Genomic DNA, 126,415 nt, shown 5'->3' with positions numbered 1-126,415 from the left:
GACTTAAGACCACTATCCAGGTTGCCCTCCTCTGAAAACTTCAAATTTTTCATGTCCCAGAACTGAGCACAAAACTTGTAAGGCCTGATCAGGGCAGAGTACAGTGGGAATACAGCCTATGTTTATCGGAAGCTAAACTCAGCATAGCCCAAGATCTCAATAGAGTCAGTGAATTCTTATCCATTGCCTCCATAAATATGGACAATTATTAGGTCTGAGATAAGTTTCATTCCAAAGCTGAAAACTTGTTTTTGAGATACAGAGATTAACCTAGTCTGTGTTACATGAATATTATAAGCACTTTGGCTATTTAAATGTGAAAAATTATTGGGCCTACGGTGTACAATGTAAGGTAGGAGAATATTTGATTTGGAGACAGCCAACAAGCTATAAGTCCTTAACTGTGTGCTAAATATTGCTGCTAAGTGCTGGATACACATTTCAAATCTTGGCTTTGTGACTTGTGTAACTTGAACAAATCATTCAACATTTCCAGGACTCAATGTGTTCATCTGTAAAAGGAGAGAACTAAATCATCACTAAACCATCCCTTTTCATTATAAATCCTACAACCCTAGGGTCTGATTGTTACACTGAAATGATAAGTTAGATGTGTTTACCTAGCTTAATACTGACCTTAATTGGCATAACGTGGTATTAACATGACATGGCCTTATAGGTCTAAGCAGGTCCACTTTCTTAGGAAGGGTGAGATTAGAGGGTAAATACCAGAGGACTTGTATCAATGTTGTCAATATCAGTATCATACAAAGAGGTGTGATTGATCAGTAGCCCCTCCCTGCCTAGAATTTTGGTTTGAACAAGTGGTTTTACAAGAATAACAATGGGTATTTGCATTTTATTTGATTATTTAATTAACCAAAATCTTATCTGTGGAAGTGTCATGAAAAAGTCAACAGGAAATTGTTCACTGAGATAAATTATTACATTGTTATCATACTAGAAAGTGAAGGGAATAAGTATATAGCACCTACCATGTGCTAGGCATTATGCTAGGAGTTTTACAAATATTTGTAGCCTATGTCCACAGCTTATCATCTTGGTTAGCAACTCCTTTGTAGATACAGTCTAGCAATTGCTCCTGCCAGCCACATTTGTTGAAGACCCAGAAAAGCAAGTTATTGTCACCAAAGTCTTTGTCACTATCATTTGGTTCAACATCAGAAACTGAGATGATTTTCAATGGAAAATAGCATTAATGGCTTGTTGCTGCACCCTAAGGACCATGAGTCCTTTCCATCTGACTTACAGACAAAACCTTGCAAATGTATTATATTCCCCATTAGAATGTGAGCTCCTTGAAAACAGCAACTATTTTACTTTTCTGTTTGTAAGCCCAGCGCTTTAGCAAAGTGTTGCACATAGAAAGCACTTCATAAATGCTATGTTCATAAATTCATTGATGGGAACCTGCTCTTGTTTTCAAGTTCAATAGAGACCATACCACTCCATATAAAATCTGTTGGTTTTTTTTCTTAAAAGAGGGAATTATATTACATATCAAAATAGCTTTAACATTTCAAAATGGGCTAACAATTGTAAATATGAGCAACTTTGTCATTTTTATCTGCTGCTTTGAAAGTCCAGGTAAAATTAGTTAATAGTGACATTTTTAAAACTCCCAAGTTTAACAGCAGAATTCCAAGTACTGCAAACTTAATTAACACTCAACCACCACTCTAAACATCTTATATATCCCCTTTGTGGTGCCTTTAAAAAATCAGCTTTATGCACTGGTTCAAGGAGATACCTCTTTTAAAACGCACATTTAATCGATTATTCTGGCAATAGAAGCTATTGAGGAAATAACAGTTCCCTATAGTGACCAAGAATAAAATACTTTTCAAGACAGCTGAATACTGCAGCCAGAATTCTAGAGAAAGGCAGGCAAGCATGGAAGGATAAATGGCTTGTCTTCATAACAATCTTAAATTGATGTTCTGATACTAAGCAGTCTCCCCTGCTTTGTTACTTCCATTAGCTTTTTTTTGAGGAAATTCTAGTTGGATTGAAGGGCCATTTACCAACCTAGAAATTGATCCAAGATTTTTAAATTGAAAGTCTTGAGCTTGGATAAGCACACCAATTGAATAAAATCCTATCAGTGTTTTTCTTCAGGGCAAAAGAACATAAGATTGGGGGCAGCTAGGTGGCACAGTGGATAAAGCACCGGTCCTGTATTCAGGAGGAGGACCTGAGTTCAAATCCGGCCTCAGACACTTGACACTAGCTGTGTGACCCTGGACAAGTCACTTAACTGCCATTGCCCTGCCCCCTCCCCCCAAAGAACATAGGATTTAGAGCTGGAAGGTAACAGCAGCTATTTAGTCCAACCACTTACAGATAAGGAAAGTGAGGCACAGAGATTAAATAACTTGTCCCGAGGTTACACGGAGTAAATGGAGATCCTGGGTTATGAATCCAGGATTTCAAATTCAGGCATTTTCCCATTGTTCCATGCTGTGCATAGATAGGACCATAGAACTTTGGAATTGGAAGAAATCTTAAGTTATTTCTAAATAGTAACTAGAATATGGATCCCATCTATGATATCCTAGTCCAGTAATCAGCTCCTGTTGAAAGATTTCCAGTAACAAATATTCACTGCAGGGGCAGCTAGGTGGTGCAGTGGATAAAGCACCAGCCCTGGATTCAGGAGGACATGAGTTCAAATCCGGCCTCAGACACAACAATTACTAGCTGTGTGACCCTAGGCAAGTCACTTAACCCCAATTACCTAACCAACAAACAAACAAACAAAAAAACAAATATTCACTGCCTCTGGACACCCATTTTAGACCAAAACCTAAGCTCTGACTTGTGTTGAGTTGCGGTCTGCCTCTGTGTAGCTTTAACCCATTGGTCCTACTTCTGCCTTCTGAAATTGTACAGAACATCTCTAATTCATCCTCTACCTAACAAATCTTTGAGTATTTGTAGACGGGAAAAAAAGTACTTCCGGATACTTCTTCCCTAGATTTTATCTTTGTATCCCAGGGCCTATCATGGTGCCTTACACATAATAGACAATTGGCTTTTTGATTGCTTGATGAAACCACCATACCCTTTTTGACCCAACCACTTCTGGCTTTTATGTTAAAAACTGTCCTGATTAGACCAACATTATATGCAAACCTTAGGGAAAGACAGTTGGTGTGGAAAGAATGTTACCCTGAGAAACAGACATCTGTATTGGGGAAGAGTGAGCTATTGTGTCGTATGTGATGTGGCCTTAGGAGTTAAGTTTAAAAGGTGATCTTATTTCATTTGACATCCAAGTTATTAATACAACCTGGCTGCAGGAGAACCATTCTTCATGTAAGGAATTGGACTAAATGACTTCTCAAAACCTTTCCAATTCTCTTTCCTGCCTCTTTTCCCTACAGGGAATTTAGGCAAATTTTCTAACCTTTCAATATTGTCACCATGAGTCACTTCCAAGGACAAGAAGTGATGTGTAGGGGGAAGAGGGAGGGAGATAAATAGGCTTGCCAGCATTCAAACACAAAGGGAAGTAGGTTTCTGCACCCTCCTCACTCATAGAGATGTCTTTCATTTGATGAATCATGCCAGTGACTGTGGGGGATACACAATGAAGGGAAAGGCATCTTCTCTAGTCTCAGGGAACTGAAAGTCTTAAATGACAGAGTAAGACTAAGCACATTTCTAGGATCACCAGTTTAGGGTTGATATGTGTCAGTTCTAATCCAACCCCTTCCTTTTACAGAGGATGGAATTGAAGTCCAGAGATTAAATGGCAAAGACGGATCTGAACCCAAGTTCTCAGACGCCAAATCTAAGCACTTTTTCTCCCTCTTCACAGTACTGTCTACAAATGCAAAAGTAGTTCAGAGAAGTCATCAGTGTGGACTAGAGTAGTCCAAAACAAGGTAGTACTTAAACTAAGTAACAGATAAGTATAATTTAGACTAACAAAAGGGAGGAGTATTTAAGGTGGAGAAAACTACCAGGGACCAAGGCAGGAAATCAGAAATGAATATGCAGAGATGGTGCCTGCCCCTACCAGAGAGATTGGAGGTCGGGTACATGTTGGCTTCACTCTCCAGGTACTCCGCCATCTGCTTAACTGTTTTATATTCCCAACCCTTTGATCAGATTGCTCTCTTCCACATATTCTCCACTCATAAAAATGGACTTCTTGTCATCCCCTACACTACCTGCATCCAAACCTCTGCTACCCATTCTATAAAGCCCAACTCAAATGCGACACATACAGCTATCTCTTCCACATCGTGACTTTCCCCATTGCAGTTCCAATGTGTCACTGGTCAGTATAAGAAATGAAATGGGAATTTGGGGGGAGTTTTTCGGGAAGCCACAGACAACACATGAAAGCCAGCAGATAACACAGAGCCTATGACCAAACACAACCCAATTTTTTTTTTCAAAAGGTACTGTAGGGGCACCTAGGTGGCGCAGTGGATAGAGCACCAGCCCTGGAGTAAGGAGTACCTGAATTCAAATCCGGCCTCAGACACTTAACACTTACTAGCTGTGTGACCCTGGGCAAGCCACTTAACCCCAATTGCCTCACTTTAAAAAAAAAAAAGGTATTGTAAACTCCCCATAAAAGAAAAAGAAAAATAATTAGACTTCTCTGGTATGAAGGGCAGGTCAAAAAATTTTATGTGGATTTTCCAGGTTGCTGGGGCAACATGGCTCTAATTCCTGCAATGTGGAAGGGTAACTGTATATGCATAACCAGTACCATTTTTTTTTTGTGGGGCAATGAGGATTAAGTAACTTGCCCAGAGTCACACAGCTAGTAAGTGTCAAGTGTCTTGAGGCCGGATTTGAATTCAGGCCCTCCTGAATCCAGGACCAGTACTTGATCCACTGTGCCACCTACATGCCCCACTAGTACCATAGTTTTAAAACAAAATTCTTCTGCTCCAAGGGAGGCATTTGCTTCTGTATAGAGAAAAATGGTAAACAGTAATGAATTTGTTTTAACAAGTGAGTTTTCTCCCAAGTGTAAAAGAGGGTCCTGGGTTCCAGGCCTCCAAGAGTAAGCACAGAGTACCAAGAAGCCAAAGTATTGAAAAAAAAACTATTATTACTGACTAGTCCAGTGTTTAAAACTCCACCCAGGTGTGAATTTCCAAAGACTTAATTTGCCCTATTGTTTTCTAAGAATGGGGAAGCAAAGCTCCATCACTTACAAAGCAATTAACCCAAGTTGGAAAAAAATGAGTCGCTTTTTATTTACCACTAACCCATCACTAAAAAAAGAGTTCAAATCAACCATGTAACCATCTAACCCTGATCATTTTTTCTTTTTACACTAACACCCACTGTCACGGCCATTCTGGAAAAGGAGAGAACTATTCAAATGTGGAGCTGCTTGCTTCTCTTTCCAATAAAACAAATCTAACTTGATAATTGAGAGGAAAACGACTCCTGCTCAATAATTCTCCGCAACTTGGCGGCAATGTGTCAAAGGCTTATTTATCATCATTCTTGGGAGAATGGTCACCCACTGTACAGCTGGTGGGTGCAAAAAATGGGGGCTCCAAGGCCGCGTTTTAACCCCTAGTCCCTAACGCAAATGGACCCTTGCTTTTTTCATCACTGGTTGATTACTCAAGGGTTACAATCTACATGCAAAAACTAGCTAATGGACACAGTATTCCTAACCCTACTGCCTATAATTATTCTTTGGGTTCTTAGCCAATGGGGGAGGTGACACAGGGACATTTCTTCAATCTTCCCTTATATAGACACAGCCCAGGAGAGGACTTAATTGAGACTAACTCAGGGCTCCTTGTACCATGTGATCTTGTTTGCTGGAGAGGAAGGAGGGGGACTGAGACCTTTGTCCTCAAACAGGTCCAGGAGTGTAATTTGAATGGTGGCTATTATATCCTTATTGAGAGGAGACCATTACCCATTTCCTCACAATTATGCTTGTTGACTTATGGATTGGTGCTCTCTGATATCTGAGAAACAGGCAATGATAACCTCAAGTCCTAACAATACTACTCCCCTTATCAGCCACAATAACTGTTCCCTTCTTAGTAACTTTTCTATTTGGGGGAAATAAGGAGCATTTTGAGAATTTTCTTTCCCTCCCCATCTCCACTTCCAATTATTGCTACAGTTAAGTACCAGTATTAACAAAGACAATTCAGATATAGATTTTTAAACCAAAGTTTTATTGAAAGAACATTTTCATACAATATCTTTCGTGGTACTTTTAAAAAATACATTTGATGTTATGCTTTACACATTACTGTCTTCAAGTAGAAAGGGTGAAATATACCTTTATAGATTTATTCTATTGCACTTGAGCATACCAAAATTTCTTACTTCAGTACTTTCAAACCAAATTATAACATAGTCTTTAAAATCTGACGTTTCTGTATGCAATATGGGTTAGTACTGAAAGACTTGGTTAGATGCCCCAGTCTTCACCAAACACTCAGACCCTAATAAGAGGAAGCAAGGAGATTATGTATTCTGCAGCTCAGTTTAGTGTACACTGCTTGGAATGGTTTTGGCAACTTTTTATTCACAGTACTTCTGATGTAAAATATCCTACTCTGTAGCTGTTCACAAAATCCACACTAACTTGCACACGTGCACAAGCATGGGTGTGCACAGTCTTCTCCTCCCCCCCCCACACACATTCACACATATACACACCACATAGCAACCAAGTCACTGAGGTTTACAGCAGTTGGAGTAAATGTAGACATGACTTATGAAAATTGAAGACCCACTACTTCTAACCTAACATAGCTAGTATAGTCACCAACCAGCCTGAAAAACACATGACATATAATTAGACAAAAAGTTCCAGTAAGTACTAAAATCCATGGGAAAGTTTTCCTGTCATCAGAAAAGACTGGAAAGTTATAGAAGTGGCAGTATGTTGGAGCAGAGAGCTTTAAGGCAGTGTGGCCACTGCAACCTAAGGTATTTTGGAGGTAGAAGGAAGATAACGAAAGCAAAAATAGATATATGATTTGGTATTTTAAAACTGTAAGTATAGAGCCTCCTTACTCCAAAGAAATTTGGTATCCAGATCACTTTCCAACTTGATACACTACAATCAAAAAGCCCCATTTCTTTTAGATTTTATGCTAAATATATATGCCATCAAAGCTTACACAAATATGTGAATGTTCAACACAGACTGGAGACGTTTGACTTAAAAAAATTTTTTGGGGGGGGGTTGGACAATGAGGGTTAAGTGACTTGCCCAAGGTCACACAGCTAGTAAGTGTCAAGTGTCTGAAGCCAGAATTGAACTCAGGTCCTCCTGACTTCAGGGCTGGTGCTCTATCCACTATACCACCTAGCTGCCCTGACGTTTGACTTTAGAATGTAGTGTGAAAAATACCTAAATTCAAAACATCTTAGGTTTTGTAGCCCCAGTTCTACTAATTTGCTATGTGACAATATACAAGACAATCTGTCTTTCTCCTGCTTCCACTTCATCTATTAAAAAGAAAAACCTACCACAGGAATACTTTTTTTAAAGTCCAATTAAAATGATAGTCCTTTAATTTGTTTGAAATACAATAGGAATGCTGAAAGAGTCATTTGTGCACCATGCTTATAACTTGCTCCTGACTTTAGGGTTGGCCTGTTATACATATACATAGACAAAGACATATACCATGTGTATATGTACATATATACACACATACATATATGCACGCACATCTATGCACATCCATATATATTTTATATATAGATATACATACCCATAATACTCATTTATTCAACATTGAACAGGTACCTATATTAGGTACTTTTTGCACAAACACTGTGCTAGATGTTGGCAAAGGACTCAGAAATGGGAGAGACAGTTCTCTTTCCTCAAGGAATTTATGGCACAAAATTTCCAAACACACTATTATAATTTAACAAATTAAAAAACCCAAATTTTCTCCATTTAGAAATAGTTAAAAGTTGAATGTTATTTTTCTTATTAAACTCAAATCATAAAAAAAAAAATAAAAATAAAAAAACAAACAAAAAAAAGGGGGCAGCTAGGTGCCGCAGTGGATAGAGCACCGGCCCTGGACTCAGGAGGACCTGAGTTCAGATCCAGCCTCAGACACTTGACACTTACTAGCTGTGTGACTCTGGGCAAGTCACTTAACCCCAATTGCCTCACAATAAAATAAAATAAAATAAATTCAATTCATTTAATTCTTTGTATAGCTCATCACTACACAAAAGATTTGATCCTTAAAAGCTGAAGATAAAACAAAATTGTTTATATAAAATCCTATTCATTATCTCTGTAAAGTTGGATACATGATCAGGAAAGGAAACTTAAGTTGAAGAATCTGACAGGGTAGGGATTATGATGAGGTTCCATCTATACTTTCTAAGAGTTCCCATTTTAGTTGTTTTTTACCTTGTGAGGATCTCCATGAAGTTAAAACTACCTCTTACAGCAAAAGATGGGATTTACTGTTTAAAGTCGTTTATTTCTAGCCAGCAGTACATTGGATCTTACTATAGACTAGGCACCGAGGACAAGATGGCCTAAGGACTTAAACATCACTAACAATGAGCATTTGGATCATGCCGATGGAACTGATCTCCAACATTAAAAATTTTGGCATGATAAATTCATAAAATGGTAATATATTACATAGTTCCTGGGATCAAATTTCTTTGGAATTAGTAAAAAATTTTAGTGACCTCATGAAAATATGGTCAAAGACATTCCATTTAAAATAAGTTCTGAATTGAATTTCATTTCCCCTGGCTATTTTTTTAAGTACAATCAAGAAACACATTTAGATCACATAGTTTGTGCAAAAATATTAGCTACCTAATCAACTATGTTGTTTTTTATGTTGTTTTAATGGTAAAAATCTGGACCACTTAGCTTATCAGGCTGTCTTAAAATAAATCCTTTGTGGACTTAAAATACTTTGATTGAAAGAAATTCTCAAAGCAAAGCAGACAGGCCATCAAAGGTCAAAGTCAATTTAGAGTACAAATTCATTTTGTAAAACATGGAAAATGATGATCAGTAGATAATAATGAGGGAGCAGCTAGGTGGTGCAGTGGATAAAGCACAGCCCTGGATTCGGGGGTCCTGAGTTCAAATCCGACCTCAATCACTTGACATTTACTAGCTGTGTGACCCTGGGCAAGTCACTTAACCTCATTGCCTTGCCAAACAAAACAAAACAAACAAAAAAGATAATAATGAGGAATATTGCCTCACAAAATAGGGAGAAATGGACTAGTCAGATTATCCCAAGAGCACTTACATGTAAAACTGGGAGGACAACACATGGATATATAATAGATTTGTCAGTGCTTTTATTTATACCATCAATGACAGTGAAACAACCATATTTGGTACCTGACATGTTGTTATAAACAGAAGTGGAAATGGCACTTAAGGTAAGTCAGGAAGAGCAAGTAGAGCTGACAAAATAAACACACATGATTTTGAAGGCACTCAGGGATCAATTTTCAAAATCTTGAAGCCAGGAAAAAAAAAATTGGAAAAAAAAGTACTAAAAGTGATTAAGGAGAATGTAGCCCTTTCTTGCCCAAATGTCTCTTCTTGCTAAAAAAAAAAAAAGCTATTTCTAATCGATCCAGTGATTCTATGATGTTGTAAATACTCAAGCCTGCATGACTGCATACATACCTAAAGATAAGTCTATTTCTTCCATGAAGAATACCCTGGCTTTGCTACTTATTAACTGAATGACTATGGTAGAAAAGGCCCTTAATCCCTCCAGGCCTCAGTTTCTTCTCTTATAGAGAGGTTGAATTAAATGATGTCTATGGTCTTTTCCAATTGTAAATCTATGTCAGTAAAACTAAAATGAGGTCATCTTTGAATTAGTTTTCTTTTTTTTAAAGCTCCAAAATTTAGGAAACTGGAACAAATAAAAATCTCAATTTAGCTTTGGAGAGAAAACATACAAATTTGCTAAGGAAAATTCTTTTGTAGAGATTCCATCATCTTTTGTATATGTTTTCAACCCTGAAGTTAAAAGGGGGGGGGGGGTTGGGGGAGGGTTTAAAATATCATGTTAGAGTATCTAGAATCAATATAATAAAAGATCCTCTAGTTTAAAAAAAAAAAAAGCAATCCAAAGATCAAAAAGAACCTTTGTAATTTGATATAGGATCAAATTTCATTAAGTCTTTTGCTATACCAATGATTAGGTTATACCTTGGGGCAAATAAACTCTTCCATTTATAGAATGATTTAGAATGTCTGGAAATAATGATATGCTGTGGACAGCATGATGTAATGAAAAGACTAGTGGACTGTCCATCAAAAGACTATAGACTTGGAGCAGCTAGGTGGCACAGTGGATAAAGCACTGACTTTGGATTCAGGAGTACCTGAGTTCAAATCCACTTACTAGCTGTGTGACCCTGAGCAAGTCACTTAACCCTCATTGCCCTGCAAAAAAAAACCCAAAACAAACAAACAAAGGGACAGCTAGGTGGCACAGTAGATAAAGCACCGGCCTTGGATTCAGGAGGAGGACCTAAATTCAAATCTGGCCTCAGACACTTAACACTTACTAGCTGTGTGACCCTGGGCAAGTCACTCGACCCCAATTGCCTCACCCCCCCCCCCAAAAAAAGACTATAGATTTGCCACTAATAACTGTATGATCTTGAGGAAGTAACTATACCTCTCTGCCCTCTGTTCTCACATGTAAAATCTCCAGATGATTCCTATGATCTCTTTCAGCTCTGTAATTAGAAATGAAATATTTTGTGGTTAGTTTCCTTAACACCAATTCCTTTCTATCCCATTTGCTTAAAAAATATAGTGGTTTTCTATTATTCTGAAATAAAAATCCTTCTGGTACTTAGCTAAGCTGGTTTGATGAAGAATATGAAGAACTTTCAGGACCCAAGGGAAAGCATGGTGCCAAATAAGACCAAAGCAGTTTAACATGACAATAATGGCAAATACTCTTCCTATATCATTTCACCCCCCATTATAACTTCTAGAGTGCTACAGCCTGTTCTAACCAAAGGAATATGAGGGCTTGCTTACTCCTAAATAACAGAATGGACAAGGGTCTGCATTTGGAAGTTAGCAAAAGTAGGAAGTTGTCCATGTTAAATGTTTCATCTTCATTAACATCATTTTGATAAAAAGTGTATATAAATTTGTTTAGGGAAGTCCCATTGCAAGGTAAGTATTCCCTTAGCAATACGAAAATTTTTTCAGTGAATGTTTTGCTTTAGGAAGTGTTAGCAAAGTCTCAGTTTTACAAAAAAATCTATTTTTGCAAAACTACAAAAGATCTATAACCCAACAATAATTACTAACCTTTTCTCTAAAAGAGAAAATCAACAGTAATCAGATTAATTATTTCTTGGCAAAATAATCTGAAGTAACATACCTTTACTAAGAATGCTGTTTAATCAGTCACTCATGGAAAGAATAAGAAGTTAATTGCCCTCTACTATACTTTAAATACTATATACATTCATTTTAACTAAATGCAGAAATTATTTATACCAGCCTTGTGATTCAGGCTCCTACTCTTAATGTAGAAGCAATAAGAATTTTGTTCATTAACCCAGTAGCTCTAAGATGTCATGAAATGGATAATGTATAATACCCATGCAGTTTCTCAGGGTGCACTGTGAATACAATTTCATAAAGAGAAGCAGGTTTTTCTTCATTAAAAAGTAGAGTGGCTCAGATCTGTGTATATAAAAACTCTTCTTTCTGCTGAATAGCAAATAGTGTATATAAAGACCACAAGAACAAGCACCTGGCCCTTCTTCAAAATCCACACAACAATCATGCATCTACCTACTTATGGAAAATCTCATTCTCCATATTGGAAATGTTTTACAAATTCTTCCATATTCAATTGGATTAAGTTGCAAACTCCAGAATCTCTCAGTCATACTAATTCTTTCATTTATCTATATCAAAATTATTTCTGTGATAAGCATAAAGAATAAATTAGAGTTTCACAGGCTTACTAGTGGTTGGAAGATTAGAAAAGGCTAATTATACTTGTCAAGTAAAAGCAGCAGGATCATGGGAATGTATTTTCCTCACCCCTTTAAAATACTTCAATGTTTACTTCAGTTAAACTGATTATAATTGCATTGATTCTTAGGTTCAGCAAATTTCTCTAGCTCTGAAACTACTATTTAATTTACAACAAAAAATACATATATGTATATATACACATATATGTATATACACACAAATAGACACACACACACACATATATATATTTAATACCAATCAGCAGCAATAAGTCCTTAATTTAGTCCATATGTATGTATGCATAGACAAGGTAGCCAATTTTCCTAATAATAATCTATTACTTGTTTTCTTTATGTAGAAACCATTGACATATCAATGCACCATAAATTCTCAATTCTTAAGATTGTAGGTCAGAGATATGGAAATCAGATAAATTATACCATAGTAGAAAAAGAACATTTTTTTCACTCCCAATGGAAAGTTAAGAACTTTCTATTCACTAATATTCTCAAACACTTATTTTTCTTCCTTTAAGTTTTCTTTGCTATTTCAATTTTTAAAATGAAATGAGAATTTAATTTATAAGTAGAAAAAGAGTTATCCATTTCAGTATTCCTTCAAAAATATCATTGCTCTGCCTCTCAATTTAGATCTGTAAGTGTGTCTTGTCTTCACCTCGGCTTAAGACACCTGTGTTAGGTTGAGTGCTAAACTCACCTCCCATGATTTGTTTAGTCTCAGGATCTCTACACTTCTGCTTAGGAAACTGACAACAGTTCAACTAAATCCATTATGTTTGAGTTTCAGGAGGTTTCTGAAAGCAATCTCACATATGTAAAGCTTTGCACAGAAAAACAAAGCTCAAAAAAAATTCAGCATTTGAAAAATGGAAAAAAAAACCCCAAACCACAGATCATCATCCATCCCCCACCACCTCAGGAACCAGTAAGTATGCTTTCCCTTCATTCATTTACAAATTCCATAAAAATGGCAATGGAGAGTTTAGGACTGCTTCCCATATAGAGATCAGTTTTTACTAAAATCATTTGGAGACTAGCTGATGTTTAATTAAACCAAAACAGCCATTTGTACAATAGATGTATTTGCAACCCTTTGAAAATAATCCAAAAGAGTAACTTATGTGATAATGAATTTTAAAAAGTAATACCTTTTTTTTATTTTGACAAGATAAAACAATAAAGGGGAATTTTTATACATTTAAAATTATGCTTGAAGTACACAAAAATAAATTTAGTATACATCAGTAGCAAGAGTCTTATTTTGTACAAGTTACAGTATGCCCATAAAAATAAAAAGAAAAGAAAAAAAGAAAACCCCCTGACATTACATTTCTGTGCTGGCAAATATATTTTCTGAAGCAAAGGCACTTTGAAAACCCAATATGGTTTGGTTCATTAAGTTTGCAAAGTACAAACAATTTTACAAACATATGATTATATTGAAGAATGTCAACAATGTGACATTACATACAAAACAGATTTCCTTTTTTAAACTTTTTTTTCTTTTCTAATAACACTGATTTGTGGGGAATGAGCTGTGGTTTCAGTGGCTTCAGAGAAGACATTACCAATGATCACTGGCCCACAATCTGAATTTCTACTGAAATAAAGATATGATAGTAGAAAAGAAAGAGAAAGAAACCCTTAAAAGAAAATGGTTTGGAAAGAGAGGGCACAAAAAACAAGACCAAAAGTCCAGAATAGATCCTTTTAATTTGGGCTCCTTAGAAGAGAACTTCTCCACTAGCCTATAAAAGATGCATCTACTTGGTCTTCATCTCGGGTTGTCGTAGTGGTGATGGCTCTATTTTATAAAAGATGAGGACGCAATGTTTTAGATTGTACAGTACCAGAAAACTTTGGTCCGAAGAGCACAATTTCTGATGATTCACTACATGGCAGCAAAGTCAATCTGTACATAAAGTTGTCTTACTCCAGCCTGAAAAATGGGAGAAGAGGATTTAATTGGAAAATAGAACATGACCGTAATATATTATACAATTCACAAAGTAGTAAGTAAAATCCTACTTCTGCATAGGTTCTATGGGACAGGTAAGAATTGTTAAATATATCATAGAGAAGATTCCTATTCAGCTAGAGCCCTGGACTAGATGACCTCTGAGGACCTCTAGGATTCCACAGTTAATTTGATCAGATCAACTTTCATGGATTTAATTATCAGGTCTTTGAAGACCCTTAGATCTATTTATCTAGCCCTAATCTCTGTGCTTTATCTTCTCTCTCTTTTATTTTTTGTTTGTTTGTTTTTGCAATGGGGGTTAAGTGACTTGCCCAGGGTCACACAGCTAGTAAGTGTCAAGTGTCTGAGGCAATGAATAGTCTACATATGAAGTGATGAGGTCCAGTATCCGGATGATAGAGATGCTGCAAAAGACGAATCCACAGGACTTGGTGAAAGATTGAATAATAGCAGGCGAGAGAGTTAAAAAGTAAAAGATGACAAGTTTATGAGGCTAATATCATGTAACATATTAATAAACTGTATAGAAAACAAACAACTGGCCTATTGCCATAAACCTACCCAAGTGTCAGAAAGAGCATCTGAACCTAATCCAAATTCAGCACTCTACTCAATAAATTATGGTGCCTCATATTTATCCATTTTTAAAGTGACCCATTTTTTTCTGTCAAAACACATTTTTAAAATTTTTATAGTAGGAAAACCAAATCTGTGCTTGGAGAATGTATTTTCGTAATATAATTTTCTTGAATACTATAAATCTAAGAATTAAACAAAACTTTCTACAAAGTATAAAGTATAAAGAGTCCCCAACAATCAGCATCTGTTTCAGGAAAATGGATTATGTGCAGTTGATATATGTAATGAATAAAAATAATTTCAAGATTCTACCAACAATAAAAATAGCCATACCTGAGTAAAAATATTGTGAGTTTGGCTTAAAATCCACCTCGAATCAGCATCAGGTGCTACTACTAATTTCAAGGTCCCAACAAAAACATCAGTACAAAGCGTCCAAAAATGCTGCTCTTGTAAATGGTAAACTCCTTGCAGCTGAAGAACCTAGAATATAAAGTATGGATACAATCATTATCGACTATGCAGAAGTTGCTATACTTTACCAGAAGAATTAGGCCCTGCCCTCTACAATTTTCTACAATGTAATGTAAATGGAATGAATATCACACATACCACACGAAGTCAAATTTTCATAAGGATACCATCATGTAAACTAAAATTTATCCTTTGTTAAGAATACCTATGTTTCTCTGGACAAAACATGAAAGACATTCCTTAATGCTTTAAGCGCAAAGCAAGATAAAGATAAGATGCTGAAGTTACATTAAATAATAATTATAACTCTTGAATACCCAGGTTACCCATATAATCTATAGAAACTGTTTGTCTCAAACTGGTTTTCCCCTAAAACCATCTTTATTTGTGGTTTCCTTCTTCCACGCCATAATAATAATCAAAGATAATATATATATATATATATATTATCCTGACCACTAGGCTAAGGCCCAAGAAGTATACGCCTCAAAAGTATTTAGAAATAATAACTTTGCTAGCTGTAGCTTTATCATTTGTAAATATAAAGTCTCATTATTTTGAACATATTTTCCCAAGAACTCTCAATATAGACATGATTAATCATTGAAACAGAGATTTAGTAGAATTCACAGAACATCAACAAGAGGAAACCAGCAGGGACCAGGTAAGTTTAACAAGGAGATGAACTATTAAAACTTAACAGGGTTAGAGGGTTTATTCCTGGAGCTTGGATTGGGCATAAATGAGCCTATGCCAATGTATACCAATAATATTATAATTAAGGTAAAAAACAATATAGGCAGGTCATCCAGGATCCATGACTGACAGTAAAGAGTAATAATGCAGTGGACTTAGAATGCGAACATCCAGATGGGAAACCCATCTGTACTACTTATCAATTACATGACCATGTTGTAAGTCACTTGACATATTTAGGCCTGTTCCTTCAGCTGTAAACTGAGGATGTGGGATTAAAGAATTCCCTAAATCCCTCCTGGTTCTAAACAGTCCAATCAATATAACCTAAAATCACAACCACTTTTTTGACATTGACATCACACTGCTGACTCATATTGAGATTGCAATCTGCTGAAGCCCCTAGGCTTTTTTTTTTCCACATAAACTGCTTTCTATCAATGTACTGCCCCCATCCTCTACTAACATAGCTAAATTTATGAAACCAACTTTAAGAATTTACATTTATTCCAATTAAATTTGATCTTATTAGCTTCAACCCAAAATTTCAACTTGAGATTTTTGTGTATCTCAATTTTTTATTAGCTTTTTTCCAGTTTTGTATTATCTACAAATTTTCTAACTTTTTAGATTTAAAGAGTATGAAATACTACATTTTCTTCTTCAAATTCTGCTTAAAAGATCAGTATACTTGCTTTCTGATCATTCATTTTCCAGGCTCTATAAGGCAGAGTTGGTTCAGACCTTACAATGTGGCAAGTGTATGGTACAGTGAAGTCTGGTAGATTTTGAGTTTAAGGAACTGAGTTCAAAGTCCAAGTCTGCCACTGACTACCTTTGTAAACCTGGACAAATCACAGCTTCTTGGTCATCAGCTTCTTCATATGTAAAATGAAGGAATTAAATAAGATGACATCTAAAGTAAAAACTAGATAACCTAAAGTGCAAGTGCATTCTAAATCCTAAATCTGATTCTATGACACTGGTCATGAAAAGTGTTACAGACAAAAAAGTTTGACTCCACCTCTGGAGAAAAGAAAATCCTAATGTATTTTTGCTATTCATGTACTGTGGGGCAATTCCTTTTAAAATTGGCTTCAACATTTTTCAGATTCTACATTTTGAGTGGACAGTTGTCATTCATTCATTTTGGTCATGTCTAACATGTTGGGACCCCATTTGGAGTTTTCTTGGCAAAGATACTGGAGTGGTTTGCCATTTCCTTCTCCTGAGGAAGTGAGGTAAATAGGGTTGAGTGACTTGTCCAGGGTCACACAGCTAGTAAGTATCTGAGGCCAGATTTGAACTCCGGAATATGGGTCTTCCTGACTTTAGGCCCAGCACTCTATCCACTGTACCACCTAGCTGCCCAGGTTGGAGAGTAGCTAAAAAAAACCTCTAAGTTTGAAAAGGATCTTTATGTAAATTTGAAGACAATATCCACAATTCAATACTTCAAATAAGCAAATGATCAGTAGCCACATTATTAGGGTAAGACAATGTGTTAGCTGCTGAAAAGACAATCTCTATCCTTAAGGAACATATACTCAAGATGTTTGCATTATATCTTTCTATTACATAATATTCAACTTTAATTTTTAAAAAAATATTCCGTTATTCTAACAAAATGATAACTAAGCTCAGAGTTCCAGCTAAGGCGCATTTCACAACATTTTCTTTAGCAATTGTTTTAACTTAAAACTTGTTTTAATATAAATTTCTTTCTTTCTTTCTTTTTTTTTAGTGAGGCAATGGGGGTTAAGTGACTTGCCCAGGGTCACACAGCTAGTAAGTGTTAAGTGGTGTCTGAGGCCGGATTTGAACTCAGGTCCTCCTGACTCCAGGGCCGGGGCTCTATTCACTGCGCCACCTACTGCCCTGTTTTAATATAAATTTAACTTGTTCTGAGTTGATAGCCATCAGTCATGATTCAATCCTGGAATCTGAAAAAGTACATGCAAAAAAAAAAAAAAAGTACACGCAGACCACAAATTCGATACTTCAAAAACAAACACGCGAAAAACCTCAGGAGTTTGAATCTTCACAAAACTCAGAGGGCTGGAAGTTTTAAGACTTACCCTCTGATAACACTGAGGCAGAGCACTTTCCAGTGATGGAGGTGTTCGCTGCATCAGTATTCCAACTGATTCTCTTAACAAAGGAATAACACTAAAGGAAGAAAGATGATAAATGAGTTACAGAAACACTGCCAAAACACATTATTGTTTCCTATAATGGAAAACAACTATACATATGTACATATATACATTTTTATCACAAGAAACAAATACCCAATATTCAGTGTTTCAAAATTCCTCAAGAGACTAGGAAAGTATTTTCTAAGGTACGTTCTAAACAACTAGTGGACAAGTTCATATCATTGTCACTTCAAGAATGTAAAATATATTTAATTCTCAAGTTTAAGAAAAATTAATGCTACATTAGAATCATACAATTTTGGTTTTAGGACTATGTAATGAAGCAGATTTTCAGTTAAAGTATCAAAAATGCAGTGGATGAAGCACTGGCCCTGGATTCAGGAGGACCTGAGCTCAAATCCTGCTTCAGACATTTGGCACTTACTAGCTGTGTAACCCTGGGCAAGTCACTTAATCCTCACTGCCCCGCAAAAAAAAAAAAAAAAAATTCAAAAATTAACAAAATGGCAGAGAAACACCATGGCAGCTGGTCCTTAAAATTTAATAAGTTATCATGAATACAGCAATATATTAGAAGCCTAAATAAATGACAGCCACTCTTCCACTAAAACATTAAAAAGATTGGCATAGGAAACAAATTAAATAACAATATGACTAAGGGTCAAATTGCGTGATACTGTGTGCCAAATTCAGCTCTAATGCTTTTAAGCAGGTATGACTTGAACTCCCTTGAAGTAGAATCCAAGGAGGCAAGGGGGAAAAGCTACAGAACCTATCTGTCCACTGTCCTACTCCTGCTGAGACTCCAGTGCCCAACTAACGAGGACAGATGCCACTATCCCAAGGCAAGGGCCGACCTAGATAGAAACCATCAGAATTCAGGAAACAGTTATCTTAATGTGGCCTGGGTCAGTCAAAAAAAAAAAAAAAAAGGCCTTAATCTTGAATTAAAACTGGGTCTTAAAGGATATGGATAGTGAGAAAGGATAAAGAAGTGCATTTCAGTTTAGTTAAAACAGTTTGAGCACCATTCAGGAGAGCAATTTGGAACTATGCCCAAAGGGCTACAGAACTGTGCATACCCTTTGATCCAGCAATATCACTGCTAGTTTTATATCCCAAAGACAACCCCAAAGAGAGAAAAAGACCTGTTTGTACAAAATATTTATAGCAGCTCTTTTTGTGATGGCTAAGAATTGGAAACCAAAGGAATGCCCATCAATGGAGAATAGCTAAACAAACTGTGGTATATGATGGTGATGGAATATTACTATGCTATAAGAAATGACAAGCAGGATGATTTCAGAAAGGCCTGGAAAGACTTGCATGAACTGATGTATAGTGAAGAGGGCAGAACCAAGAGAACATTGTGCCCAGAGACAGCAATATTGTTTGATGAAGAACTGTGCAAGACCTAACTATTCTAAATAATACAATGATTCAAGGGGCAGCTAGGTGGCGCAGTGGATAGAGCACCAGCCCTGGAGTCAGGAGGGCCTGAGTTCAAATCCAGCCTCAGACACTTAACACTAGCTGTGTGACCCTAGGCAAGTCACTTAACCCCAATTGCCTCACCAAAAAAATTAAAATTAAATTAAAATAATAATACAATGATTCAAAACAATCCCAAAGGATTATCGATGAACATACTATCCAATAGATATATATATATATATGTATAGATAATCCAAAGAATTATCGATGAACCTCCAAAGAAAGAACTGTTATTATGGAACACAGACTGAAGCACACTATTTTTCACTTTCATTTTTTTCTTTTATTAAAGTTTTCTTATACAAAATGACTAATATTGTAATGTTTTATGTAATTTTATATGTATATCTGATTGCTTACCACCTCAGCTAGGGAGGGAAAGAGGGATAAAGATTAGAACCCAAAAGTATAGATAAAAATGTTTATACTTAAAAAAAAAAGTTTGTATTATGCTGTAAGAAATGATGAGCAGGAAAATTTCAGAGAAACCTAGAAGGACTTGCATGAACTGATGTTGAGTGAGATGAGCAGAACCAGGAGAACATTGTACACAGTATCATTAATATTATGTGTTGATCAACTGTGATAGACTTGATTCTTTTTCAGCAATACAATGGTAGTTCCAAAGGACTCATGATGGAAAATGCTCTCCAAATCCAGAAAAAAAGAATTGTGGAATATGGATGTAGATTGAACCATACTATTTCTTTTGTTTTTAGTGCTGTTGTTTTTCTTTTTTGAGGTTTTTCCTTTTTGCTCTGATTCTTCTTTCACAGCATGATTAATGCAGAAATATGTTTAATGTACATATATAACCTATATCAGATTGCTTGCTGTCTTGGGGAGGGGGGAGGGAGGAAGAAAAATTTGAAACTAGAAATCTTATGAAAACAAATGTTGAAAATATTTCAGTTGAAAACTATCTCTACATGTAACTGGAAAATAATAAAATACTTTTATAATTTTTAAACATTTTAAAAAAAATTTTTTTAAATAGTTTGAGCAGAGGCCTAGAGTCAGGACTAAGCCTGCCTTCCAGAAATATAATGAAATGATGATGGTGGTGATGATGATAAAATTAATAAAACACATCCCCATCATCCTGTCAACTACTGAAGTTGTTCCAAAGCAGTCATTTTATCTAACTGTACAGTATCCACAGAACAGCAAAAGCACAATAAGCAGCCTTTCCAAGACTGTTTCTACTTGATTTCCTCTGAACTCAGATGTGATGAATGAGATAACACCTTCTCAGAGAACCAGTAAAGACTGACAATAGGTATGCAACCATATCCCTCAACTCAAACTACTCTCTCAAAACTTAAAAAAATGATCTTATTTGCCATATCTGATATTATTTTCTCCATCCTCATCCTTCTCAATCTATCTGCTCCATTTGGCAGTGTTGGCCATCCTCTCCTCCTGTAACTCTTTCCTCTGTTTTTTTATGACATGACTCTTCTCTTTTGGTTCTTTCTTTAACTATCTGACAGCTACTACTCATCCACCTTTCCTGGCTCATCATCCATCACACTCCCTAGCTGTGGGTGTTACCCAATATTCCGTCACAGACCACACTCTCTTCCTCCTCTGCACACTTTACATAAACTTTACAACTCTAATGGGTTAAGCTATAAGCAAGGGGGAGGGAGCATTGAGTGCCATTGCCCTCCATGACAGCAATTTTATCCCATTAGAAAATAGGCCACAATTCTATCTTCCATAAATCTACCTACTTCTTTTTTTTGGGTGAGGCAATTGGGGTTAAGTGACTTGCCCAGGGTCACACAGCTAGTAAGTGTCAAGTGTCTGAGGCTGAATTTGAACTCAGGTCCTCCTGAATCCAAGGCCAATGCTCTATCTACTGCGCCACCTAGCTGTCCCTACCTACCTTTTTTGTGAAATTGTTTTAAGTTACAGCCTGTGAAATTTCCTAGGATGAAGAAGTCGATGCTTATTACCCTCAGTGAAAAGAGAAGGATGTAAATCCTAGGTTAATAGGTAGGTAGTGATAGATATATACCAACAAAGGACATTAATAAAATACTTCCATAAAATGTGAAGGAGGAAAAAAATACAGATAGGGAGCCAAACAAATACAGCAGGTTTTTTTTTTTTAATTTACCCTGTGTATATATATGTAAACACAAATACACATATATGTATACATATATTTATACAACATTTATCTAAAACAAATTATACATAAGGGCAGTTCATGGTTTCTTATAAGAGATTTTATTACTTTTTTATTTATTGATGATTTAAGTTCAAAATAAAATATTTTAAAATAAGAAATTTTATCTCCTTTCACTTTGTTATAAAATTCCAACTTTCAATTAATACCCACTAGCTAGAGTAGTCTCAGAATTCGTAAATAATTCATATGGTTTCTTTAGCTACAGCAATTTTCTTAAGAGTTAAAAGTGATCATTCATCCTATATTGTCCAATGCAGGAATCATAACATATAAGCAATTAATATTTCTATAAAATCAAAGCCCAAAACATTTGTTATTAGCATAAATGTTATTAAAAATTGCACAATATTCTGTCTAAATAGATTTATAAAGTAAGGAAAGTATGATACTAAACAGGAAGAGTTATTTCCTTTGCTCAGGAATTTATTTTAAAGACTGATTTTTCTACAATATGAAATTTTAAATGGTTGCTTGCTCAGACATGTTACAATGAAATAAAGCCAACAGTAGGAATCTTGCTGAAGCACAAGGATGCATTATATTAATTTCTTCAGCAACAGTGCTACAAATGTGTAAGAATTTCAACTGTGGAATATAGAACAGAATCTGCGACTAGTTTATAAGACTGTGAAGTAGGGAAGATATATTTGATAAATCATATGGTAAAATTCAATTCAGAATCAATCATCCATACTCAATTTCTACAGTAACTGAAATGGCCATTTAAAAAAAAATTAAATGTATAAAATATTTGGGGTTTTGCTTTTCAAAATTAAGTTACTGGTTTGAAGACATAGTTTCCCAATAAAGATGATATGAGGATCATAAAACAGAATTTGCATGGGTTCCATTTAGCCATAATGAAAGGATTTATGAAAAATAGCAAGTTTTGCAAATTCCTGATGTTCACTAAGGTTTACAGTCTAATCCAAGCCTAAACAGTAAACATTTGGAAACTATTAGAGGTTCTCTTCTCTGGCTAACTATTCCAGTTTTCAAAGTAAAAATGAAAGGGTTTTTTTGCTTATAAAAAAGAGCAATTTCATAAGGTGAATTAATTTCCAATAAAACCGAATGAGTTCATTCTTTGAAAGCTAATGACATCACTATCTGATACCTTTAGATAAATCTCTTATTTAAACCACTTATTGAGGAGTATCTTTTGATCTTATCCATGCCAATATTCTTTCAATATATCCATCAATCTATTAACTATATGTATATTTACATACATATAGATAGAAAAATGGGTATCAAACTATTCGTGGTGCTATACTATTAATAATAGCTAATATTTGGCTTATAAAGCACTTTATCTGTATAGATATAACTTACTTCATCTTCCTAACAACTATGCAAAGTAGGTGCTATTATGCAATTTTACAAATAAAGTTAAGTTTTCAGAGGTTAAATGATTTGCTCAGGGTCAAATAACTATTTTTTCTTTCACTCAATAGTTTCTCTTATTACTCTAACTTTGTTGATTTTGTAAATGCAAAACTTTTTACATCTTAACTAATCAAAGTTGTTTATTTTGCTTTTTATGATAACCCATAAGCCACAGATCACAGATTTAGTGCTAGAATGGTCCTTAGAGGTCATATCATCCAACCCTGTCATTTTTCAGGTAAGAAAACTGAAGTCTACAGAGATTAAGTGACTTGCACAAAGTCACATGGGATCTGAACCCGGGTTTTCTGACTCTAGATCCACTGCCCTTTCCACTGTATCATACCCTGATTTGATAGGAATTCTTCCCAACCCACCCCCCAGTTATGGTTGTGAAAGGAACTGCTTTCACTTCTTTAATTTCATTAAGATGGGGACTTTTATATTCTGGTTCCAGATTCATTAAGAGCTTGTTGTGTTATATAGTTTAAGATGTGGGTCTAAACCCAATTTCTGCCAAACTGTTTTCCAAATTTCCCAGCTGTTATTGTCAGACAAGGAATACTTCTAAAGCAATATGTACTTAGAAATTTACCAAACATGAGCTACTAAGTTTTCTCCTGCTTCTGATTTCTTTCTCAGGTCTGTTGCAGTGATTTACTTTTCTAGTTTTTAAACTAACATTATCATAGAATGAATGCTAGAAGGGACATTAGTGACATCATCTAGTACTTACTCTTCATTTTGTAGATAAAGATATTGAGGTCCAGAAAAATTAACTGACTTACCCAGAGAATTTATTTGGCCATGGCACAATTAGAATTGGAACTTGGATCATCTGGCTCAACATTAACACTATTTCCATCATACAACAGAGTACCAAATAGTTTTGCTGGTTCCTAATTTAAAATATAGTTTGAAAACCAGAGTTTTCCTAATTTGCCTTTTTTTGAGGTAAAGGTGGATTTTTTTTTTACTAGAAAGGTCACTTTGTTAAATGAAATGAATCCCTTATGGCCAGCTGTCATCAACTTACTAAGAAAAGTAGAAGTGGGAAGAAATGCTGGCTCCTAGGAATTTACTCAAATTTATTTGCAGTCAATTTCAAATTATTAAGTGATTTTTAGTAAGTCTGTCATTGGAAGGTGGTATTTAAGGTGATTTTTTTTTGCAGGGCAACGAGGGTTAAGTGACTTGCCCAGGGTCTCACAGCTAGTAAATGTCAAGTGTCTGAGGCCGAATTTGAACTCAGGGCCTTCTGAATCCAGCGCCGGTGCTTTATCCACTGTGCCACCTAGCTGCCCCCTGGAAGGTGGTATTTCAATTACAGATAAGAATCCAGACACAGTACTTATTCTGGATCAAAAACACATCATGCTAATAAATTAACAGATGTTACAGTTTGACAATCCAAAACTTGATGGAATGGAAGCCAGGTGATAAGAGTATCCCATTCTCATAAGAGCCTTTGAATATTTCAAACTTACAACTTCAACTAAAACAAATTAAATGCGCAAAATTTAACTGCTACAAAGGTAAAGATTGAGTAACAAAAGTAGACCCCAAAAGATCATATTCTTCTTTTAAGCATAGGCAACAGAGTTATATTTAGACAGTAACACATCCTGTCCTATGGTTTAATACTCTAGTACATGCAAATTTCTATTATTCATGCTAATGAAGGAGAACAAAAGTACAAATCACCAGGAAAAAAAAAAAAGGTCAACCCAGTACTCTCTTCCAGTCAACAAGGATGGAGAAAGGACTCAAGAACCAATGAAGGGGCAGCTAGGTGGCGCACCGACCCTGAAGTCAGGAGGACCTGAGTTCAAATCCAGCCTCAGACACTTGACACTTACTAGCTGTGTGACCTTGGGCAAGTCACTTAACCCTTATTGCCCAACCCCCCCCCCAAAAAGAACCAATGAAATTTTATTTCCTTTCCCATACCCTCTCCCCCTCCCCTCCACCAAAATACAAAGTATTATTATATTTGTAATAAAAAAAATCAGTGAGGGCAGGAAATGATTATATGATCTCCATGATATCTAGGTAAGCTGGAACAAGATCAGGAAATGAAAAAAGTAGAGAGGTATGGAGAAAATGTTTAGAATAAATAGATATGAAGATAGAGTGCCTATCTTGGACAAATTAGATAATACAGCAGGATGAGTTCACTGAAGTTGCCATTACAGAGAGGAAAAAAAAAAGATTTTCAAAGCTAGTGAACATGGGGGGAGGGTCTTAAAAAAGAGCTGGAGGTGGAGAAAAGTAAAAAAAGACTAGAACTGGAAAAAAGAGAAACTTGATAAAGAAGTGTTGAGAGTCAACAAACAAGATATGGATAACCTGAAGATTGTTTAAAGGGTGATTTGGTCAGTCTTGGAGTCAATAAATATGAACTGTGCCAGCCAAAATATTATACATGCAACTGACCTAACCCTATGTATTCTGTGCACCAAGATTTCCTCAAACTGCTAAAATAGTTTTGCATTTTAAATGGGTAGCTGGGCTTGTGTTGTGTTGAAGAAGAAAAAACAACTAGAAAAAGGGTACTGGAAAGAAGAAAAAGAGAAAAATCTCAAAAATGTAGCCTAAAGCAAATGAAACTTTGATATCTTGATCATATGACTAAAAGTATGGCAGGCTTCCTGCTGGGAAAATCATGGTGTAGTGGACAAAAATGGTGCTAGACTTAAGAGTCTGGAGATTAGCTGGGTGATCTTGGGGGAAATGATCATTTTTTCTGTGCCTCAGTTTCTTTAAATGTAAAATAAGGTTAAAAGTACTTGTACTACCTACTTCAGAGATGCTGAGAATTGCTTTATAAACTTTAGAGATTTAAAAATACTATAGCATTCAGTAGTTTTTCAGTCACGTCCAACTCTTTGTGACCCTATTTGGGGTATTCTTGGCAAAGATACTAGATTGGTTTTCATTTTTGTTCTCCAGCTCATTTTACAGGTGAGGAAACTGAGGCAATCAGGGTTAAGTGATTTATCCAGAGTCACATGGCTAGTAAGTGTCAGAAGCTGTTTTTGAACTCAGGAAGATAAGTTCCTCTTTAGGCCCAGAACTATATCCACTGTGCCCCTTACCTACCCTCTACCATAGCATAATAGATGGAAAAGACCTCAGTTCACAGCTTGTTTTTGACACATTATTGACTGTGTGGCCATGGGAAAGTCACTTACATCTAGGCAACTCTTATACTATCCAGATACAAAGCAGTTGCAGAGCTGCTTGATAGAGAAAGTTTCCTCATAGGAATTTCTTTAGACCAATGATATCATAGGCCCAAATCAACTCCTTTATCCCTCCAAAAAAAAACAAACACCCTAAAAATGTTAGTAGCATACTAAGAGGTAATCAATTAATGTCTGTCATGAATGAATGAACAGCAATGGCAAGATTAAGTTCTCTGGACCTCAGAACTATGAGACTGGAGCAGGCACCATATACCTACCTTTTATCTCTATTTGGATTAAATATGTAATCTTATTAATTTGAGAAGATACACATAAGCATACAACAGTGCTACAAGAGACAGATTCTACCTGACCAGACGATATTTTTCCCAATTGAGTCATTCAAATATGACATGAAGTGGAGCTGAGAGGAGTCAATGAGCTTATTCAGAGAAATACAACTACTGTGTGCTTTTTCCTCCTCATTCCCAAGTATCTTTGCCAAATATAAAGAATATTGGTTTAAAGTTAAACTAAAAGTATTGTAACCCAGATCAAGAAAAAATACACTTTAGCCAAGAGGAATTAAGAAACACTAAGGAATAAAGACATAAATAAAAGCTCAAATAACTCTGAAAAATTAAACTAGTAAAAATTAACCCTGAATCAAGGATGGAGAAGAAAAGTAGGGAATACTGACGAGATTTCATGCCACCCTACAGTTCCAGAGCAGCAATGACAAATTTCTAAATTCATTTCTGAGTAATCAGGAATGGATGAGCTAGGATGATTAAGCTCTAACAATTAATTTCAATTACTGATATACAAAGGTGAACCTGAATAAAAGCAAATACACTGTGATTGATCCATGGGATATATTTTTTTAAAACCTAAAATAAACTCCTGCATGTCCTTGCATAAACAGTTTTCATTTAAGCTCAACAATAACAGTTCATGAGAGAGAATGAATTATTTTCTGGAAGTATAGATGCGGTTACAAAAACATGTAGGTTGCTAGAACATTTTCCGATAAGCATGTGTGACTTCAGGGCTTTGCTAAAATCTACAAAGAAAACTGATCTTCTTTCTCTGCTTCAAGCTGATAAATGAAAACTGAAAATGTTAATTATTTTAATACTAGAATTTCTCAGATAATATGGTTATCAAATAAAGTAAAACTGAACCATATTCCTGAATAAATTTACTGAATTCTTTATCAGAGTGAATATACAATAGAGTATCATAAAGCGGGAGTAATTCACATATGAAATCTAAAAGCACATCACATATTGCATATATCCTGGGTAAAGTATGTCCAAATTTCAGCAAGATAGTTGACAAAGTATCTTGAGACATCCCTGTGGATAAAATTTTACAGTGAAGACTGGCTGACAATATTACTGAGTAGAAAATGGCTGGGTGAATAAGCTTAACTAGGGTGTTGATGAATGGATCAGGGTCAACCAAGATTCAGGGTACCTGTCCTTGGTTCTGTTGTAGTTTAACAGCTTAATAATTTGGCTAAAGATACAGAAGTCATAGTTATCAAATGTATATACAACATGAAACTGAGAGGAACAGGTAAAAATAATGATAGTAAGTAATTGGGTATGGTTTACAAGGTTTACAAAACACTTTAAATAAGTTATTTCATCTGAACTTTAGAAGTAAGTGCTGTTATTTATTTTAAAGAAAAGGAAACAGACTGAGAAAGGTTAAGTTGCTTGCTAGGGACACACAACAGTAAATGTCTTAGGTGGAATTTGAATTTGGATCTTCCTGACTCCAAGTTGATTGCCTTGAAGCTGTTCCAAAAGTTAATGTAACTTAAGACTGAATTAACAGAACTATAATATGCAAAATAATACTTCAAGGATATATGCTTTTATGACTGCGAGAACTTGCAACAATGAAGATCATAACCCTGGTCTTAGCAGAAACTTTTCATGAGTTTCCATGGCTGGGAAAAAAAAGTGATTCCTTAGGAGTTAAGCCTCCATGGGGCAGCTAGGTGATGCAGTGGATAGAGCACTGGCCCTGAAGCTGGGACTATCTGAGTTCAAATCTCACCTTGGAGACTTACTAGCTGTGTGACTCTGGTCAAGTCACTTAAACCCTGATTGCCTCAAACACTCGGGGCCATCTTCAGTCATCCTGAGGTATATCTTGCTACTGGACCCAGATGGCTTGGGAGGGTGGAGGGAGGGGAGGTTGGTAATTTTGCACAGCCCTCCCTCGCTTAAATCCAATTCACTGCAAGCCATGACATCACCCTGATGTCATGGTCCTCTTTGGGAATGAAGGACAAAAACAAAACTTTCCAATGCCAGACTTCTTCAAACTCAGGTGGGATGTTCCTCAGATGACAGAGACATGTCAGAAGTGGGATTCAAACTCACACCTCCAGAGACCACAAGAAGACCATGCATTAAGTCTGATGCTTTAGACCATGAGGCCATCCTGACAGTCTTGTATTTTTGTATCTTGTTTATACTCAAAGCTTTTCAACTCAACAGGACCTACCAAAAGTTAAATTTCACTGGCAGATTCTTGGACCTCACCTCTATAACGAGGTATCTCAGCAAAACATTAGATCAAAGTCCAGAACCATGTAATACCCTACATTGTGGTCAACCACACTCTGTTCTAGACATCCTGTTAAGGAGTATGGTGACAAATTAGAAGATATCTAGAGGAAGGTTATCAGGATACTGAAGGGACTTCAAGTCATATCACATGAAGGAAATGGTCATATTAATTAGGAAAAAAAAGCTTTGAGAGGGGATATGACATGGTGAAATGAAGATAATGTGTCAGATTTATTCTATGCAGCGACACAGTGCCAAAACAGGACTTTTAGTTTGAATTTACAGAGAAGCAGGTTTTTGTCTCAGTATAGAGAACATTCAAAAACTAGAGTGTCTAAAGTGGCAGTCATCAAAACTATTTGGCACTGGCTAAGAAATAGAGTGGTGGATCAATGGAATATGTTAGGCACAGGAGACACAGTAGTAAATGACTGCAGTAATCTACTATTTGATAAACCCAAAGACTCCAGATTCTGGGATAGGAACTCAGTATTTGAAAAAAAACTGCTGAGAAAACTGGAAGACAGAATGACAAAAACTAGGCATAGACCAACATCTTACACCTTATACTAAAATACAGTCAAAATGGGTACATGATTTAGACATAAAAGGTGATACCATAGGTAAATTAGGAGAGGAAGGAATAGTTTACCTCTCAGATCTTTGGAAAGGAGAACAGTTTATGACCAAACAAGAGACAGAGAATATTATGAAATACAAAATGGATGATTTTGATTACCTTAAATTAAAAACTTTTTGTACAAATAGAAGCAATGCATCCAAAATTAGAAGGGAGACAGAAAACTGGGAAAGAATTTTTATAGCCAGTATTTCTGATAAAGGCCTCATTTCTAAAATGTATTGGGAACTAAATCAAATTTATAAGAAACCAATTCATTCCCCAATTGAGAAATTGTCAAAGGATATGAACAAGCAGTTTTCTGATGAAGAAATCAAAGTTATCTATTGCTGTATGAAAAAATGTTCTAAATCACTATTTATTAGAGAAATGCAAATTAAAACAACTCTGAGGAACGACCTCACCCCTATCAGATTGGCTAATATGATAAAAAAGAAAAATAATAAATGTTGGAGAAGCTATGGAAAAATTAGAACACTAATGCATTGTTGGTGGAGCTGTGAACTGATTCTACCATTGTGGAAAGCAATTTGGAATTATGCCCAAAGGGCTATAAAGCTGTACATACCCTTTGACCCAGCAATACCACTTTTGCATCTTTTTCCCAAAGAGATCATAAAAAAGGGAAAAGGACCCACATGTATAAAAATATTTATAGCTGCTCTTTTTTGTAGTGGCAAGGAATTGGAAATTGAGGGGTTGCCCATCAAATGGGGAATGGCTAAACAAGTTGCAGTATATGAATGTAATGGAATACTATTGTGCGGTAAGGAATGATAAGCAGGAGGAGTTCAGAGAAACCTGGAAGGACTTACATGAACTGATGCTGAGTGAGATGAGCAAAACCAGGAGAACATTATATACATTATCAACATTATGTGTTGATCAACTGTGATAGACTTGATTCTTCTCAGCAATACAGTGGTCCAAGATAGTTCCAAAGGACTCATGATGGAAAATGTTCTCAACATCCAGAAAGAAGAACTATGGATTATGAGTGCATATTGAACCATACTGATTCTACTTTTGAGCTGTTTTTTTTTTCCTTCTTTTTTTGAGGTTTTTCCCTTGTGATCTGATTCTTTTTTCAAAGATGACTAATGCTGAAATATGTTTAGTGTGGTTATACATATATAACCTATATCAGATTGCTTTCTGTCTTTGAGATGGGGGAGGGAAGGGAGTATGGGAGAAAAATTTGGAACTAAAAATCCTATGAAAACAAATGTTGAAAACTATCCTTATATATAACTGGAAAATAATAAAATACTTTTGTTTAAAAAAACAAAAACAGCAAACTAGAGTGTCCCTTCCTGCAAAGATGGAAGGTTCTTTTTATATAATCAGAGGCTGTCTTGTCAAGGATATCACAAAGAAGATTCCTGGACATGAGAGAAGGTTGGACTAGATGACCACTAAGTTTCCTTCTTGTTCAGAAATTCTATTTTTAAAAAGTCATTCATCACTTAGCAAGCTAAAATATAGATTCATATATTGAAGTAAAAAAAAATGTACTATGAAAACAAGTGAGCTACTCAGGTAGAGGAAATGACAATATCAATAACAAAAAATAATTGCTAGTTATATTTCAATTGCTAAAAACAAAATTATTGACTTCATGTAATTTTATAGTACAAAAATAATATGAAGTGTTAAACATACATTAATAAGTCTATAGGATATCCCTACTGGATGGATAATAATTCCTGCAAAGAAGTTGAATAGCTTCCTGGCTAACATTCCATTTCAGCATTTTAAAATATCCTCCTCCTCTCCCTCCCTCTCTCCCTCTCTCTCTCTCTCTGGGGCAGTGAGGGTTAAGTGACTTGCCCAGGGCACACAGCTTGTAAATATCAAGTGTCTGAGGTTGAATTTGAACTCAGATCCTCCAGAATCCAGGACCAGTGCTTTATCCACTGCACCACCTAGCTGCCCCTCTTTTTGTTTTTCAGCACTACATGAGTAACAATTTTAGAATGTCCTTATGAGTTACAAAGAGCTTTCTTCACAACTGCCTAGAAGGTAGATGGTACAAGCAATATCTCCCCTTCAGATGAGGAAAATTAAGGCTTAGAAAAATTTAAGTTACTTGCTCAAAGTTACACTTTAGTACACAAAAGAGCTGGGTTGAAATTAAGTCTCTTCTGACTCCAAGCCCAGTGTTCTTTCTACTGTATAACATAACTTTTGGCATAGAAATGCTTATTAGGTATATACCACTATTTTATACAGGAAAGAGCATAAGGAAAAGAAAAGATCTCTATAAGAAGGGAGTTTCACAATCTGAATGGTTCCCAGTTAATTATGTTCCTATTGCCCACATCTCATGTAATTCTTCTTTCCTGAACATTCTTCTGGTGTCAATTCAAAATGCATATTCCTTATCTTTTGAAGCAGAATGGACTCAGGCAGTTCCCACATGGTATAATTAGTCTTCACTTTTTTTTTTTTTAAAGCGCAGAGCAATGAGGGTTAAGTGACTTGCCCAGGGTCACACAGCTAGTAAGTGTCAAGTGTCTGAGACCGGATTTGAACTCAAGTCCAACTGAATCCAGGGCTGGTGCTTTATCCACTGTGCCACCTAGCTGCCCCTAGTCTTCACTTTTTACATTCAAAAAAGATCAAAGGTAAACATTAACTAGTAACTAAACAAGTGTTCTAAATGTATGTGTAAATCCCAAAGTTGGTTAACAAGTAAGCAGAAAAATGGGAAAAGATGAAAATGCTGTTTGTAGTTAAACATTCTGATGTACTTATTAATACTCCACAATGACAAAGCTATTTTATTTTATGCTATCAATATACTTTTTCCTCAAATGTGAAACTGGAGCACTACTTTTGGAATAACCAAGTTTAACAAACAAATATAGGAATGAATTTTTCATTACCAAAGCAAACCACAACACAGGAAGCCAACTTAAAGCTGTCAACAAAATGAACAGTAATGTTTACAATATGTTACTGGGAAAAAATATTCTGATAGTTTGGAAGGATTCTTCTGTTTTCCTTCAGTTTGGTTTGTATTGTCAACCAAGTCAACTATAAAATATGCATTATTTGAATATGTAGACAAAAACAACCACAAAAAGCAGAGGGACTTGGGAAGGCAAAAAGAAGCACCTTCATATTCTATAAACCATTTCCCCCTTTGACAAGACTAAATAATAACAATAATAATAATAATAAACTAAGCAATGCCTGATAATTATTTTGACCTGAGGACTGATTTGATTTTGGGTGCCCATAGGTCTCAGTGAGTTAAATTTGGAGTAATATTTCTGCTCCTTTTGTTGGAAATCCTACTGATGCTATGCATTACTCTCTAATGGTATTCCTTCTCATCTGATTGTTTGGTAGCTTTATGCTGGCTATACAGCTTTTCATGATAATAAATGCAGTTTAATAAAAATGTTAGAGAAAATTCTTATTTTATTGCTGAATAGCCTTTCTGAATGTAACCCCAAACTTGGCTATATTAACATTAATATTTAAAAGGGAGAACTGACCTAAAGTACTGGGAGAAAAAACTTGCTTACAAAAATTACTATTTAGAGCTACAAATTAAACAAGACTTTGAACTTCACCAAGAAAATGTAAGCTCCTTTTAGACACAAAGTATTTTAATTTTTGTATCTGTATCCTCAAGTATAGTATCTGGTACATGACAGATGTTTAATATATGCTTGATGGACTGACTGATTTGTCTGTCTTAGTAACTGTTGTCTATATCTCTCTATAAAACATATCTATTTTTTAAAAGAAACTAGAGAATTCCAACTCAAGTACCGCAGGGAGCTGTGGGATACCTGCATGAATAAATGAGGGGAAAGGCACAGAAACAAATATACAGCTAGCTTGAATCCTAATCTGTAAACCAAGTTTCAAAAGGATGTTTTGAAATCAATTGTTTAGAACTTCGGACACAAACATTTTTATAAATAGTGATCATGTTCCGGGGTCAGATCAAAACAGCTTACTTAGTTTATAATAGAGTACTAATAGTATTGAAGTATAGTAGTAATGGTACTAGAAATTCCATCACCCATAACACTATTTATAAATTTTGTGTTCTGATTTGGGATGCCAGGAACACACAAACCCTACCAATCCTGATGATAGCTCCACCAACGTTACCACCTGCAATGGGGATAGTTCCAAAAATTAACAGTAATTCCAGATCTCAATCATGGATGGCCTTAAGGGAAGGCTATTATTCTCATTCCCCATATGTAATTAGTTACCAAGTCTTATCCATCTTACATCTGTCATTTCTCTACTCACAAGGCCACTGGCCTATTTCAGATTTTCATAATTTCTTTTGACCATTTTAAAAGCCTCCTGACTAGTCTCCATGCAACCAATATTTCCCCTTTCTAGCCCATGTTTCACATTGCTGTCAAAATAAGCCTAAGGCATAGAATGATGACCATTTTGTTCACAAGATCCCAAACTTTTAGCAGTTCCTTATTTATATTATAAAATACAAATTCCTAAAATAAAAAGCCTGGTATTAAGGTCTTCCACAATCTAGCTATGCTTCTAATAATATTCCATATTATTCCTTTTCATCCATACTATGGTCAAGCTAAACTGGATTGTTCTTCAAATTCATTGTTCACCCAGCCTAACATGCACTATACCAGTTCTACTTTACAAAATTCTTATCAAGACTCATCTAACTCCATGAAGCCCTCAAATCAATTTCTATTTGTCTGTGTACATATCTCTCCAATAGACTATAAATTCCTTGAGAGCAGAGACTGTGTTGTTTTTGCCTATATCTCCAGGCATAACAAAAGGTGCCTTGCAATAATAGGTACTTAATATTTGTTAAACTAAATTGTTCATATGAGACAACATTTCCTCTCACTAGAGTTGATGATGTTTCACAAGGGATTCTTGATCAGGTACATAGTGAATTAGATGACCTTTGAGCTCTATTCCAATTGAGAGTCCTTAAATTGAGTAGTCGTTCTGTGCCTTCTTTAACTCCAAGTCCCAAATTCCAGACTGTGGTAAAAAGTTTTAACAGTCGGTTAGATAATGGAGAGATGCCAGTTTTTTTTTAGGACCACCCTTTTGGGGAGGAGACCAACAGCATGAGCTACGCACACCAGTCCGCCTGCGACGCTCACCAGATTGCCTGCTGAGCACTCGACTTCCGGGGTACGAGCTTAAAAGGCAAGGAGAGAACGGAAATGGGCCTTTTTCCTACTCCGCTGGTCTCCTGGCTGTGCTGCACAGACAGACGCGGACTGGAGTTTGACTCAGCCCGGCTCTTGGTTAACAGCACATGCTTGACTCGGTCTCTCTCCCCAAAGGTGGCCTTCGGCTTTTGGTGAGTTTTATACGGAATATAGACTAAACCTAGACTTAAGACGATTTGTATTGTATTTCTACTTTCCTATCCTTCTAATCAACATCACCTTGTGACTACCATACAATAAAAGCTCTATCTAGAAAACCAGAAGCTTCTTCCATTTACTAGTCTGGGAGATAAATGAAGGGAAAGGTTAAGTAGGGTAGATTTATGATCTAATATCCAATTTTAATCTCACAAGACTAATGCCAGGAGATGAGAAGAAAGACTGATTCCTGGGCAGTTTCTGCAGCACGGTCAGGGTCGACTTCCAGAGGCAGAAATGATGTGGGAGTCTCAGGAGGGAAGGATGCAGTCTCTAATGGAGCTAAAGGACTGGGCAATGATTCAAATGGCAACAGTTGTCCTGGCATTAGCCAGGTGAATGGGATTGGAAATAACCATTATCTATGTTTTAAGGCAAATACTGTGACAGATCGCCTATGTGGCTTTAACAGAACAAACCATTTGCATCATGGCAGGCTGGAATGTCAGTGAAGTTATTTATCCACAATAGGCTGATGTTTACATCACCCACATGTTTGATAACATTATCTTGGCTTCAAGCCATATCACTGCATAATTTTATGATTTATTAGTTGGAATTTGAACTTGGAGCATTTTAATTCCAAGAACATCTTTTGCAATTTGAATAATGTTTTAAGAAATTTTTCTCCCCCCGGGGCAGCTTGATGGTGCAGTGGATACAGCACTGGCCCTGGAGTCAGGAGGACCTGAGTTCAAATCCAGCCTCAGACACTTAATAAAAACTTGACACAGTCTTAAGGTATCCTGAGGCTTGCACTGTCTGTCAGTCAATAAATATTTATTAAGTGCCTATGTACCAGGCACTGTGCTAAGCCCATGACATACAAAAAGAGGCAAAAGGCAGTCCCTACCCTCAAGGAGAACATAATCTAATGGGAAAGACGACAAATAAGCATGTATAGGATAAATAGGAAATAATTAAAAGAAAAAAGGGGTAGCTAGGTGGCACAATGGATAGAATACCTGCTCTGGATTCAAGAGGACCTGAGTTCAAATCCAGCCTCAGACATTTGACACTTACTAGCTATGTGACCCTGGGCAAGTCACTTAACCCCAATTGCCTCACCAAGAAAGAAAGAAAGAAAAAAAAGAAAGAAAGAAAGAGAAAAGAGGGAAAAAAAAGAAAGAAGGCATAGGAATTAAGAGGGTTTGGGAAAGGTTTCCTGGAGATAATGGAATTTTAATTGGGATTTGAAGGAAGCTAGAGAAGCCAGTAAATAAAGCTGAGGAGAAGAGCATTACAGGCATGGGGGACAATAAGAGAAAATGCCCAGAGCTGAAAGATACAAGTATCTTGTTCATGGAACAGCCAGGAAGCCAGTGTCTCTGGATTGAAGAGTATGTAGCAGGAGGTAAGTTGTAAAATGACTGGAAGGTAGGAGGGGGCTAGGCTATGAAGGACTTTGAATGCCAGAGAATTTTGTATTTAATCCTGGAAGCAATAGGGATCCAGGGAAATTCACGGGGTGGGGGGGGATGTTTACCTATTACTATAGAAAGACTCCCACTTTGGGAAAATGACTCTAGAGGCCAAATGGAGGATAGATTGGAGTAGAAAGAGATCCACCAGCAGGCTACTACAATTGTTTATGCATGGGGTGATGAAGGCCAGTAAGAGAGTGGGACCAGTGTCAGAGGAGGAAAAGGGAAGTATTAATGCTGCAAAGGTAAAATCAACAGGAAGTGGCAACAGATGGGAAATGAGGAGTAAGAGATAGTGAGGGGTCAAGGATGACACCAAGTTGAGCTTGAGAGACTCAGAGAATAGTACTGCTTTCTACAGAAAGAGATGTCAGGAGAATGGGGAGGTTTTAGGGGAAAAGATAATGGGGGGCAGCTAGGTGGCATAGTGGATAAAGCACTGGCCCTGGATTCAGGAGGACCTGAGTTCAAATCCGGCCTCAGACACTTGACACTTACTAGCTGTGTGACCCTGGCAAGTCACTTAACCCTCATTGCCCTGCCCCCCCACCCCCCAAAAGATAATGACTTCTGTTTTGAACATGTTGAGTTTAAGATGTCTATTGGTGGGGCAGCTAGATGGCACAGTGGTAAAGCACCGGCCCTGGATTCAGGAGTACCTGAGTTCAAATCCAGCCTCAGACACTTAACACTTACTAGCTGTGTGACCCTGGGCAAGTCACTTAACCCCAATTGCCTCACTAAAAAAAAAAAAAAAAAAAAAAAAGATGTCTATTGGCTATCCAGTTTGAGATGTCTGAAAGGAAGTTAGAGATCAGGAAAGAGATTAGAGCAGGATAAGCAGAATTCAGAATCATCACCATAGAGATTAACTCCATGGGATCTGGTAAGATCACCAAGAGAAGTAGGATAGAGGGAAAATAAAGGTCCAGGACAGAGCCCCCTGGAACACTGATGGTTAAGGGGTGCGATCTGGGGAGGATCCAGCAAAGGTGAGAGAGCAGTATGATAACTAGGAGAACCATGAGTGTGATTTCCCCAAAACAGAGAAAGTATCAAGGAGAAAAGGGTAATTCATAGTGTCAAAGGCTGCAGAGAGGTCAAGGAAAATGAAGGCCCAGAAAAAGCCATTGGATTTCACAACTAAAAGAGCAGTTTTGAGAAGATGATGAAGTCAGAAGCCAGATGTAAGGGGTTAAGGAGAAAATGAGAGGAGTGAAAGTGGAAAAACCTAATATAGATTGCCTTTTCAAAGAGTTTAATCACAATTAGGAGGGATGGAAGGATCAAGTAAGAGGTTTTCTTTTTTTGATTATGAAGGCAATGTGAGCTTGTTTGTAGGCAGCAGGGAAGCATCCAGAAAACAGGGAAAGACTGAATGTAAGTGAGGGAATAAGAATGGCTTACACATAAGTGTGCACTTATTAAATCTTTGTTGAATTTAGAGATAGCATGGACCTAGTAAAAAAGGCTTAAGTTCAAATCTTCCCTCAAATACTCTGTGTCCAACCCTAGGCAAATCATTTAACCTCTGTGCCTCAGTTTCCTCATCTGTAAAAGAAGGGAGCTGGATTCAAAGGACTCTAAGATCCCTTCCGGGTCTAAATCTGTGATCCTATTATCAATTAATAAGTAATGATAGAAGCCCATCTGCTAAACCATATGAGAGAATAGAAAAGTAGCACAAGATATAGTCACTGGCCTCAAGGAATGTATAATCTTATTGATAAGTAAAAAGTGCCATCCCTATATATGTAAGAAAAATATAATGTGAATTCAAAATTAATACTCGAATGAAAGTCTCTCAACACCTGTTTCTCTCTCTTCTCCTTTTAATTTTCATTTTAACCAGCCACAAAACAGAAGTGAAATATACTTCTAATGTGTTTTATTTATTGAATAGTTCTAGCAGAATTTAAGAATCTCAGAATTGAAAGGGACTTCAAAGACATCTAGTATAAGCAATACTTGAAAATGAATCCCTTCTAAAATACACCTGACTATTGGACATCCCGTTAATACTTGAAGATTCTCATGGTGGAGGTGGGGCAAGGGGAAAGAGGGGACATTCGTTATCTTACAAGGGAATCCAACTTTGAAAATCTAACTACCCCAGCCATTTGGGGTCAAAGAATAAATTTATTCCCTCTCCTACATGTTAGCCCTCCAAATATTGAAGACAATAATCACATTTCCTCCTATAGCTCCTCTTCACCAAGCTAAAAAGCCCTAGTTTCTTCAACTCATCTTCTTGATATAATTTCAAGGTCCTTCCACAACCCCAGTCATGCCACTTTGGTGGATCTCTAGCTTATCAAGGTCCTTCTTAAAATTGGTCACCTAAACCTGAACATAGTGCTCTAGAAGCAGTCACCTGTCTGAAGAACAGCTGGACTTCCACTTGCCTAAAACCTGGTCACTATGACTTTCAAAAAATTTTAGAGTTGGAAGGGCTAATACAAGCCATACTGGAAAAAGAATACACATTACAATACACCTAAGAACTGGTTATCTAATCATTTCCTGAAGTACTACAGTTAGAGTGAATCCACTATCCCACATTCTGTTTTGGTTTTTGTTGTTGTTGTTGTTGTTTTTCCGGGCAATGAGGATTAAGTGACTTGCCCAGGGTCACACAGCTAGTAAGTGTCAAGTGTCTGAGGCTGGATTTGAACTCAGGTCCTCCTGAATCCAGGGCCCGTGCTTTATCCACTGCACTACCTAGATGCCCCCTGTTCATTCTGTTTTGAGATCTGCTTGCACAGGTTCTGGATAATGAATGAATTCCAATTAAAATTACACAATATATAAAATACTTGAGAGTCTTCTCACCAATATACACATAAAGTCTGTAATTATAAAGCATTCTTTATGAGGGGCAGCTAGGTGGCGCAGTGGATAAAGCACCAGACCTGGATTCAGGAGGACCTGAGTTCAAACTCGGCTTCAGACACTTGACACTTACTAGAGGTGTGACCCTAGGCAAGTCACTTAACCTCAACTGCCTTACCAAAAAAAAAGAAAAGAAAAGAAAAAGCACTCTTTGTGGAAATAAAGACAAGCCTAAATAATTAGAGAAATATTAATTGCTCAATATAAGTTGTCAATACAAAAAAGACAACACTACCTAAATTTACTTTTTTAATATCATACCAATTAGACTACCAAAAGAGTACTTTATAGAACTAGAAAAACTCCATCTGGCAGAACAAAAGCTCAAAAATTTCAGGGAAAATCATAAAAAAAGAGTGGTAAGGAAAGGGCCTAATAGTACTAGATTTTAAACTATAATACAAAGCACTCATCATCAAAATGATTTTGTACTAGTTTTAAAAAATGGAAATTTCAATCAGTGGAACAGATTAGATAAGTACACCACATACCAAAGCAAACAAACATGATATCGCAGTATTTGATAAACTCTAAAACACAACTTAGTGGGGGAAGGAACTCACTATTTAATGAAACTTTGGGGAAAATTGGAAGGCAGCGTGGCAGGTATTAGGTCTAGCCCAACATCTCACACTGCATGACAAGATTAAGTTCCAAATGGATATATAACCTAAATATAAAAGACTGCATCAAAAACAAAATATGATAATTTGGTGGAATATACTGCAAAATTAAACAAAGTAGATAATAATGTTTTGTTTTGTTTTTTAAATGGTGAGGCAATTGGGGTTAAGTGACTTGCCCAGGGTGACACAGCTAGTAAGTGTTAAGTGTCTGAGGCCAGATTTGAACTCAGGTACTCCTGACTCCAGGGCCGGTGCTCTATCCACTGTGCCACCTAGCTGCCCCCATGATAATGTTTTAATAGTACTTTCCAAAAAAAGAAAAGAAAAGAAAGGCTCCCTACACTAGAAGACCTCAATTAAGAGTTAATCCAGGAGTCCTTTAAATAGTGTGCATGAAGATTCTGACCTTGACTGTACTCCTCAGCTAGAAGGAAAGTGAAACTTGTGATTGAAAATTGTTTCTTCTGAGCAATAAGGAGAAGGGAAGAGAAGGAGTTATGTTATGGCCCCTGAAGTTTTAAAGGGTTCACTCATAGGGAGGGAGCAAATTTGCTTCATATTCTACTACAAATTGACTTGCAAGAATTTTTTGGTAAGCATGTCAACTGCCAACCCCTATATTAAAATTCTTGGAAATAGCTAAAATGGTGATCAGGAAAGGGAGAGATCATTATGGAGTACAATAGTTGGGAAAGACTTCCTCTTAGACATCTCAAATTGGATAATTTCCCCTATTACTGTCAAAGAAACCACCATCCTTCCAGTAACCCAGGCTCACAATGTTAAGGGTTACAAAGAAAGGCAAAAGAAGAAAAAAGAGGACAATGACAATTTTGGTCCCAAAGTCCATTAACAGTCTGAATTATTGGGAAGGGTCTTAATTTCCAAAAAATGAATTAAGATGTCCATAGATTACAAATATATTTAAAATGTAAACCACAAAGGAAGTTGTTAGGCAACACCCAAAACCATTCTGAAAAGTCACTATACTATGCTTCCTAGCTCTTCAAAAGTTTAACAGTTTGGATATATGTTATTTGATAGAAAAAGTGTTTATATTATACTTAGACTGATAACAAACTGATAACTTTGGGTTAATCAATCCATTAATATCTAGTCCCAAATGTTCAATTTACTATACTCACTTTTCTACATAATTTAAAAACTCATTATTATAAATTTTTTATTATTCATTATTCACTTTGCTTCATTCTCATATTTAAAAGGGTCAAATGCCAACAATTTTGATTTCAGCATCATCATGTCTCTCTCAAGTTAGAGGCTTCCTCACCAACAAAAATCCAAAACCAAAAAAGTCATTTAAATCTCCTTGTTGACAAAACGTGTTATGGATATTTCTTTCCTTTAAAAAAGGAAGAAAAGTAAAATGATTTTCTATTAGATATGATAATTTTCTTTGAATATACTCAAAGATTTATGAAGGAACCCTGTATATGTTACAAGCTGGCAATAAACTGATTTTTTTTTAATTCTCCAAAATGCTTCAGAGATACCACATCAATAGCAAGCCTCATTTCCGCATACTGCTTCTATCTCTTATTTTCCATCACACATAGGTGTCCCTCTTATTAGCATGCATCGAAAACAATATATAAATCTGTATCAAAAGATATGTTTTATAAGGAAAAGAGCTTTAAAACTACAATAGCCTTTATTATCCCTTTCCCATCTGACATAATACTGAATGAACACTTTTAGCACATGAACTACCGTTTTAAAAAAAAAAAAGAAAGAAAGAAAAAGAAAAAACCCTAAACACAAAACATTGAAATCTATCTTGACAGGAAGAGCAGGTTTTTGGCATCTATGAAAATACTGACAAAAACAATTCAATATTTATTAAGCTCCCGCTACTTGCATGGTATGTTTGGCATTAGTGATATAAAGAGGAATGAAGCATAACTTCCATCCTAAAGGGCACAATTTATTACAAATTGCAATTTATTAGGGTATATAAAGCATGTACACAAATCCTATAATCTGAATTACAAAATCTCAGAGTTGGAAAGGACATCAGAAGCCATCTAGAACACCACATACAATAATTTTTTCTATGGCCTGCCCAACAAGTGTTCATTTGATCTTTGCTTGTAGCAAAGGGAGGGAGAGCCCAATACCCCAAAGGCAGTCCATGAATAAGCTTTTCCTTCCTAAAGTAGCCTCTCAGTAAGTAACTTGTAAGTTTATTTTGGGGGAAAGATCTATCCTAGCTATTAGATCCGGGAAGTTTCATAGAGAGGTGGCACTTGAGTTGGGCCTTAAAGGAAAGGTAAGATTCCAATAAGGCAGAGATAGACAATGGGATAGAAATTCAACCCAAATGCTAGAAACGGTAAAAGCCAAAGAAACAGAGATGGGAGATAAGAAGACGAGGTTGGAGCATGTGAGAAAATAATGGGGTTTTGGGACTCCCAGAGGGCCCCACTCAAGGGCCTAACCCAGAGAGCCTTCCCTGAACTTTTAAGACCTGCCCCAGAGTCAGTCAAATTGGACTTTGGACTGAATACAGACAATAGAAGTTACCTCACTCAAAACCACACCTACCTGAAGGCTTTTTCCCCTGGAGGGCTCCATACGCTGACATCACCACACACCATCCTCAAATCCAGTAAACCAATAGATTTGAATGATGCTAGCAAATTAGCTTTAAGTAGTGTGTGAGGGCAGCCTCTCCTCCTCATCTCCATGAGCTTAGGCTCTCATCTCTCTCTTGGTTTTGGAAATTAGAGGGAGCAGACACAGCTCACTCTCCCTCCTACTATCTCTCCTTTTAAACTTTCTGAGCCACGTGCTCTATCTTTACTAATATTTAATATGCTTTATTAAATGCTTAATGCCCCCAAACTGGTGCAGTAGCCTCTAATTTCTAAGTAGCAATATATTAGAACACCAGATAATTGTCCCTAAAACTTGGACAATTATAGAGCCACTCCATATGATTTTTTTTTTTGGCAGGGCAATGAGGGTTAAGTGACTTGCCCAGGGTCACACAGCTAGTAAGTGTCAAGTGTCTGAGGCCACATTTGAACTCAGGTCCTCCTGAATCCTGGGCCGGTGCTTTATCCACTGTGCCACCTAGCTGCCCCCTGACACCGCATATAATTTTAACCGACACAAGTACTATGTATAATCCAGTGTAGAGGAATTATAGAATAGGGTAAGGTGATGCTAGAAATACAGGCTATAGTAAAATCATGGAAGGCCTTGAATTCTGGGCTAAGGACATGATAATTTCTTTAAGGTGTAATGATTGGAATGACGCCACCTACTGGAGACTTGCTGTGGAGAGCTCCACCATGAGGAAAATGCCTCAGAGGCATTGTGGCTTTTCCTTGGCGTCAGGAAATGACGTTTGCTCATGGGTGCTGTCTATCAAGTCTACCAGCCAATCAACTGGAGGAGCCTCCTATGGTCTGGGAGGAGACAGGAAGGAGGAAAGGGAGCCTGCGCAGAGAGCGCTGGCCTTTTTGGCTTCCGGACTTGATGGTGGTGGCAGCAGAGGACTTCACAGGAAATTTGAGGAAAGATAGGAGTGCCAGGCTGTTAGAATTCTGTTCTCAATCTTTTTCTTTCTATTTTCCAATAAACCCTTAAAAACCTAAACTCGTTTTATCAGTGATTTTTAGTCAGTTTCCCCCAAACTGGGGGAACACATTAGAATACACATTTAGAATCTTAAATTACACAAAGGGGTAGTCCCTGAAGTTTTGGAAGCAGAGAAATAGGATATGACATGATATAACATAACATAATATAATATAACATTTATATATTTAAAAATTTTTTATATTAATATATGTAAAAAGACTTGTACATAAGGAAAATGTACTCTAATCGTGGTATAGAAAATGGATAAGGAAAAGAGGGCTTTGTGACAAGGTGAGTAATGGGAGTTGGAGAAGTGGAAAGGAGACAGATTTGACGTCAGCATCACAGGTCACTAAGGGCAGGCCAGGTGTGGCTCATCCCAATCAGTCAGCCAAATTCCAATAATCTTACCACATTATTTAGGGAAAATCAAAAGACCTTGGCATTACTGAAAGAATTAACTATTGAAACAAGCCTGAGTGGGAAGGGAAGGGAAGCCAGAATAAGGTGATGATAGTTTGAGGGAACAAGGAGGAATCATGGAGCCAGAAATCACGAGCACAAAGAGCAGACTTAGGAGAAGGGAAGATGTGGGGCAGGTGCAAGGCTACCAGATAATGGTCAAAGGGGGCAATTTCAGAATTCAACATCTTGGAAGTTAAACAACTTCAAGTGATAGTGAGGTCTAAGGTGTGATCATTTGATGGTTGATCCAGGTTTAACTGGAAGTTCTCAGAACTGAGAAGTTTAGAGAACTGTTTAATCAAAGCATTAGAAGGATCACCAACAAGAATACTAAAGTTCTCCAGAATTACTTGATGGGCTGGAAAGAAAATTAAGCTGCATTTTAATGAGACGGTGGAAGAGTACCCTAGAGGTTAGCAGATAATAACAAAAAGGTGTAGCTGAGAGTTACATAATCATGTAGGACAATTTACAAGAAATATTGGTGAATCACAGTAGCAAAGACTTTGAAGTGGAAGTATGGAACAAGGAATAGTAGAGATTATTCTTCCTGACCTTAGGAGTTTGAGGCAATAGGAAAAAAGAGATCATTACAAGTTTCAGTTACCAGAGCTATTAAGTCCCAGTTAATTAGAGGTTAAAGGAGCATAAAGAAAGAGATCAAGAATGAATTAATTAAAAAAAACTCAACAACTACATGTTCACTTATAAATAAAGGGGGTGGTAATTATTGGTAATAAAGTTCCAAAAGGAACACTAGAAGAAACTAGTAAAGAGGCAACCAGGGAGAGAACTCAGGCACCACCTTAGTACAGGCAGTAATCATCTCTCACCTGGAAAAACACCACAGTTGCCTCCTAATTGGTCTCCCTGTTTCTAATCTCTGCTTCCTATAATCCATTCTCCACAAAGCTGCCAAAATGACATTTCCTTTTTTTTTTTTAAGTGAGGCAATTGGGGTTAAGTGACTTGCCCAGGGTCACACAGCTAGTAAGTGTTAAGTGTCTGAGGCTGGATTTGAACTCAGGTACTACTGACTCCAGGGCAGGTGCTCTATCCACTGCGCCACCTAGCTGTACCCAAAATGACATTTCTAAAACAGCTTCCCTCAAGGCTCAGTTCAGTTGCCATCTGCTATACAAAGCATCCCAGGACATACTTTGTATCTACATTGTCCATACTTTGTATTTAATTTCTTTGTACACACTGCATTGTTTTCCCTAGAATCTAAGCTCTTGGAAGAATACTTTTGGGGTTTTTTGTCTTTATATCTCCAGTGCCTAGCAAAGTGTCTGATACACAGCAAGAAGTTAATAAATGCCTTATATTCATTAAATAAAGATGTTAGAGAAATTAAAATATTTCCAGTCATCTAATATTACTCCCCTTTATGTATTCTATGTTGCAGCCAAACTAGATTACTAGCTTGCTAATGCATCTCCCACCTCCGACAGTTGTCCCGCAATCTATTCCTGAGACCTAGCACACTTTTTCTCTGTACACTCCACTTTTCAGAATCCTTCTTTTTTTCAACTGTCACCGACTCAGGAAAGCCATCTGATTCCCCAAATGAAAGTGCTATCTCCTTTCTCGAACATACCTGCAGCAATATGGACTAGGCTCATCATCTGCCCTTAATGGACTGCCTTTAATTAGATTTATCTATTTACATATTCTTTTCCCCATCCCTAGCAGAATGTAAGTTCCTTGAGGACAGGAACCATTGCACCCTAAGCACCTAGTATAATGCCCTGCACAAAATAGATGCTTAAGGGGCAGCTAGGTGGCGCAGTGGATAGAGCACCGGCCCTGGAGTCAGGAGGACTTGAGTTCAAATGTGGCCTCAGACACTTAACATTTACTAGCTGTGTGACCCTGGGCAAGTCACTTAACCCCAATTGCCTCACTTAAAAAAAAATAGATGCTTAATAGATGTTTACTGGATTAAGTTTCTCAGCAGAACATTATATGATATATATTAAATATCCAATGAAGAAAATATATTTTAAGTAAAGTGACCTTCAATTTCTTTTGTAATATATAATTACACTAAATTATTAAAAGCAAGCCTTTTTGACATAACATAGTTATTTATATCTGAGTTTAAACAGATTTAATTTATATCAAATCTAAACTAAAGTTGGATCTATAACAAAAGCAAAGGTTTTGGTTTGGTTTTTTTTCTACCAAAGAGTAGGATTGGCAGATGCAGCTCCTTACTCAGAAATAAAGGAAATCAAAACTAGAATTTCTCAGTGTCATATGTATGCAAGAGTAAACAGAAAACTAAGATGTCAGTAATCACATGCCACTTGTTTATATACTTCATAACAATTTTTACATATTTAAACAGGGTCTTTACCAGCTATCCAAGTTCCCAAGGCTTATATACATATATATTCAAATTTATGAAAAAATGGCAAATTTATTACATTTATTCCACTCTTTAATTGCAAAGCTAATGTTTTTATTCCATAAAATTTAAATTATTTAAAGTCTCAAATAGAAAAGGCATATTTTCATTCAAATTTTAAGTAATCAGCATTCTAATAACTCAAATATTAATTTTTTATCTTGCCAAATCACTGCAACACAAGAAAGTATCTGCTATTTAAAATCTAATATTGTGTACTTACATATTCAGCCTTCGTATTATGCTTATTTAATACTACATTACTAAGAAATGTACACTTTTTTTAAAGCAACTTCAGTTCATTATTACAAAAATATTTCAATGACAATATCATGAATGAGACATCTGAATGAGACAAGAACACAAAAAGTAAATATTTAGCATATAAAAATATTATAATCCCCCAAAGTAAACAGCACATGACTACAAATACTTCAAAAGAATGAGTCAAGTATACCTAAAACTATGGGAAGATATGTTAAACTTAGAGAGAAATAATTCAAGTATAGGGCAATAAGTAGTTTTTAAGATCATCATCTTTATTGACAGAGGTAACTTTAATATTTAATACTGATCAAACCTGGAGTCCAATTATGAGGGTCCATGAACATATAAGTCCATGAACTTGATTGGGAAAAATATTATGTACTTATTTTCACTAACCTTTGGCTTCTTTTGTAATCCTACGTATTTTAAAAAATTTATTCTGAGTCCCTAGGTTTCACCAGGTTGCCAAAGAGACACACACACACATATACACACACACACACACACACACATACACACACACACACACCCCCTTTGTTCCAAATTTGAGGATTGTCATTTATGTATTTCAGACATTGTTTGTTTGCTGGTATCACACACACACACACACATACCTCCCACTTGTAATGGTCTACTATATAGATATATTCCTGAATGAAATAAAAAAAATATAGATATATATAGATGTATTGCTGAATAAAATAAAATAAATATTTAAATTGCTGTATTAAATAAAACCATAAATTTAACAGAAGAAATTAAATGAGTTAAACAATTGTGAGAAATGATTATTAATAACTGATACATATATATATTTTTTGTGTGTGTGTGTGTGGGGGGGGCAATGAGGGTTAAGTGACTTGTCCAGGGCCACACAACTAGTAAGTGTCAAGTGTCTGAGGCCAGATTTGAACTCAGATCCTCCTGAATCCAGGGCTGGTGCTTTATCCACTGCACCACCTAGCTGCCCCCAATAACTGATATCTTGGGGAGACTCAGAGCTTCCTCTCCCTTCTTCCAGATCCCTGACTTTTAGAGGTCTAGTTTCTCCTTCTTAATAAGACTGCATTGAATCTCTTCCTCTTGGTCAGACCCATCCCAAGCCTGCATAGAATCTAGGGTGGGGAAGCTCATAGTGCTCGACTCAAACTTGGGTGAAGACAGATCTAGATAGCAGAAGGCTGGGGGGGGGGGGCATGGATAGAAGAAGAGGGCATTCTTTGAATTGATAGCCAGAGGCTGGAGATAATCTCTCGGTGCAGGGGTCAATTTTGGTCCCACTAACTACCTAATGTTTTAAGGGTATATAAGCTCTGTGCCCCACCACCATGAGGGTCTTTGGTCTGAGAAAAACAGCCAATGGCCATGCTTTTATTAACATACTGCTGGACTTAAAATGATAAAATTATCCAAAAACTAAGTCTCTCAAATTTTTAATAATCACACAATACCCTTCCCTAACAGAAAGTGGTAAAAAGACTAACACAAAGTAAACAAATAAAAGAATAAAAAGAACTGATTTAGAAAATGGCTTAAGATCAAAAGAAAAAAAAACTCAATAGCTCACATTGTAGAGCTAAGATTGAAGTGTTCTCTATTAGAAGTCTATTTTTCGGATTAACATTTGAGAACACAGAACACTTACCTTACAACTATAAGTAGGGCAATAAGGATTGAACAGATGGGATCTGCTATCATCAGACCAAAGTTCTGCATCATGATGGCAGATGCAATTACACCAATACTCCCCAGTGTGTCTGCTAGAATGTGTAAAAATACACCTACAAGAAAGCATGATCACAATCAAATTAATATTTTAACAATAGAAAATTATCAAAACTAATAGATTTTTATCCAAATTAAATCTTCTAAAGAAAAGCTGCAAAATACTTAAGTGGCTGCATAATGTCTCTTTGTCTCCCTTAGTGTCTTTCAGACTATTCTATAAGAGGTTTTTAGTTATGGCTGAAAAATAAAGGCTAAACAAACATCACTTAAAAATATATTAAAACTGCAGATAAAATAAATCATTACTAGATAAATAAATTATTTTAAAATTCAAATAAGCAGGTCATTTCTAAATAAAGTTGCTCTTAGTAGGAAGTTATGTTACCTATGATTCAAAGTTATTCTGATAAGCCTGAATGTCTCACCTATTTTAACACAAGTATTTCAATAAACTTATAAAAACATCTTCTGCAAATTCACTAATGGGTTTAAAATGTATGTAATACATTTTAAAAATTCAATATGCTTTGAGCCAAAAAAAAAAAAAAGTCAAGTAAATATGATCAGTGTAATGGCAGAAAAAAAATAGGTACACAGAGCCCTCTGCTGGTGATTCAACTTATAAACCTTAATGACAAATACTTTTGCCATATAATTTTCCTTTTCTTGAAATGGGGGTCCTATATAAGTTCTATTAGAGTTTCTTACAGATAAAGTTACCCATTAATCTCAAACTCAATAACGTGGGATTAAATTTTGTATTTATAAGAGGTTTAAGGTATTTTAGGAAACTTAAAAATTTAAACCTATTTGCATGCATAAATGAAATGACTACAAAATCTTTTGCAAATCCAATCACTAAGTTTCAGATATAGTTCTACCACAGGTTCTGATACAATAAATTTAAATTTTAAAATAATACAGCAATCAGATCTTTAACAGGTTAAATATAAAATAGATTTTATTTCACTGCATAATATTACCATCAAAAGATAATTTAACATTTGTATCGTGATATGTGTAAATATATTATCATCAAGCTCATCACATTATTGGTAAAAACATGGTAAATATAATGCCTACTACACACATTGCATCTGGGCTCTATAGATGACTTTTACAATTCTTCAACAATTTTTCAAATCACCACACTGGTTTATTTAGAAACCACTACGAAGTAACAGTATTTATCCATTTTATAAATACTTGTTCTTATTTTATTGTTCAACATAAACAAAAAACCTGTAGAAATCCAATCAGTTTTAATTACAGAAATAATGATTTACTTACCTGAATAAAAAGGCAGAATCATCAGACAAAACCTAAATACAGTGAATTCTACACAAATCTATAAATTCTTCTGCTCAAGTAGAATTTATTCCAAATGATACATGACACAATCAGTAACTGGTCAGTCAGGACTTAGAAAACATTGCTTTGGGTTTCCATAAAGATTTTTTTAAAAATTAAAACTGGCTTTCTATTATGACAGTTTCAAAAATCTTATTTTAAAGAGAAAAAAATCCTACATAATAAAGGCTATATGAGATCCAAAATTTATCTAAGGAAAAATATTTTAGAGTTCCTCTTACATATCTACCTCAGATGGCAAAGGATTAAAGATGTCAAACAAAAAAGGTTAGGATTGCTTTATCAGATTAAAATTATCTTTTGAATGACATAGAAGAGAACCACAGAAAACATACCACAGTACGTTAGGGGCCCCTGAACCACACACTCTGAATTGATTTGTATTCTTAAACCACTCTACATCTTTAGTGGATATTTTGAGAACTGAAACTAGTTGGTAAGCATTGTTAGAAAAAAACAGAAGCTTTAGATAGGGAAATGTCTGGATAAACCATGTTAGTCACTCCCTTGAATGCTATTTTTATAAACATGTCAGAATTATACAACCCTTTGTAAGTCCCTAAATTCCATTTAGGAAGGGGGAAAAACAGGGAAAAAGTCAATCATGTCTGATTTGTATACAAAATTTCAAAACTTACTTGATGAAATTTACCTTAAAAAGTAGAAAGTCAACAAGTATATCGAAGATGCTCTAAATATTTTTTTGCAATTAAGTTGTTGTAGTGTGTGTGTGTGTGTGTGTGTGTGTGTGTGTGTGTGTGTGTGTGTGTGTGTGTGAATTGTCACCCTTGTAGATTACCCAAATCAAATTACAGGATACCCCTGTAATCCAGAATACTGTTCTATATTTCTGGGCTATTTCAGCCTATCCACCAATTAGTGTGTACCTAGAAAATATAAACCAATTGCAATGCTAGATTAAGAAAAACTAAAAGTTGTTAGTTCAATTTCTTTGAATCCTCCCCCTCCAATCAAATAATGGATTACCAAGACAAAAATTAAATTACTAGCAAATACAAATTTGACTGTATGTAACAAATATGCATTATTACAAGGTATTTCAGCAAAAGTTTTTCTATACTAATTCTACATATCTCTATAATGATGCCACAATGAATAATAAACATGTTAAGGTTCCTAAAAATAAACTACAATTTGAGGAGCCAGATCCAAGGGAGTAGTTTAAGATAAGGATTAAATCAAAAATTTTAAGGATAGAGAGAATAGTGAGGGAATAAAGTACAATAAAAAATAAGGTTTAGAACTAGTGAAGGAAGAGGTCAATTTGGTGTCAGGAGAAGGAATTAGTAAGATGGTGAAAAACTTGGAAGTAACTGACCATGGTTGTGGATGAAGTCTAATAGAGGAATAGATATTGCACATTGGTACATGCCCCCAAATTGGAAGTTAGCCTAGTTCCCTGAACCATAACTACCGATGACTTATAAAACAGTTTTATAATGTGTTTTTGAAGGGGTCCAACACTAAGGGGCATACAACTTTTTACTCATTACTGAATGATAGGTAATCTATGGATAAGACACAATTTTCAATACTATACTTTTTACTTTTATTTCATTTTATAAATTAGATACACACTATAATTGTCATTAAAATGATTTCAACATTAGTAGTATATGTAGCACTTTAAAATCTGTGAAGTGCTTTTTATATGTTATCACATTTGATTTTCATAATAACCCTGGAAGGTAGCTGCTATTATTATTTCCATATTGAAGATAAGAAAACAGTGTGAGAGAAGCTAAGTGACTTGCCAGGGGTCACATGGCTAGCATGTCAGAGACAGAATTTGAATTCAGGTCTTTCTGACTCAAAATCCAATGCTCTCTCTCTCTCTCTCTCTCCATATATAGTGAGCTATCTAGCTGCTTCTAAATGTTACATTATCCCTCAAGCCTACTTTTCAATACATTATCATAATTACAGATATTAATCATATCACCATGCTGTTGAGAATATCTGAAGAGAATAATGCACTGAAAAGATAGGGGTGACTCTCAAAAGCATATTTACTAAATTATCCAATAGAACTGAATATCAATAGCAGAAAAGTTAAACATTCCACAAATGTATAGAACCTTAAAACTAAAAGGGACATGATGTGAGGGTAGCTAGGTGGCGCAGTGGATAAAGCACTGGCCCTAGATTCAGGAGGACCTGAGTTCAAATCCAGCCTCAGACACTCGATACTTACTGGCTGTGTGACCCTGGGCAAGTCACTTAACCATCATTATCTCGCCCCGCCAAAAAAAATTTTTAAAAGGGACATGTGAGGTAGGTAAGTCCAGCTTCCTCATTTTACAACTACTACTAAGAAAGTTTAGAGTTTTTCAATGAAAATAATCTTCTTAGTCTTTCATGCAATGTAACACCAGACAACTAATGACTATGTGAAATAATTTAAGAGAAAAACAGGAAAAACTGTAAGTGCAAATTTCTCCTACCTTGTAAGATCTGTCTGCTGGGTCCTGTTGTTCCTTTAATTGAGGGACCATCTGAAAAGAATTTTTTGCCAAGTTAATATGGAATTTTTTTTTCATTTAAAATGATTCCTATTTGAAACTAACTAGTTTTCATTCTAATGCAGATACAGAATTGCACATATTATGTAGACTTACGAATTAACTTTAACATCTCCATTACTAAAATTTAGACTAGACTAACAATAACAATCTTGATTAGTCCAGAAATAAACACAAAGATAATTTCAAGTTGTATGAATGATCCAGGATATATTTTAAAATATTTTTTTCAAAGATATTTGGCAAAATAACAAACCCCTTTTTGAAAAAATTCATTAATCTTTTAAAAATTTCTACAAGGAAGAGCACTACCATTATTTACAAGTAGATCTACTATAGAAATGTAAATAGCTACCTAAAATCATTCAGAGAGATGGGAATAGGTCTAGAGAAGAATCTAGGTAAAGAAAAACTCTTTAAAAGTTTCTTCCAATTTATAGTGGAATAAAGAAATCAAATCACTTTCAATCTTCACCCAAAAGGAACCACATATATAGTGTCTTCTTACTTTATCATATTGGATTTATGATATAAAGTTCAAACATTTATCATTCATAAACTAAAATATTTTGAAATGGTCAATAACTTTCAAAATTGAATCAGAAATACAGTTGCCAGTTATTATCAATATGATCTCTATGCTGAGTTTAGAATTAGAGGTAAAAGTCTGTATACGTGTACTTATGAAGAAGCTTGCTTGAGATTCACAGTTGATGGCCTGAGATTGTCAAAATGGTAGTTATCTGATGTGTCTTGATGCCACTGCCTATGTGGCAAAGGTATGAACATGGTACCTACTAAATCAAACCAAAGATGCAATTGTCTGTAAAGAATTATCATCTTGTAAGATCTATTTTCTTCCTCACTGGTCTGGAGAAGATGACATACCTGCTCTATACAGTAGATCTCACAAATGAAGATGCCATTAAAACTAGCTCATGATCACTTAAAAGGACAGCTCACATTTACATGGCCTTTTACAGTTTATTGCTCACAATAACCCTGTGGTTTACATAGTACAAGTTGTCTCATTTTATAGATAAGGAACTGAGGCTTAGATCTAGAGCATGTAGACATGGTCTACAATGCATACAAAGCTCCTCTGCCCATTAGCAGTCAGACACTTTGTCATGATTCTTCAGGTCAGTTCATCCAAATGTTTTTCAATACATGTTATGATCTGTAGTTTCATCAATGCGGGTATGTCTTTCCCTAATGCAGCACACAACCCTTCCAAAGGATATAAGATGTCCTTCACGAATTGCATGTCCTTAGAGGCACACCCTCAAGTAACAAGGTATCAGGCAGTCTCTGAAGGCAAGAGATTCATTTTGCCCTGCTCAAAAGGAATAGCCTGTTTTAATATGTGAACTTTCATATGTCCAAAGTGATATCCCCAAAATGTTCTTGGTCTCCCAAGTACTGATCCAGGGCTGATAGGGAGTTGTTCCAGAGGTTGCATTTTTTCCCCTAAAACAACTTGACCTTTTAAAAAAAATCACAATCTATAAACTTTATAAGGAATATTAGTTTCTAACTCTTTCATGGTATAAGAAAAAAATATAATAGATTTGTTCTTTGCTGAACAATCTCTTTAAAATTTAAAAATCTAAATTAAAAAGGATGGTCATATAGCACTTTCCTTTGAATTAGAAACAAACTTAAACCAGTGGGCACTAACCTCTAAAATTAAATACAGTTAATGTTAACTGTGCCTTAAAATCTTTTAACAATGTTGGAGTTGCCTAGAATAATGCCTGACCCCCCACCCCCCACAAAAAATAAATAAATGGAGGCTCCATACGATGTTACCAAAAGACATAAGGAAAAAGAACAAGAGTTACTACAGAGAGCAAGAGATTTGGGGGCTGGGGGAATGTTTTTGAAAAACATGTTTGTATACCCAGCAGATATGAAACTATTACAAAATTTTGAATACAGCTTGTTCTAAAAGTCTTAAATTTACTTTAACAGCTTAAAACTGCACTAAGACGTGGAACACCCTCTGTAACAAAATCCAGGAGATTAAAATAACATCAGCTAAAAGTTTATTTTAATATTAAAAGGAGAGGAGATTGCTAATTATAAAGTACACTACCAAAAAGCCACAACTGACTGTTAGATATAGAAACCATTCTCAAAGTAACTTTGTCTATTACAATGGTTAAAAAAAGACCCTCCTTAACATTCTACTCCAGGACCTCATTGTGGCATGAAGTGACCTTCAAATCTTAAAGGCCCTGTCAACAGGCCACAAACTCATGTAGCCAAGCTGGAGTCTCGGTAACAAACTCTGACTTTTATCTGAAGACAAGTTTAGTTAAAATCACAAAGGATCAATCACCAGATGGCTGGATACGACAGCAATAATTTTGGCCAACACAATTCATGAACTTACCTACTAAATCATGAATGTACTGCAAAACTGCTTTGGTGAAAAGAATAATGGACTGCTTAAATTGCACATCTTTTGAAGTAATGAAACAATAATTTTTAAAAATTGAAAATTCGATTTGAAATTGAGGAAATGTCCAGAAATTGGGGAACACTATATAATGGAACACTATTGTGCTATATGAAATGATGAGCAGGATGCTATCAGAAAAACCTGGAAACTCTTACATGAGCTGATGCAAAGTGAAATGTACTGGATGCAAAATAACAGCAATATTGTAAGATGATCTGCTGTGAATGATTTAGTTATTTTCAGCAATACAATGAGCCAAGACAATTCTGAAGGACATGAAAAATGCAATCCATCTCCAGAAAAAGAACTGATGGTATCTGACTACAGATTGAAGCATATTTTTTTTTAGTTCGTTCTTCTAGGGTTTTTTTGGTCTGTTTTCTTTCACAACCTGACTAACGTGGAATTGTTTTGCATGACTACACATGTATAACTTATATTGAATTGCTTGAGTTCTTAAGGGAGGGAAAAAGAAAATTTGAAACACAAATTTTTAAAAGTCAACGTTAAAATTTGGTTTTGCATGTAATTTAGGAAAAACTTGAATTCTAAATAAAAAAATTTAAATTCAGAACAAATTGTTACCTTCCCATTATTGAAATATATGACTTTTTACTGTATTAATTTTTTTAACCACCAGAAAAAAGATACCCAGTCCTCAAAAAAGTCCTAAAACTGAAAAGTTTAAGTAGAAGCTACAAATTTGATAGTAATTCAAGCATCTTACAAGTATTTGTTTTTCAGTAGTAGTTCAATTATGATGAGGGAGAAGTTGAAATCTGAAATGTATACATAGGACAGTTTTGAATCTTATTTATGATTCTCTCTTTAAAAAACTCTAAAGATAATTATTTAGGATTCAAGCATCCCCCAACACCGCTGAAATCACTATACCTACCCTGAAAATACATTTTTATAATGTACTATCAAAAAATGAAAATTTAATGATAACCAACAAATTTTTAATTAAAAAATGTTTTAATACCTTAACGGTATGCTTTCTAAAACACAAAAATAAGTCAAATGTTTTCATCTCTCTTTCTCTCTCTCTCTCTCTCTCACACACACACACTCTTTTAGAGGCCAATCCAAACATGTTATGCCACCCAAATAGGTGTTTGCCAAACTAAGTTATTGCATTAAGTTGGAATTCATATTACAAAATGTACAAATAAATATATATCAGCTAGTTAAGTCAACGTCATTATTACAAATAAGATAAAAATACTTCTTTTCTTTTTTCTTTTTAGTGAGACAATTGGGGTTAAGTGACTTTCCCAGGGTCACACAGCTAGTAAGTGTTAAGTGTCTGAGGCTGGATTTGAACCCAGGTACTCCTGACTCCAGGGCCGGTGCTCTATCCACTGAGCCACCTAGCTGCCCCAAAATACTTCTAAAGATTTAAAATCACTGCTACATTTTTAAAAGTCTCCGTCAAATATTGGCAATGGAAAAAAAAACAAAGATGCATCCAATGATTTTACTCAAAATGCAACTGCCATGATCACATTTTTTGAAACAGTACTATTTCATCACTATCTAGAACTTGAAAAATCAGACCAAGTCCTGTGTTTTATGCTACATTTATTTCTCTGTAGACATCAAGTGAGAGTCCTACAGAACAAAACCAACAGCCCACAAAGGAGGGAGAACTGATCCTTGTCTTCTGCATGTACCTGAGAGTCTCATTCTGAATATCTTCATAAGGCACTCACCATGACAGTCAAAGTGGCCATGCCCATGATCATGACTGTGTGTATCCTGTTTCAATTCATGACTATGACCATGGTCTCCATGACTATGGCCATGATCTCCATGTCCGTGTCCATGATCAAGTGCACCATTAAAGAGGGAATGACTATGTCCATGCCCTAGAAGGAAAAAAAATAGTTTAGAGAATAGAATGTCTAAAAATGGATTAAAATATAAATTCTACATGTTAATACCTCTAATGAATCCTCAAGGATGCCAGGAATAGAAACAATATGTCTACATTTCAAGTCATTAGATAAGAGAGAGTGAATTATGATTTTTAAAAATTAATAATATTTTTAAAAGATAAGGAAATAGCAAACATTCCAGAAAAGATAAGATTACACATATGGAAATCTTGGAGATCATAGATTTAGAGCTGAGAGGGATGTTAGAGGCTAACACACCCACCCCATCATTTTACAGATGAGAAAACTGAGTCACAGGGAAGAGAGGTTAAGGGACAGAGTCAGAGTCAGGGTCAGAGAGCTAGTTGTGTGTCTGAGGCAGGAAATGAATGCAGATCTTTCTGACTCCAAGTCTAGCATTTTATTCACCATGGTCCAGGCAAAGGCTGGGTTAAAATTAGTATTCACATAGCTGACCTGTGTTAGGACAAGAAGGGATTTATTGTCTAGAAACCAGAATTGATAAAGGGACCCCAGCTACCCTGCTACTAACAATCCTTGAAAAACTGTTTTTAGCAACTTTCACAAGATAAAAGTCTCATAGACCCCAAAATGCTCATGGAAGGACTTCTTGAGGCAGTAAAGAAATGGAAATACAAAGTATTTCCCACAGACTGGGAAACAGCTAAACAAATTGTGGTACATGAATGCAATGCAATATTACTGTACCATAATAAATTATCAATATGAAGAATGCATAGAAACAAGGAAAGGATCATATGGACTGAAACAAAGTGAAATAAGTAGAAACCAAGAAACAAGGTACACGACTATCATAACGCAAATGGAAAGAATAACAAAAGTGAACACTATATGTAATTATAATGATCAAAAACTCATTCTCAAAGAGGAAATAAGACAATGCACTTCCCTCCCTCATTTTCAAAAGTAGAGGACTATGAGTATGGAATATTGCAGGTAGCATCAGACTCATTTGATGGGTTGCTTAACTTTGTTGAACTGCCCGTTTCCACCCCTCCTTTCTTATTCTTTGTTTTAGGGTTGTTATAGGAAAGGGGAGAATCTATTCAGAAATAAAGGTGATATAAAAACAAATCACTAGGGGGCAGCTAGATGGCGCAGTGGTTAAAGCACCGGCCCTGGATTCAGGAGTACCTGAGTTCAAATCCGGCCTCAGACACCTAACACTTACTAGCTGTGTGACCCTGGGCAAATCACTTAACCCCCATTGCCCCGCAAAAAAAAAAAAAAATCACTAAAACTGTTTAGTAAAAACCACAATAAATGCTGGTTGAAGTAATATATTGACTACAATTCAACCACACTAAAATTAATCAGTTATATTTTGTATTCATATAGTAGTTTCATTTCCAGAGCATATTAAAAACACATAAAGTTTATTCTTGGTAAAAGCTTCATTTCCAGGAGTTTTATTAATTAAAAGCTTGCTTTATAGAATATATTGGGAAACATATATAAAAACATATAGTTTACCCTTGGTAAAAGTTAAAGAAATTAAAACTAATTCAGTACCTCAAGATACAAGGTTAAATATTATAATATCTTGGTATGTTATAATAATCTTAGTGTATATTAAATAACATTTAATCTTTATGTATATACAGATATACACATATATGTACACACACCCTTATGTGTGTTCATGAATATGTATATATTGGTTCTACCCAAGGAAGTTGTTTATTTGCAGGTGAGGTATCATTTTATGATATACACTTGCTTTACTATGTTAAAGACCCCAATGCAACTCAGGAGCACAAACTAAAATATAACCTTGGGAACAAAAATAAAACATAGAAAAGCAAAGTCTAATTATTCCTTAAAGATTACTACCAGGACAACTATATTCAAACCCTATAGAAAAAGAGCCATGATTTAGTTTCACCAATGAGAACTTAAAATAAACTAGGAAAAATATTTTCAGTATATAGCACTTCACTTGTTTTGATTGTGCATCTGTTTTATGCTATAGCTGTTCCATTTTCTTCTTAAGGGATGCTTTCCCAAAAATAAAGTAAAATAAAAATTTAGATCAGGAAGGTACCTTACAGACAAGCTAGTACAATTTCTTCATTTTACAGATAACAAGGTCATATTGCTTGTCAAAGGTCACACTGTATAATGTAGCAAAGATCAAACTAGAATTAAGTCTCTATATTGTTTTCCATTTATATTTCTTACCGTTATCAGTCATGAATTTATGCTGGGAATGAAGAATATTTTAAAGGGTCAGGGCTAAAATGATTCGTAACCTAGAAAGTATCTGAAAGTACAAAACCCTGCTATATATGAGTAAACTGCAATTTTAGTGTAAAGAAGGTTCAGCAATGCATAATACTTAATATACTTAATACTTCTGCATAATATAGTGGATAATATATTTCTGAAAATACCTAATATACAAGAAATGAATAATAATATTCCAATAATCTAAGGATCTGCAATTTTGTTAGTATAGGTACTAATTCTGTAAGTACAGATCACCAATCCATTAAAAACTCATCACCTGAAATCTCATCTTCATGAAGACTGATTGAGCTTTGATACTTATCACCTCCTTAGCAACTTTAATGGCCCTCCACTCTGATGGAATATTAAGTAATAAACTCTTCCCAAAGTCTCCCTTTACAGAGGGCTCAATTTTTTCTACCTAACTTCATTTCTCATCAGTTGTACTATTCTCCTTTTACTCAAGATTAACATAAATCTATGAACCCAATGAGATCCCCCACTTCTTCAGTTTCTTTTACTATACTATCTTCCCTCATCAGATTTTAAGTTTCTTGAGGGCAGGATATGTCTTTTTATTATTTGTATTCCCAGTGCTTAGCACAGTGCCCAGAACATATTTACTATTTATTGAATACTGAAAACTTAGCCCTGTGATGAGCTTAAATGATTTCTAGATAAAATTTAGAATATATTACTAAAGGAATGGCAAATGAACATTTAAGTCAGAAAGCAGCGATCACAAAGAACAAGTACAGCTTTATTAAGAACAGGCCATGTTGGACAAACCTTATATCCTTTCTTGTCAGGGATACAAAACTGATAAATCAAGCTGATGCTATAGCTTATCTAGAATTTAGCAAAGCATTTGATAGTCTCTCAAGATATTATTGTGGGAAGAAACAGAAATATGTGGGCTACATACTAGTAAAATTAAATAAATTCAAAACTAATGAAATAGCTAGACACAAAGAGTAGTAAGCAGTGGCTTCATATAAGCTTAGAAGATCTTCAGTGGAGTCCATGGGATTGGTGCTATTTTAACATTTTTATCAATGACATAAAAAGGCATAGATGATATGCTCTTCAATTTTCTAAGATGATACAAAGCTTGGGAGCATAGCAGTGAATGACAGAGTCAGTATTCAAAAAGATCCTGAAAGGCTAGAACACTGGGTCAAATCGACTAAGATGAAATTTGATATGGATAATGTAAGATTTTATATTTGGATTCAAAAAAGACAATTTCCAAAGTACAAAATAGAAGAGATCTACTTAAAACAGAAGTTTGCCTGAAAATGATCTAAGGGTTTTATTGAACTGAAAGGTCGATATGAGTCAAGAGTAGGATACACCCATCAAGAAAATCAAATGTGACTTTAAGCTACAAAAGTCAGAGAGGTAGGACATCCAAGAATATGGAGGTTAATGGTCCAGCTTTAACTCTGCCCTGGTCAGACTGCACAGTAGGTTAATCTGACTAAATTGACAGTTATTTTCAAGTACATGAAGGGATGTCACGCCCTTAGAGGGTTGTAAACCAAGGCTAGATAGATGACTGCTTGTTCAATATGTTATAGAACCTCCAGGACTGTGATCCTAGAGTTCGTATAACTCAAAATTCTTTACTCTAACACCAGTCTGGCAATGAGCCTCTCTGAACCTAGGTAGACACTATACCTGCACTTAAAGCTTTTCTCCACTCCCACTGCCATATAGAACCCTGGGCACCTCCACATCATGAGGCATCAGAGTAGACTGTTAGAGGAAGAAACTGAATAAGACTGAATACTATTTTACTAAATTGAACAGAAAGCAGGTTCCCCCGCCCCCCCGAAATGACCCATAAAGACCTTTTAATTAACACGAACAGCTTGCCATGATAATTTCTCCAGCTACAATTGAAGCAAAAAAAACCCCCAAAACCATCTTCCCCACCAGCATGCACATATGAAGGAAATGCATAGGCTGCAATATACTACTGCTGTTGCTACAAAATAAGGGAGGCAGAACATTTCTGCTTGCATACTATATACAACTGCCTTAGTTTCAATTCCCTTAGGGATAGTGAGCTCACTGCATAGCTTGTCAATCCCCAAAGAATAAGGGACTAATGTGAGAGCTAACATAGAAGATAAAGGGTTTGACTTGGGAGTCAGTTAAGACCTGGATTAAAATTCTGCTTCTGACATTTAGTAGCTGTGTGGCCACTGGCAAGTCAGTCTCTGAGCCTCAGTTTCTTCATCTGTAAAATGTGGAGAATCATACCTTTATTATGTTGCTCACAGGAGTTAGGGAAGAGGGATCCCTCTCGCTAACCATCCCAGTGATTAATAACTGCCATTTTTACAAAGCTTTAAAATTTAATGACATTACCTTATCTGAGCCTCATAGCAACCCAATGAGGACATGCTACAGGTTATTATTACTCCCATTTTATCAAGGAGGAAACTGAGGCTCAGAAAGTTAAAGTGATCTGAATAAACAGCCCAACTCTGGCAAAAGTCTAAATTAATGGGATAGAAGCATAGGATTTAGAGATAGGAATTTACAAATGAATTAATCCAACCTCCTGATTTGATAGAAGGGAAAAGTGAAGCAAAGGGATTAGCATTATATGGTGTAAATCTGAAGGAATTTCTCAAACTATCCTGCTACACTAACACTCGTTAATCTAATATCCTTATTTTAATGACAAATTGAAATGATTTTGTTAAAAGTATCTTTCAGATAGATCCTCGTTCTTCTTTTTCTTTTCTTTTGTGGGGCAATGAGGGTTAAGTGACTTGCCCAGGGCCACACACCTAGTAAGTGTCAAGTGCCTGAGGCCAGATTTGAACTCAGGTCCTCCTGAATCCAGAGCCAGTGCTTTATCCACTGCACCACCTAGCTGCCCCCTCAGACAGATTTCAAGCCTATATGTTGATTGTTTTGTTCTAGTTATTCCCCTGTACTATCACAGTTGGATCCTAAAATAATATTGCACTAGACCATACATTTCAGCTAATCCTTTCTATTGTTTTTATTTGTTTTTGCGGGACAATGAGGATTAAGTGACTTGCCCAGGGTCACACAGCTAGTAAGTGTCAAGTGTCTGAGGCCATATTTGAACTCAGATCCTCCTGAATCCAAGGCTGGTGCTTTATCCACTACACCACCTAGCTGACCCCCAGCTAATCCTTTCTAAAATAAAACTACTCAAAACTCTTCTGACACAATAGTAGGATAAATGTAATTTTCAGTAAAAAATTTAAAAGCCGGGGGCAGCTAGGTGGCGCAGTGGATAAAGCACCAGCCCTGGATTCAGGAGGACCTGAGTTTAAATCTGGCCTCAGACACTTACACTTATTAGCTGTGTGACCCTGGGCAAGTCACCTAACCCTCACTGCCCCGCAAACAAAACAAAACAAAAAAACAAAACAAAAAATTTAAAAGCCACAAACCTAACTGTGGCTATAAAAATGCCACATCTTATTTGAATTAAACTTCAAATAAAAGTAAGGCAAACCTTCCTAACAAGTAATGATACAACTGTGGAATAGGCTGTCCCCGAAGGTAGCTGAGTTCCCTTTCACTGGAGACAAAATGAAGGTATATGTAGTGAGGATTCTTGTTTAGATATGGGTTGGACTAGCTGACCTCTGAGGTCCTATGATTCTATGTCCAATATTTAGTCTTTATCAATATTTAGCTTTGTATAAAAACCATTATATAAGTGGTCAAAATTATTCATTTTTTACAAGCAGCCCAGAAATGAAGAAAAAAGAAAAAAAGGCTCTAACCATCATACCAGAGCCATGTGAATGTCCATGACCTCCATGTTGGAAAGCAAATATTCCTACTAGGTTTACAATAAACCCAAGCACAGAAACAAGTAGTAGTCTCTCGTGGTGAACATCTGGAGGTGCTAATGCTCTCTAGAAAACACATAACACATAAGAGACAACATTAAAATCAAAATCTGATTAGATAAAATGATAAAAAATTAAATGACAAAGCAAAAAATCACTAAAGTTAAAATAACAGCATTTAGTGGCTCTAATTTTCAAAAGAAAAAGCCAAATTCCAATAACATAACTGTCTTGCACATAGTAGGCACTTAAAAGTGCTTGGTGAATTGGACTAGGTTGTAAGCCATCACAGGATATAAGGTAGTAAATCAGAGAATCATATTCAAAGTGGGATGGGACCTTGGAGATGATCTAGTCCAACCTCTTCTTTTTTACAGATGAGGAAACTGAGGCCCAGAGAGATTAAGTGACTTTGCTCAAGGTAAGACACAGATAGTTAAGTGGCACAGGAAGTAAATGTTAGAGGCAGGATTTCAGCCCTCTAATTCCAAATTTCCATTGCACCACGAAATGTTAAAATCATAAACTATGAATTATTATAATTACACTACTTAAATAATTTAAGTACCTGAGACTTTATTTGGGTAGGAATTGTCTTAGAAAGTATGTATAAGCTTATCTGTTGATAAGCTTCATCATTATAACTAATAATGGTGATGATAATAATAATGATGATATCTCCATAAAACATCTATTTGTATGAATCCTACAACTGACTCAACATTTGCTCTCTTTTTGTTTTCCTAATACATTATTTTTCTTCACATCTAGTATGTCCTTTACAATCCAGGTCAGAATTGATCTTCTTTGTTTATGAAGTATTTTCTGTTTAACCCCACCCTTACTGGATCATTAACTTTGCACTTTCTCAACGTTCTGTACATAGTTCATATTGCATCATCATGCTTTTTTGTTTTGTTTTCAAGTTGTTTCAAATTTAATGGCCTATCTTACTAGAGAAGGTATATTATGAACTCCTCAAATGTAGATTTAGTGTATTTCTTCTCTTGTTAACAGATCTTCTATTGTATTTAATATAGCAGTATAAATGAGAATGCTTCAAGAAATCCTTGCTACATTACTGCAAGAATGAAAAATAACTCTAAGACAATATGCCTAGAAATGAAAAGTCACACTTCAGGGGAAAAAAAAGATTTACTGATTCTAATATACTGTACCTCAACACCTTCAGAGAAAATAAAAAAGGCAGTGAAGATCAAAAATAGGCCATTTACAAAACCAGCCAGAACTTCCGCTCTAACATACCTGGGGAATGACCAAACAATTGAATTATTAACTGAAAAAGCATATAATAAATTCACATTTTTTCAAAGGTTTTAATCTATACGGCACAGTTGCATATTTCCAAAAATGTTCCAGGAATCTATGAATAAAAGTGGTATGAATGGAGGAATGGGAGGAAGTAGAGCATGAGAGTGATGTTAATTCTCATTAAAGAAGAGTTATAATTAACAGTTAAATACTATACCAAACATAGATTACAAAGGAACAATTGGGAAGTACTTATCAGAGAAAGTCAACTTGGAAAACCCTAGACAAACATGCAAATCCAAATTCCTCAGTATCATTAAATTAGAGAAATACAGAACAAGACAACTGGTCGGTCACATGTGCAAAAGCAAGGGTGGGGAAAAAAAGGACAAGGAGAAAAGATTTCAGTAAATTATAACTTTCCATTTTTAAAAGAATTAGTTATAATTTCTTCCTTTCTACACTTAAGTTAACACAAACTGTAACTTTGAGTTAAAGAAAAAAAAATTATTCAGCTTCAAGGATTATTACAGAAGCAACTTGACATTTATATTTCCATCACTATTCCCCAAGAGCCTAACAGAGATTTTTTAAAACCTCCATTTTTAAAAGTCAATTCTACCTTTCAATTGGAACTTTGTTAAATATTACTGATTTCTTCCTAGATTTCTGAAACTTGGGATACATATCAGAGTAAAGTATTAGGGGGAGGGAAAGATCTTATTTTTTCTTTTGTCCTGCTTGGCTAAAGTCATTAGAAACAATTTTATTTTAGCTTTCATACATTTTCAAAGGGTGCTAGTAGTAGTAGTAGTAGGCCTCTACCAGTCTCGGACGACCATGGATCAGTGCCTTGAAGAGCCACAGGCCACAGTGTGGCTGTGCAGTTCGATAAGGGAGCCACAGCTCCTGAGTGACTTATAACCGGTAACTGCCGCATCCCATGTTGTATCTACCCCATGAGGAGTAGCTGGAGTGTCCTCTCCAGGGCGCTGGCCTGGGTGGATCAATATGAAAAACAAGCTGTTGCCCATGCAGCAGGTTTTCCCTCTCCCCGACATTGGTGGATCCAAAGGAGAGGCAGAGCTAATACAGTTTGGCACCAGTGCCGCATTGCCAGAGGGATGTGATGTCCAACATCCAACTGCCTAGGGGACTCCGACTCCTGATTTTTCCTTGGGGTTAACACCCAAAGCCTTTCCCATATATGGGTATAGCCGCAAGGCAGTGGAGGTTTAAAATCAGGGTTTCCTTCCCCTAGGCAGGTTGCCTACCCAGGCTGATGAGCCCCACCTGCCCGAAGCAACTGGTTTTAAGGCGCCAGTGACTCACCTTCGCCCCTTCTGTCAGTGGAAACAGTTCCACCATGAGAAGGCCAGGAGTTGAGCTTTGGTTGTCAGAGGCTATTTGAGACGCACGCTATTGGAGCATTTTATAGAGAGTGGGTGCTAACACATGTTAATCCATCTAATCACCAAACTTTAGAATTGTATTAGAAGACACTAAAATTGCTGGCCTATAAAACCTTTTGGCTACTAACGTAAAAGGCAAAATGTTACAATTAGAGCATAATATTTTAATTTTAGATCACTTAATTATACTTGGTCTTGTATTAATGTGAAGTGAGTTCTACCATGTCCTTAGGGTTGCACAAAGCAATAATATGTATGTCTATAGCGATATAAGACAATAACATTTAGTATTATTTAAAGGTTTTATATTTTAAATATAATCAATACATGTATTCAGAGGAGATAAAATGATAATACAAAACAAAGGATCCTAAGCCAAAATTTATTCTGGCTGCTCTGTTAAAGAGTCCAAAGCCTAGCAACTACATGAATATAACTTTTCTGTTCCCACAGCTAATTGCTAATTTAATTAGATTTGCTTTGATTGGCCTTGTGGGCTAGTATATAAGGGTATATTTGCATAACCCTGGCACTCTGGTATGAATGAACTACAAAATTTATGATGGATATTTGTATTTACTAAAACTCTTATAAGAGATCAGAAAGTAAAATTCATAGATTTACTAATGGCTTTTTTTCCCCAGAGGATCCTTATTGGGTTTTCAAGCTTTCCATATAAATACTACATTTATGTATGCAAGGGGTATAGATACACCACAATTATGCTCTGAATGACTGATAGTCAAATTTCTCATTTTGTAGGTCATACAAATATGGGAGGGATAGCTAATATGCTAGAAAATAGATTCAAGATCCAAAAATGCTGAGTCATTCTAAAAAGATTAAATTTATTTGGAATAAATTTAAAGTCTTAAAACTTAAGGAGGTAATAGAGGAGTTTGAATGGCAATATAGCAATAAGAGTTGGGGACTTCAGTGGTTGAAAGTCAATGGGTATTAATAGTGTGAAACAGTTGCCCAAAAAAGAAAGGCAGAAATAAAATGTGAGCATCTCTATATCTTGCCCTGGTCTAATCACTTTGGGAGCACTGGAGTTCAGTTCTGGTACCATCATTTGGGAAAGGCATTGATCAGATACTATAGAGCAGCAAGAAAAAATGATAAGGATGATGAAGGGCCTCAAGTATATGAATACCTTATGAGACTCCTGAAAGAACTGAGTGCGTTAAAAGCCCTATTGGGAAAGACATCTTCAAAGTAGTTGAAAGGCTATCAGCAAAGAAGGATTAGATTTGTCCTGTGTGGCCCCACAGCACAGAACCAGAAGCAAAATTATGGAATCTGCAAAGAGGCATATTTAAGCATCTACTTAGTGCTGGTCAGTGCTGAAATAGCTGGCCTCTTTATCCCAGTAGAGGCTTTCAAGGAAAGGCTGGAAAACTGCCTGCCATGAATACTGTAGAAGAAATTCTTACTTAGGTAGAGGTTAGACTAGGTCACCTCTGAAGTACCTCCAACTCTTTAAGAGTCTATGATTCTGGGGCTTATCATATGGACTTTTTATCCAGTCTCAGAAGTTCAATGATAGTGGTACAAGAAGGATGACTATTAAATAAGCAAATACTCAATTTGATCACTGCTTCTTGCCTTCCTTTAGGGTAACTTTGGTCTGCTATTCTATTCAGTCTCCCTATTCCCAAGCACTGTGGAATTTATCCAAAGGCTTAATGCCTGACCAAAGGATCAGATAACCAGCTAATTGTCAGAGATGCCAAAATCTACTGTGAGTAGTCATTGAAAATTATATCAAAAGTTACCCCTGTTTATTACCTTTCATGAGATAAAAAGAATCAACCTAAACTAATGTTTACTGGCTTACCACTGATTCAACTTAACCAGTCTGTTCCAGTTATTACGGTTACTCACTTTATGCCATCTTTATTTCACCCCTCAACTTCAACTGCAATCATTACATTAAGGCAACCCCTGCAAAAATCCATAAACCCATTTTAAATATAAACATAAAATGTTTTAAATATAAAATGTTGGCAAACATCATTATAACCTCCCCTACTGAATAATCCTGCCCAAAACAACCAGTGAAACTATCATGCATCGACCATGGATTCAAAGGGAAATCAATTATGATTCTACAAATAAGTATTTTACACAGAAAAAATATATACCAGGACAAGCACTTGATGAACTAACAATTTAGTTTACAAACGAAAATGTTGAAAAACTTCAGTAGTTTTTCAAAATATTAGAACTAAAGATATTGTAAACTCATTTCATACAGAACCAGAGGGTTCTTTGTTTTCTTGGTTAAATGTATATTCTGCTTAACAATCACCAAACATACAATACATTGATAGCTGATTTTCAAATAGGACAAATGCCTAGCATTGAAACTATACTGGGAGCAGCTAGGTGGTGCAGTGGATAAAGCACTGGCCCTGGATTCAGGAGGACCTGAGTTCAAATTCAGTCTCAGACACTTGACACTTACTAGCTGTGCAACCCTGGGCAAGTCACTTAACCCTCATTGCCCCGCAATAAACAAAATAAAACAAAAACCCCTATATTAAACAAAATTTAATCATTATTAATGATTCAGAAGGCATTTATTCATGATCTTGCAGTGTCAGGCTCAAATTATTATGAATATCAATTATACTATGGTAGTATGTAAAATATTCTGGTCATTTAAATTTTATATTTTTTTCAAATTCTGAGCAAAACAGGGTTTACCATATGTGCTGGTCACAATAATATGAATAATTTGCCTATTATTTCATCCTTTATGTTTGCAAAACCGAATATTAGGAGAGACCTGATCTATAGACATGACAGATGCCTACACACTGATGGAAACACACAGTAACCCCACCATCCACAAATGTAAAATAATATATTTGTAGAATAAATGAATGAATCACAAAGAACAAATCACAGCAAAGTTAAGTATTTTGCAAACTCTAATGTATTACATAAATGTGAGTTATTAATCTCAAAGAATAGTTCAGGATGGGGACCAGATCACTTTAACACAGTGCCTTGGATAAAGCAAAACAATCAAAGTCATCTTTAAAAAAAGTTTCAACAGCCTGCATATAATCATGGCCACAAAATGTATAAGAATATGGAAATAAGGAACATGTTTCCATCTACTCTATAATACAATGACTCTAAATACATTATCATCATGCTATTGTTGTTTTTATTGAGTTGTTTCAGCCATGTTGTTTCTGGGTTTTCTTGGCAAAGATAACTGGAGTGGTTGACCATTTCATTCTCCAGCTCCTTTTACAGATGAGGAGCTAAGGCAAACAAGAGGTTAAGTGAACTGCCCAGGATCACATAAGCTAAGAAGTGTCTGAGGCCACACTTGAACTCAGGTCCTACTGACTCCAGGGCTGTCACTCTATCCGCTGCCCCACCTAGTTGCCCCTCATCATGATACAAACAAGAAAACAAAAACTCCCTTTTCTTCATGTGATTTACATTTTGCAAAGCTGCTCTACTCACAATCACCCTGTGAGGTATGCTGTACAAGTGGATTTTTAATCCACATTTTACTAAATGTGATGGAGAAGCAGAGGATTGAAAGAGTAAATGAAATTACATAGCATGTTAATGTCTGAACGTTAATGTCTGAAGTAAGATTCAAACCCTGACTACAAACCAAGAGCTCTAGCTTCTTTACCACTGTCATAAATAACTTCTTTACGTTAAATTTTTTTTACCAGTTTAAATACCTTCACCTAATATACTATTAAGATTTTGTGAAATAAATGTCTCTTACCCATAGGAAAAAGCATCATTATCTCTCCATTTTGAAATTACAGAAGCTGCCAATCCAGCCAAGATAGCAGTGCTGTCGAAGAACATGTGAAAAGAATCGGAAATCAAGCCTAAACTGGGAGAAAAAAAACACACACACATATTAAGTCACAATTATAACTGAATATTAAGCATACTGAAAAATTTCAATATAGTAACAATCCATGAGGAATGTCCAGCTTAAAAAGCCAACAAAGAAACATAAAGGACACAATTTTACATATGAAGAAAGAGAATATTAAAGATAACTATGTAACACTTTCAAACATAGGTTATCAAGGAATATCTAAACCAACTAATAGTTTAATATTACTTGAGTACCAACCTCTTGCAATCTGGCATCAGACAGCAAAACTCTCCAATCTTACTAATGACCTCCTAAATGCTAAATCTAAAAGATTTTTCTCAGTCTTCATCTTTCTAGAGCTCTCTAGAACTTCTGATTTGATCGTTTCCTCTTCCTAGCCATTATGAGTGGTGTAAAACTCAAAGAAATGAGGGTCACTACACCATATGCAGGGATTCCTATGACCACAGTCATCATCTAAGTTTGATTTCCTTTTTTATTTATTTTGTTAAGTATTTCCCAATTATATTTTAATCTAGTTGGACCTAATTGCAAATATCGTGGGTCACATTCCTCATGTCTGACACCTCTGCTCTATACCCTCTGGATTTTGCGGACATTAAGTGTTCCTGGTTCTTCATCTTAACTCATCAGACCCCATTCGTTTGGTTTCCTTTGCTTAATTGTCATCCCTTAAGTGTGGATGTAACTCAGAGGTTTGTCCTGGGCCACATTCTCTCTGTATTTTCTTGATCATGTCTTAGATTTTCCTGAGTTCAGTTCTATGTATATGATTCCCAAATCTATAGATCTAGCCCTCACCTTTCTTCTGAGCTCCAATTTTGCATCACTTACCTACTAGATAAGCTCAACATGACAAAAACAGGACTCAGTCCTCACTCCACCCCCAAATAATGCACTTATTTTATGGCTCCTTATTTCTGTTAAAGGCACTATACTACCCTTCTTGTCACCCATGTTCACAACCTAGAGGTCTAAGTCATGCTTCACTCTTCCTTCTCTTTACACCTTTCCTATCCAATCAGTTTTGAAATCCTGTAGATTCTACCTCCACATCTTAGTACTGATCTCCTTTATGTAGCTATTTATGTAGCTACTACCCTACATCAGGGTCTTTATCACCTCACTTGGACCACATTTCTCCCTGCCTCTAGACTCGCTCCCTGCCCCCCCCCCCCATCAATCCGTTTCCCAAAGCACATTGACCTCGCCACTCCCCTGGCTCAAGATGCTTGCTATTTTCCCTAGGATAAACTACAAACTCCTGTGCCTGGCATTTAAAGCAGTTCACAACCTGGCCTGATAAACTATATTATTCCTCACCCAAACTGGTCTCCTTGCTGTTCCTATACATGACATTCCATCTACCACCTTCATTCCTTTGTACAGGCTTTCCTTTCTGCTGGAATGCCCTCTCTCCTAACCTTTGCCTCAAAAAAAAAAAAATCACATAATTCTTTAAAAGTTAAAAGTACATTCCATTGGGGGTAGCTAGGTGGTGCAATGGATAAAGCACTGGTCCTGGATTCAGGATGACCTGAGTTCAATGTGACCTCAGACACTTGACACTTACTAGCTATGTGACCTTGGGCAAGTCACTTAACCCTCATTGCCCCACAAAAAAACCAAAAACCAAAACAAAACAAAAGTTCATTCTATCTACCACTTCCAACAAGAGGCTTTTTCTGATCCCTCAGGTGTTAGTCCTCTCTCCCCTAAAAATACTTTTTATTGACTCTATGTATTTTATATATACTTAACTGTATACATCCCTGCTCCCCCCCCACCCCCAAGTTGAATGAATCCAAATATTTAACTCCTCAGTACTGAATCAAGGAGTTCAGCTCCTGACTCACACTGATGATCCCTCAAACTCTCTCACCTGTTGATTCCTTAAATCTCATGACCTATTCCTGTACTCAACCTCAGCTACACAGGAGAAGGTGACACTGGATCTCAGTATCTTTTACAAGTGTATCACTTCCTGGCACTCCTCTATAGGGCCAGAATGTCCTATTATCCCATCTGTCCCTATACCCCACCCCTCCTAAATCCATTCTTCTCCCTTATGGGGACCTCCAGTTCCTTATCTCTCAGTCCTTTGTCAGGCTAATAGCCCTACTATGACTTCACTTCCCTCCCTTTTAAGTCTAAACTCCAGTGAACCAATTCAGCTCCACACAGTCCTCTACATTCCAGAATCCCTTGCCCCTTCTCTTACTGGCACTCATCCCTTACCAAACCTCAGCTCTGGAACAGATCCATCATCTGTCTCCTCTATTCCTACTCACAAACTTCTAAATAGAGCTTGTGGAGGGGGGGTGGGGGGGTGCAGGGAGGAGAGTCACACAATTGTGCTAACTGGGTACATTATTAATTCATGTTATTCAACTTGAACTGGGCCCTCATTATGATGAAGGAGGCTAAAAAGGGCTAATAGATAACCAATCAATTGTAGCTAAAAGGGGCTAACAGATAACCTAAGATCAATAGTACCTAAAGGATTAACAGAGAAACTAAAGTTTGTGTTCTTATCAACAGGACAGTAACCAAGAGGGTTCAAGCCCCTATCAACGCTCGACATCAACAGAGACAGTAACTATGGACAATTAACTATTAATAGCCATTAATATTCCTAGATGATAGGACACCTAGAAACCAGATCTTCAATAAAGAGATATCAAAAACAGAGACCCTCTGGGTCTGACAAGTTTAAGCATGTCTTTATGAATATGCACAGAGAAGGCCAAATGTGTCCTTAGGTTCACCTTATAATGTGTAAACCCCCAAAACACACCTCCAAGGGAAAAAAGGTGCCCCCTCAGGGTTGTCTTAGGACCCCAGGAATTCAAAGTTAAGATAAGACCTCCCATGTACCTCCTTAAGGTGGAGATAACCTACTTTTTCTCACTATAAATATAACCATCTTTCTTTCCCCTATTTGAGATACCTTTTCTTTTCTATGGTATTCTCCCTGTAGCCTCACAGTATTTTAATAAAACTTAGGAAACTGAGTCACTGAGTCTTGTAATTCCTTTGGGACACCTCCCGATCAATCTGATCAATTAAATCCATTACTACTACTACTTCAACTACAGTAGGGTAGTACTTTTTTTACTCCTTACTAATTGACTTTCTATCTCCCTATAGCTTTTCCAAACCTTTTCTTTCCTGACATCTCCCATACCTCCTCTTTCTCCTTCCTCTCTCAGTAAGAGGGCCTTGCGGGCCTTGCCTCTTTATTGAGGAAAAAAAAAAAAAAAAAGAGGCCATTCAATGTGAGTTGCCTCTTCTTCCCTTCATCTTAAAATTCCTTTACATTCACTCCCCCATTCCTTTACCCCAGTCTCCCTCCTGCAATGAGGTGGCCCTTCTGCTTGCCAAAGCCAACCTTACTACCTGTGAACTTAATTCCATTTCTTCCTATCCTCCCCACAAAAATGTATGTCAATCCTTCTCCTCCCCCCTTTCCCTCTTTGTCTCCCTATGTACTGTATTCTTCCCTTCTACCTTCAAACCTGCCCAAGTCTCATACCTTAAAAAAAAAAAAACCCTCCTCTGGACCCTGCCACCATTATTATCCAATACCTCTCTTCCCCTTCTCAATCAAATTCATAAAAATAATCTGCACTTGCTGCCCCCTGGTCCTCTAACTTCTCAAACCTTTGTAATTCAGTCTTTGATCTCATCATTCAAGTGAAATTGCTCTATCTAAAATTACCAATTAACTCTTACAAAACCTGATGGTCTTTTCTCAGGCTGCATCTTTCTTAACCTAAGTGCTGCGTGCTACAATTCTGACTCCTCCTGGATTCTCTTTTATCTGTTTTTTGGTTTGTTTGTTTGTTTGTTTGTTTTTGGAGACATTACTCTCTCCCGGCCCTTCCCCTAACTATTCCTTTGTTTTGCTGGTGCAACATCTAAGTCACTCCTCCAAACTGCGGATATCGCCCAAGGCTATGTCCTAGGTCTCCTTCTCTCTATATATTCTCTCCCTCAGTAACCACAACAGCTCTTAAAGGTTTAATTATCATCTCTTTGCTGATAATTTCCAGATCCACATACCTAGCCCCAGCCTCTCCCCTGAGCTTAGATTCTGCAAAATGCACATTTCAAATTAGATGTCCTGGTGACGTCTCAAACTCACAAGTCCAAAACACTATTCATTCTTTCCTCCCAAACTCACCACATTCCAAACTCCCCCTTATTTGTCAAAGACACCACTTTCCCCTAGTCTGCCCGGGTTATAACCTCAGTGTTATTATAGACTTCTCACTTCCTTCACCTCACAGATCCAATCAGCCGCCATAACATCTCCCATATCTGATCCCTATAGCCACCACACAGCCACCACCTTAGTTCAGGCTCACATTACCTCTCAAGTTTATGCAATGGCCTTAACTGTTCTCTATCTCTTCTCTCCAATCCAGTTTCTCCTCCACAATGCTGCTAAAATGATTTTCCTTAAGTACAGATATGATCATGTTACCCTCCTATCATCTCTACAATAATTGAGTAAAGCTCTTCATAACTTGGCCCCAACCTATCTTTCCAACCTCACTGTGCATTACTTCCCTTCCAACACTCTATGATCCCATCAAATTGGCCTTGGGTTCTTCACACTCTCATCCATCCTCCTTTCTCTGTCCTCAGGACTTGTCCTGCAGTCGCTCCTCACATCCACCTCGAAAAATCCATCTCTTCCTACAAGACACAGTTTGTATACCACTTTCTATATGAAGTGTTTCCTGATGCCTCCAACCTTGTAGTTAAAATACTATGTATTTTTTCCTATTTATTTCCTTTATGTCTATTCTGTATGTGTAAGGGTGTCACATGAACCTTACTATAGTTCTAAGCTGAAAGCTTAAACTATTAGCTTAAAATTATTAAACTAGTGGTTGTGTTTTCCATTAGAGTGTAAGCCCCTTGAGGGACAAGCTCAGTTTTTTCCCCCCATTATATTTTTATCCCTAGCACTTAGCCCTGGCAAATGATAGATGCTTAACAAATGGTTGCTGGTTAAATTGAATTGAGACCACTTTCATTTTTATATAGTAATGTTTATATGACACTAAGGTTACCATATTGATCACATATCCATTTTTTTTTAGCATAAGTACCCAGGAACATCAACATGAAATAGGCCACTTTGGGGGGTCCTTTGCTTTATAATCAGGAATCCACTCCTTTACCAATACACTGGCATCTCCACTCACTCATAAGTAGGCCTGATCACTCAGTCCACAACCATGACCCTTCTGCACCATCTGATACTGCTGACTAATCCCTCTCCTCCTGGAGATTCTCTTTGTTTTTTCTAAATCTGGTTTGCTGGGTCATCATACCACCTATTGCTGATCTGCTGGGAAGGAGGAAGGAAGGATTTATGTAGCACCTATTTTGTGCCAAGCACTGTGCTAAGGTGCTTTTTACAAATATTATTTCATTTGATCCTGACAATAACCCCAAGTGGTAGTTCATGTTATTATCTCCATTTTAAAGCTAGAGAAACTAAGGCAAACAAAGGTTGAGTGACCTGTTCAGGGTCATATAGCTAGTCAGCGTCTAAGACTAGATTTGAATTCACATCTTCCTGACTCCAGGCCCAGCATTCTATGCATTGGGCCACCAACTGTGCCATATCCTGATGACTTACTGACTAGATGCATTTCCAGATGGAGATGAAAGGGGCCACATTCAGAGAGGCTAAGTGCCACTGTGTCCCTGTTGCATATTGTTGCTGGGGCTGGCAAAGTAAACCTTCTACATTAAATGTTCAGTGACTTGCAAATGCCTCATTTCATCCTAACAATGAACTTGAACTAAGAGGGTGCTGTCATTAAAGCCATTCTTCCAACATTCACTTCTCCTAATTATAGGTGTACCCCAAGGCTTTGTCATGAGTTCTCTTCTCTATATATATTCTCTCTTGGTTACCTCTTTAGCTCCCATGGGCCGTTACCATCTCTTTGTACATGACTCACAGATCTCTCTATTCAGTCCCAGTTTCTCAAGCTCCAAAGTCATATCTTCAATGGCCTATTAGACATATTAAACTGGGTCTCCCAGAGTCCATCTCAAACTCAGCTAAGTTTAATACAAAACTCATTTTCTCTTCCTCCCCTAATGCATCCTTCTACCAAATTTTCCCAATTTTTGTCAAGGGACTACCATTCTTCTGGTCTAGCAGGTATATAACTGAGGCATTATCCTTAAGCTCTCACTCTTCCTTACCCCACATAGCTATTCAGTTGTCAAATGTTGCCATTTCTACCTTTACAACATCTCTTACATCTAACTCCTTCTTTCTACTCAGTCACTACTTTAGATCAGTCCCTCATCACCTCTTCCCTAGACAATTTCAACACTCTAATTGGTCTCCCTGACTCAGGTCTCTCCCCACTCCAATATGGAGAAGGGGAATGGGAATAAGCATTTATATAGTGCATATTACTTGCCAGAGACCGTGCTAAGTACTTTACAAGTATTATCTCATTTGATCCTCACAACAACCCTGTTATTATCCTCTGGCACATATTCTGTGAAAGAAAAGAATGCTGCATAATAATATTTCTCTTGGGGCACCTAGAGAACTGGAGTCAGAAAGACTCATCTTTATGAGTTCAAATCCAGCCTCAGCCACTTAATAGCTATGTGACCCTGTGCAAGTCAATTCCCCCATTTGCCTCAGTTCTTCATCTATAAAATGAGTTGGAGGAAGAAACAGCAAACCACTCCAGTATCTTTGTCAAGAAAGTCCCAAATGGGGTCATGAAGAGTCAGACACAACTGAAAAATGACTGAATTTTAGAAGGGTAGTATATTTCCCCCAAGCCTAGAACTTTCTTCTTCCTCATCTCTTCCTCCTGGCTTCCCTGGATTTCTTCAAGTCACAGCTAAAGTCCTACCTTCTTCAAGAAGCCTTTCCCAGCCACTCCCTATTCTTAGTGCCTTTCCTCTGAGACTGCTCCCAATTTATCCTGAATGTATCATCTTTGCACATAGTTGTTCATGTGTTGTCTTTCCCATTGGGACTGTGAACTCCTTTAAAGCAGGTATTGGGGTTTGGGGTCTTTTGGTTTTTTTGCATTTCTTCAAATTCCCTGTGATTAGTACAGTGACTGGCATATAAGAGGTAGTTCATAAATGCTTGTTGATTAACCTAAAGCCATAATAACCTCTCACTTCTCTAAATTCCTAGAACCATCATACCACAGAATCCAAATTTATTAAGAACCAGCTAAATCCAAGGTTACTAAATTCTAGGAGTTAAGGGAAATGATGAATGCATAGTACTTACTATTTTCTTTTCTTTTTTTTGGTGCCAAAACCCGGGAACAAAAGTATTTACTATTAAGGAGCTTAAAAAAGAACTTGAGGGAGCCGCTAGGTAGAGCACTGGATAAAGCACCAGCCCTGGATTCAGGAGGACCTGAGTTAAAATGTTGCCTCAGACACTTGGCACTCACTAGTTGTGTGACCCTGGGCAAGTCACTTAACCCTCTCTGCCCTGCCAAAAAAAAAAGACTAGGAAGATATAAAATGTACACAAATAAGACACATTTGAATGAAGTGCACAAGAGAGGCATGAAGGACACAAGTTCTCAAGAAGGAGCATTAACTCCTTTTTTTTTTTTTTTGGTGAGGCAATTGGGGTTAAGTGACCTGCCTAGGGTCACACAGCTAGGAAGTGTTAAGTGTCTGAGGCCAAATTTGAACTCAGATCCTTCTGAATCCAGGGCCGGTGCTCTATCCACTGTGCCACCTAGCTGCCCCAGCCTTCTGTCTTGAAGATGTTTATGTCTACTGGGTCTTCTTGGTTCCCTTGGTAACATGTGAGCTTCCTAAGTAGTTTGATCTGTAACATGACTTACATAATTCTGATTATGAATATATGAAAACCTTACAGATTTGGCTTATAGACAAATGATCCATGGGGGGAAGTGGGCTGGTCCTTCTCCCATGAATCAAAAAGAGGAATTGAGAAAATTGTGGGAATTGGGTGAATCACAATGACTCTATCTTGTGACTCAATTCTGGAACTAGCTCAGTTACCTTTCTATTCAATTATGGGTCTTGTCCAATTTCTGTTGTGTGATAAAACTTTATTCGATTATGAGAATTATAAGAAAACTTTATTGCATTGTTTGAACTGGGAAAATAGATTACCTCTACCTGTCATTTAAAGATTCTTTTTTTTTTTTTTGTGGGGCAATGAGGGTTAAGTGACTTTTTCCAGGGTCACACAGCTAGTAAGTGTCAAGTGTCTGAAGCTGGATTTGAACTCAGGTCCTCTTAATCCAGGGTCAGTGCTTTATCCACTGAGCCACCTAGCTGCCCCCATTTAAAGATTCTTAACTAAGGACCTACATTATGCTGACTAGGAACCCAGTCAGATCCAAAGACTGATGCAAAGAGTTCCTCACCATTATATATCTCAAGCAACTAAAATATCTTATCTGAAAACTGGTACCATACTGGTCAATCATTTATTGTTTCCTTGCTCCTTTGATTGAATACAGAGACACTTATAGGAAGTGGGACACCTCTTTTTCTGATTGTAGGGAACAATATCTGTTCACTCTTCCCTTCCCAACTTGGAAAGTCCTTCAACTTTTCTTCAATTACAAATCAGATTACCTAATTTTGTACCAGGTTAATTGTTTTCTTTTAATTAATTGGTCTTATTTAATTGTCTTTAATACATAAAAATCTGTCTTACTCTGTATTCAGAGTCTTTGGACTAACTGGGGAGTCCACTGACCCATTTATTATGTACATTTTGTGAATAAATAGTATAGCTCAAATTATTTCCTCAGTTATTATTAATTATCCACCACATATGCATATTTGTAACAGGTTTTGTTTTTTGTGACTTTCCAATAGGTGAGGGAGGGGGAAGTGGGGGAAATTAGGAACTGAAAATAAAGATGAATTTAAAAAATATTTTTAAAAGAAAGAAATAATGTTATGAATGGTAATGCAACATAGGAAATACCTGAGGTTGTTTACTTTGCCATTCAAATCAGACTTCAATAAATCATGACAGAAAAATAGAGCAGACTTATTTAAAATATTATAAACTAGAAATGGCTTGATTGTTTTGATTTTGTCTTTTAAAACTACTAATGTTTTATAAAGTACATTTATAACTTCTGTAAAAGGAATGACTCCACAATTAATTATGGAGAACTCCAGGAACAAAACCAGAAATATAGATAGACAGGACTTTCAAAATATAAACTCAGCATATAGGAAAACTATGCAAAAGGGGTTTTAGGGTGTTTAAAATTTATAGGTAATTAACTGAATAGAATGGGATTATTTGTTGTTTAAATTAAGCACTGAGGTGTATAATCTGTCATCCTTAACTCCTTCCCCTCTCTCTCTCAGCTCCCTATATCTAGTCAGTTACCAATTCTTGTCTAATATACCTCCAAGACATCTCTCCTATTGGTTCCCTTCTCTCCATTCATATAAGTCATCATGCTCATTCAGGTTCTCATGACCTCTTGCCAGACTACTATAATAACCTCCTAATCGATCTCCCTATTTCTAATAATTTATTCTGGTTATTCTATACTCCACAAAGCTACAAAATAATCTTCCTCAAAGCAGGAGTATGGCTGTGTCACTTCCTTATTGAAAAAACCTTCAGTAGCTCTATCCTTATTGCTTACACAGGATAAAATTCACATTTCTTGGCCTAGGATTTAAGGCCATCCACAACTAGCTCCCTACCTACTTCTGCAAACACTCAGAAAGTCAAAAAGTTCACTTTTAGGGAATTATATTGGGTATACAATATCTAAGAGAGTCATGTCCCTTTGTCAGACAGTTAATCCACATACATTTATTAAAACACTATGTGCCAGGTACTGTGTGCTAAGTACTATATTTGTATTTGTATAAGTACTGGGGGTATAATGAAAGGAAAAAGAAATCCTTTTGCCATCACATATTAGAAGAGACAACATGTAAATAACAAGGTATATACAAAACATATAAAGAATATATGAAGGGTAATCTCAGCAGGGAAGGAACTAGTAGCTAGGGAGCCCAGGACAATTGTCCTGCAGAAGGTGGATTTTGAACTGAATCTTTAAGGAAGCTAGGGAAATGAAGAGGTAGAAGTAAGGAAAAAAAGAGCATTCTAAACATGGGAGAAATCCTATGATAAGACATGGTGATGAGAGATGGAGTGTCCTCTTTAAAGGAACAGTCATTAGAACAGTATAACTATAGTATTCCATTGTATTCATATACCACAACTTGTCCAGCCATTCCCCAATTGATGGGCACCCCCTCAACTTCCAATTCCTTGCTACCACGTAAAGAGCAGCTATAAATATTTTTGTACATGTGGGTCCCTTTCCCCCTTCCATGATTTCTTTGGGCAAAAGACCTAAAAGTGGGATTGCTGGGTCAAAGGGTATGCACAGCTTTATCGCCCTTTGGGCATAATTCCAAATTGCTCTCCAGAATGGTTGGATCAGCTCACAGCTCCACCAACAATGCATTAGTGTTCCAATTTTCCCACAGCCTCTCCAACATTTATTATCTTCCTTTTTTGTCATTTTAGCCAATCTGATAGGTGTCAGGTGGTACCTCAGAGTTGTTTTAATTTGCATCTCTCTAATCATTAGAGATTTAGAGCATTTTTTCATATGGGAATAGATAGCTTTGGTTTCTTCATCAGAAAACTGCCTGTTCATATCCTTTGACCATTTCTCAATTGGGGAATGGCTAAACAAGTTGTGGTATATGAACGTAATGGAATACTATTGTGCTGTAAGAAATGATGAGCAGGAAGAGTTCAGAGAAACCTGGAGGGTCTTACGTGAGCTGATGATGAGTGAGATGAGCAGAACCAGGAGAACATTGTACACAGTATCATCAACATTGAGTGTTGACCTACTGTGATGGACTATATTCTTCTCACCAATGCAATGGTACAGAAGAGTTCCAGGGAACTCATGATAGAAGAGGATCTCCAAATCCAAGAAAAAAAAAGAAAGAAAGAACTGTGGAGTATAGAAGCTGATTGAACCATATTATTTCTTTTGTTTTGGGTGCTGTTGTTTTTTTTTTTCTATTTTGAGGTTTTGCATCACTGCTCTGATTCTTTCTCTTGTAACAGGATTAATGCAGAAATAGGATTAATGTTATTATGTGTATATATATTTGTGTGTATATATATCTATATCTATATGTATAGAGATATATAGATATAACCTATATCAGATTACCTGCTGTCTAGGGGAGGGGGGAGGGAGGGGAGGGAGGGAGAAAAATCTGAAATTGTAAAGCATGTATAAACAAAAGTTGAGAACTATCTTTACATGTAACGGAAAAAATAAAATATCTCATAAAAAAAAAAAGAACAGTATAACTAAAGAGTAAATGGAGGGGAATTATGTGTAAGAAAACTAGAAAGGTAGGAAGAGCCAGGCTATGTTGTTTTTTTATTTTTGTTTTTTGTGTTTTGTGAGGCAATTGGGGTTAAGTGACTTGCCCAGGGTCACACAGCTAGTACATGTATAAAGTGTCTAAGGTCGGATTTGAACTCAGGTCCTCCTGAATCCAGGGCCAGTGCTCTTTCCACTGTGCCACCTAGCTGCCCCGAGGCAGGTTATGTTTAGGTTTAAATGCTCAAGAAAGGACTTCAAATTTCATACATGAAATAAGAGGGTGCCACTGGAATTTAATGAGTGTGGAAGATGGCATGATCAAAAGTACACTTCAGGAAAATCACCTGGGCAGTTGAGTGGTAGATGAAGTGGAGTAGAGAGAAATTTGAGGCAGAGAGACTAATTAAAGACTATTACAACAGCCAGGCAAAAAGTTATAAGGGCTTGAACTAGGATAGAGGCTGAGTCTTAATGTACTTAAGTTTAAAAAAGAATTTTGTGTCACTGAAAGAATTATTCATTATTTTCTACCAATGAATATAAATATTATATAGCAATGAAATTAAGCCAATATCCAGACTCCCTTATTGAATTAGCAAGTAAAAAAAAAATTGTTGGGCCCAAAATGCCAAAGGAGAAAGTGATCATATTAACCTGACCCTTTCTCTATTAGCATGTGCACGTATGTGTGTGTATGTGTATAGAAGTAGTTTAGAAGTGAGGTGGGGTTTTTTTAACAGAAGTAGACAGAATGTTTCAGGGGAGGGAGTTATCACTGTTCAATCATACTACAAAAACCAAATTTGTAAAAACGTTCTGCCACTTGGTCTCCTCTTATCTCCTCTCTCTTTATCTACTCCAAAACATCACTTTGATGAAGAGTTTTTGGTTTTTTCCCTCTTACAGCCTGACTATGGACAGAAATCAGAGGAAGCAGATGCCATGTGTTTATATGAGTCCTTCATCAGAACCACAAACTATTAAGTTGATGTGTTTCCATCCATCTTTATGCCACACCTTCTCCCCTCTGACCAGACTCTCCCACTCCATTCCTGATTGGGAAGAGCTCTCTAGAACAGATCTGTCCAGAGCAACAGGACTGCTACGCTCTGGACATCTTCATGCCATGCCATTCCCACTCACCTCCCCATTTTCCACCACAAGCCCTGGAACAGAAACAAATCAACAGTGCCATTCTAGAAAAGGACATGTGATTCAAATGTTCTGTGACTTCATCTACAACCATGTGACTACTAAAGCTAAAACTTCCCTCCCTGGTCAACACTGTCTCATATGTGTTGTCTTCCCCCATTAGAATGTGAACTCCTCAAAGGCAGAGGCTTGCTTTGTTTTGTTTTCATCCCCAGTGCTTATCACAGTGTCTGAACTTTATTATTTCAATGAAATACTCAGAACAATCTTATAAATCGTATGGGGCAAGAATTAAAAATCCCATTTTATAGACAAGTAAGGCTCAGGTTAAATGACTTGTCCAAGGTCATGTAGCCAGTGTCAGAACTGAAATTAAAATTACAGAGTTTCCAAGTAGGTTACAATAACCATAGCCCCCTGGCTGTTAGACAAACAAGACCCTCCTTCTCTCAGTTCCTGATGTCTCTGACTGTCCCCCATGCCTGGAATGTTCTCCTTCCCCATCTCTGCCTATGGACATCACTGGCATCCTGTAAGTCCCAGCTAAAATCCCATCATCTAAAGGAAGCCTTTCCCAACCCCTTTTAATTCTAGTGGCTTCCCGCTATGAATCTATTTGCCCTGTATAGAGCTTATTTGTATTTTTTTTAACTCATTGGTTGTCTCCCTCATTAGATTGTGAGCTCCTTGAGGTCAGGATCTGTCATTTGCATCTTTTTATATTCTCATTGTTTAGCACAGTTCATGGCATATAGAAGGACCTTGACTAGTGTTTATTGATTGGTTCATTGCTTGACCTTAGCAGCAATCTAATTCATATCTTAAAAACATATTCCCCCAACAACACAGCCAATAATTATCTCCCTGCCTTTGCTGGAAGACCTCCAATGGGTGTTAGAGAGGGTAGAAGGGGGACACATCACCCCCTGAAGCACCTCATTACGGGGCTGTAATAGTTACTAAATTGTTGTTTACATCTAGCCTAAACTGGTCTCTTTGAACTTTCCACTCAATGTTCTTAATTCTGTTCTCTGAAGTAAAAAAGAACAAAACTGAACCCTTCTGATGTGTGACATCTCTTCAAAAACTTGAAGACAGTAATCATTTTCCCTTGGCACATTCTATTCCCCACACTAAACATTCCCAATTTCTTCAACAAATCATCCTATAGGTTGAACCTGGGGCCCTTCAACAGCCAATTTTTGATTTTGTTCAAAATTCAATATTCTTTTCATTCCCTGAAGCTGTTGTTGTGTAGAGTTGTGTGTTTCTGTAACAGTATTAACAGTTTGCATCTATACAGTATCTTCAAGTTTGAAAATTCTTTCCACACTATACCCCACTTAGTTAGCTGGTCCAGGTAGTTTTTTGGATTTGTTTGTTCTACTGAGCTGTAACTTTATTGGCATAAGTAGTTACCAGTAAGGAAAATGCCTTTGTTCTACCCTGAAGCAGAAAAGCAGGTGCTCAGCAACTGAACTCTGGGAGAATTACCAGGGGACAATGAGCCCTTTAAAAGACTTGCCCCAGGATTCCACTGCCAAGCAAGAATCACAGGTGGGAATTAAAATCTTCTGGCATCTAACATCTTCTCTTATCCATACAACACCTATGTCTAAGTATTATTATTCCTAATTGCAGATTAAGAAACTGAGGATCAGAGAAGTTAAATGCCTTGTCTGGAGTCAAACAATTAGTAAGTATCAGTGGCAGGATTCAAACCCAGGTCTCTAGCTTTCAATTCCATTCTATCTACCACACTCTAGGATTTTTATAAGGGCAAGATTATAAAGACTGAAAACATGCTTGCTTGCTTATTTATTTATTCATTCATTCATTTATTTTCAAGGCAATGAGGGTTAAGTGAGTTGCCCAGGGTCACACAGCTAGTTAAATGTCAAGTGTCTGAGGCTGGATTTGAACTCAGGTCCTCCTGAATCCAGGGACACTGCTTTATCCACTGCGCCATCTAGCGGCCCTCCAGAAAACATGCTTTAAGAATACCAGGCCATATCTGCATTACCATAATCACACTATGTGGGAAACTCTAGTTACATTGTAATAGAATTTTAAAGTAGAAGAGCCCTTAGAGATCTAGTCCAATCCCATTTATAGATAAAGGAACTGAGGCCCAGAGAGGCCAAGTGCTTTGCCCAAAATCACCCAGGTAACAGTAGTGGAGGTAACATCCAAACTCAAGCCCTTTGCAAATCCAATGCTCTTTCAACTATATCACACTGAAACAAATCACTAAACAATACAGTATAACCAATTCAACAAGCCTATTACACGTACAAGGAATACAAAACAAGACAATCTCTGCCCTCAAAGAGCTTGGGGGGAGAGGGGAAAGAGAAAAGATGTCACAGAAGAGAGAAAGCAAAGACAATATACGGATGTAGAGGAAGTAAGTATAAAGTTTATACAAAGTATTACAAAGTAATTTCAACACAGTGAGAGAGTGCCAGAAACTGAGGAGGTCAGAAAAGCCTCCAGGAAGAAGTGGCACTTGAGCTGTGCTTTGATAGAAGCTAAAGATGGAGACAGAGTGCACTCCAGTCATAAGGAACCAAGTAAAAGTGCTGGGATGCAACACGGGCAGTCAGTCCAGGAAGAGCAAGCAGACCAGTTTGACCGGAATGGAGTGTTGGAAGGGGAACAGTATGAACTGAGAGTGGAAACATAGATGGGGGTCAGATTGTGGAGGGCTTTAAATGTCAAGCTGATAATTTTGTATTTTATCCTAAAGACAATGTGGAGCTATTGCAAATTTCTGAGGTTTTTTTTTAGTGATACTGATTTGAAGTTAAAATGGGGGGATGGATTAGAGAGGGAAGAGACTAGAAGCAGGGAGCCCAATGAGGAGCATATTGCAATAGTCCACATGAAGAGTGATGAGGATAGGACTTGGGGTAGAGATTATAGAAGAGAATGGATGTGAGAAGTGAGGAAGCAGGATCAGTAAGACTTGCCAAATGATTGGATATGGGTGTTGAGGGAGAAATAAAAGTCAAGGATGACTCCAAGCTTTTGAACTTGGGTGACTGGAAAAACACAGCAGTAAGGGCATCAGCAGAAATAGGGAAGTTCTAAGCAGATGGTGTAGTGGATAGAGACCTGGGCCTGGAGAACCCTCTTCCTGAGTTCAAATCCAACTTCAGACACTTAGCTAACTATGTTAGACCTTGGGCTAGTCACTTCACCCTGTTTGCCTCAGTTCCTCATTTGTAAAATGAGCTGGAGAAGAAAATGGCAAACCACTCCAGTATCTCTGCCAAGAAAACCCTAAATGGGGCCGTGATGAGGACAAGATTGAACAACAAGCTCCAGTCAGGCATTTCCTTAATTCCTCAATTCAGATTTGTGCACTAATATAATTATGAAAGCTACATTGAAGAGCTTCTGCAATACAGCCAACATGTATGTACACGATTTTGAAAGTTGTCTGACCCAGAATATGTTATGACATACTAAAAAGAAAAAATCTTAGTGCATTTGTAATGAATGATGACTACAGCATGATGATTTTTAATACGTCATGACAAAGTACAAGCAAAGAGGTGCTTTTAGAAAATATAGTATACATTTTTTTTAAAGGGGCAGCTAGGTGGTGCAGTGGATAAAGCATGGGTCCCGGATTCAGGAGGACCTGAGTTCAAATCCGGCCTCAGACACTTGACACTAGCTGTGTGACCCTGGGCAAGTCATTTAACCCTCATTGGCCCCCCCCCCAAGAAAAAGAAAAAATATATATAATATGTTAAAATTTTGACCTTTCGAAATAAAAAAAAAAGTTAAACAATTTCTATTACTGAAAGAGGTCTATATCCAAGTAAAATTTTTTTCCTGAAGAACTTTCATAAAAGCTGGCACCAATAATTTCCCAATCTCAAGAGAGACCAATGACAGCTTCAATAACAGCGGCCAGGAGATATTTAATAAAGAAAAAATGAAGCACAAAGATCAATTGCCAAAAGGATACCTAGCTTGTTTTAGCAAGTGACAACCCAATAGGACCTTAAATCATTCAACCCCTTTTTCCTGAAGGAGAAAGACCATGTGTACTGGTATCCTCCTCCTCTAAAAACACAACTTCTTCTTATAAAGGTCCAAAACTTCCCTCACAAAATCACAGCCTCAGCTGAGTGAGACAGTTAAACATGCAAACTTGATCCTGAAGACTTTGAAGGGGGAAAAAAATCACAACTAATCCCTCAGCACCAAGGAGAGAAATCATGTCACAAAAAACCTTCCCCTGCTAGGCTAAACAAAACATAGGCAAAGAGGAAGAGAAAAAGACCCAGACACATACTTCTCAGACATCCTTTTTAAGCTCCCTTCACCACTTCCATTCTAAAAGCAGCCAGAGGAGGTAACCTCAATAGTATTCGTCACCAAGCTCTAAACTCGTGGGGTCAAGTCTAAGGAAGAGTCATTCCTCTTCCTTCCCACCCGCCCACACACTTGCCACCACCACCCTCGGAGAACTGGCAAGTACGGGTGGGAAAGAAAGGTCCCTTCCAATCCCAGCAAGGAGAGTGGGCAGAGCTATGGGCGGAAGGGACGACACTCTCCAGTCGTCTTGGAGAGGAGGGGGCCGCCACTGCTGAGTGACAGGGGCCCCTCTCCCCACTCGCAGTGGCCTTCATCTTGGGAGTTTGCCGTGGGGATGGGAAAGCAGGCAGGGATAGGAGTAGTAAGAGCAGCAGCAGCAGCTGGGGAAGAAGAGCGACGTGGCACAGTGGGCGCTCGCCCCGCCCCGCCCGCCCAGCCCGGTCCAGCCCGGCCCCGCCGAGGCCGGTTACCAGTTGCTCCAGATGCCGTAGAGCAGCTCCACGAAGGCGAAGGAGAGGTTCAGGCACAGGAACAGGAACAGGTTCCGGGAGGTCTTGTCCGAGAGGATGGACCTGGAAGAGGCACAGACACGTAGGGCAGAGCCCGGCTCAGGGGGAGCTGGCGCTGGAAGCGGGACTCGCGGAGGGCCCCACTGCAGTCCGGGGAGACCCGGCCGATCCCGGGGAGGATGGAGAGCCGGGCCCCCTCTCTCCTCCCGCGGCTGCCCCCTTCCCCCCGCCCCTCACCTGAACCAGCCCGAGATCTTGCGGACCAGGTTGAACTTGGGGGGTTTGTATTCATCGTCCTTAATGGAGAGGGGCAGCATCTTCGCCCCGGCCGGCGGGCCCGCTCCCCGCTCCCCTCCTCCCCAGCTGAGGCAGCGGCGGAAGCTGCAGCGACCACTCAGCCCAGACCAGCCGGGACCCGTCCGCGATCCCCTCTCTCTCTCTCTCTCTCTCTCTCTCTCTCACACACACACACACACACACACACACACACACTCACACACTCACATACACACACTCTCACATACACACACAACACACACACACACACACACACCGGGACACTGCGACTTCCGGCCCGGCAGGTCGCGAGTCTGCGCCCTGGGACGGAAAAGAGACGGGGAGCCGGAGCTGCCCGGGTCCAGCACCGTAGTGGGCGGGGCTTTCGGCTGGCTTAGGGGCGGGGCCTGACTGAGGCCGAACTAGAGCAGAGCTGGCGCTGAGTGGAGGGAGGCTTGGAGGGCTCAGCTCTAGCCAGGAGAATAGAGCAGTTATGTAGAAGCAAAGGGACGCGGCTCTGGCACTGAGACTGCGGTGGAGACACATTCTGATGCATTCTAACCGTATCCGGGAAGAAGAAGATTAAATAATAAATATGATGATGATAAATAACATTCATCTAGCTCTCTAAGATTTGGCAAAGCGCTTTACAAATATTATTATATCATTTTATCCTCCCCCAAACCTTGGAAAGTAGATGCTATCATTTTTCCTTTTTCGGACGAGGAAACAGAGGCTGGCAGAGGATAAGTGACTTTGTTCAGGGCGAGACAGCTGGAGTGTGCTGGAACTCAGGACTTCCTGACTCTCCGGCCAGCGCGCTAGCCACTCACCGTGACACCTAAAGCCCCAATGTAGGCAATACAAAATTGCAAACTATCTTGGAGTAGAGGTGGTGGAGGGTGCGTCACTAATTGGTTAAGGTTGGCTTCGTTAAATGAAGTATGAGTTGCGCCTCCCCCCCCCCCCCCAGCCTCCAGCCCCATACACAAACACTTACAGAGTTCACTGAAATTGGCAGGATTTAGAATTAGGATTTAGAATGCTGCTGAGGGAGCCGATAGCTAGCCTTTAGATAGCTCTTTAAGGTTTGCGAAGCTTTTCATGTGTATTTTCATTTGACCTTTTAGGAGATCATCTTGTCCAACTCCTGCGTTTTACAGATGAGAAAATAATAAGAGCTAATATTTATCTAGTCGCTTTTAAAGCCCTTTACACGTTATCTTATTTGAAATGGGAGGTCCAGAATACATCACCCGCAAGATCATAGATTTGGAACTGGAAGGTATCTTGAAGGCGATCAACTCCAAATTTTCATCAATCAACAAGCAAAAGGGAAATAATCCCTACTCTCAAGATGCTTACATTCTAACCGAGGAAACCCGATGCACATACATTTTATAATAAGGAAACTGAGGCTGAGAGGTTAAGTGGCATGTGCCAAGATCCCACAGGTAACAACAATAATAATTTCATTTTTATAACGCTTCAAGGTCTATAAAGTGTCAGGCATGGGTCTTGTACCGCATATTTCTTTTTTACTCTACTAGACCATGCTTACCCTCCTCCTCTCCTAGGAATGTTTGTTAAAGTCCTTATCCCTGGTCCCCTTCAAGTCATCTTCCATGGATGATATACTATGCATTCTCGACAAGTGACTTCACCCAATTGTCCATCATTTCCACTCTGAGATTTGCTCCTCAGAGATAACAGCCAGCTTTCTTTATCATTAGATTGATAAATTTCTGGAGACTCCTGTCCTTCATTTTCTTGCTCCATTCTCCCCCCCCCCCTTTCTCTTTTATCTATTTAAATTTTCTAGGCATCCAGACTGTCTTGCATTGGCTCTCTCATGTTGCAAAATACTTACAATATTATGTGTCACAGTTTTATTCGGTGACTCGTATTTTTTTTAAGTCACCATCTCAATGTATATCACACTCCCACCAGGTGCACTGAGATAATTTAATATTTTTGGTTCAGTTTACGGAATGGGTTATTTTAACGTTTAGAATTTGGCCAACAGCAAATTGTCCTTCCTTTCCTCCCCGCCTCCCCCGCCACAATTGAAATTAGGGACTAATTTCAGAGTAATGTCTACTCTGAGAAGAGGACTTCCACATTCTTCCTCTTCACACTTAGTCACTTGTTTCCCAAACACAGCCATGCCTTTATTTACCCAGGCTGTCCCTCTTTTCCAGAATGCATCCTTTCAGGGCTATCTTGAAAGATCAAGTGCCATCTCCTAAGGGAAAACTTTCCAGATCCTTCATAGTTACTAATGCTATCTCCTCAAACTATCTTGTAATTAAACTAGAAATCACTGACTTCCCCATAGAGTGTGTGGTCTTTTAGGGCAGGAGAACTTGGGAGGGGTTTTGTTTAGTTTTTGTTTTTGTCTTTGTATCTCCTCAATACCTGCAAGGATGCTTTGTAAGTAGTGGACGCTTAAGAAATGCTTGTTGAGAGAATGGACCAATATTTAGGCATATATATATGCATGCATGCTTCCAGGTCATTTTTTTGTATTTGTTGAATGAAGCTCAGGCTCTTAAAGAGGATGGCAGCATTGAGAGATAACAATCACCATCTGCACAATTCTACCATCAGCGCTTCATTAAGAAGAGTTAGGGAAGGGCAGCTAGGTGGCACAGTGGATAGAGCACCGGCCATGGAGTCAGGAATACCTGAGTTCAAATCCGGCCTCAGACACTTAACACTTACTAGCTGTGTGACCCTGGGCAAGTCACTTAACCCCAATTTCCTCACTAAAAAAAAAAAACTAAAAAAAAAAAAAGAAGAAGAGTTAGGGAGATTTTTTTTAAGGGAAGTATCTTGCGGATTTCTGCATGTGGGGGTAATCATCATCATCTGTCTGTAAAATCAGATGTGAACGTGGATTACAAAAAGCAAAGTAAATCGCCTGGAGATCGTTACAGTAACCCGATTCTGTGTGCTCCATTGTCGCCTTCCGTTCGAATTGAAACATTCTAGAGAGTATTTAATACAGCTCAGAAATGGTCATTGTGGCTTCATCACAGGAAAAAAATATATAGCTAGGACATTGGGTAAACCCCGTGAATGCTTAAAAGTTGTTTCTTTGGGCAAGAATCAACTGGACAGACGCTTAACGGAAGGATAAGCTTTGGGGGGCGCGTTGAAAACTACAAAACAGAGCTTCTTGGGTACTTCTGGCTCCCCTAACAGGAAGTGGCTCTCGGAGGAAAGGGAAGAGATCGCCACTCTGTTACTGTTTCCTTTAGGAATATCTCACGTTGCGGGGCGGCGCTTCCCCCCGCTACCCCCCTCCCACTCCATATCAATCCAGCCTAGAAGACATTATTTCTGCGCGCTGTTTAATCTTGCCAAAATGAGAAAATTTGATCTGGGCAGCAGCAGGAGCCTCATTCCCTTTTCTGATACCCGTGCTCCATCAGGAAAATAAAAGCAGCTAGCCCACACTGCAATCCTCTGCACTCTGTAGGTAAGAAGGCAACACAATACCGTCCCTTCTAAATGTCCTGTAATGAGCATGTATATTTCTCTCTTGTTTAGGAAATTCATAAGGGGGGAGGGGGGTGAAGAAGAGTAGCATGTTCTTGATTTAAAGGGGAAAAAATAATTACTCGTAGTTGGTGTTAAGGAATTTAAATGCTTCTATTGAAAAGGTAACTGCATTGAAGTGAAAATGAGGATCCTGGAAAAAGTACTGAAAATAGTACTTTCCTCCACCTTCTTTTACTTTAATTTTTTTTTATTTAAAAGGGTAAAAATGTTTTAAATAGCAGAATTTGGATATAAATTGTTGAGGAAGACTAGCAAAATGACAGGAGACTCTATTCTACTCTGCTGCATTGCTCAAGAAAAATAGTCCTGAGTGGAAACTACATTGTACAAATGATAGACAAATATTCTAAATAAGCTGGTCTCTAAACCGGTTTCATGGCAATTTGTTGGGAGCTCACGTTGTAAAATGTGTAGAAGATACAAAATTGAAATAACTATTTTTTCTCTTTTCTTCATAATCTTACCAAGGTCAGGTGCATTTCAGTTTCTTGTTTGTCCAATCAGACTTTGAGTGTAAAATTCTCCATATTCTAGCTATATTGCCCAGAACACACTAGCCCTGACTGAGGCTATAGGCAAAAGGAGAAACCTGCATTCCAGATTTGAAACAAGCTGGAGGAACCAAAGCTTAATTTCTGTCATATCGTTTTTTCACGATTCTTCCTGGATCCCAAAGCAATGCTAAGTTTGCATCTTTCCATCTGGGACAGAATGCAGAGAAAGACTTCTGTGATGGGAAAATGTTTCTTTATACATCATTACTTTTAAAAATTTAACTAACAGTTGTTATATGTGTGCATGCATATTTATTTAAAGGAAACAAAAGCATTCTCTGGTCAAAATGAGATTTTGTTTACAAGTCATTTTCAACCTAGGTACCAATATACTAATGAAATTTTTCTTGGTACCCCCCCTTTCCTTATTTCCTCTTCAGTGATCCTTATCTTTGGAAGATATTGTGTGTATTCATGTTTTACATTCAAAAGACTCATTAGCTTTATTGATATTGACATCACAGATATAAAACGTGAGTCATCAAGCATATCGTTCGAATTCTTGACTGCTTATGTGGGTCAGAATATTTAACTGTTTTATATACTCTCGAATTTTTAAGAAATGTATCTAATAAATTACAGAAACAGTAATGATTTCTTTAACAGGTAACATTCAGATCAATAAACATTTATTAAGCACCTACTATGTGCCATACATTGTGTTAAAAGCTAGATTTCTATATATAGATTTCTGTTAGGAAATTTTAAGGCATAGGTCGGCCAAACTCCTTTTGATTAATTGCACTAGACTAAGCATGTAGACTTGGGTGGGGGGACTTGAGGGAGGGGACAGAATAGCTGCACAGACCCACCTGGGCAAGGCTAAGAGCACTTCTGGCAAAGGCAGCCACAGTGCCATTGCCTTCTTGAAAATAAAAAAAAGATGTTTGCCAGCAGGAAACGTGAACATTATTACCTACCATCAGATGATACTCAGCATTAACATTTATCTGCAAGCCTGCTTTAGATTCTGCTGTTTTAAAATCCTGCTGTTTTTATATCTGCTTCATTTTGGTAGACTAATAATCCTTTGATGGGTAACAAGATGCCGATTAAGCTACTACATAGCTGTTAGCTAAAACAGTATCTATGCACACTACATCCATTAATCCAGCATTTATTGAATACTTACTATGTGTTGTATCTACTGTGCTGGGATTCATTGAAGAATTAACCCAAAGCATAGTAATTTGCAGTTTAATTAAGGCATAGCTTTATTACTTATGGCTATAAGGGAGATAACTTTTCAGTACAGGAAGGAATACTGTGGAACAAGCTTCTCATCCAGCTCTGTAGCCTTAATTTTATAAGCTTTGAAAGGAAAAAAAAAATCAAAGGTCTTAGCCAGCTAAGATTAATGGAAGTATCTGAAGTTGGGAGATTAATGAAAGTATGCAAAGTAGATAAAATAGGGTAGCTATACAAAGTAGAATCAACAAATCTTAACAGCCGGAGAGAAAGGTGGGGAACAGATTGTTGGGATGTTTTGAGAAAGAGATAAAATGTTAACAGATTAATAACGGCAAGTCGTATAAACATTTCTATTGTTCTGAATAAAACACAGTTTCCCATGGTGAAGAAATTCTTCCTACACTTTAATTTCTTCAAGTTAACAATATCTGGTCTGTCCATAGTCCTTTGCCATAATGTTAAGCCCTCTAGAAACACAACAACAAAACAATAAGTGTGGGATGCTTTAGGTCTAGAGTCCTGATTCCCCAGGTCTGAGGGAAATACACAGATTTGATAAGTCCCTCTTGAAGGTTAGTGGACACAGGTATTTAAATGCATACGCAGATAAAATTGCTGGCATGTTTTGGCTTTATGTCACACAGAGGTCATACATATTTGAAGAGACCTTAGAGGTAATCTAGTTCAATCCCCTCATTTTACCCATAAGAAAACTCAGGTTCAGAGGGGTTAATTGACTTGCCCAACATCACACATCTAATTAGTGAAAAACCTAACATTTAAACCCAGGTCCTCTGACTCAAAATCTAGCCCCATGTGTCAATATTTCAAAGGGTTATACTCAGGAAATAAATTCTTTACTTTTCTGCATTTCCCAAAAGAAATGGTTTTTTAAAAATATTTTTTGATAATAAAAATAGCCAGCATTTACATAGAGCTTTAAAGTATAAAAAGCATTTCACATGTATTATCTCCTTTGATCCTCACAACAACCCTGGGAGGTAGATGCTATTATTATCTCCATTTTACAATTGAGGAAACTCAGGCTGAGAGAGATTAAGTGACTTGCCACATGGTAACACAACTAGCGTATGTCAGAAACAGGATTTGAATTCAGGTCTTCCTGACTCCAAGTCTTTTGTTCTGTACTTGGCCACCTAGCTGAGGTTTGGTGTGACATTTGACTGTGGAGAAGTTATTACCTCTGAGCCTCTATCCACTTCTACATCTGAAAACTGGGCATCATAATACTAACACTGCCTGTCTTGTATGGTGAAGCTCCACTATAAATGTATTATTATTTTTATCATTATGAGATCACTTCATTGCTATGTAAATTTAAGTCTTGGTAACAAAATAGAAAATTCTAATGCACAACCAATTCCTAAAAATAAATACTTAGCCTATGGGAAAGCAACACTGTTTTTCATTTTTCTTGCTGGCTGAACTAAAGACCAACAAAAGTGTTTTCATTCCCTTAAGAGTGCCAAGACAAGCTGTTACTCTCCATCATAAGAAGATAGGAGGGAGAAGTCAAAAATACTTGCCATGATGAGGTAAGTCTGAGGACTTCTATTTGAGATGTTATTTTTGTTGAGTTCTTCTATACAAAATTATTTTTTATTCCTTGGAAATAAAACTTCTGTTCAGAAACAAGGGCTTGGACTGAATGCTCTTTAAGGCCCTTTCCTGGTCTGATTCCATGAAACACTATCATTCTCTTTGTAGAATAAGACAAAATAAATGAAGACGTAAATATAAAATGATGCCTCAAATAATTAATTTTAAACTAAGCATTAAGATCGTGAGAAAGACACAGCCAATGGTAGTAGACCAGACACAAGCTAAGGAGCCTCGAGTTGTAACTCTGGCTTTTTACTGCTTGTGTGACTCTGGGGAAATCACTTATTCACACTGGGCCACCACTCCCCTATCTGTGAATTAGGATTAGGCTCTTATTACCTCCCTCTTGAACAAGCATCTCTTAATTATTCCTTCCACCTCAAATATTCTGCCTCCTCAACCTACCAACACCTTTTCCAATGAATTTTACACACTGCTGAAAGAGTAATCTTCCTTGAACACCTCTGAACCTGGTATCCACAGACATCCAAAACAGTGCCTTGCTGAATAAATATTGAAAACTTCTCAGTAAATATTCATTAAATAAATGAATGAATGTCATTCCCCTGCTCAGATATCTTCAGCACCACTCCCTGCTCTCTCTCCCATTGTCTATACAAAAAGCCTACTCTCAGCCTGGCATTAAAAGGCTTTGCATGCCCAGGTCCTAATCTTCTATTCCAGCTTTGTTTCACGCTTTTCTCCTTCATATACCATATTATGCATCGAGGACTGTAACTATCACTTTTGGCGCCCCCGGGGAAACAGTACCAAATGTGTCCTCAGATCATTAAAGCATAGGGAGTAGGTTGAGGGGAGAGAGAGAGAGAGAGAGAGAGAGAGAGAGAGAGAGAGAGAGAGAGAGAGAGACCATCTCTAGATCAGGGCCATAATATTGGCCTTGATAGAGTAAGACCCTGGTATACCATAAAGGTATTACTGAGAAGGAATATAACATATTTGTACCAGTTCATCTGATCTAAGTATTCATTGGATCATAGATCTAAAGAAGCTGGAAGAGACCTCAGAGGTCATCTACTTCATCCCTCTCCTTTTGCAGAGAAGAAACTGAAGGCCAGAGAAGTTAAGTGACTTGCTTTAGAGCTGATGGGCAGCAGTAACTAAGTTGGATTTCCTACGGAGGCCCATTGACTCCAAATCTAGTGTTCATTCCATGAAGCGAGGGTGTTTTTTACCATGTTCTAGAGCAGGGTCACTAAACTTTGTTTTTGTTATCACATTTTCATTTCAGTAAAAAGTTTCTTCACATGCCACTCAATATGAGTATGTTATTTGTAAATTTTTATAATGGACTACTATACTAATTATTGTATACTTTAAAAAACTTATAAAAAGGTGAGTTAAGATGAAATACTAATTGATTCTAGAATCAGTAGAGAGCCACTAGAGTTTATTGAATAGGGGAATGACATCATTAGACATAAGCTTTAGGGAAATCTCTTTGACAGCTGTGTGAAGGATAGATTGTGTGACTGTTACTCTTTTTCCTGAGGATCTGGGACTTAGGGTCCAGAAATATCTCTACTGGAATCTGAAGAAAGGTGGTAGATATTATGGTGGTGGTGGTGGTGCTTTGGCCCATTGGAGGGAGACTCAGGGAATCAGAGACAGTTTCATGGAGGATATAGTAGGTGACATACACCAGACAGGTGCATGCTATCTCTCTGTCTGTCTGCCTGTCTATCTACTAACCTGTCTTTTTGTCTGTCTCTCAGTTACTCTCTACGTATATATCTGCACGTCACTAGAATGATTTGAAATGGGTATTATAGTTAGTATTATATCTATTTTACTGATAAAGCAGCTGATTAAAGAAGTTAAGCAATTTGCCCAAGGTCACGTTGTTGTTGTTATTTAGTCATTTCAGTCATGCCGAACTCTTTTTAAAGAAATTTGGGGTTTTCTTGGCAAAGATACTGGAATGGTTTGCCATTTCCTTCAGCTCATTTTACAGATGAGGTAGCTGAGGCAAACAGGGTTAAGTGACTTGCCCAGAATCACACAGCTAGTTAGTGTCTGACACCAGATTTGAATTTATGAAGATGAATCTTCCTCACTCCATCCACTGTATCACCCATTTACATACATGTAATATTATTGGTATTATTAGTGTTGCTTTCACATATGGGAAGCTCAAGACTGTGACCATTTCACTCCACTACTAAATAAGCTCCAGTGATTCCCTGTTTCTTAGAGTCCATTGTGAACTCCTCTATTTGGCATTTTAAACCCCTCTTAATCTGACTCCAACCTACCTTTCCATCTTTCTTATTTATTAAAAATTTCCCAATTACATATAAAACATTTTAACAATCATTTTTAAAATTTTGAGTTCCAATTTTTCCCCTACTGCCCATCCTTCTCCCCTCCTTGAGGATGCAAGCAATTTGATATTTATGCATATGAAGTCATATAAAACATATTTCCATAATAGCCGTTACAAAAGAAAACACAAACAAAATAAGGCAATAAAAGAGAGCAGAAAAGTATGCATTAATCTGCATTCAGAGTTCATCAGTTATCTCTCTGAAGGTAAATGGCATTTTTCATCATAGGTCCTTTGGAATTGTCTTGAGTCGTTGTCTTGATCAGAACACCTAAATCTCTTTCACAGTTAAATCTAAATCATTTATCTATTTTGACATTATTTTGGTATACAGTATGAGATGTTGGTTCATGCCTAGTTTCTCCTAAACTGCTTTCCAGTTTTCCTAGCAATTTTTGTCAGATGATGATTTTATATCCCCAAAGCCTGGATCTTTGGGTTTAACAAACACTAGATTGCTAAGGTCATTTACTACTGTGTATTGTGTACCTAATCCACTCCACTGATCCAATACTCCATTTCTTAGCTAGTATCAGATTGTTTTGATAATTACTGCCTTGAAATATAGTTTAAAATCTGCTAGACTTCTTTCCTTCATATTTTTCATTGATTTCCTTGATATTCTTGACCTTTTGTTCTTCCAGATAAATTTTATTGTTTTTTCTAGCTCAATAAAATAATTATTTGGTAGTTTGACTGGTATGGCACTGGATAAGTAAATTAACTTGGTAGAATTGTCATATTTATTATATTGACTTGGCCTACCCAGAAGCAAATTAATATTTCTCCAATTATTTAGATGTCTTTATTTGTTTGAAAAGTGTTTTGTAATTGTATAATCCCTGGGTTTGTTTTGGCAGGTAGACTTTCAAGTATTTTATATTGTCTGTCATTATTTTAAGTGGAATTTCTCTTTCTGTTTTGTCCTGCTGGGTTTTGTTGGTAGCAGAAATGCTGATGATTTATGTGGGTTTATTTTATGTCCTGCAACTTTGTTCAAGTTGTTGATTGTTTCATTTATTTTTTTTAGTTGAATCTCTAGGGTTCTCTAAATATGCCATCATATCACCTTTTCCTCCTATTGCCCTATTGGGTAAGATAGATTTCTATTACCAATTGAGGATAGATAGATAGATTAGATAGATAAATAGATAGATAGAGATAGATAGATAGATAGATAGATAGATAGATAGATAGATAGATAGATAGATAGATAGATAGATAGATAGATAGATGGATAGATGGATGGATGGATGGATGGATGGATGGATGGTAGGTAGGTAGGTAGATAGATAGATATGGGTCAGGTTCAGGCATTGCCTGCCTCCCCTCCTACTTGTCCTTCTACTATAAAAGCTCTTCCTTGCATGTCTTTTTTTATGTGAGATAATTTTCTTCATTCTTTCTCTCCCTTACCCCTTCTTCCAGGGCATCTCTCTCAGCTATTTGAGGTTTGTTTGTTTTGTTTTGCTTTTTTACATCATCCTAACATAATAAACTCATCTTCATACCTTCTTTCTATGTAGAATCCTTCTTACTTCCTAATGGTAAAGTTCTTAGAAGTTCTCATCTTCCCATATAAAAAGGCAGACAATTAAACTTTATTGAATCTCTTGTGATTTCTTTTTCATTTTTACCTTCCTGATTCTTGTATTTTAAAGTTAGATTTTCTATATAGCTCTGGTTTTTTTGTCAGGAATTCTGGAAAGTCCTGTATTTCATTAAATATCCATTTTTTCCCCTGAAGGATTATAATGTTTTGATGGGTAAATTACTCTTGGTTATAATCCCAGCTCTCTTGGCTTCCAGAATATCATATTCTAAGTCCTCTATTTCTTTACCGCAGTAGTTGCTAAATCTTATTTGTTCCTGTCCATGGTTCCATGATACTTGAATGGTTTCTTTCTGGCAACTTGAAGTATTTTCTCTTTGACCTGGGAACTCTGGAATTTGACTATAATATTCTTGGAAGTTTTCATTTGGGTATCTTTCACATGGTGATTGGTAGATTTTCTCAATTTCTATTTTATTTTTCTGTTTCATTTTTTTAATTTTATATTCTCTTCTTCAAGGATATATGGATAGTTTTCCTTGAAAATTTCTTGAAATATGATGTCTAGACTCTTTCTTTAATTGTGTCTTTTAGGTAAATAAATTATTCTTAAATTATTTCTCCTCAATCTATTTTCTAGGTTTGTTGTTTTATATTTTCTTCTATTTTTTTCCTTTCTTTTGATTTTGTTTTGTTGTTTCTTGATGTCTTGTGGACTCATTAGCTTCCATTTTCCCTATTCTAACTTTTAAGCAATTACTTTCTTCAGCTAGCTTTTGTACCTCTTTTTTCATTTGGCCAATTCTACTTTTTTCAGGTGTTATTTTCATCAGTGAATTTTTGTTTCTCTTTTTCCATTTGGCCAATTCTGTTTTTTTCTGTCTGTTTTTAAAAAAACTAAACTGTTAATTTTCTTTTCAGAATTTTCTTCATTTCATTTCTTTGTTGAATTTTTCCTCTACCATTTGCATCTGATTTTGAAAATCTTTTTTTTTTAAACTCTATCCAGGAATTTTTGTTGGGTTTGTATTCAAATCACATTTTTCTTTGAGCTTTTGCTTATAGCTCTTTTGATTTCATTGTCTTCTTCTGAGTTTGTGTCTTGATCTTCTCTATCACCATAGTAGATTTTTATGGCCAGGTTCTTTTGTTGTTCTTTGCTCATTTTTCCAAACTATTTCTTGATTTGGAAATTTATGTTAATGTTGGGCTCTCTTCCTGTTTGGGGGGGCACTGTCTCAAGAAGCAAAAGTTACAATGAACAAAAAATAAAGGCTTACATATTTAGTTGGAAGGTACCTCAGAGTTCATCTAGTTTAATGTCCTCATTTTTGAGATTAGGTCACCTACAGGAGCTATATGACTTGTCCATGGAAATGTAGGTTATAAATAATAGAGGTGGGGCAGCTAGGTGGCGAAGTGGATAGAGCATCTGCCCTGGATTCAGGAGGACCTGAGTTCAAATGCAGTCTCAGATACTTAAGGCTTACTAGCTGTGTGACCCTGGGGCAATTGCCTCACCAAAAAAAAAAAAAAAAAGAATAAAAAGAATAGAGGTGGGATTCTAGCCTTAAGTCCTCAGATACTAAATCTAGCACTCTTCTCCCTGTACCATGCAACTCCTCCTCCTTCTCCTCCTCCTCCTCCTCCTCCTTCTTCTTCTTCTTCTTCTTCTTCTTCTTCTTCTTCTTCTTCTTCTTCTTCTTCTTCTTCTTCTTCTTCTTCTTCTTCTTCTTCTTCTTCTTCTTCTTCTTCTTCTTCTTCTTCTTCTTCTTCTTCTTCTTCTTCTTCTTCTTCTTCTTCTTCGGTGGCTAAGAATTGGAAATCAAAGGGATGCCCATCAATTGTGGAATGGCTAAACAAGCTATGGTATATGATTGCAATGGAATATTATTGTGTTCTAAGAAATGATAATCAGGATGATTTCACAAAACCCTGTAAAGACTTACATAAACTGATGCAGAGTGAAGTGAGCAGAACAAGGAGAATGTAGTACACAGTAACAGCAATGAAAAATTGTGAATGACTTAGCTACTCTCAGCAATACAATGATCCAAGAAAATCCCAAAGGACTAATGATGAAACATACTATTCTTCTCCGAAAAAAGAGCTGATATTGATTGAATACAGACTGAAGCATGCTATTTTTCACTTTCTTTCATTCTTTTTCTTTTATTCAAATTTATTTATTTTAGTAAAAATGACTAATAAGGAAATGTTTTATATGATTGCACATGTATAACTAATATCTGATTGCTTGCCATCTCAGGGAGTGAGTAGGGGGCAGGGGATGGGAGGGATAGGATTTGGAACTAAAAACTTTTTTTGAAAGTTTTAAAAATTGTTTTAAAATGGAATGGTGGGAGAATAAAATATATTATAAAAATAAAATAAATAGGGTGGCTCAGTGGTTCATTGGATAGAATTCTGAGTCTAGAGTCAGAAAGACTCATTTTCCTTGGTTCAAATCTGGGTTCAGACACTTCCTAACTGTGTGATCCTGGGAAAGTAGCTTAACCCTGTTTGCCTCAGTTTCCTCATCAGTAAAATGAGCTGGTATCTAGTATCTTTGCCAGGAAAACCCCAAAGGGGGTCATAAAGAGTTGGGCATGACTGAAAAGACTGAATAACTACAGATATAAAGATTACAGATATAGATCATTTTTCCCATCTGAGTTCTTGTCCTCCCCCTGAAATCTATCCATGGAGAACCCCTTCTCTAATGGGACAATGCTGTAGCTTTTTTTCTCTAGCGAAAACCCTTTTCGTACTCTCTTGTCTTAAGTTGAGTCTCTGTTTACATCAACAGTTGGTTTTATGTTTATTCTGGTCTTCTCCTGGTATGCATCCTTGTTTGTTGGGGATTTGTTACATTCTGAGCAAAGAATCCCTTATTGCAAAGCATCCTCTATTCCCAATGCAAAGGAAATAATGATCACAACTTATAGATGCAGAGCTTCAGCATCTGCACATTGCTCACAACAAGCCTGGGGTATAGGCAGTATTTGCTTTCTTACTGTTTCCCATTATTTCTCAGATAAGAAAAGTGGGATACAGAGATGTTATAATTTGTCCAACATAGCTCTTAAGTGGCAGTATCAGAACTCAAACCCAAATATCTTGACTGCAGATTTAGTGCCCTAATGTGGTAAAATAATGGAATTTGGCAGACTGATTGGGATGGGCCACACCTGGCCTGTCCTGAGTGACATATGCTGCTGATGTCAGCAGCAGAAACCACTCTCTGATCGAGTTTGAAGGACCTCACCTTTTGGGGGAGGGAGAGTAAACGCTCCCTGAGGGGAGCACCCTTTCTTTCAGGTCATGCAAGCTGCAGGAGCAGACAGGAGAGAGATTTTTTTCTTGGCAGTTTGTCCCGTGGGCCCTGGCTGCTTAGCTGTTTCCCATTGAAGCTATGGACCCCAGGTGGTGAGTTAACAAACAAGCCCTGCTCTTTTGAATTAGCTGAACTGGAAGTGAGTTTGGGGATTGTATAGACTTAGGTTAGATTTAGGGGAATTATCCATTTTTCTTTTCCCCTATTCCCTTGTTTTATTCCCATTAATAAAATCTGATTCATCTGTGGAAAAGAGGCTGTTAGGCTCCTTTCTTATTGGCCTGGGAGAAGTATTGAAAAAGGCAGTTTGGAGGGAAGGGAGCTTTGGACCTCGAGGTCCCTCATTATTTTTGGGATCCCAATATTACAGCGTCACCCAATTAACTCTCCCCATATTAAATTTGGCCACTACACTTAAAATTAAAAATTCATTTGCTTTCTGCTACCGTGGACTTTTTCACAAAGTTATGAAACTGACAGATTGGAGAATATTACAGATATAGTAAAACCAGATTGTAGCAAAACCAAATTTCTCATGCTGCTCTTATGGAAAATATAGAGAGACGTTGAATGGATAACAGTCAAATGATATGGCTTCAGAATTGGCCAGATCCAAAGAGGAGTCATAATAGTTCTGTTCGGGAGGAAAGTCACAGTGGAGGGCCCCAGGGATCTCTACTACTGAACTCTTAAATCTGTGACTTGGATAACAGCATATATGATGAGGCACTTAGCAAGTGTGCAGATGACACAATGCTGGGGTGGGAGGAAAACAGCTAATGCTCTGGAATACTGTTATGAGAAAATGTTCTCCAGTTACACCAGCTCTCTGGTTCTCTTCTAATTCTCCCTTTGCAGGGCTCACATTTCAGCCTCCTAGCAAGAAAGCTCAGGCTCTAAAACCAAGTTTCTGTAGCCTGTGTTGGAATAAGTGGCCTTCGTGCCAGTTGGGGTCTCTTTTCTGGACGCTAAAGAATCAGGCTTTGTGAAAGTGTCATTTATGCACTGCCTACCTGAAAGGGTCACTTTGAGGACAATGCTTTGCCAACCTGAAGTGTTATCAATTTATTTTGTGCATTCATTCATCCATTGGAGAAGACAGAGGAGACAACTGTATCTGGACAATATGATACAAATCCTTTGGTGAAATAGCAGCATAGTAATCATTGTCACCAGCTATAGTAATGTAGACATCACCATTAAAATGATTGATTTTCATTATATGACATCCAGTTCCCTTTTCCTTTTCTATCCGATCTGTTAGTAACTGAACATACTGTGTCCTGGTTGATTTGCTATCCAAACTCTTTTCTGTCTTTCCTAGCTACATCTAAAATATTAGTCAGTAAGGTAACTTTGTGGATAAAATGCTGGACTTGGAGTCAAAAAGGCCTGAGTTCAAATCCCGACTCACTTATTAGCTGTGTGGCCCATAGCCAGTCACTTCTATCTGCCTCGGTTTCCTCATTTGTAAAATGAAGATGATATCACCTATTTCCTAGGATTGTTGTGAGGATCAAATGAGATAATTTTGTAAAGTGCTTCCATAAATGCTATCAACATCATCACCACCACCATCATTATTCCTATCACATGTATTAGTCTTCTTGTAGATCTTATGTTGGTAATGTGGTTAGACTGAATATTAGTTCTTTGGAGATACAAAATTGTACGTGTCCTATTAAAAGGCTTATAAGTTGAGAGAATTTGCAAAGGTGTAAAAGTACACGCTATTTCCTATCTTTCCTCCTCCTGTCCACATTTCATCCAAATCATCCCTAATACCAGGCCTCTACACAATACTCCAATCCACAGCTATTCAAAAAAGCCCTGACATACTCTTCATTACATAGCTATTTCATTGACATTGTCAGTTAGTAGTTTTCTTTTTATCATACCTGCAAAATCTATCTAAGCCACATACTTAGTGAATAGTGAATTGTCAAAGAAGAGAATATGAAGTACAGTTTTGGGGTCATAGTTAATATTCTCATTGCTTTACTGCAGCCAGATAACCTTGGCTCCCAGAAGTTATCTGAATACCGTGAATCATCATAATTATCAGATAATACATATCAAGCATTAGAATGAACAAGGTGGTGGGTAAGCTGTATACAAAAATAAACTTAAAAGGATACATGTGCTTTTTTCCCCCTGGGATCATATATTCTAATGCAGTGACAACATAAATTTAAAAATCACGAAGAATTGTCTGTTTTTGTTTTTCAAATGATGGGTCTCACAGAAACACAAAATTGAAAGTTGGAAAAGATCTCAGTCACCATCTTATCCTGGGGTTCCTAAACTTCTTTGTATCATGGATCTCTTTGGAATTCTGGGAAAGCCTCTGGACTCTTTCTCAAAATAATGTTTTTAAAGTGCAAAAAATAAAATACATAATATTTCAAAGGAAAAAAGTTACATTTATCAAAATATATGTATGTATTTTTTTAAAATTCACATTTGTTTAATGTGAAGAACCCACGATCTAATCAAACTTATATCTGAAAAGGAATTCCCATTATGATGTGTCCAACTAATATATATATATATATGTATGTGTGTGTCTGTATATATGTATATATGTGTATATGTGTGTGTGTATATATATATATTCCCCTGTTTTAAGGAGAGAGATTACATTTCCCCCCAAGTGCTACTTATTTTACTATGCTTTTCATCATTATGATTAGTATATTAAATGACTTGTGGGTGGGAGAAAATGCTGATAAGGAAGGGATAAAAAAGAAGATAGCCTATGAGTGAAAATCAAGAAGATAAAGATTGATGGATGGGGAGGAAGGCAGTGCCTTAGCAAGAGATAGTTACATTATGTACCATGTTTTGGTTCTTTCCCAAACTCATTTCCAATTTATACTGTCCAGATAAGAGGCAGGTCATATCAGGTGTGTTCATTCTCATGTCTTCAAATCAAAGCTCAAAGCAACAAAGTAAGTGACAGGAGTTTTCTTTCTCCAAAGATCAGAAGGTTACTGTGATACACTGCAAAATTTAGACACCTATCAGGTTGTTCAGAGAAGTCATGGATCCACTCTGTAAGCTGCATTATCCCTGTGTGTGATGGAGGTAGTTACTCAGCTGAAAAAGGTTTCTTCAAGGTCACCAACAATCTCTCAGTTATCAAATTCTTTCTTTTTGACTTCTCTGCAGCATATGATGCCATTGACTAAACCCTCCTCCTGAATATTTTTTCCTCTCTAGATATTTGGGTACTGCTCTCTGTAAAAATATTTTTAAATGACTAGCCTAATTTGGGGGGCTAATCTGACTGGGGTACTTATTCTGGGACTGTTGACTTGCTGGCTATCTGACTTCGTTAATTTAATGTGGGCCGTTTATAAAGTTCCACCACACTGCTCCACTCCCAAATTGATAAGCAAAATATTAAGAAGCCTCTTAACTAAATAATCAAAGCAGAGTTTATTTATGAGATACTATTTCAAATTAGGAATACAGGGAAATAAAGTACAACCTGACTGCTTTCCTGCGGTCTCTTTCCCACCTGCTGAGCTTCGAACTTCTGGAATACAATAAGGGCCTTAGCCGCCTCCAGCCTCAGGGCACATTACACTTTCCCTGGTTTGTATTAAGGCCTGTAACCTTGTCAGCCCCGTCTCTCCTTTTCTGAACCAAACTCTCCCTCGCTCCCCTCTAGTGAGCCTTCTAGCCTGACCTCCTCTAGTCAGCCTCTCCTTCAATCTTGTCTATCTAGTCTGTCTTCGCTCCTCTAGTCACCCCCCTCCTAGTCCGTCCCCCTGGTCTATATATACCTTTTCTTCTCTCCACTCAAATCTCGGGGCTTCCTTCGCCCCCACAAACCAAGCTAATCCACCAGAGCTGCAGCTGGTGGGGGGGGGGTGCTCTCGAGCCTCATGCCTCAGCACAGGCCATCCGGGATCCTTCAGAGAGCTCTGCTCAGGTCGGAGGGACCTAGGGGCTCCCCCCGCCACCCCCGCAGCTATCTGACCTGGCATCTTGCACAGCCCACGCTTTTCACTCAGTTGAAGCTGAGGAGGAGGGGGAGAGACCCCGAGGGCCTAAGGCTTTCTAATCTCAGCCTAAAGGTAGGGTCCCCAAAACAAAATAAATTTCCACATCTCCTAGTTCTACCTGCTTCCTGTCTGACTGTTTTGTTTTTTTTTTTAATCAGTCTCTTTTGCTTGGTTTAGTATCCTTGTCCTACATCCTGTGATTGGATATTCTCTAGGGGTCTGTCCTAGGCCCTTATCTCTATTTACATATTACCAAAGGGACTTCTCCAACTGTATGTCTGCTAGCCATCCCAAACTTGACATGTCCAAACCAGAACTCATGATCCTCATCCTAATTTCCCTATTTACATGAGAGCCCTGCTGGCTTTCCAGTCCCCCAGGTTCACAACCTGAGGCCTGTAGAAATATTTTTAACTGGCTGGGCCTAATTTAGGGGGCCTAATCTGACTGGGGTACTTAATCTGGGACTTTTGACTAACTGGCTATCTGACGGCTATTAACTTAGTATGGGCCATTTAAAAATTTCTCCACACTCCTCCCAAATTGATAAGCAAAAGATTAAGAAGCCTCTTAACTAAATAATCAAAGCAGAGGTTATTTATGAGATACTATTTAAAATTAAGAATACAGGGAAATAAAATGTACAACCTGGCTGCATTGCAGCACATCTCTTTCTACCTGCTATGCCTGGAACTTTTTTTAATACAATAAGGGCCTTAGCCGCCTCTTGCCTTAGAGTATGTTCGTTCCACTTTCCCTGCTCAGCTCCTTTCTTCTAACTCTGAGCCCCTTTCACTTTGTCTATCCCCCTGCGTCTAACTTTCCTCTCCGTACTGCCACCACTGAACCCCTGTGTTTCTCTCTCACCGACCTCTCCTTCCGTTCTCCTAGTGCTCCAGTGTCCTTTTGTTCTCTTAATCTTCTGGCCTCTCCCAAGCTCCATACAACTGCCTCTTGCTCTAGTCCTTTAGCCTTCTCCTGGTCCTTCTCCGTTCCCTTAATCTTGTTAGCCCCCTATCTGTTCTTCTAATCTTGTCAGTCCCCCTGCGTCTAACTTTCCTCTCCATGCTGCCACCACTGTTTCTCCCTCACCAACCTCTCCTTCCATTCTCCTAGTGCTCCAGTGTCCTTCTGTTTTCTTAATCTTTGCTTTCTCCAACCTGTATCCTGTGCTGACCGCTTCTGTGCTCTCCGCTGCCTCCTGTTCTGTCTGCTCCGTCAGTCTGCCCTCTGCCGCCTTTGCTGCCCCTCTAATCTCGTCAGCTGCCCTTTCTCTTGTCAGCCCCCTCAGCTGGCTGACTCTGGATACTGTGGGCTGTCTCTGAATTTCTCTTAATCTCGTTAGACCCCCTTAATCTTGTCCGCTAGCCTCCCTTGCCATCTAACTCCCAGATCTATATATATCTTACTTCTCTCCACTCAAATCTCAGGGCTTTTTGCGCCCACACACACACCTAACTAATCCACCAGCTGGGGTTGGGGAGGCGCTTAAGCCTCCCGTGCGTACCATACCCAGGGCTCCAGGGGCCTGTGTCCCCTGCTGCGGGCCTGGAACCTCAGCACGGGCTACGCCAGAGCCTGGCCTGGACAAACCCAGGATCTCTCGGATAGATCTGCTCAGGGCGGAGGGAGCTGTGGCTCCCTCCCCCCAGCTGTCTGACCTGGCCTCTTGTACAGCCCACGGGGCTTTTTTGGCTCAGCTGAAGAGGAGGGGGATGGGCACCAGCACCTCCCACACAGAAGAGACCCTGAAGGCCTAAGGCTTTCTAATCTCAGCCCAAATGTAGGGTCCCCAAATCAAAATAAATTTCCACAGGCCTCATCAGTTCTTTATTCTCCCCAGTCTCCTCTCTTTTCTTTTGAAAGCCCTTCATAATCTAGCTCCAGTCTAAATTTCCAGCTTTGTTACACATTACTCACTTTTATGCATTCATTCATTTCATGCACACTCCAGATTCACTGGCTTGCTTGCTATCCTTGTACACAATACTCCATCTCCCAACTCTGTCTTTACACTGGCTGCCTCCCATGCCTGGAATGCACTTTCTCCTTACCTCAGGCCCATGAAATCTCCATCTTTATTTCACTTCTCAGCTACCACCGTCTATAGGAAACCTGTCCTAATCCTTTCCATATGCTAGTGCCAGTATTGTACTTTATGCATTTATAAATATTATTTGCTTAAGGGGTCCCTAGGCTTCCCGAGATTGCCAAAGGGCTCCATGACACGTAAAAAAGTTAAGAATCTTTCATTTAAAAGCAGCAAGGTGAGTTTGAATCCTGCCACAGACAATTATTGCCTATGTGACCCTGGGCAAGTCTCTTAACCTCTATTAGCTTCAGTTTCTTCATCTCTAAAATGGGCATAGTACTAATACCTAACTCACAGGGTTGTTGTACGGTTCAAATGAGATACTGATGTGAAGAACTTTGCAAATCCTAAAGGGCTATATCAATTCTAGTGGCACAGTGGATAGAGAACTGAGCTTAGAGGCAGGGAAAGTTGGGTTCATGTTCTGACTCTGACCCACATTAGTTTGGACATGTGAAGTCCAAGTGCTTATGGACAACCCTCTAAACCCATAAGTTGTATAGAAGGTTCCAACCTGTATTGGTAGAGTATGTTTCTTCATGTGGAAATTCTCTAAATCAATGAAATCACAAAGTAGAAATATTAATATGAGATATATAGACATTTCTATTCATACACATAGGAAAATTAAATGCAATGCTCAAATTATGGTATGTATCCCCTAGAGTTATTTCATCTGTGCATATGAGTGTGTCTATAAAACACACACATATAAACATATATACACATACACACATACATTTCCTAGGCACTGCAGATGGGCAATAATTTGGATTATATAGGAAGAGAATATCAGGCTGAAATGCATTTTGGAAAGTGCACTGTTTTCAGTAATCCCAGACTGCTCATTCCTGCCAGAGCCCATCTTCTTAACAGCAAGAATCTTTCAGTGATGCTATGTAGCTGTGAATCATAGAACAGAACCATCTCAGAATCCAATAGAGATAGGTATAGTTCTTATAAATGGGCTGCAAAATTTTACCGATGATAATTTGTAGTTGGGAAATGGCGTAAAAGATATCAAGGAAAAGAAAGGGAGGTAGGCTTGTCATTAAGTAATAGTGAGGAAGAAGAGATGAATAGCCTGAGGGTTGAACTGGTATTCACAAAATATTAAAATTGCCATGAGGCTCTTTCTAGCACCTTGGATAGATTCTTTGTGGAAAGAAATGAATAATCACACAGAATGAAGTATGGAGGGAATATGAGCTACAGTGATGGAAGGAATGCCTACCCTGCAGTCATCTTGGATCCACCAAAGTATTCATTCAATAATATGGTGGTAGCAAAAATTAGAAACCTTTTTAGTGTGCAGATCCAATGGCTAATTATAGAAAAGCTATCCACAGCAAGGACTTTATTCGGCACAGTACAATGGGGAAATCTGAACTCGGTGAGAAGCTGTGTTGTGAAGTTCTATTCAACTCAATAGGCATTTATTAAGCGCCCATTACATAACAGTTACTGTGCTGGACTAAGATGCAAAAAGAAAAATAAGTCCCTGCCCTCAAGGAATTTACATTCTATTGGGAGGAAACAACCTGTACAGAGAAAATAAAATACAAAATAGATGAAGCAATTTCCATGGAAATGGCACTAGGATTACACAGGAAATCAATTATATCTAAATACAATTATCAAAACATTTTTTTTTTTAAGTTCAGAAATTCCAGGTTAAGATCCCTTGTCTTAAATACATCCCTTTTTTGATACACGTTGAGTAGGTAATTTAAAGTTATCCAAATCTGGGAATTTCTGTGATGGGGTAGAAAATCTCCTTCCTGAGAAAAGTGAAGCAGGCACTGTTGGAAGGTGCTAAGTGTCTGTGGGACAGGTTTTTTGTGGGGGGTTTTTTGTTGTTGTTTTAATATTTGCAATAGACTATTGCAATATTGAAATTACAATCAAGTACCTTTTATTGTTTTTCTTAAGCAGACCTGTCAATGCACAACTTATCACTTTCTGATTTAAGGAAGGGTAGTTTCTCCATACAAGTTGTACGATACTTTATTTCCTCCTCTGCTGCCAAGGACAGACATAACGATCCTAATCAGGATGTTTTGTGGAGGAATTGTCAGAAATGATTCTCTGCTAAGAAAGCCTAGACCCAGACTTTTTTTTTTCCAGAGTTGAAAAATATGTTACAGGGGACTTGCTTTTGATTCTAAATTATAAGGAATCTTTCAAGGCCCTCAATTGTGGCAGCATTTTGGCTCTTGATTGAAAACATTAACAATATATATTGTTTTCAGGAAAAAACACAAGTTGAAAGGCTGAAGTAGAAAAAGGTTTATAAAAGGTGAATGTTTTATTCTAAAGTCTCAACTGAGCTGTCCTTGAAAACCAATCATTATTCAGCCAAGGTTACTCCATGAAGCATTTAATTGGTATATTACTTGTGGCCCCAAATGAGACAGGGCTGGATTTGGAAATTTTTTAAAAAGCATTTGGTTTAACTGAAAAAAAGCTTAGAAGGTCAGAAAAGGTAACCTTTAACTCTGGGAAGATTAATTTGCAGGCATATTGCTTGTATAATACTTGGCTTTTGAAAAAAGAGCAGCATGTTGACTAATACTAATTCTCTTTTCTGTGGGAACTGTGACTAAGGGGAAAGCAGAAGTTTTCTTTGCTTCACTTGACTAAATTGCATACCTCCCTCCCCAGCAAACTCTTTTTTTTCCATTTAAGAAATGATTGAAGAAAATGGGGGTGTTGAGGTTGGAGAAGAGAAGACTGTGAGAAGCCAGGATAGAGTCAATGATGATGTGTCTTTAGCTATTTTTAGTGCTGTCATGGGAAAGAGGGAATAGATTGATTCTATTTTTCCCCTTAGGGTAAACCTAGGAACAATGGGGAGAAGATGCAAGGAAGCCAATTTAAGTTAATGTAAGGGCAACTTTTTTAAGGATTAGAGCTGTCCAATAATGGAATCACTTGTGAGTTTCTACTCACAAGCAGTGAGTTGTAGTGAGAAGTAGTGAGTTTCTATTCATTGGAGGTCTTCACGTATACATGGGCTGGATGGCCTGTGGTTGGGTATATTTGTAGAATCACAGAAATATAGATCTAGAGAAATAAGGGAGCTCACAGGCTATCAATTCTAACCCCTACCCCCACATTTCATGGGTAAGGAAACAGACCCAGGGAGATAGAGTGACTTGCCCAGTGTTTCACAGGAACTAGATGTCAGAGGTAGGATTTAAACCCAAATCCTCTGATTTCAGTGTTATTACTCATTCTTAATGTTTTTAATATTTGTTTATTTGTTTCTTTAGAATTTTTCCCCACCTTACATGTAAAAACTAATTGTAACATCGATTTTTAAAATGCCATTACTCTTTCTACTGTATCATGATTCTTTTTCAAGTATGGGTTTAACCAGCTGGCCAGTTAGGTCCCCCCCTACTCTGAAATTTTGAGATTCTTTGGTTCATAAAAACCTATCTTTTATCTCTTATTAAAATATTAAGACTAGAGGTGTGGGGTTTTTTTTGTTTTTTGGGTTTTTTTTGCGGGGCAATGGGGGTTAAGTGACTTGCCCAGGGTCACACAGCTAGTAAGTGTTAAGTGTCTGAGGCTGGATTTGAACTCAGGTACTCCTGAATCCAGGGCCAGCGCTTTAACCACTGCGCCATCTAGCTGCCCCCAAGACTAGAGGTTTTTAACCCTTTGTGTATATGATGAATTCCTTTAGCAATGTGGTAAAGCCTATGAATCCCTTGTCAGAATTATGTTTATAAATGCATAAAATAAATACATAAGATTACAAAGGAAACCAATTATGTTGAAATAGTTATCAAATTACTTTTAGAAGTTCAGAGACCCCAAGTTAAGAGCCTGTGTTATACTCAGAAAACTGTTGTTCCAGTCAGTAAAATATGCCTAAACAGTTAGAGGGGTGGTGATTTTTCCATATACCAAGAATAATGTGAAATAAGATTAGGGAGACTCATATAACTAGTGATTCTGGGTTTGACCTGGGTCAAACACCAGTGTGCCCAATTCAATGAGCATAAAAGAAGCCTTCTAATCACCTCATAAAAATCAATTCAGAGGAGAAGGGGCTTGCTGTGAAGATGGAGAGGTCTTAGATATTAGGACATAGTTTCCTGTCCCCCACCCCCACCCCATGGGATGTAGACAGAGGACTTGGCAGACCATAAGTGGTGACCCGTACTGGGGAATCTGCTGCTAGGGAGAGGAGCAGAAGAGATCAAGGGAGAAGCCCACCTGCAGGTCTTATCACAGTGGAAAGGAAGCACCTTCTCCACACAGCTGCCAAAGTGATTTTCCAAAAGCACAGGTCTAGTCATATCATTCCCATACTCAGTATACTCCAATGGTCCCCTCTTGTCCTTAGATCCAGTACAAAGTACTTGTTTGTTTGGTGTTTAAAACCTTTTACATCTTGGTTTCAACGTACCTTGCTAACTTCATTGTACTTCCCTTAACATGGATAAACATTGTAGATGGACAGTGAACTGGAGCCATAACTGAAAAGAAAAAAACAGTAGGATGAATCACATTTGAGAAATTATACAATGCTTTTAACAATCAAGCTGCTCCATGATGCAAAACCAGAATTTTTAACATCAGTATTCTTGTATTGATGCTACTGGGCTATGAGTCATAGAGCATTACAAACTCCAGAGAACAAAAATCACAAGTAATCCCAGAGAGCAGTGGAGAGATAGATCTGTGGGCACAGTAGGGTGACATATTTCTTTTTTCATTAATAAAAGTATTTTATTATTTTCCAGTTACATGTAAGGGTAGTTTTCAACATTTGTTTTCATAGGATTTTTAGTTCCAATTTTTTCTCCTACCCTCCTTTCCCTCCCTCCTCTCCAAGACAGAAAGCAATCTGCTATAGGTTATATATGTGCAATCACATTAAACATATTTCTGAATTAGTCATATTGTGAAAGAAGAATCAGAGCACAAGGGAAAAACCTCAAAAAAGAAGGAAAAAAACAGCCCCAAAGTAGAAACAGTATGGTTCAATCTGTATTCATAATCCACAGTTGTTTTTTCTGGATGTTAAGAATGTTTTCTATTATGGGTTCTTTGAAATTTTGGGGGGACCATTGCACTGCTGAGAAGAGCCAAGTCTATCACCATTGTACATCACACAATGTTGCTGTCACCATGTACAATGTTCTCCTGGTTCTGCTCCTCTCAGTCAGCATCAGTTCATGTAAGCCCTTCCAGGTTTTTTCTGAAATCTACCTGCATGATAGTATTCCATTACATTCATATACCACAACTTGTTTAGCCATTCCCCAATTGATGGTCAATCACTCGATTTCCAATTCTTTGCCACCACGAAGAGAGCTGCTATAAATATTTGTATACATGGGGATCCTTTTCCCTCTTCTATGATCTAGAGTAGTATATTTCTACAATGACTTGAGCACCAGAAGTTTTGTTAAAGGTATCAGAGATGTATGATTGGAAAAGGGAAGTTTTCTTGGGAAAGATTTATGATTAGAAAAGAGTTGATAAATAAAAGGAAGAATAATAGATATATAGCCCAAGTACTGCATCAGTGTCTATAATGTCAAAATACAAAGGAGAACAACTACAGTACATTGGATGGACCAGTTAAGGAAGATCAGTGGGAAATTGTAGATTAAAATCACAGAGGATTAGAAGGCATTGTGTTGATCTGTACTATTGAGGGGACTATCCATAGCTGTTCTATTGAGGTACTGGAATTATGTCTATCAAGTACATCCTAATGTACACTGTTCTAATTATAAGTATTTTATAGTATTGCATTTGGTATCAATTACACATAAGATGGAGTGACTGGATAACTGGAGAAGCTGGTAGAAATTCAACTTAAAAAATATTGACAGGGGGCAGCTAGGTGGCACAGTGGATAAAGCACTGGCCCTGGATTCAGGAGGACCTGAGTTCAAATCCGGCCTCAGACACTTGACACTTACTAGTTGTGTGACCCTGGAAAAGTCACTTAACCCCCACCGCCCTACCAAAAAAATATCTCTCTCTCTATATATATATGTTGACAAAGTGTCTACTATGTAGCAAGGTCCTGTGCTAGGTCCCAGTAATACCAAATCAGAAATGAAATACTCTTTGCCATTAAGGAACTAACATCCTAGGGGGCAGGGAAAATTCAATATGTACACAGACAAATCAATACAAAGTAATAGAAGTGATACAAATAAGATATGGCAAAGATAATTACGAATACTGTGACCTTAAAGAAACACCAGTCTAGCACCAGGTAAAATGGGACATGGAGAGGAAGGTTTTGATTTTAACAAAAATTTAGAGGAAATCATTGCCAGGTTTGGAGTGAACAGAGAGACTTTAAAAAATTACTTTAACCAAAATGAGGTGAACAAAATCCTCAGTAGTAAATGAGATTGTATCACGCTGAGATATTTTTTTAAGAATTTTTAGCAACAAACTGATGCAAACTAACAGCAGCAAAAACAACAAAATAATGCCTATTTTTCCTTTCTACTGTGCCCAAGACCTTATGCCTGCAATAAATTGCAAGTTTATCTTTCTTATACTAATTCAATTCTAGCCCCAGTGAAGGGAAGAATTAATAAGTTCTTGGTGAGTTTGAGCTGAGCAAGCAACCAATCTGAACTCTTCAAGAAGAAAAAAAAATCCAATTGCCAACTTTTTCTGCAATTTCAGGAGTTGTTTCTGTTTTTTTAAGCTGGAATCATCTAAATAGACCTCACTCTTGGCTACAAAAAAAAAAATGAGATCTAGCAATTACTAAGATGGATGCCTCTCCCTCTTTTCATTTCAATTTCCATTACAGGTGTTACCACATCTGCAAACTTCCTGGAAGAGTGATGGGAATCCGATTGCTCCGATTCTCTTCCATCATCATCCTTGTGTTACTGTTGGTGGCAGGTGCTTTGACTACGTTGCTTCCTAACATAAAAGATGATAAAATGCCCACTTCCCGCAGAGAAGCAAAACCCCAGAGCCAGTCTGCCCTGGATTCCTTCACTCTCATCATGCAGACATACAACAGAACGGATCTGTTGCTGAGGCTGTTAAATCATTACCAGGCAGTACCTCATCTGCACAAAGTGATTGTTGTCTGGAACAACATTGGGGAGAAGGTGCCAGAAGACTTGTGGAATGCCCTCGGGCCTCATCCTGTCCCTGTGATTTTCAAAATACAGACTGTGAACAGAATGAGAAATAGACTCCAGACTTTCCCGGAGCTGGAAACCAAAGGTAAGGAGCAGATGCGTTCTCAGTGGGATTCCTGCTGCTAATAGGGCAGCGTTTGGGTTTTCCGCCTTCTCACCTGTCTTAGTTGTCATTAAGGGTGGTAAATTGAATCATCTGGGAGTGCTTGATAAAAAATAAGGACTTGTTCCCCAGATGCCTAGAAACTTTTCAAGGTTAGGGGGAAAAAACCACATAATACAGGGTGAGCCAAAAGTCACAATGTTTTAATAACTTTTTGAAAATTATTTTTTCTTTACTTTTCACCATTTTTGAAATTAGATTTTTTACACATAATGTAAATTTATTTCCTATATATACTGTATATAATACTATGATATTGTTAATTAAAAACAAAAAATAATGAAGTTGTTAAACATTGAAACTCCTTCGTGACTTTTAGCCCACCCTGCAAGTATATTGTATATCCACAAATATTTAAATCCCAAATAGTTAAAGTTTACTATGCTTAACTTTTTTTTTTTTTTGCCACTAATGTCAACCCCTCCAGATAGCACTTTTTGTTTTTAGGGACATTTTGTGAGGCAGAAGCTCTCTTAAAATTATTTGTGTTACTTATTTGTCATTTCTTTAGCTTACTAAAGGATCATTTATGTCCCTGGGCCATTGCAAAAATCAATTATGGCCCAATTAGCAACTTTTTTCCCTACTGGCAACTCTCCTGAGGAATACATGTGCTAAATGGGCACTATTGCCAATTTTTTTCAATTAAGTGATTTCTATAGAGGAGAGCTCCATGAGTAAATCTTCATACCTTTGCCTTTTTCCTAATTTTTAGTTTCATTTCCAATCTGTTGGATTCAAATGGTTTCATGTCTTCTCTTTTCAGCTGTTTTAATGGTAGATGACGACACGCTAATTAGTGCTCATGACCTCGTTTTTGCATTCTCAGTTTGGCAGGTAATGTTGGCTCTTCTTCATAAAGGTATCTTATAAAGTCTCACCTAAGGAAAAGCAGACTATTCTTGGAGCGCTCAAAACATGGAAGAAGTTATTTGACAAATAGAACCACTTGTCTGAAGTCAAATGAGATTGAACAGTAGTTGGCTCAAACTGGATCTCAGACCTCTTTTGATATGCAGCTGTATTGTTGTGTGCCAGGGCGGAAGAGTTGGAAAGTACTCTTGAGGGGATTGTGGGGAAGTGGTAGAGTCTGGTGATTTAAAGCCATAGTATCTTAAATTGAAAGTCAGAAAAATCCTTCAAGGTCAACTAGCCCAACCCTATCATTTTATAGGTGAGGACAATGATGTTCAGGGAGGATAAGTGAATTGGGTACAGAGGTTGAAAGATTTGAACCCAGATCCTCTGAGCCCAAATCCACCCTCATTCTACTGTACTTAACTGCCTTGGAAGGAAAGGAAAAGAAAAGCAGGTATATGGAGGGCAGTAAAAGCTAATTCCTCCTGTCCCCAAGGACTTTTTTCTTTCCTTTTGGATAAAAGGAAAAATTGAAGCCTGAAGGGGGATGTTTTTTCTTTAACTCTTGACAATTTCTCTCACTCTTGGATTCCTCATTTATTAAACAAATTATAAAATTGGATTGTCTAAATTATTCAGTCACTCAGTAAGGATTATTGGAAACTACTTTGTAAACTTTTAAAGTTCTATAGAAATGTAAAGGATTTTACAAATTGTTTCTCTATTCTTCCTTTTTTCTGTTTATTTCAGGGAGATCCCATTGCAATAAACTCAAAGAGCTTTTAGCCATAATGGAAATTTGTTGTATCCGAAATAAATGGGTCCTTGTCTGGGACTATGGAATTTTGTTGTCCTTATACAGTGATTTGGGCAACAATGCTGTTTGTTGTATTGAGATTTAACCTCTATCATAAAGCAAAGAGAATCTGCTGTCTTTAAATCAATCAGCACACAACATTTTTAGCACAGAGTGGGTGAGACCAGAGTGTAAGACCTTCTTCTCAAGTAACTTGGCCTCTTGTTGAGGAAACAAAACCTGCATTTATGAAGTGAGAAAATAAGTATATGCACGGGGCCAGTAATGCCCAGAACACTTATTTATAGATGAGGAAATTAAGACCTACTGTGTGCCAGGCGGTTAGGTGGCACAGTGGATAGAGCACTGGCCCTGGAGTCAGGAGGACCTGAGTTCACATTCGATTTCAGACACATACTAGCTGTGTGACCCTGGGCAAGTCACTTAACACCAAGTGCCTCCAAGGAAGGAAAGGAGGGAGGGACAGATGGAGGGAGGAAGGAAGGAAGGAGAGAAAGAGAGAGAGAAAGAAAGCAGGAAAGAGAAAGAAAGAGAAAGAAAAGGTATGTTAGAGTCCAGGTTTGGGGATCAATGGCATCAAATACACTATTAGGTATATAACATAGAGTCAGAGTCAACTGGATGGCACAATGGATAATCTCTGGCCCTGGAGTCACAAAGACATAAGTTCAAACCTAGCTTCAAACACTAGCTTGTTTCCTTCCTTCCTTCCTTCCTTCCTCCCTCCCTCCCTCCCTCCCTCCCTCCCTCCCTTCCTTCCTTCCTTCCTTCCTTCCTTCCTTCCTTCCTTCCTTCCTTCCTTCCTTCCTTCCTTCCTTCCTTCCTTCCTTCCTTCCTTCCTATATATCAGTGACTGCTTGATGAGAGTAGATATCAGAGGATTATGAAGAACTTTGCCTAGATGTATGAGTTGTCACCACTGCCAAAGAATTTAAGCTCAGTTTCAAGGGAGATCCCATAGAATCCCCTTTCCTAAATGTGAACCCCAACAAACAGCTTTTGCTATCTGTTTCATTTTTCATTTTCCTATTGGACAAATATCAGTCAAATACTTACTGTGATGACATCCTGCAAGAAAAAGGAGACAAGTAATATGGGCCCTAGCCCCATGCAGCTGACAGTCCAATATAGAAGGCATTAGCAAGTGTTAAATATGGCAGGTCTGTTGTGCATGGCAGGCAGTGTGGCTTAGTGGATAAATACTGTGCTATACTTGAAATCAGGAAGACCTGGGTTCAAGGCCCACTTCTAGTAGTATTTACTCTGTGTGACTCCAGGTCAGTCACCTAAGTTTCTAAACCTCATTTTACTCATATATAAAATAGGGCTAATCATAATATCCATAAGTACCTCCCTCCCAGAGCTGCTGGGAGACTCAAGTGAGATAAGATTGCTAACTTCAAAACATATAGGTCTCAACTATTATTAATATAATTTTTAAATTCCATAGTATGGTATCAGCTTCTTTTTTTGTTTGTTTGGAGTTTTTTTGGTGTTTTTTTTTAAGCTTCTTTTTTCCTAACTCCTAGTTATAACAAGTTGGATATTTTTATATGTCTCAGAACCCTTATGGAAAATAGAAATGTTAAATCAGCGTTATAGAACGGGAGGATAAATATGACATTTGACATTAAGAAGCATTGTGTGTGTGTGTTACATAGTAGAATGGTTGTCTGAATATACATTCACAGTAGCTGGCTTTTACTCGACACTTTCTAGTATTCACACATTCATCTGAAATCAAAACTGACCTTGCACCCACAGCCCCTCAGAGGCGGCACAGGGCATTTAAAGGCTGGGTTTCCTAATAAAGAAACAACAGCTTTGACTGTAGTAACTTCTCAATTTGCTACTTGGGACATTTTCACCTCATCAAATATTCATTCATGATAGGTAGCCACAGTTCTCTGCAACGATCAGCATTTTTTCACAGCTTCAATTTTTACATCACATCTAACAAAAGGGGCCAGAGGAGGCCAGGCTGAAAGCATAACCTTCGATCAACAACTAGAACTTGGTGCCACATCAGCAGTATTTCAGGGCTTGTATTGACAGAGCACACAAAAGCAAAATTTCCAATAAGAGACTGCTGTTTGAAACAAAGGGCACCGTTCTGCAAAGAGCACAATAGAGTACAGCACCTCAGTTCTTAACAGCACACACACCTTAGGGCATGCCAGACAATCAAACAGTATCTTAATCTTGCTTTATAAATCTGTTGTTCTTTGGGATAGCAGTTTCAGGTTGCCCCCAAGATGTCCCTAGGAAAATATGTTGCCATCCCCTTCCTCCTTCTTCAGCTTTTCTCTTTCAGTTTCCACTGGAATTGTAGAATCTATCCTGGGATTGCCACAGCCCTTGAACCCAACATGGGCTTTTTCCCTTTTCTGACCTTTGTGCAACCTCCTCTCTTCACTGCCTCATGTTTGTTATATATAAAAGTAAATAAGATAGGGCAGCTAGGTAGTGCAGTGGATAGAACACTGGCTCTGGATTCAGGAGTACCTGAGTTCAAATCCGGCCTCAGACACAACACTTACTAGCTGTGTGACCCTGGGCAAGTCACTTAACCCTCATTGCCCTGCCTGCCTGCCCCCCCCCCCAAAGTAAATAGATAAAGCCCCGTGCGGTTTAAAATCACCTTTCCTGTAACAAACCTATGAAGTAGACAATACAAATTTTAGTATACCCATTTTCCAAATGAAAAGAACTGAGACTCAAAGTTATCTGACTTACCCATAGACTCACAGTTAAGTGTCATCATTAACATGCTAGCCTATGCCTCTCCTCATGGGAAATGCTGGATTCTTTCCACTGTTACCACACTGCTGCTTCTTCTTTCTTCTTCTTCATCATCATCATCTTCTTTTTCCTCTTCTCCCTCCTTCTTCCTCTTCTTCCTCCTTCTTCCTTCTTCTTCTTTTTTTTTGAGGCAATGAGGGTTAAGTGACTTGTCCAGGATCACACAGCTAGTACGTGTCAAGTGTCTGAGTTCGGTTTTGAACTCAGGTCCAACTGAATCCAGGGCCAGTGCTTTATGCACTGTGTCACCTAGCTGCCCCCACCACACTGCTTCTCAATGTCAAATGTCATATATATCCTCCCGTTCTACAATACTGATTCAACATTTCTGTTTTCCGCAAAGGTTTTGAGACATCTCCTTACTCAAAAGGAATAAACACACAAACCAAAAGGCAATATTTAAAATCCTTATCTCCTTCCTTCCTTCACTTGATAAACATTTAGTGCCTGTTGTGTGCCAGGCACTGTGCTAAACACTGGGAATACAAAAGGAAGCAAAAGACAGTCCCTTCCCTCAAGGAGCTTACAATCTAAGGGGGGAGATGACATGCAAAAATGGTATACAGAGCAAACAATTATACAGGATAAATAGGAAATGATTAAGAGAGGGAAAGCACTGAGATAGAGGGATTAGGAAAGGCTTCCTCTCAAAGTTAATATTTTAGTTGGGACCTAAAGGAATCTGGGGAGGTCAGTAGTCAAAGAGGAGGAGAGAAAGCATTGCAGGAATGAAGGACAGCTGGAGCAAATGCCCAGAACCAGGAGGAACAGCCAGGAGGTGAGTATCACTGGATCGAAGAGTATATATAGAGGAACAAGGTATAAAAAGACCAGAAAAGCAGGAGGAGGATTGGTTATGAAGGGCTTCCGATGCCAAACAGATCATTTTGTATTTGCTCCTAGAGTCAATAGGAAGCCACTGGCATTTATAGGTGACCCCCATCATACCTGTGTTTTAGGAAAACCACTTTAGAAGCCGAAAGGAGGTTGGATTGGAACAGAAAAAAGACTGGAAGCAGGCAGTCCCTTGCTATTGCAGTGGGCCAGGTGATGGGTGATGAGAACCTGCACTAGAGTGGTCCTAATGTCAGAGGAGAGAAGGGGCATATTTGAGGGATGTTGTAGAAGTGAAATCAACAGACCTTGGCCTTCACAACCTGGCCCCCATCTACCTGTTCACCTTTTCTCTTCACACATGCTATAGTCCAGTGAACCTGTCTTGCCTTTGTTGACTGTCCCCTATCCCCTACCCCAATCACTAGTGCCATATCCACAAAATCCCCTATTTAGTGGCTCTTTCATATATACTTCTATATGTACAAGTTGTCACCTTCAAGAGAATATCAACTCCCTGAGGGCAGGAATGATTTCACTTTTGTCTTTTCTTTGTATTCCCCAGTGCCTAGCACAGTTCTCCGTACATAGTAGACCCTTAATAAATGCTCTTTGATTGATTGATTTTTTTTTTTTTTGGTAAGGCAGTTGGGGTTAAGTAACTTGCCCAGGTTCACACAGCTAGTAAGTGTTAAGTGTCTGAGGCCAGGTTTGAACTCAGGTCCTCCTGATTCCAGGGCCGGTGCTCTATCCACTGTGCCACCTAGCTGCCCCTGATTGATTTTTTTGTTTGTTTGTTGTTGTTTTTAGTGAGGCAGTTGGGCTTAAGTGACTTGCCCAGGGTCACACAGCTAGTAAGTGTTAAGTGTCTGAGGTCAGATTTGAACTCAGGTCCTCCTGAATCCAGGGCCGGTGCTCTATCCACTGCGCCACCTAGCTGTCCCCCCCGATTGCTTTTTAAAAGTCAAGAATATGGAGACTAAAACTGAAACAAAATCATAAAACCATTCCAAACTTTTGATAATTTTATATCTTTCTTATAATCTCAAAGCATTTTTAAAATGACCTAATCAAGCTTCATTTTCTATCCTTCTACTATACATTATATCTATTATATCAATCAATTATATATCCTTTTCTTCCTTCCTTCCTTCCTTCCTTTTTTTTTTTGCAGGGCAGTGAGGGTTAAGTGACTTGCCCAGGGTCATACAGCTAGTAAGTGTCAAGTATCTGAGGCCAGATTTTGAACTCAGGTCCTCCTGAATCCAGGGCTGGTGTTTTTATCCACTGTGCCACCTAGCTGCCCCTGCATTATATATCCTAAGTAGATGGTGTCTACAGCCTCATTTTATTTTTAATTTGTTTATTTTTTGGTTGTTTTGTTTTGTTTTGTTTTTGGGTGGGGCAATGAGGGTTAAGTGATTTACCAAGAGTCACATAGCTACTGTCAGGTTCCCCTGAGTCCAAGGCCATGCTTTATCCACTGCGCCACCTAGCTGCCCCAACAGCCTCATTTTATAGACACGGGCTCAATTTATTTTTTAGCAAATTCCAAGGAAATGTCTACAGTCTTCTGTTGTACTAGAATTTTGTGGTATTAGATGGATAATGCTTATATTACATGGGCCATTTGCAAAGGCCTCCTTATACAAGAGATTTGTGTCACAGTAGAATCTGACCTGCAGAGTGATCCTAGCGGACAGAAATACAACTACTTGTCCAGAGTTAGACAGGAAGTGAGAACAAATGATGTCAGGAATAGAACAAAGGTGACATACCAGCTGAATTCCCTCTGCCGAAATCAAACTGATTTCAGTGTCTCTCTTCTAAATTGCTACTGCACTAACTGTTACTTTTCCCCTCCTCCTTGCAGCAATTTCCCGATCAGATTGTAGGATTTGTCCCTAGAAAGCATGTCCCCACTGCTTCAGGTGTTTACAGTTACGGTGGCTTTGAGCTGCAAATACCAGAATTTGGAAATGGAGACCAGTATTCCATGGTGCTGATTGGAGCATCATTCTTCAACCGCAAATACCTCGAACACTTCCAGAAACAGCCAGCTACTGTCCACGCTTTGATAGATGAGACCCAGAATTGTGATGACATCGCCATGAATTTTATGGTCGCCAAACACATTGGGAAGACTTCCGGGGTATTTGTCAAGCCTGTGGAAATGGGCAATTTAGAAAAAGAGACCAGCAGTGGCTATTCGGGCATGTGGCACCGGGCAGATCACTTCTTGCAGAGGTCTTATTGTATAAATAAGCTTGTGAAGATCTATGATAGCATGCCCTTAAAATACTCCAACATTATGATTTCCCAGTTTGGTTTTCCATACTATGCCAACCACAAAAGCAAAATGTAAAGTAAATGAATAAATAATAATCCCTGAACTGCTTGGGTATTTGGGTAGCTTCTCAGTGTTAAGTTTTTATAGCAACATTATGGACTGTTGCCCCCCTCCAAAGTCAAAGGTGGTCACAAGGTTGGGAGATCCCTCCTTCCTTCAGAAATAGAGATGTTGCTGGTGTTGTGGCCAGGGTAGGCCTCTTGTTAAGGGATTTTATCCAGGTGCATAACTTCCTTGGTTTGTGACATCACTGTTTATATTTTGAGACTGTTTTCCTTCTTTGACTCCTGGCATTTGCCTTAAGGATTATAACCAGCTGTCTCCAGTGTTTGAAACTCATGAGACATTTCTCTCAGCTTTCTCATTTAAGGCTGCTTACCTTCATCTCAAGCCTCAAATGCCAGTTGGGCTCATGAAAAAGGACGAGTCCTGTATTGTGGCTGGGAAAGCCATGGAAGAACAAGTAAATTAACCTCACATTTCATACAAAGGGAGAAAATCTGAAGGCAGCTGCTGAGTCCTCTGCTGGCCAACCCAGCCTCTCTGTCTACACTTAATTCTGCAAACCAGGTTGCAGCTACCCCTCCTTTTGTTTTCACTGCTGGGTCTCTCATGACTTGGTGGTTGTCTTGTAGCTAAAGAATGTCTGGTTGCTAACTTCATTTTTCCAAACATCTACTGCACGGATCACAGAAAACACAGCCCATGTTAACTTATATGCAGATGAAAGTCTAAAGGCGTATCGAGATGCAGGTTGTGGATTTCGTTGCTAAATCTGACCTTAAGAATGTACACTCATTCACTTGTATACTTTGCATCAAGTTTACATCATCATTTAAGAAATGCATACAAGCCAGTTCTGTTTTAGAAGAATGTTACAACAGGGATTTAATGAGATCATGTATGTAAAGCACTTTGTAAACTTTAAAGTGCTCTGTAAATGTGAGTTGTTATTATGTTATTATTATTATTAGAGCCTGGCAGAGGTGCCCTTGTAGAATTCTAATAAATGAGTTCAAACCCTATCTCATTGCATATCAGTTATCTCATGAGTTCTCACCTTATTGCATCTGTTGCACAAAGTCCATTGGACTTGAATTCTCAGCGTTGAGTGTATCCCTAGTCTCTTGTCTTCTCTTTGTAGGGCAACAAAACAGTCTCCATTCTGAAGAAAAATCCAGTTAACATAGTCACAGAAGAATTAGAAGTGAATCCCAAATCCAGAAAATGTGTATACAGTGAGTTGCAGCAACTCACTTTTGTGTCGTTGTGATCGCTCCCTTTTGGTTCATTCTCTGTATTAGTATTTGTCTTCAACACAGGTGTCTTGTGCTTCACCCTTGTTCATTAGCAGTGGCAAAGTATATGTCAACGTGAAGCTAACCTTTATCTGAGACTTTGTTTTGGCTTTGTTTTGCTGAAGCGACACAAATGGATTTTTTTCTGATTGCTAACTATGATAAATAATAGTAAAATACTCACAGCTGATGGCCCATCCACACTGATCCCTGCAGCATAGTGTGTGCTCTGTTTTCTTCTTATTGATGCTCATTTGTGATTTCCAATAGGGGCCTGAACCATTTTTTAAAATGTGAAATTAATTTTTTGTTTTGCCAAAACAAAGTGTGACTTAGCAGCATTTTTTTTGGTCAGATGGTGGGAGCTGAAAAGGGAGGTGGGAAGAATGGCATCCTTTTGGCAGATAAATAAATAAAGCTTTTACCATCCCTGTGCAGTATGCTGAAGTAATGATTTTTAAAATGATGCTTTACTATACTAAGCGAACCCTGAAAATTTTTTAAAAAGACATTTGTACCTTCTTCCTTTAAATTACCTAATTTATGCCTCCGGATAATATGAGATGCATAATTTTTGACACTCTGAGTGCAATGGCCTTTCCTTCTACTTGGGTACTAGCAAAATATTTACTTTTCTCTTCTCTCCCCCTCCTTTTCTTTCCTTCCTTCCTTTCTCTGTCTGCCTCTCCCTTCCTTCTTTCCTTTTTTCTTTCATTGAGGCAGAGTCTCCCTATTTTGCCCAGACTTGTACTGGGGTTATTCACACACCCATTCCCATTGTGATTAGCACAGCAGCCTTGTCCTGCCTGATTTTCTGCCTTGGGCCAATTTTCCCTTCCTTAGGCAGCCTAGTGCCCCCTCATTCCTGGGGGCTTACCATATTGATGCTGGATTTAATTTGGATACCTAATCAGCTTTCATTCTGCTGAAGGTCAGAACTCTTAAACAAGAGATTTGCCAGCCTCAGCCTCCCCGAAGCAGGTGGTATATGCTGCCCAACCCAGCCTGCTGGAACATTTTCCAAAGACTATTTCCTACTTTACTCAACATACTTTTAAATGCTTCTAGCTTCAAGTAAGCAGTGGCTTTATATCATTCTTAAAATGTTTGTTAATATATTAATATATATTAAATTAATATATTAAGTTATAAGCAAAATGTGTTATAAGTTAGCCCAGCTTTTGCAACTGGGCTAAAATCTCAGTGAAAGTTTTTTTCCTGGGTTCTTGCCACCTCCCAGTTCAAAAACAAAACCAACAACAATCAGAAAGGTAGACTGGCTTAAAACTTTATAATGGGTCCCAGTGTTTGATGGCAAAGCAGCATCCTTTGCCAACACCTCTCTCCCACCTATGTAACCTGTGTGTGACATGACAGATGTGAACCCTTTCCACAGTGTAATCTTTCATGTGGGACATGTCTACACATTCTCTTTGGGCTAGTTCATCCCAACATGCCCTCTTATCGGCAGGTCTGTATTCCCAAGAAAGAATCACCACCATGCAATTACAACTCATTCTTTCAGGGTCCTGGGGGCAAATCTTTTCTGATAGGAACACAGTCTCCCTACTTAGCGTTGTGGCTCCTGAATCTGCACTACTGTGGGGTTTTTTTGTTTTTATTTTAGACTTTTATTTTCCAAATTACATGTAAAAGCAAATTTTGACATCAGTTTTTTAAAAACTTTGTGTTTCAACTTCTCTTCCTCCCTCCCCTCCCACCCCACCCCAAGAATTCAAACAATTCAACATAAATTATACTGTGATTTCTAAACTATAGAAAATCAGTCAGTATTAACAATGACATCATTAACTCTTTTATCACAAGTATTTTATTATTTTCTATTTACATGTAGAGATAGTTTTCAGCATTTGTTTTTATGAGATTTTTAGTAGCAAATTTTTCTCCCTTCCTTTCCCCCCCTCCCCAAGACAGCAAGCAATCTGATATAGGTTATGTGTGTATACTCATATTAAACGTATACTCATATTAAACTATGGTTCAATCTGCATATAGATTTCACAGTTCTCTTTTATGGATGTGGAAAGCATTTTCCATCATGATTCCTTTGAAAATAGACTGTTGTATTGCTGAGAAGGTAGATCTATCACAATTGATCATTATACAATGTTGTTGATACTGTCTACAACGTTTTCCTGGTTCTGCTCATTTCACTCATGTAAGTCCTTCCAGGTTTCTCTGAAATCTGCCTGTTCATCATTTCTTACAGCACAATAGTATTCCATTATGTTCATATACCACAACTTGTTTAGCCATTCCCCAATTGATGGGCATCCTCTCAATTTCCAATTCTTTACCACCACAAAAAGAGCAGCTATAAATATTTTTGTACATGTGTGTCCTTTTCCCTTTGACATCATTAACTCTTTTTTTCCTCTTTTTTTTTCTTTTTTTTCTTTTTGGTGAGGCAGTGAAGGTTAAGAAACTTGCCCAGGGTCACACAGCTAGTAAGTGTCAAGTGTCTGAGGCCAGATTTGAACTGAGGTCCTCCAAGAATCCAGGGCTGGTGCTTTATCCACTGCGCCACCTAGCTGCCTCTCATCATTAACTTTTTTTTGGTTTGTTTTTTGTTGTGTTTTTTTTTGCGGAGCAATGAAGGTTAAGTGACTTTCCCAGGGTTACACAGCTAATAAGTGTCAAGTGTCTGAGGCTGGATTTGTCGTTATTAACTCTTAAATGTAAAACATTTGTTTAGTGATAAGGAAAAAAGAGTAATCAAAATATCACAGTTAGCACATAAGCCTTGGTTAATCTCTCCCACCAATGCCCCTAATATCTGAGAGGAGAGAGAGGGCATGGACTTACAGAAATATATCTTTGAGGCACATGAGAAAGGACAAGATGTGCTCATCCTCATTCTTGTACTAAAAAAAACATTACCCTCTTCTACTCTCTTTGTATTTTTTGGGGGGCTGGGTTGAGGCAATTGGGGTTAAATGACTTGCCC

At 37.6% G+C, this 126,415-nt stretch overlaps 2 protein-coding genes across 2 annotated transcripts; one reads left to right on the top strand and one right to left on the bottom strand.

Moving 5' to 3' along the window:
• Window positions 1–13,730: 13,730 nt before the first annotated feature.
• On the bottom strand, window positions 13,731–87,245 carry SLC30A7 (solute carrier family 30 member 7). Its single transcript, XM_044001551.1, has 11 exons — window positions 86,860–87,245; window positions 86,584–86,685; window positions 69,087–69,200; window positions 63,815–63,902; window positions 62,576–62,702; window positions 56,350–56,505; window positions 52,090–52,140; window positions 48,171–48,306; window positions 17,845–17,935; window positions 14,930–15,079; window positions 13,731–13,975 (listed from the first exon to the last, which is right to left on the bottom strand). The coding sequence occupies exons 1-11, from the start codon at window positions 86,937–86,939 to the stop codon at window positions 13,928–13,930; spliced, it is 1,143 nt and encodes a 380-aa protein (XP_043857486.1). The 5' UTR covers window positions 86,940–87,245; the 3' UTR covers window positions 13,731–13,927.
• A 2,559-nt stretch (window positions 87,246–89,804) lies between these two features.
• Window positions 89,805–123,184, top strand: EXTL2 (exostosin like glycosyltransferase 2). Its single transcript, XM_044001554.1, has 5 exons — window positions 89,805–90,382; window positions 93,693–93,766; window positions 113,983–114,410; window positions 115,255–115,325; window positions 121,673–123,184. Exons 2-5 carry the CDS (start codon window positions 93,759–93,761, stop codon window positions 122,162–122,164), a joined length of 999 nt encoding a protein of 332 aa, XP_043857489.1. The 5' UTR covers window positions 89,805–90,382; window positions 93,693–93,758; the 3' UTR covers window positions 122,165–123,184.
• Window positions 123,185–126,415: the final 3,231 nt, after the last annotated feature.

Source organism: Dromiciops gliroides, chromosome 4 (assembly GCF_019393635.1).
Source record: "Dromiciops gliroides isolate mDroGli1 chromosome 4, mDroGli1.pri, whole genome shotgun sequence".
Classification (NCBI taxonomy): Eukaryota; Metazoa; Chordata; class Mammalia; order Microbiotheria; family Microbiotheriidae; genus Dromiciops; species Dromiciops gliroides.
The sequence above is the reverse complement of the archived record's forward strand: the minus strand, read 5'-3'. Positions and strand labels throughout refer to the sequence as shown.

Excerpts from the sequence above, each read along its gene's own strand:
- EXTL2 (XM_044001554.1), top strand. Across the intron at positions 114,411-115,254 it reads CCCGGAGCTGGAAACCAAAG|CTGTTTTAATGGTAGATGAC; the intron begins GTAAGGAGCAGA and ends TTCTCTTTTCAG. Across the intron at positions 115,326-121,672 it reads TTGCATTCTCAGTTTGGCAG|CAATTTCCCGATCAGATTGT; the intron begins GTAATGTTGGCT and ends TCCTCCTTGCAG.
- SLC30A7 (XM_044001551.1), bottom strand. The coding sequence starts at position 86,939 with ATGCTGCCCCTCTCCATTAAGGACGATGAATACAAACCCCCCAAGTTC. Across the intron at positions 56,506-62,575 it reads TGGACATTCACATGGCTCTG|GGCATGGACATAGTCATTCC; the intron begins GTATGATGGTTA and ends TTTTCCTTCTAG. Across the intron at positions 13,976-14,929 it reads CTCACAATATTTTTACTCAG|GCTGGAGTAAGACAACTTTA; the intron begins GTATGGCTATTT and ends CCCATTTTTCAG.